Source organism: Cyanistes caeruleus, chromosome 28 (genome assembly GCF_971803275.1).
Source record: "Cyanistes caeruleus chromosome 28, bCyaCae1.hap1.1, whole genome shotgun sequence".
Classification (NCBI taxonomy): Eukaryota; Metazoa; Chordata; class Aves; order Passeriformes; family Paridae; genus Cyanistes; species Cyanistes caeruleus.
Window position 1 is genome coordinate 1 of NC_141728.1, and position 120,156 is coordinate 120,156.

General features: G+C 59.4%; 9 protein-coding genes across 17 annotated transcripts; 2 read left to right on the plus strand and 7 right to left on the minus strand.

Annotated features, from left to right (window-relative positions):
• Nucleotides 1–824: 824 nt before the first annotated feature.
• On the minus strand, nucleotides 825–9,238 carry PRR19 (proline rich 19). Of its 7 annotated transcripts, none has more exons than XM_086864896.1 (5): nucleotides 8,572–9,238; nucleotides 7,600–8,162; nucleotides 7,386–7,516; nucleotides 3,613–3,738; nucleotides 825–3,057 (listed from the first exon to the last, which is right to left on the minus strand). In XM_086864896.1, the coding sequence occupies exons 2-5, from the start codon at nucleotides 8,141–8,143 to the stop codon at nucleotides 2,920–2,922; spliced, it is 939 nt and encodes a 312-aa protein (XP_086721022.1). In that variant the 5' UTR covers nucleotides 8,144–8,162; nucleotides 8,572–9,238; the 3' UTR covers nucleotides 825–2,919. The 7 variants fall into 7 exon arrangements, with proteins under 7 accessions (XP_086721022.1, XP_086721021.1, XP_086721020.1 ...); XM_086864895.1 differs by having other exon boundaries at nucleotides 2,030–3,057; nucleotides 7,386–7,519; XM_086864894.1 differs by having other exon boundaries at nucleotides 2,030–3,057; nucleotides 7,386–7,531.
• Nucleotides 9,239–9,610: 372 nt separating this feature from the next.
• Nucleotides 9,611–12,977, minus strand: CD79A (CD79a molecule). The gene is made up of 5 exons (XM_086864886.1): nucleotides 12,464–12,977; nucleotides 10,973–11,407; nucleotides 10,783–10,901; nucleotides 10,025–10,093; nucleotides 9,611–9,922 (listed from the first exon to the last, which is right to left on the minus strand). Exons 1-5 carry the CDS (start codon nucleotides 12,561–12,563, stop codon nucleotides 9,809–9,811), a joined length of 837 nt encoding a protein of 278 aa, XP_086721012.1. The 5' UTR covers nucleotides 12,564–12,977; the 3' UTR covers nucleotides 9,611–9,808.
• A 122-nt stretch (nucleotides 12,978–13,099) lies between these two features.
• Nucleotides 13,100–26,052, plus strand: ARHGEF1 (Rho guanine nucleotide exchange factor 1). Of its 2 annotated transcripts, none has more exons than XR_015279603.1 (31): nucleotides 13,100–13,270; nucleotides 13,615–13,663; nucleotides 14,048–14,131; nucleotides 14,217–14,330; nucleotides 14,586–14,684; nucleotides 14,773–14,815; nucleotides 15,017–15,122; nucleotides 15,202–15,342; nucleotides 15,873–15,902; nucleotides 16,024–16,126; nucleotides 16,210–16,291; nucleotides 16,413–16,436; nucleotides 16,694–16,867; nucleotides 16,949–17,045; nucleotides 18,180–18,364; nucleotides 19,091–19,237; nucleotides 19,315–19,397; nucleotides 19,904–20,029; nucleotides 20,472–20,586; nucleotides 20,679–20,779; nucleotides 21,327–21,404; nucleotides 22,304–22,379; nucleotides 22,473–22,640; nucleotides 23,072–23,159; nucleotides 23,315–23,422; nucleotides 23,689–23,747; nucleotides 24,010–24,156; nucleotides 24,542–24,712; nucleotides 25,085–25,251; nucleotides 25,497–25,576; nucleotides 25,659–26,052. XR_015279603.1 is itself a non-coding variant. In XM_086864884.1 (31 exons), the coding sequence occupies exons 2-30, from the start codon at nucleotides 13,637–13,639 to the stop codon at nucleotides 25,568–25,570; spliced, it is 3,000 nt and encodes a 999-aa protein (XP_086721010.1). In that variant the 5' UTR covers nucleotides 13,100–13,270; nucleotides 13,615–13,636; the 3' UTR covers nucleotides 25,571–25,576; nucleotides 25,659–26,052. The 2 variants fall into 2 exon arrangements, 1 of the variants encoding a protein (XP_086721010.1); XM_086864884.1 differs by having other exon boundaries at nucleotides 25,514–25,576.
• A 232-nt stretch (nucleotides 26,053–26,284) lies between these two features.
• ERFL (ETS repressor factor like) lies at nucleotides 26,285–29,534 on the minus strand. The gene is made up of 6 exons (XM_086864847.1): nucleotides 29,471–29,534; nucleotides 28,358–28,592; nucleotides 27,748–27,931; nucleotides 27,275–27,401; nucleotides 26,861–26,942; nucleotides 26,285–26,345 (listed from the first exon to the last, which is right to left on the minus strand). The coding sequence occupies exons 1-6, from the start codon at nucleotides 29,532–29,534 to the stop codon at nucleotides 26,285–26,287; spliced, it is 753 nt and encodes a 250-aa protein (XP_086720973.1).
• An 18,748-nt stretch (nucleotides 29,535–48,282) lies between these two features.
• On the plus strand, nucleotides 48,283–52,672 carry RABAC1 (Rab acceptor 1). Its single transcript, XM_086864878.1, has 6 exons — nucleotides 48,283–48,336; nucleotides 48,810–48,899; nucleotides 49,471–49,668; nucleotides 50,404–50,501; nucleotides 50,956–51,057; nucleotides 51,564–52,672. Exons 2-6 carry the CDS (start codon nucleotides 48,826–48,828, stop codon nucleotides 51,650–51,652), a joined length of 561 nt encoding a protein of 186 aa, XP_086721004.1. The 5' UTR covers nucleotides 48,283–48,336; nucleotides 48,810–48,825; the 3' UTR covers nucleotides 51,653–52,672.
• On the minus strand, nucleotides 52,121–69,554 carry ATP1A3 (ATPase Na+/K+ transporting subunit alpha 3). Of its 2 annotated transcripts, none has more exons than XM_086864877.1 (23): nucleotides 69,353–69,554; nucleotides 64,865–64,948; nucleotides 64,518–64,577; nucleotides 63,718–63,921; nucleotides 62,857–62,970; nucleotides 62,260–62,394; nucleotides 61,778–61,895; nucleotides 60,883–61,151; nucleotides 59,972–60,170; nucleotides 59,595–59,704; nucleotides 59,143–59,277; nucleotides 58,586–58,778; nucleotides 57,621–57,796; nucleotides 57,216–57,352; nucleotides 56,746–56,896; nucleotides 56,248–56,416; nucleotides 55,723–55,877; nucleotides 55,194–55,317; nucleotides 54,784–54,929; nucleotides 54,383–54,513; nucleotides 53,561–53,662; nucleotides 53,027–53,118; nucleotides 52,121–52,715 (listed from the first exon to the last, which is right to left on the minus strand). In XM_086864877.1, exons 1-23 carry the CDS (start codon nucleotides 69,356–69,358, stop codon nucleotides 52,687–52,689), a joined length of 3,039 nt encoding a protein of 1,012 aa, XP_086721003.1. In that variant the 5' UTR covers nucleotides 69,359–69,554; the 3' UTR covers nucleotides 52,121–52,686. The 2 variants fall into 2 exon arrangements, with proteins under 2 accessions (XP_086721003.1, XP_086721002.1); XM_086864876.1 differs by having other exon boundaries at nucleotides 64,865–64,987; nucleotides 69,353–69,513.
• Nucleotides 69,555–72,034: 2,480 nt separating this feature from the next.
• GRIK5 (glutamate ionotropic receptor kainate type subunit 5) lies at nucleotides 72,035–87,725 on the minus strand. Its single transcript, XM_086864848.1, has 20 exons — nucleotides 87,416–87,725; nucleotides 84,084–84,195; nucleotides 83,213–83,376; nucleotides 82,620–82,717; nucleotides 81,994–82,159; nucleotides 80,853–81,031; nucleotides 80,318–80,371; nucleotides 79,887–80,048; nucleotides 78,996–79,148; nucleotides 78,316–78,420; nucleotides 78,012–78,119; nucleotides 77,451–77,645; nucleotides 76,867–76,980; nucleotides 76,192–76,301; nucleotides 75,397–75,570; nucleotides 74,760–74,925; nucleotides 73,973–74,198; nucleotides 73,721–73,849; nucleotides 72,845–72,966; nucleotides 72,035–72,434 (listed from the first exon to the last, which is right to left on the minus strand). Exons 1-20 carry the CDS (start codon nucleotides 87,723–87,725, stop codon nucleotides 72,048–72,050), a joined length of 3,234 nt encoding a protein of 1,077 aa, XP_086720974.1. The 3' UTR covers nucleotides 72,035–72,047.
• A 341-nt stretch (nucleotides 87,726–88,066) lies between these two features.
• Nucleotides 88,067–92,448, minus strand: ZNF574 (zinc finger protein 574). Its single transcript, XM_086864849.1, has 2 exons — nucleotides 92,407–92,448; nucleotides 88,067–91,735 (listed from the first exon to the last, which is right to left on the minus strand). The coding sequence occupies exon 2, from the start codon at nucleotides 91,733–91,735 to the stop codon at nucleotides 88,067–88,069; it is 3,669 nt and encodes a 1,222-aa protein (XP_086720975.1). The 5' UTR covers nucleotides 92,407–92,448.
• A 7,600-nt stretch (nucleotides 92,449–100,048) lies between these two features.
• On the minus strand, nucleotides 100,049–113,470 carry POU2F2 (POU class 2 homeobox 2). Its single transcript, XM_086864850.1, has 13 exons — nucleotides 113,443–113,470; nucleotides 112,125–112,181; nucleotides 111,995–112,029; nucleotides 111,821–111,874; nucleotides 110,046–110,129; nucleotides 106,251–106,497; nucleotides 105,669–105,760; nucleotides 104,788–104,955; nucleotides 104,008–104,149; nucleotides 102,893–103,044; nucleotides 101,816–102,055; nucleotides 100,921–100,978; nucleotides 100,049–100,062 (listed from the first exon to the last, which is right to left on the minus strand). The coding sequence occupies exons 1-13, from the start codon at nucleotides 113,468–113,470 to the stop codon at nucleotides 100,049–100,051; spliced, it is 1,371 nt and encodes a 456-aa protein (XP_086720976.1).
• Nucleotides 113,471–120,156: the final 6,686 nt, after the last annotated feature.

Genomic DNA, 120,156 nt, shown 5'->3' on the forward strand with positions numbered 1-120,156 from the left:
GGATCCATTGTAGCGGGCTAGGACTTGTCCGAATGCAAGGACAGACAGAGAATTGTGGCCGTAGGATTCTCGGGCATCCGTATTTGCGCTTCTCGGGATAAGTCATCGTGTCAGCATCTTCTTTCTTCAGGGTTGTCTCAGCCTTATCAGCTCGCCATCAATCTCACCTGGGCCATCTTGTTCCGCATTCTCTCGGTCCTTGCGGCCATTCTTCTGGCCCGGAGTTTTGTCTCCCTGTTGTGTTCCCTTGTCTGTTGTCTTGTGTGTCACGGGTGTCTGGGTGTATTTGGGTCGGAGCTGCTCTGCCCTGCTGCAGAGGCTGGCTGGCCTATGGTCAGCTGCCTTGGGAGAGGCTTCAGATTAAACCAACTGCTGAATGATTTAATTAGTCTGGTACCTACGGCTTCTGATCATTTGCTTTGTACAAATGCATTTCAACAGTTTGCTGTGCTGTAAGCATTTCATAGCTGCTACTCTTGAGAACCTTGTTTTAGATATTAGTTAAAAGGCATCTTTCCAGTTTAAAGCCTAGGCTCTGTCCAAGCCTTGACTTTACCTGGATAGAGAATTTACCAATAAACCCAGAAGTTTTCTGCATCGAAACAATATTCAGGTCAATCTGACTTGGCAATTAGTGAATTAATATAGCAGCTGGATTTTACAGTGGGCTTGGAAAATTGTTATCCGGACATGGTTTTCCAATCTTCCATTGATTTATCAGCTGTGGCAAACTCTGGGATGGGAGTATATATTTAGAATATTCAGTAATTCATATTACAGATAATTTAGATAAGTGTAGTATCGCATAATATCAATTATGCATCTTTTTAATAAGTTTTTTATTTCTGTAAAAATGTTATTTCCTATATGTATACATATGCATGTGTTTTACTTTGATGGTTTTTCATTGTCAGAACAAGACAGCAGATATTTTACCTTTGTTTACAAGAGAGGGGGAGGAAACAGAGGTTGCAGTTCAGAAGCATGGAAACATGATGTACGTATTTTAGATTTTGGAAAAAATGCAAAGATTGTATATCTATTACAAATAATTCTTGAAGAGTCCTTTTTAAACAAGTCTGTTACAAAGCAAATTATCAAGTACTGTTCTAACAGTAGTCAAGCAAAGTTGAGAGAGAATTCTTTGATTCTGGTCAAAAGTTCAGAAGCAAGATTAAAAATTCATTTCAGTTAATAATTTGGAGTAAAGTCTATGTTTGTGTATTCACAGGTTCAAAACAGAAGTAACTTCCTAGCGAAGAACATGGAAACTCATCAGCTGCAGAGACAAGCAGACAGCCCAAAGAGCAGAAGAGCGAGCACGCAGATGTGAACCGTATCGAGACCACAGTTGACAGCTGAACAACTTTGATCCCACATGCGAGAGCAATGAACTTTGGGTTTCATGTGAAAGAGTGGGAAAATTGATATTGTAAAACCTCACTTGTTAAATAAAGCATGGTGTGAACTGTGTCAAGATTCAGAATCCTGCATGAGAGATAAAGTCCTGGAATATGAAGGTGAATCAGGTATCACCCTTGAGCTGTATCATTTTGTTGATCACTTTGTGATGTGATGTCACCTGCATCACTTCTTTTAGTTAACTCAAAAGAAAGTATACCTTATTTCAGTGAAAATAGTTTTTTGTATAATATTCAATTTTTCTTTTTATTTATCATGCTCTATATAAAGAGGCAACATCTTAGTGTAACCTTATATCACTCTTAGTCACACCTGATTGTGAAGAGTTTGACTCATGAAATTTCAGATAGAGATTTATAACAACTCAGCTTTCAATTCAAGTAGCTTCAGCAGAAACTTTAAAGCAATTAGACAAATTAAGCTACTGGTTAAGTAAGCAACCTAGATCTATTTCTCTAGCTTTGAGTGGTTAGTTAACTGATGTTCAAAACTGGAGGCAGAGTGCTCTGTAGAGCAGAGCAGCAGTTCTGTTGTTGGTGCGTAGGGCATGAGTGAAGGAGAAATAACCCTTCGTGAAAATTAATCAAAGAAAAGGTTTGGGTTGATATTTTTCTTTTTTTTCAAATAGAGGGGCAAATGTTGGAGTCTGGAATACAGAGTGCGTGCCCTTGTTTCTGATACTTAGTTATAAGATCCAGAAAAACACTGAATTTCATATTATATGAAATTCATGAGCGCGTTTTCATGGTGATACATGAAAACAAATATTAAAGTTAGATAGAAAAAGCTAAAAGTGTGTGTAGATAGTTTTTTTAAATCACTGGGTGAAAAAGTTAGTTTAGAGAACAGGAGACAAGATGCAGGATTTACAGTGTTGTCTCTTGTCCCTTCTTTCTTCTTCATGTTCTTCTCCTGGAGGTTTTTGGGTAGTAGTGAGTGATTGGATAGAGAATGCCGTAGTGCATCACAGAGGAGATGGGTCATTGGGTCAGTAAGAAAAATAATATATGTGTCTATTGTTAATTGGGTAAAAATAGGTATAAAGATGAAAGAACTGCGTATTTCAGGGCCATTCTGTGCATCAGACACAAAGTGTGCCGCAAGGCCTTGTTTGTACTGTCAGAAGAAAGAAATGTACCAGATTGCAAAGATTAACCTTGTGCAGCCAGCCTGGAGAAGTTCTGTGATGACCTTTTAATAAACACGAGAAACAAGATTCTAACGAGCTTGGGAGTTTTCTTCAAATCATAAGAACTGAGATAAGCAGGGCTCCCCACGAGGGAGGATCCCAAAAGAATTCAATCCAAAGGAGGCTGAGAGATCCAAGAATAAAAACAAAAATACAGAAGAGATGCAGCAGAAACAGAAAAAGGATTTTTTAGAGAAAAGTTACCAGTGGCACTTGCTGTGCTCATTGTGAAAAGTTGCCAGTCCTCAGGTGACTGCAATTTGCCTACCTTCCTTGACAGCATCGGTGGCTACAAAAACTTTAAGGGTTTAAGCCTCCCCCAGAGGCTGTGGATTATCTTTCCTGCTTCTTGCAGGGAAGCCACGTCTTCTCTGTGACCAAATGAAGTCCCTCCTTCTGAGATGAACACCAGGCTCTGGGCCACCTAAAACTGTGCCCATCTTAACCTACGAGAGAAAGATTGACACTTTAAAACTTGGGAGCGTAACTGTTCACGCTGAAAAGCCAGAATGCACCATCTCCGGATAAGGCACAGAATCGCTCCAGTTGCAGACAGAAATTTTTAAGAACAGATTGGAAGTAGCTCAAGACACTTATTGCAACATTTAGATCTTGGGTGGCCTCTGCCATGCAACAGAAACTGGAGTGCCAAATCTTTCTAGGCAAAAATTCCTCTCCTTGACCAAATCAATCCTCAATTGGCACGTGGCAGCTGAACTTTACACCCACATGTGGTGCTAAATACAAGAAGAAATTGGAGTTTCCTTCACTGAAATGAGGGCAACAAAGATCTGGCCCTCACCACCGGTCAGGCACACCTCGGCAGACTCTGTTAGCTCGTGTCAGGCAGGGAGAAGGTGCACGAGGAACGCGTGCGTGCGCCTCGACGCGAGCGGAAGCGTCGCTCACCTGTACCTTCCAACGTGCCTTGCAGCGCACGGCCAGGAATACACTAATGAATTATTTGTTATGGGGAAGAAATAGACTGTTAAGGACTTTACCTTCATCTGTGTGCAGTATTCCTTGAGCTGAGTCCTTTCTGCCTCGTCGGTGGATTGAAGGTATTTCTTCCTAGACTTGTCTCCCACCACGCGGAGGCGTTTAGCGAACGTCAGGCTCGGACGGGTCTGTTGGAATAGGAGCAGAGTCAGAAAAAGGAGCTAAAAATGAGTAGGTGGAAACAGTTTCAGACACACAGCATTTCCAGGATGTAGTTACTTCTGGTACATCTATGCAGTACTCTAAGCAATGATTTCGAACCTTTTATCCCAGCTTTAATAGGTTATTCCTAATTATCACCATTTTTATAACCAGTGCTCGCCTCCCCCTGCAATACACAGGCACAGGGAGGACACTGCAGTTATTTACACAACAGAAGAAGTAACATACCAAATTAAACACCCAGCACTATACCTCACGTCTGGAAGCAAAAACTGGGCACACACTTCAGTGTGCAGAACACCTGTAAGAATAAAACCTGCTTTAAATATATTAGGCATCTAGTCACATGCCTATGAAATTCAGTGCAGCAGTGACAAAAAAAGGAATTATTTCCTTAAGGCCGTGTCCCCGCTCAAGCCCGGCCGTGTCACTTTACACACTTAACTCTCTTTCACCCCGCCCTGCTATTTACAGACAGCGCCCCGCTCACTCCCTCCCCAGGCATCTGCGGTGCTCAAAAGCAGAAACTCTGTATCCGTGTGCACTAACGTCCATCATTTTTTACATTTCCATTTTTCTTTACATTTGACTTCATCCCAAACAGTTGTCTAAGAAATACTGTTATTAAATCTTTGTTTCTCTTGGTACACCGTGAGAACTTGGTGTTGCTCTGTATGTGTGGCTTTGGCCACGCTTGTGGACGTGTAAAGTCAGTACTTAGAGTCTTCTGGACACATAATGGGCAAAGTGTGTCGGAGGGCCCCAGTGGATAAATTGCTGTTCTGTACATCTGTAGTGGCGCTGAGTTTTCCTTTGGTTAAGGAGACCTTAACCACGTTCACTGTGGGGAAAGCTGATGGACTCCTGACTGCAGGGCTGGGGTGATGGTGCTGCCTTCTGCATGCCTTTCCTTTGTGGACACAAACCACTGGAAAAGCAAGGCCCTGAAGCAACCGGGATCCTCCTGAGAGGGCCACTCCATTCCAGCAGCAGTGCTGAACACATTCCCCTCCTCTCCCAGCCCTGGCCAGCGCTACAGCAGGCAGAGGAGGGAGCTGCCTGGGGAAAATGGAATCTTGGCCCTGCTCCACCAGGTACCAACCTCTTCTTCTGCTAGACAATGTGCCTTCACACAAAAGACGGGTCCCCAAAGGATGGGCCTTGCAGGCTCTTGCCTTGGAGTGGGAGCAGCTCCACCCTGTTTTTATTCTGGTGGCAGCTTGCTTAATCCCAAGGTAGAGACTGGTGCTCCCAGGGTGAGCACTCCCGGTGGAATGGCCAGGCCTCCCAGCCCTGCAGTTTAAAAAGGAGCACAGACACACAGAGAGAACCATGGACAGGTGAGAAAGAAATGCTCCGTGAGGCAAGGCTGGCTTGAACAGCTGCATCCTGGGCATTGCCTTGTTGTCTCCCATCACCCAGCTCTGCAGCCAAGAGGCCCCTGTGGTCTGTAGCACTCATCATTCTCATTGCTCACACCTGGGGCTGCTCTGAGCCCTCATCATCCTCACTGCTCACACCTGGGGCTGCTCTGAGCCCTCATCATCCCGACAGCTCACAGCTTGTGCTGCTGTCACCCCGAGACCGAGGGCAGGGGCAGAAGAAACGCATTGCTCATTCCCTAGACAGATTTATATTACTTGTATCTATTTCTTATTAATGCCTATATATAAGTATCTCCCTATAGTTTTATCTTTATTATAGATTTCTTTATTTCCATTTTTATATTATTTATTTAAAATCCCTGCTTCTAACCAAAGAAAAACCAAAATTCCTCTGTGGTGGTGCATGTGTATTTCTGGTTTGATACGGTGCTCTGCATACACATTTTGGGTTGAATATGGTGATGTGCATTTATTTGTGGTTAAAAACGGATGTGCACCATCAACCCTCCTCCTCCTCCTTCTCTTCCCCTGGGGGCCGGAGAAACTTCCAGGGATGTGGGGTTTGAGGGTCTTTGGGAGGGATTTGGGGGTTACTGGAGGATTTGAGGACTCCAGGCCGAAAGGCCCCAGTTGTGGGGGGGACTTGGGGTGGATCCTCAGAGAAACTGGGGAGCTCTGGGGGTGGGGCGGAGGGAGGTTTCCAGGGGGCAGTCTTTAGGGAATTTGGGGTCACCAGGGGTTCTGGGGGTGTCAGGGAGAGCCGAAAGAGCAGCAGGACCCCACAGCTGGAACAAACAGCCTTTAATTGGGGGGGGTTGCCCCCCACCACAGCCCCCTCCTCATCTCCAAGCCCCCCCCCGGCAGAGCCCGCTGCAGGGGCACCCGCAGCCCGGTAGGAGGAAGGGCGAGGGGGGGCTGTCCCTGGGGCCCCCCCGGGCTGCCCCCCAGCCCCCTCCCCAGCCCGGCCGGGGCCGCTTTGGCTGAAGCAGGTAGGGACAGAGGGGGGCAGGGCGGCGCGGGGCGCCATGGGATGTGTCGCGACAGGGGGGGTCGCGCCGGGTCATGTCACGACACAGCCGGCGGCAGCAGCATCGTGACGGTTCCGCGTCCTGGGAGACTCCGGGGGGTTCCGGGCTCCAGGCTCCGGGGTCCCGTGAGGGTCTGAGGGCATCCCTGGGTGGTTTGGGGGGGGCCGGGGGGTCCCAGGGGAGCTCCGGGCTCCAGAGCCGGGGGGATCTGGGTGGGTCTGGGTGGGCCCGGGGAGGGTCTGGGGAATCCCAGAGAGGTCTCGGGGCATCTGCGGGGTCCCAGTGGGGTCTTGGGGGGTCCCACAGGGGTCTCGGGCCGTCCAGCAGGGCCCTGGAGGGCTCCGAGTTCCAGAGTTGGGGAGCCCAGGGGGGTCTGGGGTGGTCCTGGGCAGCCCTGGGCAGCTCTGGGCTCCATGGTCTGGGGTCCCACGGGAGTCTGGAGGGGTTCGGGGGGTCCCAGAGGGGTCTGAGGGCAGCCTGAGGGGCCTTGCGGGGCTCCGGGCTCCAGATTTGTGGGGCCCGAGAGGGTCTGGGGGGGGTCGGGGGAGGTGGGGAGGGGTCTGGGAGTTCCCAGGGGAGTCTTGGGGGCTTTCGGGGTGGGTCCTGGGAATCCCAGGGTGGTTTTGGGGCCTCCCTGGAGGGATCCGGGGGGTCCCAGGGCTTCTCAGTTCTCCAGATTTTGGGGGCCCGAGGGGGTCTGGGGGCGTGGGGGGGCCCACGGGTATCTCTGGATTGGGAGGGTCCCCAGGGTGGAGGGTCTGGGCTGAGGGCCCGGAGGGCAATGGGGGTCCAGCCTTCATCCCCCCCTGCTGCTTCCTCCGCCTGGGGGGGCTGTGGGGACCTCCAAAAGGGGGGGGCTGCCGGCAGGAGCCCCCCGGGACCACCCCAGGCCTGGGTAAGCCCCCCGGGGGTCTCATTCTCCTCATCCTCGGCTGAGCTCCATGAGAAAGGGTTCTGGGGGTGAGGAGGGGGGGTCAACAAACCCCCCCGGAACACTCCCAAAACCAGGGGAGGAACCACCCCCCAAAATTCCAGACTCACCTCCTGCTCTTTGAGGGCTCCAAAAATGGGGCTGGGAGCACGAGGGGGTGGCTGCGGGGGGGGTGGGGAGGGAGCAATTTAGGGTAAGTTTTGGGCCACTTTTGGGGTACTTTGGGGGCACTTTTGAAGTCCTCTTAGGGCACTTTTTGAGGCACTCACTGTATTGACAGCACGAAGTGGGCTGGGAGTTCTGGCAGGGGGGTCCCCCATCTTCCACCCCCCCAAACTGACTGCTCGTCCTGGAGGTCTCGGTCTTCCTTCTTGCCGGGGGGCCCTAGGGGTCCCCAGACCTGCTGAAGACAACGCTTGATTTGGGGTGGGGAGGTGCGCCCCTCTGGTGCCCCACTCCCTCCCCCTGGGGTGGGGGTAGTACCTGGGGGCTGGGCTGGGGTCCGGTGTGCCAGGAAGACCCCCAGGTCTGGGGGTCCCCGTCGGTGCCTCCTGAGCACAGCCAGCAGGCTCCGGCGCCGCTCGCTCACCAGCTCCCGCCCCCCAAACACCCTGAAACTGCCCAGGAGCGAGGCCAGACTGGCCACCAGATCCTTCACCCCTCCGACCTCTCCCTCCTCAATTTGGGGGGCCGGAGGGGGGCCATCCCCACCAGGGGCAGGGGTCAGCAGGCGCCGGACGTCGAGAGATTTGACCTCGTGGTTGAAGAGGCCGCGGTGGCATAGCCGCTTCTGGGTGATCACCACGGCTTTGGGGGGGCCCAGGGGGCTGCCCAAAGCGAGACCCCCCCACAGGGGAGGCTGCAGCCAGCGAGGGGGGCCGGTGGGACCCTGCCGGGAGCGCCCCAAGGGCAGCTTTGGGCCGAATTTGGCGGCATTGCGTTCCCGTTTGGTCCGGAGGCGTTTGGATTTGGAGCGGGTGGGAATGGGGAGGGGGCAGTGCAGGGGGGCCCCCGGGTGGTGGCTCATGGTGGCGCCTGGGAAAAAGCTGGAAAAAGGGAGGTTTCTGAGTTTTCCCCCTCAGGATCCCCATTCCCCCCATGGAACCTCTTGGTACTCAGATTAACCCTAATTCACACCCCCAGGACCTGGTAATTACCCCCCAGTCCCCCAGTTTCACCTTAGTTTCCCTCCCAGAGCCTCCCATTCCCCCCTGAGTACCCTCAGGACCCCCCAGTTCCCCGCAGGACCCCCATTTCCCCCTCAGCCAGCCCCCAATAACACCAGCACCCCCCGAAGAGCCCTCAAGCCCCACTTCAACCCCCATTTTCCCCTCAGATCTTCCCCCAGAGCTCTCCATTCCTTTCTACAACCCACACTTCCCCTTAGGACGCCCCAGGACTCCAAATCCTCACCAATTCCCCCCATTTTCCCCAGTTTCTCCCCAGTTCTCCCACCTGCTCCGAGGCCTCGCCCCCTCACGCGCCGGTGGGCGGGGCCAGCGCCGGCTCGTGCCGGCGGCCGTTGGGTGCCGGGGCTCGCTCGAGTTCTCCCGCGCTTCGCTCCGATTGGTCCGCACGGCCCCAGAGCTCGGGCGCTGATTGGTCGGGAAAAGGCGGCGCTCCGAGAGAGGGGCGGGGCCTCCGTGAGGGGGAGGCGGGGCGGGGCTGAGGCGAGTTGGGAATAATGAGGGAAAGTGGGGGAAAAACAGGGAAAGTTCGGCAGAAACATGGACGCAAAAGGGGAGAAAAGGAGCACATTGAGGGAAATTTGGGGTGATGGGGGAGAATTGGGGGGATATGGCGATAGTGGGGTGAGATGGGAGGAGAATAGAGAGAATGGGAAATAATGGGGAGAAATGGGGATAGAGGGAAAATAGGGATAGTGAGGGGAAATGGGGGGAAATTGGCAGATAGTGCGGGGAAATGGGACATAGTGGGCTAAAAATTGGAATAATGGGAAATTGGGAGAAAATTTTGCAGAAAATTGAGGGGAAATAGAGATGGTAGAGAAAGGAGCAAATGGGAGATAATGGGATGGAACGAGGGACTTGCAGATAATGAGAAAAATTGGGAAAAAAGGGGAAAAAACGGGATAAAAATAAAACATGGGAAGTTTTGGATAATGGGGGAAATTATTAATTATTTATTATTTATCACTACTATTTAATAATAGTATTTAGTATTTGTTATATTTAATAATATATTATTAAATACTAGAATATTTTAAAATTAATAAAATTAAAGCTATACTAAAGTGTTATGTTATTTAATAATTTAATATTTTAATATTGTATAATATATTATTGCATTATAAAATAATTATTATATCATCGTTGTTAATTATTACTTAATTATTAATCACTTAATAACATTGTTATTGTTAGTGTTATTGTTATTATGCTAAAATGGGGGGAAATTGTAAGGAAAATAGGGGGGGAATTTGGGATATTGGAGGAAAATGGAGGTCTCATCGTCATTATTTATTCACAACATATTGAAGACTCATCAGTTGTTTATTAGCCATCTATCCGCTCCAGGCGAGAGGGGGTCCCCCAGCACCCCCCAGACCCTCACCAGCTTTATTGGGGGGGGGGGCTCAGCACAGCCTTAAGTTCCTAAAGCAAAGCCTTTGTGGGGTGGGGGGCACGCAGGGGTTTGGGGAGGGGTCCCGTGAGGTGATTTTGGGGGTCTTTTAAGGCTTCTCCAGCAGGCCGTCGCCAGCGGGGGGGGTCCCCACGTCCTGGTAGGTGGCTTGGACCCCCCGAGAAATGTCCTCGTACATGGAGCACTCATCCAAGTTCAGCCCCTGCAGAGGGGGAAATGGGGGTGGGGGGTCGGTGTGGGGGTGATGGACCCCCCCCCTCCCCAGCCCCTTTTTGGGGGCCTCACGGCGTCCCCCCCAGCTCACCTCATAAAGATTTTCCTCCTCCAGGGCGATTTTCTTGGGCTGGAGGAGCCGCTCATTGGCCCAGCGCTTCTGGGAGGGGAGAAAAAATGGGGTGCGGGGGGGTTTGAGGGACACCCGGGGGGGGTTTGAGGGACACCCAGGGGGGGAAACCCGGGGGGGGGGGGGGGGTTGAGGGACACCCGGGGGGGGTTTGAGGGACACCCGGGGGGGGTTTGAGGGACACCCAGGGGGGGAAACCCGGGGGGGGGGGGGGGGTTGAGGGACACCCGGGGGGGGTTTGAGGGACACCCGGGGGGGGTTTGAGGGACATCCGGGGGGGGGTGAGGGACACCCGGGGGGGGTTGAGGGACACCCGGGGGGGGTTTGAGGGACACCCGGGGGGGTTTGAGGGACATCCGGGGGGGGGTGAGGGACACCCGGGGGGGGGGGGTTGAGGGACACCCGGGAGGGGGTTGAGGGACACCCGGGGGGGTTTGAGGGACACCTAGGGGGGGAAACCCGGGGGGGGGGTTGAGGGACACCCGGGGGGGGGTTGAGGGACACCCGGGGGGATTGAAGAGGAATTGAAGGGGATTTGGGGTGCTTGGGGGGGGACTGGGGGTCTCTGGGGGGGAATTAGAGGTGCCAGGGGTTTTTTTGGGGGCGCCTGGGGAAGGGTTTATGGGGTACCAGGAGGAATCGGGGTTGCCAGGACTGAAATGCCGGGGACAGCAGGGCCGGAATAAAGGGCGGGGTCCCGTTTGTCGCCCCCTCCTCACCCTGAAGAGCAGCAGCAGCCCCGGCCCCGCGGCGCAGAGCAGCAGCAGCACCCCCTGCGCCGTCAGGATCCTGTTCTTGGTGGCGTCCCTCAGCTGCAGGAACGGCACCGGCACGGGCTCTGCCGGGCCGGCCGGGTCAGCCGGACCCCCGAAACCCCCCCGAGCCCACCCCCCCGAGCCCCCCGCTCACCGTGCACCCGCACGAAGGTGCCGCAGGACTGCGCGGCCGCCTCGCCGAGCTGCAGGCGGCAGAAGTAGAGCCCGCTGTGGTTGTGCTGCAGGCTCTGGAAGCTCAGCGTGGACACGCAGCCCTCCCGATCCACCTGCCGACCCCCGCCCGCCGCCGGCACCTCCTGCGGCCAGCTGCAGCTCCGGCCGTGGTAGCGCCGGGGACACACCTGCAGCCAGGTGACCGTGGCGTCCGGCGGCGCCTGGAAGCGGCACTCGAGGCTCAGGGGCTCGCCGGGAGCCGCCGAGCGGGACGTAGGCCCGGGCCACACGCGGAGCTCGCCCGAGGAGCCGCAGGACGGGCCGGGAGAGGGGCTGATGGCCACGGCCAGCGGCTCCGGGGGCTCCGAGCGCGGGGGCACAGCCGGGGGGTACGCGGGGCTCTGGCTCCGGCAGCCTGGGCGGGACAAAGGGGGCTCAGCGAGCCTGCTGGGGGGGCACTGCGGACCCGCCGTGGGGCAGGGGCTCGCACAGAGATCCCCGATCCCCGCAGGGGGAGCCCCGCAGCCCCCCATGGGTCGGGGTCTCACAGAGAGCCCTGGGTGACATAGGGGGGCACAGAGACCCCCCGATCCCCGCAGGGGGATCCCCGCAGCCCCCCATGGGTCAGGGTCTCACAAAAGGAACCTGTGTTGAACAGTGGGGGTCCTTGAGGAGCAGTGACCCTGCTGAGGGGTCACTGCGGATCCCCGGGACCCCCGCGGGTGAGGGAAGCACTGCAGCCCCCCCGCGGGTGGGGGTCTCGCACAGGTGGCCCCGGGTGGCCCCGCAGCCCCCCCCCAGTTTCAGTTCCAGTTCAGCTGGGGACAGGAAGCGCGGCGGGGTCACGCTGGCACAGGTGGCTCGGGGGAAGCACGCGGTGCTTTTGGGTTCCCGCAGAGACCCCTGCCGGGTTCGGGGGTCCCCCTGGTCATGGGGGATGGGTACTGGGGACCCATGAGGGGTGGGCACAGGCGGGACCCCCAAGATCTCCAGACCCGGGGACCCGGCAGGTCCTGAAACACCCCAGACCCAAGCCCTGAGACTCCGGAAATGAGATCCTCAGCGCCCCTGAGAATCCCCCAGACCCAAATCCTGAAACCCCAGAAGTGACACCCAGGAACCCCTGAAACCCCCAGACCCAAGCCCTGACATCCCTGGGACTGCTGAAACCCCCAGACCCAAGCCCTGAGACCCCAGAAGTGACACCCAGGAACCCCTGAAACCCCCAGACCCAAGCCCTGACATCCCTGGGACTGCTGAAACCCCCAGACCCAAGCCCTGAGACCCCCAGTACCCCTGAGACCTTCTGACCCAAGCCCCGGGACCCCTGAAGCCCCCAGACCCAAGTCTGAGACCACTAGGACCCCTGAAACCCCCAGGAGCATCCCCAGAGACCCTCGGGACCCCCAGAACCCCCAGACCCAAGCCTCGGTACCCAGTTCCCCCATTCCCCCCCCCCCCCCCGCGATACCTGGGAGGAGGAGGAGGAGGAGACTGAGGAGGAGGGGGCTCGGGACCCCCTGTTTTGGGGGAGCCCCCTGGATTTGGGGAGCGGCCGCCATCAGCTGCATCCGCCCGGGCCCTGAGGAGATTCGCCCCAGTGCCCCGAGGGGAGGGAAATGGGGGGCCCGCCCCAAAATCCCCTGGGACCTGGGGGGGCCGCCCCTCAGAGGAGGGGGTTAGGGGGCAGGGGGGGCTTGGGGAATTGAGGGCCTCAGTGTTGGGGTGTTGGGATTTGAGTCTGGGGTCTCAGGGGTTTGGGGGTCTCAGTACTTCAATGTCACGGTTTAGGCCGGGGGGTCTCAGGGGTCTCAGAGGTTTGAGGTGTCACGGTTTGGGGCTGGGGGGTCTCAGGGGTGTCACGGTTTGGGGCTGGGGGGTCTCAGGGCTGTCACGGTTTGGGGCTGGAGGATTCCCGGTAGTCTCAGGGGTCCCGGAGTCGTTTCTGGCGTTAGACCGGGGGTCCGTTGGGGTGGGTCTGGGGGTCACAGCGCAGGGGGGGTTCGGTGTCCCGGGGGGGGGTTCGGTGTCCCGGGGGGGGTTCGGTGTCCCGGGGGGGCCGCGGCCCCACCTCACTTCCTGCAGGAAGCTCCGGCGGCGCCGGGGCCGCGCTTTGTGTCCGCCCGGGGAACGCCTTTTTCCGCCCTGCCCCGTCCGCCCGCACCCCGAAACTGCCCAGAACCCCCCAGAACCCCCCAAACCCCCCCGAGCCCGCCCCCGCTGGACCCCGCCCCCCGCCCCCCCCATTTCCTGGATCGTTTCTCCAGCGCGGAAACAGGTATTGGGGGGGGGGCTGGGCGGGGGTCCGCTGCCTCATCGCCAAAGTCCCCCGCGATCCCCCCAAAGCGCCCCCCAAGTTCCCCTCGGCCCCCCGAGGGCGCCCCCCGCATTCCCACGCGTGTCCCCCATCCCGAAACGGTTTTTGGGGGGGATCCGCCCTGGCCCCCCTCGCCCCGCCCCGGTGTGAACGGGGCCCTTTGTGCGGCCCCGGAGAGCGGCGCCGCCCCCTCCCCACCCGCGACCCCTCCCCAGAACCGCGGGGCGGGGGGGGCGAAGAAACCCCCCCGACCCCTGACACCCTCCCCCAAATCCTGAGAGCCCCCCCCCCCAAACTTCTGACAGGACGAGCCCCCCCGCGAGCAGGATGGAGCCGGAGGAGGGTCTCAGTGGGGTGAGCGGAGCCCCCCACCCCCGGGGGGGCCGGAGACCCCCCGAGATCCCGCGGCCCTGGGGGTCCCGAGAGGCGCGGGGCCTTGGGGACCCCGCGGTTTTGGGGGTTTTTTTAGAGTCCCGGGGGTCCCCAAGATCGCAGGGGTCTGGGGGGGTCTCGGGGGTCCCGAGATCTGAGGCATCTGGGCGTCCCGGGGGTTCGGAGAGGGTCCTGGGGGTCTCGGGGGGTGCTGGGGGTTTCTGGCATCCTGGAGTCTCAGTCTTGGGGTCACGGGTGTCGGGGGGGGGGGGATGGGTCGCAGGACTGGGGGGTCCTGGTGGCCTCAGGCTGGGGGAGCCTGGCGGACCCCGGCGAGGCCCCCCCGACCCCTGTGTCCCCCCCAAGCCGCCGTGCGCGGGTGCCCGCGGCCCCTCGGCCGCTGCCATCATCGGTGCCGAGGACGAGGACTTCGAGAACGACATCGAGCCCGTGAGCGTGGGGAGGGGCTCCCTGGGGGAACCCCCCGCGTTTCCCCCCCCCAAACCCTGACACCCCCCCCGCGCCCCCTCCCCAGACCCCCGAGGAGCAGAACAGCCAGTTCCAGAGCCTGGAGCTGCTGCGGCAGCAGCCGCTGTCCCTCATGGCCTTCCTGCAGCACGTCGTGCTCCAGTTCGACTCCTGCCCCGTGGTGAGATGGGGAGGGGGCTCCCACACCCCCACAGGCCCCCCCAGACCGGGGGGAGGGGGTGCTGAGGGTGACATTTCCCCAGGGGGACGCCCAAGGGTGGGAGGGGGCTACACCTCGGGAGTAACTTCTGTCTCTGTTCCCCCCTCCCCGCCGGCAGGGGCTGCAGCCGAGGTAAAACAGGAGGGGGAAAGTTCGGGGGGGCGGACTGGATTTATTTGGGGGGGGGGGTCACCCTATTCCCATCCCCTCCCCCAGCTCTGTTACCTGCACGTGGACATGATGCGGAGGATGAACCCCAAGGAGGGCAGGAAGCAATTCCTGGAATTCTGCCACTTGTTCCTGGACAAGGCGGGGGTGAGACCCCTCCTCAAACCTCCCCGGACCCCTCCTCACCCCAAGAATGGTCCCCTAAATCCTGACCCCCTCCCCCCCTCTGTGACAGCTCCTGCGGGTGCCCATCCCCCACCACGTCCAGTTTGAGCTGGGTGAGTGACAGCCCGGGGCGGGGGGGGGGTCCCGAGAACCCCACCCGCCCCCCCAGACCCCCCCTCTTTTTGAGGGGACCCCAACCCTTCGGGACGCTGCTGCAAAGGCGGCCCCCAGAGCTGGGGGGCAGGGGGCTTTGGGAGCCCCCAGAAGGGGGGGCTGATAATGGGGAGGGGTCTCCAGCGCCGCCTCCCCCCCAGAACGGAGCCGTCCGGAGCTGCTGCCGGAGGAGACCCAGCGGCGATTCCTGCAGGACATCCAGAACTTCCAGGAGCCGGAGATCTCCCGGCAGCTGGAAGACTTCAGGTCTGCGGCGGGGAGGGGGGCTCGGGGGGGGTAATTTGGGGGGTGGTCGGGGGTCCGAGCGCTCGGTGACCCCCCCCAGGTCGAAGCGGTTGATGGGGATGACGCCGGGGGAACAGGAGCTGTCGGAGCTGGAGTGGAGCCGCGCCCGGGACCCCGCGGGATGCGAGTCCAAGGAGAAGCAGCTGGCCGAGCAGCTGCTGGCCCGCCTCGAGGAGATGCAGTGAGTGGGGAGGGGGCTCCAAACCCCCCCTGCGCCTCCCCAAATGCTCGGGAATTCCCTCCCTTCTCCCCAAGTCCGGAAATCCACGGAACGCCCCCAAAATCCCCGGGACCGCCCAGGGCTCGTGGCGCCGCTCCTGAATTAGCATCACTCCGCCCCAAAGGCGTGTTTGCCTCCTCAAATCCGTGTGAACTCCCCAAAATCCTCGTGAACCCCCCCAAAATCCTCGTGAGCCCCCCAAAAATCCTTGTGAAAACCCAAAAATCCTCGAGAACCCCCCCAAAATCCTTGTGAACCACCCCAAAATCCTTGTGACCCCCCCCAGGTCCATGGAACCACCCCCTAAAATTGGGTAACTCTTCCCCAAATTCCTACAAACTCCTCAGATCTGTGGGTTTGGACTGGTCCTAGGTGAGATTTGGGGGGGGGTCCGATGAGGTTTAGGTCTCAGGTGGGATTTGGGGAGGTCTCAGGTGGGATTTGGGGGATTTTGGGGGCGATTTGGGGCTCATCCTCCTCTCCCTCCGCAGCCTCACGATCTCTTCAGATGAGGAAAAAAGGTGAGGGGGTCTTTGGGGGGAGTCGGGGGGTCTGGGAACACTCAAGGGCTCCCGGGTGGGTTTTGTGGACCCCCCCAGAGCCCCAAATTCCCCCGGACCTGCCCCGAACGCCCCTCCCCAGCTCCGTCATCTTCGGCGCCATCGTTGCCTACATGAAATTCCTGGGCGTCAGAACCAAGGGTGGCGACACCAAAAAATCCAAATCCAACTTTTTCCGCAAAAAGGTGAGACCCCCGCGCCCACTCCCCAATTCCTCCCGACCCCCCCTGACCCCCCAGACCCCTCCTGACTCCCCCTTTCCCCACAGATTTCCGGGAAGGAGCCCCAGGGAAAGGCCCGGAAGGGTTTCAGCCTCCCCGGGGCCGCTCTGTGGGGTCGTGACGCCCACAGTGAGTGGGGGGCTATGGGGGGGGGGGAGGTGGGAGACCCCTCCCCACCTTCTGCAGGACCCCCCCTTCTCTGCTCTTTCCCTCCCTCTCAGGTGCCTCCTCCCCACATTTTGTTTTGTAGGTGCTGAGTTCAGGCAAAGCGAAGGTACCCCCGGAGCCCCGCCCCATTTACCCCCTCCCACCTGGGGGGCTCGGCCTCCCCCGTGGGACCCCCACCCCATTGATCCCCCAATCCTGGGGGGGGCTGTAAGACCCCCACCCCATTAACCCCTGGCTGTTGACCCCTCCCACCCCATTGAGCCCCCCCCACCCCGCTGAGCCCCTCCAATTTCTGGGGGACTTCACCCACGACCCCCCAGAGCTTCTGGGGGCTTCCCCTGACTCCCCCTGTCTGCCCCCCAGCCGAAAAACCCCCCCACCCAGAGCGGAGGGGCCCGAGGGGGGCAGAGCGCATTGAGGGGGGGTCTTCCCGCCCCCCCCGTGGCGGGGGAGGCACAGGCGGGACCCCCGACCCCCCCCCAGGCCTGTCAGTCATCGTGACCCCCCCGGGCGGGGACAGCGCCGAGGCTGAAGCAGGTGAGGGGCGGGGGGGGCTTTTTCTTGGGGGGGGGGGTCCTATTCCTGCACACCCCCCCCCCAACGCCCCCTCCTGTCCAGGGACAGACCTCCTGGGACCCTCGGAATTGGGAGACCCCCCCCCGGAGCCCCCCTCCGGAGAGCAGCACGCCGTGGAGGAGGGAGCAGAGAGCGAGAGGTGGGTGAGATGTCCCCCCCCAAAATTTGGAGTGTGTGTCCCCCCCAAAGTGTCCCCCCCCCCCCACCAGGTAACCCCCTCCCAAAATTACCCCCCCACCCAAAGGAACTCCTCACCCAAATTAGACCCCCCCAAATTAACCCCCCCAAATTAACCCCTCCACCCAAACGGAGCCCCCCACTAATTAAACCCCCCCCAATTTAACCCTCCCCAAATTAACCCCTCCACCCAAATGAACCCCCCCTCAAATTACACCCCCTCCGAGGCTGTCGGGAGCTGCTGCCCCCCCCCCATAATTAACCGTAATTACCAAATTATCCCTCCCTGGATGATTTTGGAGAGCTGGGACCCCCCCCCCAAATTAAATTCTCTCCCCAGACGCAGTCTCAGGTTGGTGACCCCCCCCTTGCATGACCCCGTGGGGGGGCTCGGCCTTGACCCCCCCGCAAATTAACCAGCTAAGTACTCCCCCCACCCCTGCACGGCCGCCCCCTCCCCACAAAAATCACTCACCCTCTCCCCCCTCCTTTCTTTTGCATGCACCCCCCCCCCGTGTCTGTCCGTCCGTCCGTCCCACCTCCCCCCCGCCCCCCCCCCCCCCCCCCCGTTTTGGGGCCCCCTCCCAGGAGATTGGGGCGCTCTGAGAGCCTCCGGGTGCCCGAGCGACGCCGCTCCCAAAAACTGGGGGGGGGGCGTCAGCCCAACCCCCCCCGCTCCCGCAGCAACGCCGACCTGCAGGGACACCCCCCCCCCACGTAGGTCCGGGGGGTGGGGAGGGGTCTGGGGAGGAGGACAGCCCCCCCCCCCCCAATTTGAGGGATCTGGGGGGGAGCGACCCCCAGGATCAGGTGGCTGGGGATTTTGGGGTGGGGGTCCCTCCGGGATGTTCCCCTGGGATATTTTGGGGGGGTTGACTCCAGGACATCCCAATGGGGTTTTTTGAGGGGGGGGGGTCTCTCCGAGACAGCCCTACGGAATTTCGGAGGAGGGGTCACTCCGGGATGTTCCCCTGGGATATTTTGAGGGGGGGGTTACTCCAGGACGACCCCCCAGAGTTTTTCCTGGTGGGGGGGCAGTGGGCTCGCCTCTGAACCCCCAAATAATCCCTGCCCCATCCCCGTTTCCGTGGCGCAGCCCAGAGCCGGGGGGGCCCGGGGGGGGGGACCCCCCGCCCTTTCTGCCTCGGCAGCCTGAGGAGGCTGTGCCGCGCCTGGAGCCGGAGCTGGAGCAGGAGCCGCCGGCCTGGCGGCAGCTCGCGGCCCCCGAGGCGCTCCTCAGGCTGCCCCAGCGCGAGCTGCGGCGCCAGGAGGTCATCAACGGTGAGGGGAGCACCGAAACCGCCCCAAAATCCTGCCCTGGGACCCCAAAAACCTGCCCGGAGTGCCCTAAAAACCCGCCCCAAAAACCCGCCCCAAAACTGCCCCAAAACCACCCCAAAATCCTGCCCTGGAGCCCCAAAACCTGCCTGGAGTGCCCCAAAACCACCCCAAAAACCCGCCCCAAAAACCCGCCCCAAAACTGCCCCAAAACCACCCCAAAATCCTGCCCTGGAGCCCCAAAACCTGCCTGGAGTGCCCCAAAACCACCCCAAAAACCCGCCCCAAAATCCACTCCAAAACTGCCCCAAAACCTGCCCGGAGTGCCCCAAAACCACCCCAAAAACCCACCCCAGAAACCCGCCCCAAAACTGCCCCGAAACCGCCCGAAAACAGCCGTGATCCCCACCTCACTGTCCCAGACAAGGGGCATGGAGGGGAGCCCCAGAATGGACCCCAAAAATCAACTCAGCTCCCCCAGAACCCCCCTGAGGACCCCAAAACCCCTCCAGGACCTTTCTGAGCCCCCCCCCCAGAGCTGCCGGAGCACCCCGAGACCCCCTGGAGATCCCCAAAATCCCTGTGAGACCCCCCCAAAGGCCTCAGGGACCCCCCAAAGACCCCCGGCGCCCTCGGGGACCCCCAGAGACCCCCGAAGCCCCCTCGGGGACCCCCCAAAGACCCCCGGCCCCCTCGGGGACCCCCAGAGACCCCCGGCGCCGTTGGCAGAGCTGTTCCTGACGGAGCACGCCCACGTCCGCATGCTGCGGGTGCTGCTGGAGCTCTTCTACCAGCCCATGCTCCGTGAGGCCTTCTTCGACGAGCAGGAGCTCTCCAACATCTTCCCCAGCCTCGAGGACCTGGTGGAAGTTCACAGTGAGTCGGGGGGGGGTCCCGGGGGGGTGTTTTGGGGGGGTTTTTTGGGGGGTTGACCCCCCCCGTGTCTGTCCCAGCCGTGTTCCTCGACAGCCTCAAGAAGCTGCGGGAGGAGAGCGGCTTCATCATCGGCGAGATCGGGGACGTGCTGCTGGCCAGGGTGGGCTTTGGGGGGTCCCGGGGGGGTTTGGGGGGTCCCGGGGGGGCTGGGAGGGTTTTGGGGGGTCCTGGTGGGGCTGGGAGGGTCTCAGGGTGGGGTTTGGGGGGTCCCAGGGGGGCTGGGAGGGTCTCAGCGGTGATTTTGGTGTCTCCCCGGGGTTCGGGGGGTCTCAGGGGTGATTTTGGGGTCTCCCCGGGGTTCGGGGGGTCTCAGGGGTGATGTTGGGGTCTCCACGGGGTTCGGGGGGTCTCAGGGGTGATTTTGGGGTCTCCCCGGGGTTCGGGGGGTCTCAGGGGTGATGTTGGGGTCTCCCCGGGGTTTGGGGGGGTCTCAGCAGTGATTTTGGTGTCTCCCCGGGGTTTAGGGGGTCTCAGCAGTGATTTTGGTGTCTCCCCGGGGTTTGGGGGGTCTCAGCAGTGATTTCGGGGTCTCCCCGGGGTTCGGGGGGTCTCAGGGGTGATGTTGGGGTCTCCCCGGGGTTCGGGGGGCTCCCTTTGCCCCCCCAGTTCGAGGGCACCGAGGGCAGCTGGTTCCAGAAGATCTCGGCGCGCTTCTGCAGCCGCCAGAGCTTCGCCCTGGAGCAGCTCAAGGCCAAGCAGAGGAAGGACACCAGGTTCAACCAGTTCATCCAGGTACCCCCAAAACAGCCCCTGGGACACCCCAAAATCACCCCCCAAAAAATTTGGGGCGGGTTAAAAGGTTTGGTGGGGGGGTTAAAGGCGGGATTTTGGGGGCTGGCACGAGCACGTGAGGTGTAATCGGCTCACCCAGGTACCCCCAAAACCCCCCCTTGGTGCACGAAAAACGCCCCCCAGGACCCCAGAAATGCTCTCGGGGACCCCAAAAATGCGCTCTGAGCACTCCAAGAAGTTTTGGGACATTTTGGGGGTGTTTTGGGGGGGGGTTCAGAGGGGGCTTGGGATGGTCAAGGACATGGGGCATAAGGAGTTCATCCAGATCCCCCAAAACAGCCCCTGGAACCCCCCAAAAACACCCTCTGGGGGACCCAAAAAACACCTCCCGGGCACCCCAAACCCCCTCGGAACCCCCCAAAATGTGCCTGGGACCCCTCAGGAGGCTGAGAGCCGCCCACGGTGCCGGCGGCTGCAGCTCAAGGACATCATCCCCACGGAGATGCAGAGGCTCACCAAGTACCCGCTGCTGCTGCTCAGCATCACCAAATGCACCGGTGAGACCCCCGGAACAACCCCCGGGCCCCCCGAAATCCGGGCTCCGAGAGCCCCCCCAAAATCCCCCCCAAATCCCCCCTGCCCCTCGCAGAGGCCGCGGCCGAGAGGGCCAAGGTGGAGCAGGCGGCCGAGTGCTGCCGCCAGATCCTCAACCACGTCAACCAGGAGGTCCGGGACATGGAGAACCTGATGGTAACGCCCCCCGAAACCCTCCGGAACAGCCCGGAAACCCCCCAGAAACCCCCCGAAACCCCCCGGAAACCCCCCAGAAACCCCCCAAAACCCCCTGAAACCCCCCAAAACCCCCTGAAACGGCCTGGAAACCCCCCAAAACCCCCCAAGATCCCCCCAACCCCCTCAAAATCTCCCTCTGCTTCTCCGCAAACCTTATGGGACCCCCCAAATTCCCCCAACCTCCAGGACCCCCCAAATCCCCTTCAGGACCCCTTAGAGCCCCCTTGACACCTTCTGGGACCCCCCAAATCCCCTCGGGACCCCCCAAATCCCCCCAAATCCCCGCGGGACCCCCCCAAATCCCCTCGGGACCCCCAGGTGTGGCTGGGCCCTGTAATGCCCCCCCTTCACCAGCAGGGAAAGCCAAAAGCCCACCCCGAATTCCCACCGGGAACCCGAATTTTCTCTCTGTGGGACCCCGGACGAGCCCCCCCGAATTCCCCCCAAGCTCTGGGGACCCTCTGCCCCCCACTGAGCCCCCCTGAGCCCCCCCGTGCCCCCGCAGAAGCTCAAGGATTACCAGCGGCGCCTCGACCTCTCCAACCTGAAGCAGAGCACGGACCCCCTGCTCAGCGAGTTCAAGGTGGGGAGGGGGTCCCAGGACCGCCAAAATTCACCATCTGGGTCCTTCCCAAGTCCCCCCGACCCCCCCCAAACTGACCCCCCCCAAGATCCCCCCAAATCCTGTCCTGAACGGCCCCAAATTCCCCTCTCTGTCCTCCCAGATTCCCCCCATAAAATCCCTCCTGTTCCCTGCCCTGGTCCCTCTGATCTGCTCCCCCAAACCTCCTCAAGTCACCCCAAAACCTGCCCAGATCCCCTCCAAACATCCCCCTCTGCCCTCCCCAGACCCCCCAAAAACTCCCCTTCAGTTCCCGGCGAGCGCTGAAATCACCAAACTCACCCTGGAGCACGAGGGGTTAACCCTAACCCTCTTTCCCCAAAATTATCCTGAAAAACCTCCCCCACCTCACGCAAATCTCCCCCAGATCCCCTCTGAGCCCCTCCCTGCGTCCATCACACCCCAAATCCCACCCCAAACCCCTCAGAACACCGTTCTTTCCCCAAACCCCCCCAGAACACCGTTCTTTCCCCAAATACCCCCAAAAAATCACCAATACCAAACACCAATATCACAAAGCTCACCCCGGGCTCCTCTCCTCCAAACTCCCCCCCGCAAAAAACCTCCGCGAACCCACCCAAACTTCCCCCAGACCCCCTCCAATCCCCTCCTGGGACACATCACACCCAAAAAAACACCCCCAAACCCCCCCGAACACCATTCTTTCCCCCCAAACCCCCCCGAACCCCCCCCAGAACACCGTTTTTTCCCTGAACCCCCAGAACACCGTTCTTTCCCCCCAAACCCCCCCAGAACACCGTTCTCTCCCCCAAACCCCCCCGAGCCCCCCCAGAACACCGTTCTCTCCCCCAAACCCCCCCGAGCCCCCCCAGAACACCGTTTTTTCCCTGAACCCCCAGAACACCGACATCACCAAGCGCACCCTGGTGCACGAGGGTCCCCTGACCTGGCGCATCACCCGCGACAAAGCCGTCGGTGAGCCCCCCACCCCCCCCCACACCCCCCCTTTGTGTCCTGGGGGTGCCCGCGCCCCCCCCCACAGCGGGGCTGTTTTTGGGGTGCCCGCAGAGGTGCAGGTGCTGCTGCTGGACGATCTGCTGGTGCTGCTGCAGCGGCAGGAGGAGCGGCTGGTGCTGCGCTGGCAGAGCCGGGCGCTGGCGCCCTGCCCCGATGGCAAGCAGCTGCTGAGCCCGGTGGTCCGGCTGCGCTCGGCCATGACCCGAGAGGTGGCCACAGGTCCGGGAGGGCTCCCCGAGGCGGTTTGGGGGGGCACGGGGAAGCTCCCCGACAGGATTTTGGGGTGGGAGTGGGTTTGAGGGGGATTAGGCTCCGGGTTGAGTTTGGGTTACGCGGGCGGGGTGGGGCAGGGAGGGGGGGTTGGGGTGGGTTTGGGGTTTGGGGTGGGTTTGGGGTGGGTTTGGGGTTTGGGGTGGGTTTGGGGTGGGTTTGGGGTGTCGGGATGGGTTTGGGGTGGGTTTGGGGTGTTGGGATGGGTTTGGGGTGGGTTTAGTAGGGGTTAGGGGTGGGTTTGGGAGTTTGGGATGGGTTTGTGGGGCGGGGCTCACCCAAAGCCACTCCAGGCTAAATCTGGGGTGGTTCCGGTCGGTTTTTTTGGGGGGGCTGGAGGCACGGGGAGCCCCCTGACCACCCGAACCGCCCCCCCCCAGACCACAAAGCCTTTTACGTCATCATCAGCTGGGAGAACGGCGCCCAGATCTACGAGCTGGTGGCTCCCAGCGTGTCCGACCGCAAAAAGTGAGGGGGGGGCTCCCGGGGGGGGTCCCAGGGGGGCTGGGTGGGTTTGGAGGGTCCTGGGAGGGCTCTGGGAGGAGATGGGGGGGGGGTCGGGGTGTCCTGTGGTTTTTGGGGGGATCTGGGGGTGCTGAAGGCCCCCCCGGCCCCCCCCGCAGCTGGTGCAGCATCATCAGCGACACCGCGGGGTCCCTGAAGCTGCCGGGGGCTCAGAGGGCCAAGGGCCAGCGGCCGGGGGGGGGACACGGCCCCCCGGGCCAGCCGGAGTGAGTACCCCCCAAAACACCCCAAAACACCCCAAAAACACCCCAAAACACCCCAAAAACCCAGCCTGAGACCCCAAAACACCCCAAAAACCCAACCAGAGACCCCCAAAACACCCCAAAAACCCAACCTGAGACCCCCAAACCCACCTCCTACCCCCCCCAGAATCCCCCCAGAGCCCCCCCAGCCTCCCTAGATAACGGGGGGGCTCGGGGGGATTTAGGGGGGATTTTGGGGTCTCCTTGCTGACCCTCCCCCCCTCTCGCAGTTACCGGGACCCCTCTGAAAATGGGGGAGGGGCCCTGAAGGAGCCGCTGCCCCTGGACGGTGAGGGGGGGTCCGGGGGGGATTTGGGGGGATCCGGGGGGGATTTGGGGGGTTTTGGGGGTCCCGAGGCTGGGTTTGGGGTGTTTCAGGTGGGTTTGGGGGATCCCGGTGGGTTTGGGGGGGTCCTGGGGCTGGGTTTGGGGGGTTTCAGGTGGGTTTGGGAGGTCCCGGTGGGTTTGGGGGGGTCCGGGGGATCCCGGTGGGTTTGGGGGGGGGGTCTCGGTGGGTTTTGGGGTGCAGGGTCTCAGCCGCGCCCCCCCAGAGCGGGAGAAGGACGGGGCTGTGGAAGGCACCGAATTCGGGGGCCCCCCCGAGAAACGCGAGGCCGAGTCGGGGGTGCTGGGGGGGCTCCCCAGACCCCCCCGCGCCCCCGATGGGGGGGGCCTGGCAGCCGCCGCCCTGCAGAGAGGTGAGACCCCCCCCCAATCACCTGAGACCCCCCCGCACCCCAAAACCCCCCTAAAACAGCACAAACCCCCCTAAACTCTCCAAAACCCCTTAAAACACCCCAAAAACTCCACCCAGGCCCCTTCAGACACCCCCAAACTCCTCCCAAACTTCTGCAAAACTCCCTCAAACCCGCCCAGACCTTCCCAGTCACCCCCAAAACCCACCCAGACCCAAAACCTCCCCAAACCCACCCAGACCCCCCCAAAACCAACCCAGACCCCCCAAAACCTCCCCAAACCTTCCCAGAGCTCACCAAAACCCACCCAGACCCCCCCAAACGGCCCCAAACCCACCCAGACCCCCCAAATCCCCCCCAAGAGTCCCCCCAAATCTCTCCCCCGCAGTGGCGGAGCTGCGGCGGCTGCTGCGGGCGGGGGGCGGGCCCGGGGAGGGACCCCCGCCCCCCGAGCAGGATTTGGGGGGGGGTCCCGGCGCGGCCCCCCCCGAGCAGGAGCGGAGACACGCGGGGGATGGGGCCGAGAGCGACGGGGACCCCCCCGAGGGGGGGGGCACAGGTTGGGGGGGGGGAATTTCGGGGGGGGGGCAGATTTGGGAGAGGGGCCGGAATTTGGGGGGGGTCGGGGAAGGGACACCTGAATCTGGGGAGGGGGGCGCTGGATTGGAGTGGGACGGATTTGGGGGGGATCCCGAGTTGGAGGAGGGGCACCGGAATTCGGGGGGTGGTCGGGAAAGGGGGGGGGGGTGTCAGTGGGGGGAGCACCGGAATTTTGGAGGGGGGACAAAGAAAGGGGGGGTCGGGGGGCTGCGAGGGAGAGGGGTCAAGGAAAAGAGTTCGGGGGGGGGGCACAGGAATTTGGGGGGGGGTGTCCAGGTCACGCGGCTCGGCCAAGGTGCGACCCCTCCCCCCCCTTTTCACTCTCCCTTAGGGGGGGCCCCGAACGGCGCCTGGGGGGGGCGGCCCGAGGGGGGGGGTCCCCCGGAGGAGGGGGGTCCCGAGCTGAGCCCCCCCCCCGCGCTGGTGCTGCCCCCCGGCCCCGCGGCCTGGCTGGGGGCAGAGCTGGGGGCGCTCCACGAGAGCCTCAGGGGGCTCAAGGTGAGGGGGGGGGAATTGGGGGGGGGCTGCGACCCCCTCTCCCCTCCCAAAACCAGCGCGGGGGTGGGGGGGGGGGTCCCTGCCCCACATAAAAACGGGGAGGGAGGGGGCGGAACCCCCCTGGTGGGACCGGGGTGGAGAAATGGGGGTCTCCACCCCCCAAAAACGCGCGGGAGGATCCTCCCCAATAATGCCCCCTTCCCAAAGTAACGCCCCCTCCCCACAATAACGCCCCCTCCCCAAAGTAACGCCCCCTCCCCAGGAAATCGAGGATCATTACTGGCAGCTCTTCCTGGCCAAGCGCGGCCTCCTCACGTGAGCGCAGGTGAGGGGGGGCTCCAATTGGGGAGGGGGGGCTCCCCCTGACCCCCCCTGAACCCCCCTGACCCCCCCCCGACCCTCCCCAGGAGCATCCGCGACCCCCCCTCAATTCAGGGCTGCAGCGCCAGGAGCCGCCACCAGAAGGCGACAAACGCCGAGCGCCGTTTTTGGGGGGCTGGGAGGGGGGGTCCGCACGCCCCCTCCCCCTCCTCTTTTATTCCAGGGGGGTCCGAACGCCCCCTCCCCCCCCCGCTCTGTTTTTATACATTTTATATCAATTTATACCCAGGGGGAGGGGCGTGGAGACCCCTCCCCACTTTTAGCCCTTTTTTTTGGGGGGGGGGAGGGGGGATGTACATAAATTTATATTTGGGGAGGGGGCGTCACAAGAGACTCTCCCCGTGCCCCCCCCACCCCCAATTTGGGTGGAAAACCAAAGAATTTGGGAAAACGCCAAATAAAAATCGATGTCGCTTCTGAGGGGCGGGTTGGGGTTTTTTTTGGGGGGGGAGGGGGCGCGCGCGGCCCTCCCCAACCCACCAGAACCCCCCCCCCCAAATAAAACGAGGCCGAGCGAGGGGTCTTTTATTGCTTGAGCAGCCGCCGGGGGGGCGGCGGGGGGGGGCGCAGGAATTTGGGGAGGGGGCGTTATTGGGGGAGGGGGCGTTATAGGGGGAGGGGGCGTTATTGGGGGAGGGGGCTTCTTCCTCCATCACAACGACACAAGCGGGGGGGGGGGCACGACCATATTGCACTTCCAATGGGGGGGGGGACTTAAAAAGGGGGGGAGGGCGGGCACAAAGTCGCCCCCTCCCCAAAATCAGCGTGGGAAAAGGGGAAGGGGCGGGGCGGGGGGGGCTGGGCCCCCTGGGTCGGGGGGGTCCAAATTTAGGGGGAGTCAGGGTCGTACACGGAACCCCCCCCCAATTTACAGAGCCGGGCTGGCACTCCCCCCCCCCGCCCCCCCCCCCAATTCCCGGGGGTCTCTCAGGTGCGGGCGGGGCCCTTCCCGCGGGCGGGGGGCTGCGGTGGGGGGGGGCTCTGGGGCGGGGGGGGGGTCTCGGCCTCGTCCCCCGAGCTCGCCCCTCCCCCATCCGTCACCTCCAGCTCCGAGTCCGACCCCTCCCCCACCCCCCCTGCCCCCCCCCCGGCGCGGGGGGGCGCGGGGGGCGCGGGGGGCGCGGGGGGAGGGGGCGGCAGGTAGAAGGGGGGTGGGTAGAGCGCGGCGGGGGGGGGCAGCTTGGCGGGGGGGGGCAGCGGCAGCGCCCCCGGCAGGTACGACCCCCACCCCCAGGGGTACTCGGGGAGGGGGGGGCGCCCGTAGCCCCCCGCCCCCAAAAGCGCCGGGGCCTTGGAGTAGCCCGAGAGACCTGCGGGAAGTGGGGAGGGGGCGTCAGTGGGGGCGGCCCCGCTCTGGGGGTCCCGGTTTTGGGGGGGGAGACTCGGGGGGTCCCTGCCCCGCTTTGTGGGGGGTCTCGTTCCCACCCGGGGGTCCCCGCCCCTTTTGGGGGGTCTTTGCCCCGCTTTGCGGGTCCCGGTTTTGGGGGTTCCGTTCCCACCCGGGGGTCCCCGCCCCGTTTTGGGGGTCCCGTTTTGGGGGTCCCTCTTTGGGGTCCCTATTTTGGGCTCCCCATTTGGGGTCCCGTCTGGGGGTCCCGCCCCGGTGCCCCCCCCGCCCCCCCGGGGGTCGCGCCCCCCTCACCGGAGCCCAGGAAGGGCGCGGCCGCCTCCAGCCGCAGCTTCTGGGGGGGCTCGGGGGGTCTCTCGAACAGAGGGGGGCGCCCGGGGGGGTCTGCGGGGCGGGGGACGCAGAACAGCGACTGCAGCGTCTGGGGGGGGCGCGGGATTTGGGGAGGGGGCCATGGCAGACCCCTCCCCAATTCCCCCCCGGTACCTGGGGTCTCTCTGACTGAAGCCCCCTCCCCAACTCCCCCCGGAGTCTGACTGAAGCCCCCTCCCCAATTCCCCCCGGAGTCTCTCTGACTGAAGCCCCCTCCCCAATTCCCCCCGGAGTCTCTCTGACTGAAGCCCCCTCCCCAACTCCCCCCGGAGTCTCTCTGACTGAAGCCCCCTCCCCAACTCCCCCTCCTCTCTCCCTCCGGGCCCCTCCCCTCGCCCCCGCTCCCCGGGCTCTCTCTGACTGAAGCCCCCTCCCCTATTTCGGCCCGGCCTTACCTCGGGGGTGCCGGGGCCGCACTCGGGGCCGGGGGCGGGGCAGGGGCCGGGGGTCAGCAGCAGCGGAGCCCCCCCCCCCAATTCCAGGAGGGGATAATTCACCAGCACCACTTTGCTGAAGTTGAACTTGTAGGTGAAGCGTTTGCCCTTGGTCTTGTGCAGGATCCGCTTGTTGTAGTAATACCTGGGGAGGGGGCGCGGCCTCGCTGCGACCCCCGCCCACCCTCCCGAACCACCCAGGGACCGCGGCGGAGGAGTCAGCCCACCCAGTCCTGAGACCCCCGGAGCCCCCCGGAGCTCCCCAGGACCCCGAGAGCCTCCCAGAGCCCACCCAGAGCCTCCTGAAGTCCCCCCGCACCCCCTGGAGGTCCCGGGCTCACTCTGGGGGTCCCCGGGATGGGGATTTAGGGCCCCTTTGTGTCCCCCCCGTGTCCTCCCTGTGCGTCCCGGGGGTCCTCAGGGTGATTCCGGGGTGGCTCTGAGGGGCCCCAAGGTGATTTAGGGTGATTTAGGGTGATTTAGGGTGATTTTGGGGTGATTTTGGGGTGATTTTGGGGTGATTTTGGGTGATTTTGGGGCGATTCGGGGCGGTTCTGGGCGCTCCCCTGACCTGAGGGCGCGGCTGAGCTTGTCGTAGTTCATGTGGGGCTTGCACTTGCGCACCCCCCAGAGCCGCGCCACCTCGTCGGGGTCCTTGATGACGAACTCGCCGTAGTCGCCCTGCCAGGCGATGACCTCGCGGTACTGCTCCTGCCGCAGCAGCTCCAGGATGAAGTGCCACAGCTGGATCTGCCGCGAGCCGGGGCTCGACTCCGCCTTGTACGCCCACTCGGGGAACGCGAAACCTGCGGGGACAGCGGCGTGACGTCATCGGCGTGACGTCATCGGCGTGACGTCATCGGCGTCGCTGCCAGTGCCGTGATGTCACCGCCATCGTCATCATCATCATTATCGTTATCATCATTGTGATGCCATCGTCACTGTGACATCCGTGTGAGGTCATCATCACCGTCATCATCACCATCATCATCATCATCACTGTGACGTCGTCACTGTGACGTCATCAGTGCGACTTCATCATCATCATTATCATCATCATCATCATCATTATCATCGTCATTGTTGTCATTGTTATCAGCAGTGTGACATCGTGAATCGGTGTGATGTCATCATCATCAATATGACATCATCAATGTGACGTCATCAGTGTGACATCATCTGTGTGACATGTGTGTGACATCATCATCACTGTGACACCCTGCTGTGCCCACTCGGGGAACGTGAACCCTGAGGGGACACGTGTGACGTCATCGAGGTGACATCATCACCGCTGTGACACCCCCGGTGTCACTGCTGGGCCCGCCTGGAGCCGTGGGGGACACGAGGTCCTCACCTGGATCTGGGCGGGCAGCACTGGGGCTTCCAGCTGTGTCCAGGTGTGTCCCCAGGTGTCCCCAGGTGTGCCCAGGTGTGTCTCAGCCCCCCCCAGGTACCCCCAGGTGTGTCCCCAGGTGTGTCCAGGTGTGTCCCAGACCCCCCCAGGTACCCCCAGGTGTGTCCCCAGGTGTTCCCAGGTGTGTCCACGTGTGTCCAGGTGTCTCCAGGTGTGCCCAGGTGTGCCCAGGTGTGTCCCAGGCCCCCCCAGGTACCCCCAGGTGTGTCCCCAGGTACGTCCAGGTGTGTCCCAGACCCCCCCAGGTGTCCCCAGGTGTCCCCCCCGTACCTGGGGCCCAGAGCGCGGGCACGGGCGCCGTGAGGAGCAGGTCGGACAGGCAGGTGCAGTCCATGGCCAGGGTCACACCTGGGGGGGGAGGGGGCGTCACTGGGGGCGGGGGGGGGGGATCCCGGGGGGGTTTTGGGGAGGGGGATTGGGGGATTGGGGGGGAGGAGAGATTTTGGGGGCACGTGGGGAACATTTGGGGGGATTTGGGGGAGGTTTGGAGGGGTCCGGGGGGGGTTTTAGGGATATTGGGGCACCTTTAGGGGGGATTTGGGATTTTAGGGATACAGGGGTGGTTTTAGGGCCGCATCCGGGGGCGCGGGGAGGATTTGGGGTGCCGGCCGCTCTTCCCCTCCCCCACCCTGCCCTCCCCCCGCCCCTCCCCCCACTGCCCCCCGGCAGCGGCGCCGCTCCCCCGGAATTATTTGGGATTTCGGAATTTGGGATTTCGGAATTCGGGATTTGGGGATCTGCTCGTTCTTTGGGATTTGAGGATCCGCTCGTTCTTTGGGATTTCGGAATTTGGGATTTGGGGATCCGCTCGTTCTTTGGGATTTCGGAATTCGGGATTTGGGGATCCACTCGTTATTCGGGATTTTGGAATTCGGGATTTGGGGATCCGCTCGTTCTTTGGGGTTCTCTCGTTCTCTGGGATTTCAGGACTCTTCTCTCGCTGTTATTTGGGATTCTCTCGCTATTTGGGATTCTCTCGCTGCTATTTGGGATTCTCTCCTTCTCTGGGATTATTTGGAATTCGCAGCTTCCTGAGCCTTTGGGGTTTTTTCCTCGCTCGCGCCGTTAACGACCCGCGCTGGGAATTGGGGCCGCGGGCAGCGCCGGGCACGGGGGACCCTAAACACACACACAGACAGGAATCCTATAGACACAGAAACTCTATAGATACAGACCCTAAACACACACACAGACAGGAATCCTATAGACACAGAAACCCTATAGATACAGACCCTAAACACACACACAGACAGGAATCCTATAGACACAGAAACCCTATAGATACAGACCCTAAACACACAGAGATCCTATAGATACAGAAACCCTATAGATACACAGAGATCCTATAGATACACAGGCCCTAAACACACACACATCCCCTATAGATACACACAGAGACCCTATAGATACACAGATCCTATAGACACAGAGGCTCTATATACACACAGACAGACCCTATAGACACACAGAGACCCTATAGGGGCACAGAAACCCACTATAGACACGCAGACCCCACTATAGACACAGACATCCCCTACAGATGCAGCCCCTATAGGGACGGATCCCTTATAGACACAGATCCCCTATACGGACGGATCCCCTATATGGACAGATCCCCTATAGACACAGATCCCTATAGACACGGCCCTCACTCCCCCTTAAACACACAGACCTCAAACCCCCCCTACACACCCCCTATAGACCCCAAACCGCACCCGAGCCCCCCACAGACCCCAAATCCCCCCCAAATCCCCCCTAAATCTCACCCCAGACCCCAAATCCCCCCCAAATCCCACCCCAGACCCCAAATCCCTCCCCAGACCCCAAATCCCACTCCAGACCCCAAATCCCCCCCAAATCCCTCCCCAGACCCCAAATCCCCCCCAGCCCTTCCCCCCCCCGTTCCCACGGCCCCTCCCCCCGCCCTCATTAATTATTCATCAGCCCCAATTACCGCCCGCGCGCCCTCGTTGTTTCATGACCCGCGGCGATGGCAGCGAGCCCGGACCCCCCCCCAAAATCCCCCCCCCAGCCCCGGGACCCCCGCCCATCTCCCCCCGAGCCCCCCCCAGCCCCCGGCCCGGATCGATCGCGGGATCAATGGGGCCGCTTTGATCCGCCGCGATCGGCGCCGGCCGGGGGGGTCGGGGGGGGTTTGGGGGGGCTGGGGGGCTGCAGGTGGGGTTGGGGGGGTCGGTGGGGGGCTTTGGGGGGGCTGGGGGGCTGCAGGTGGGGTTTGGGGGGGATTGGGGGAGGGTTTGGGGGGATTTGGGGGGGCTGGGGGGTCTAGAGGTGGGGTTTGGGGAGGGTTTGGGGGTCTGCAGGTGGAATTTGGGGGGTTTGGGGAGGGTTTGGGGGTCTGCAGGTGGAATTTGGGGGGTTTGGGGAGGGTTTGGGGGTCTGCAGGTGGAATTTGGGGGGTTTGGGGGTCTGCAGGTGGATTTTGGGGAGGTTTGGGGAGGGTTTGGGGGATTTGGGGGTCTGCAGGAGGAGACTGGGGGTCTATGGGGTGGTTTTGGGGTCTATGGGATGTGCAGCCCCTGCAGAGCCCCATAGAACCCCCATAGCCCCCCCATAGAACCCCCGTAGCCCCCCCATAGCCCCCCCCATAGGTCCCTCTATAGGCACCGCCCCGCGCTCGCACTGAGCGGCGGTGGCGGGGGGTAATTAATAATAATTAATTGATAATTAATGGCTCGTCATTAACAGCGTAAACAGCGGGGGCCTATAGAGCCCCTATGGGGCGGGGGGGGGGGCGTGCAGGGACCATCTATAGGGCGCGTGTGATATGGGCAGGGTCCACCCCCACCCCCTATAGGGCCCGGGAGACCCCTATAGGGTCCGGGGGGTCTCTGCAGACCCCTCTGTAGGGTCTGGGGGTCTCTGCAGACCCCTCGGTAGCTTCGGGAACCCTCTATAGGGTCTGGGGTCTCTCCGATCCTCTATAGGGTCTGGGGGTCTCTCTGAACCCCTATAGGGTCCGGGGGGGTCTCTGCAGACCGTCTATTGCTTCGGGAACCCTCTATAGGGTCTGGGGGTCTCTGCAGACCCCTCTGTAGGTTCGGGAACCCTCTATAGGTTCGGGAGTCTCTCCGATCCCCTATAGCGTCCGGGAACCCCCTATAGGGTCGGGGGGGGGTCTCTTCAGACCCCCTATAGGGTCTGGGGGTCTCTGCAGTCGCTCTATAGGATCGAGGAGCCCACCTATAGGGTGGGGGTCTCCATAGGTGCCCGGGACCCCGCAGTTCCGCGCCAGCAGAGGATGGGGGGGAGGGGCGGGGGGCGGGGGGGGAGGGGGAGGGGCGGGGGGAGGTTTGAGGGGGGGCCGGGATGTGGGGAGGGGTCCCGGGGGGGTTTTGGGGAGGGGTCCCGGGGCCGCCACTTCAAAGCCGCCGCTCGAGGCTGATCCGGCCCCGGTTCGGGGGGGTCCGGGGGGTTCGGGGGGGGTCCGGGGGGGTTCGGGGGGGGTTCGGGGCTGTTTGCGATCCGAGGGTCCCGGGAGGGGCTGGGGGGGATTTGGGGAGGGGGCGGGGCCGCGCTAATGAGCCATTAGCGGCTGATTAATGCGGCGGGGACGGGTTTGGGGGGGGGGACGGGAGCGGGGGGGGCGCGAGGGTTGGGGGGGGTCGTGCGAAAAGGGAGCGGAGACCCCCGGCCCCGGCTGGGGCCTCAAAACCCCCCCAAACCTCACAAAACCTCAAAAAAAACCCCAAACCTTCCCCCAAAACCCACCCCGCGTCACCGGAAACCCCCAAATCCGCTCTGGGGGTCCCGGTGCCGCCCCCCAAGACCCCAAACCCCCCCAAATCCGCTCTGGGGGTCCCGGTGCCGCCCCCAAAGACCCCAAACCCCCCCAAATCCGCTCTGGGGGTCCCGGTGCCACCCCCTAAGACCCCAAACCCCCCCAAATCCGCTCTGGGGGTCCCGGTGCCGCCCCCCAAGACCCCAAACCCCCCGAAATCCGCTCTGGGGGTCCCGGTGCCGCCCTCCGAAACCTCTCCGGGGGTCTCGGTGCCGCCCGCAAAGACCCCAAAAATTCCCCCCAGAGCCCTGCCGGTGGTCCCGGAGCCGCCCGGGGGTTGCCGGGGGTCGCGGCGCAGCCCCCGCAGCCCCCCCAGCCCGGCCGGGGGTCCCGGGGGTCCCGGAGCCGCCGCGTTCCGGCCCCGGCTCCATTTTTCTTCATTTGGAGCCACTTTAGCCCTGACGGCGCCGCTGATTTGAGGCTCCGGCGGCTCCGGGGGGGCGGGGGGGACCCCCGGGATGGGGGGGGCGGAGGGGGGGTCCCCCGGGATGGGGGGAGGAGGGGGCAGAGCGGGGACCCCCCCCCTGAACCGCCCGAGAAGGGGGAAAAGGCGCCCCCCGAAATTGGGGAATAAACTGGGGGAGAAAAGGGAGCCCCTCCCCCCCCAAGGAAATCGGGGGGGACCCCGGGGTGGGGGGGGCAGAGGGGGGGGACCCCGGGGTGGGGGGGGCAGAGGGGGGGGACCCCCGGGGTGGGGGAGGTGGGAAAAGGGGGACCCCCCCCCGGAACCGGGGAGACCGAGGGGGGAGCGGGATGGGGTCGGGGGGTGCTGTCGGTACCAGGGGGATTCGGGGGTACCGGGGGGGTGTTGGCGGTACCGGGGGAGGTTCCGGCGGTACCGGGGGAGATTCGGGGGTCCCGGCAGTGCCGGGGGGTGCCCCGGAGGGTGTTGACGGTACCGGGGAGGTTCCGGCAGTGCCCGGGGGGGATCCGGCGGTACCGGGAGGGTTCCGGCAGTGCCAGGGGGGTCCCGGGGGGTGTTGACGGTACCGGGGGAGGTCCTGGTGGTACTGGAGGGGCCCCGGTGGTACCGGGGGGGGTCCCGGCAGTACCGGGGGAGGTTCTGGCGTTATCGGGTCTGGTCCCGGCAGTACCGGGGGAGGTTCTGGCGTTATCGGGTCTGGTCCCGGCGGTACCGGGGGAGGTTCGGGGTGGTCCCGGCGGTACCGGGGGAGGTTCGGGGTGGTCCCGGCGGTCGTTGCCGGTATCGATCGGGCCATGGGAACCATCCGTTATCGTGACAGGGAGCGACTCGCGGCCCCATCGATCCCGGGCTGGGCGGCCCCGGCCCCGGCCCGGGGGAACGGGAACGGGACAGGAACGGGATTGAGACGGGACGGGATTGGGATGGTAACGGGATGGGAACGGGACGGGAACGGGACGGGAACGGGAACGGGACGGGAACGGGATTGAGACGGGACGGGATTGGGATGGGAACGGGAACGGGACGGGAATTAAACAAATACCGCACAGGAACGGCACCGATCCCGCATTGATCCCGCACCGAACCCGCACCGATCCCGCACCGAACCCGCACTGATCCCGCACCGATCCCGCACCGAACCCGCACTGATCCCGCACCGATCCCACAGCGGCCCCACACCGATCCCACACCAATCCCACACCGATCCCACAGCGGCCCCACAGCGGCCCCACACCGGCCCCACAGCGGCCCCACAGCGGCCCCACACCGATCCCGAACCGATCCTACACCGGCCCCACACCGATCCCACACCAATCCCACACCGATCCCACACCGGCCCCACAGCGGCCCCACACCGATCCCACAGCGGCTCCACACCGATCCCACACCGATCCCACACCGGCCCCACAGCGGCCCCACAGCGGCCCCACAGCGGCCCCACACCGATCCCACAGCGGCTCCACACCGATCCCACACCGATCCCACACCGATCCCACACCGGCCCCACAGCGGCCCCACAGCGGCCCCACACCGATCCCACACCGATCCCACAGCGGCTCCACACCGATCCCACACCGATCCCACACCGATCCCACAGCGGCTCCACACCGATCCCACACCGATCCCACACCGATCCCACACCGGCTCCACACCGATCCCACACCGATCCCACAGCGGCTCCACACCGATCCCACACCGATCCCACACCGATCCCACACCGATCCCCCGCGGGTCCCTCCCGCATCCCGGGCGGCTCCGGCCCCGCTGCCGCACTCCCGGGGGATCCCCCCTTCCCCAAAAGCCGGGACAGCAGGGCCGGGTGTGGCCAGGTGTGCCCCAGGTGTGCCCCAGGTGTGCCCAGGTGTGCCCCAGACACGCACCCCAGGAGCGTCAGCCCTGCATTCCAGGCCGTGCCGGGCTCACACGCACAGGTGTGCAAGGACACGTGAGGGCACACAGGGCTCACACCTGCAGGTGTGCAATGACACGTGAACCCCGACACGGAACTCACGTGCACGGGTGTGCAAGGACACGTGAGGGCACACAGAGCTCACACCACACGTGCACAGGTGTGCAAGGACACGTGAGTGCACACACAGCACACGTGCACAGGTGCACAAGGACACGTGAGGGCACACCGAGCTCACATGTGCAGCTGTGCAGGGCACACGTGAGTGCACACAGGGCACACACGGCACACAGGTGTGCAACGACACGTGAGGGCACACAGAGCACACGTGCACAGGTGTGCAAGGATACGTGAGGGCACACACGACTCACACCTACGGGTGTGCCGGGCTCGCGGGAGGGCACACAGAGCTCACAGCACACGTGAGCAGGCACAGAGCATGGGTGTGCAAGGACACGTGAGGGCACACAGGGCTCACACCTGCAGGTGTGCAGGGCACACGTGAGGGCACACAGAGCTCACACCACACGTGCACAGGTGTGCAAGGACACGTGAGGGCACACAGGGCTCACACCTGCAGGTGTGCAACAGCACGTGAGTGCACACAGAGCTCACAGCACACGTGAGCAGGCACAGAGCATGGGTGTGCAAGGACACGTGAGGGCACACAGAACTCACACCTGCAGGTGTGTAAGGACACGTGAGGGCACACAGAGCTCACAGCACACGTGAGCAGGTGTGCAATGACACGTGAAGGCACACACAGCACAGGTGCACGGGTGTGCAAGGACACGTGAGGGCACACAGAGCACACGTGCACGGGTGTGCAAGGACACGTGAGGGCACACACAGAGCTCAGGTGAGCCCACACACCTGTCCTGAGCTCCCCCCCCACCAGGCGGGCACAAACCAGAGCACGGCCGGACACCCCCACCCAAAAATCCGCCCCGGGACCCCCCCGCGGCCGCGGCACATCCGGGGGGACACCGGGGACAGAGGGACAGGGGGACAGAGGGACAGAAGGACAGAGGGACAGGGGGGACAGAGGGACAGAGGGGGCAGAGGGACAGAGGGACAGAGGGACAGAGGGACAGGGGGACAGGGGGGACAGGGGACAGAGGGACAGGGGGGACAGAGGGACAGGGGGACAGAGGGACAGGGAGGACAGCAGTGCTGGCAGTGACACCAGGGACACCGGCGACACCAGTTCAACCAGTGCCACCAGTGCGGCCAGTGCCACCTGTCCCCAGTGTCCCCACTGTGACTGGTGCCACCCGTGTCCCTCTGTCCCTCTGTCCCTGGTGTCCCCCCGAGCGCAGGGGAGGGGGACGTCGGGGGGTCTGTGGGGGTCCATAGGGGTCTATAGGGGTCCACAGGTGTCTATAGGGGTCTATAGGGGTCCATAGGTGTCTATAGGGGTCCATAGGGGTCTATAAGGGTCCATAGGGGTCCATAGGGCTGGGAGGCTCTATGGGCCCTAGGGCGGGCCGGGGTCTCCACAGAGGCTGCAGCTCTTAGGGGCGGGGGGGGTTCCGTGGGGCCGGGGGTCCCCAAAGACTACAGAGGGGCCCCAGTGCTGCAGGGCCGGGGGGCTCGGGGGGGCTCAGGGGGGCTCGGGGGGCTCGGGGGGGCTCAGGGGGCTCAGGGGGCTCAGGGGGGGCTCAGAGGGGGCTCAGGGGGGCTCAGGGGGCTCCAGAGGCTCTATGGGCTCTATGGGGTCTCTGTGGGGCCAGGCCCTCCGTGGGGCTGGGGGCTCTGTGAGGTCTCTCCAGGACCTGGGGTATCCATAGGGTCTCTAAGGGTCTGTCCAGGGTCTCTATAGGGTCTCGGGGTATCCATAGGGTCTTCATAGGCTCTCTACATGTTCTCTATAGGATCTGGGGTCACTATAGGGTCTCTATAGGGTCTCTCTGGGGTCTTTATAGGTTTTCTGTAGGGTCTAGGGTCTCTATGGGGTCTCTATGGGGTCTCTGTAGGGTCTCTGTGGGGTCTCTATAGGGTCTGGGGTCTCTCAGGGTCTCTCGGGGTCTCTATGGGGTCTCTATAGGATCTCTCTATAGGTTCTCTATAGGGTCTGGGGTCTCTCGGGGTCTCTGGGGGTCTCTCAGGGTCTCTATAGGATCTCTCTATAGGTTCTCTATAGGGTCTGGGGTCTCTCGGGGTCTCTGGGGGTCTCTCGGGCGCTGATGGATTCCCGCACTTGTCTCTTAATCTCCGGCGCGATCGATTCGCTATTTCCCTTTGTTGCCAGAAACTTCGATCGGGGCCGGCAGCGGCGGGAGGGGGGAAAAAAGGGGGTCGGGGGGGTTGGGGGGGGACACACAGAGCCAGGGACGTGGGGAGGGGGCGCAGGAAGGGGAGGGGGCGCGCGGGGGCGGCCGGAGCCGGAGCCGTCGGGAAAGTTGGGAACTCACCGCGGGGCGGCCTCGCATCGGGCCCGGAGAGAGGCTCGGGGGTCCCGGAGAGCGCTCGGGGGTCTCCGAGAGAGGCTCGGGGGTCCCGAAGAGAGGCTCGGGGGTCCCGGAGAGCGGTCGGGGGTCTCCGAGAGAGGCTCGGGGGTCCCGAAGAGAGGCTCGGGGGTCTCGGAGAGCGGTCGGGGGTCCCGGAGAGAGGCTCGGGGGTCTCGGAGAGAGGCTCGGGGGTCTTGGAGAGCGGTCGGGGGTCCCGGAGAGAGGCTCGGGGGTCCCGGAGAGCGGTCGGGGGTCCCGGAGAGAGGGGGTCGGGGGTCTCCGAGAAAGGGGTCGGGGCTGGGGGTCGCAGACCCTCCCCCTACGCCCCTTTTAGAAGGTTCGTGGCATCTGCAGAGGAAAGGGGGGGTGGGGAGGGGGGAGAGGGGGGAATTTGGGGTCTGGGGGAGGACAGGGAAGATCCGGGGGTCGGGGGGAGAGGGAGGAATTTGGGGGTCGGGAGGGGAGGGATGGAGGGAGCAGGGTCGGGGGGAGAGGGAACGGAGAAGGGGGAGAAGGATGGAGGGAGAGGCAAGGGGGGGTCGGGATCGGGTTCGGGATCGGGATCGGGATCGGGGTCGGGATCGGGATCGGGATCGGGGTCGGGATCGGGGTCGGGGGGACGGGGAAGGAGCGGGGATCGAGGGACCGGGATCGGGGGGAGCGGGGATGGAAGGAGGGAGCGGGGTCGGTGGGAGAGGGAGGGAGGGATCGGGAGCGGGATCGGGATCGGGGTCGGGATCGGTGGGAGAGGGGAGGGAGGGAGCGGGAATGCGGGGTCGGGGGGAGCGGGAATGCGGGATCGGAGGGAGCGGGAATGCGGGATCGGTGGGAGAGGGAAGGAGCGGGAATGCGGGATCGGAGGGAGCGGGAATGCGGGATCGGAGGGAGCGGGAATGCGGGGTCGGTGGGAGAGGGAATGCGGGATCGGTGGGAGAGGGAAGGAGCGGGAATGCGGGGTCGGTGGGAGAGGGGATGTGGGGTCGGAGGGAGAGGGAAGGAGCGAGGGTCGGAGGGAGCGGGAATGGAAGGAGCGAGGGTCGAGGGATGGGGCGGCCGGGAAGAACCGGGATCGGAGGGAGCGGGAATGGAGGGAGCGGGAATGCGGGGATGGAGCCGGGACGGCGGGGAGGGAGCGGCGGGGTCGGGAAGGGAAGGAAGCGGGGCCGGCGGGGATGGAGCCGGGACGGCGGGGTCGGGAAGGGAAGGATCGGGAATGAGGGGACGGAGGGAACGGGGCCGGCGAGGATGGAACCGGGACGGCGGGGATGGAGGGAACGGGGACGGGAAGGGAAGGATCGGGAATGCGGGAATGAAGCCGGGACGGCGGGGATGGAGGGAACCGGGACGGGAAGGGAAAGAACCGGGGCCGGCGGGGATGGAGCGAGCGGGGATGGAGCCGGGACGGCGGGGAGGGAGCGCCCGGGGCCGGCGGGATCGGGAAGGGAAGGAGCGGGAATGCGGGGATCGGAGGGAACGGGGATGGAGCCGGGACGGCGGGGATGGAGAGAGCGAGGACGGGAAGGGAAGGGTCGGGAATGCGGGGATGGAGCCGGGACGGCGGGAACGGGATGGGAGGGAGCCGGGAATGAAGGGAGGGAGCCGGGAATGAAGGGAGGGAGCCGGGAATGAGGGGACGGAGCCGGGAATGAGGGGACGGAGCCGGGGATGGAGCCGGGAATGAGGGGACGGAGCCGGGAATGAGGGGAGGGAGCCGGGGATGGAGAGAGCGGGACCAGTGGGAGCAGCGGGGGCGGCGGGGACGGAAGGTCCGGGGATGGAAAACCGGGATGAGGAGATGGAAAACCGGGATAAGGGAGAAGGAGCTGGGATGGAAAACCGGGATGAAGGAGAAGGAAAACCGGGATAGGGAAAAGGAAAACCGGGATAGGGAAAAGGAAAACCGGGATGAGGGAAAGGAAAACCGGGATGAGGGAAAGGAAAACCGGGATAGGGAAAAGGAAAACCGGGATAGGGAAAGGAAAAGCGGGATGAGGAAAAGGAAAAGCGGGATGAGGGAGAAGGAAAAGCGGGATGAGGGAGAAGGAAAAGCGGGATGAGGAAAAGGAAAAGCGGGATGAGGGAGAAGGAGCGGGACAGCGGGGGAGGATCAGAGGGAAGCGGGGGGGGTTGGAGGGAGCCGGGAACGGAGGGTCCGGGGTGGGAGAGAGGGAAGGAGGAAGAGGAGGAGGAGGAGGAGGAGGAGGAGGAGGAGGAGGAAGAGCGGGGCAGGGGAGAGGGAGGAGAGAGGGATGGGGCAGAGGAGGAGGAGGAGGAGGGAGGGAGGAAGAGGAGGAGGAGGAGGAGAGGAGGGATGGAGGGATCGGAGGAAGAGGAGCAGGGAAGGAGGAAGAGGAGAACGGCAAGACGAGGAAGAAGAGCAGAAGGAAGAGGAAAACGGGAAAGAGGAGGAAGAGGAGGAGGAAGAGGAGCGGGACGAAGGCTCCGGGGCCGCGCCGCCGGGGCCGGGCTTTAAGTAGCGGCCGAGCGGGGCCGGCGGATCGATGGATATAATTTTCCTCAAACTCGGAAAATAAAGTTCATCGCTGATCAAATTTGAAACCAGCTGCGGCGGCGCGGCCCGAAATGGGCTTCGATCGGGGGGGGCGGCGGCGGGGGGCACGCGGGGACCCCCCCCCCCGCGGGAGGGGTGGGCGTGGAGGGGAGGGGGAGACCCCCAAAAGTGTCCTGGAGACTGGGCGGGATCCACGCCCCACCAAAAACGGCCTGGAGGTGGTGTGGGACCCCCCCCAGAAATGCGGGGGGGACCCCGAGAATGTCCCCAAAACACGCGTGGGACCCCCAAAAATGTCCCCCCAAAATAGGCACGTCCGGGCCCCCAAAGTCTCCCCAAAATTGTCCCCAAACCAGGCTTGGGACCCCCGAAATGTCCCCAAAACAGGCGTGCCCCAAACCAAAAACGTCCCCCAAAAATGTCCCCTCAAAATTGTCCCCAAAACAGGCGTGGGACCCCCAAAAATGTCCCCGCAAAATTGTCCCCCCCCAGCGCCCCCTCCCCCCATTTCTGAGGGGTGGGACACTCCGCCCCCCCCAAATCGCATTTTGGGGAGGGATCCCCCCACTTTTTGGGGTCTGGGGAGCAGCCGGGGGTGGGACCCTTCGATTTTGTATGGGGGGGTCTCGCTCCTCCCCATCTTAATTTTGGGGGCTCCCCAAACCCCCCCCATTGTGGGTTGGGGGCTCCCCCTTTTCCCCCCCCAAAACTCCTCGGAGGGGTCTCCCCCCGGGGGTGACCGGGGTGGATTTGGGGGGGTCCGGGGGAGACGGGGGGGGCTTTGGGAGGGATTTGGGGGGGTCTGGGGGGATTTGAGGGTGCCCAGGGGGGTTTTGGGGGGGTCCAGGGGTGAGCGGAGGGAGTCCGGGAGGGGTCAGGGGGGTCCATGGGGTTCCGGGTGGTCCATGGGGGTCTCTGGGGAGGATCCGTGATGGGGTCCATGAGGGGGGGGCTGGGGTCCATGGGGGGGTCCATGGGGGGCTGGGGTTCCATGGGGGGGTCCATGGGGGGCTGGGGTTCTGGGGGGTTCCATGGGGGTTCTGGGGGGGGTCCATGGGCGGGGGGTCCATGGGGGTTCTGGGGGGTCCATGGGGGTCCATGGGGGGGTTCCATGGGGGGGTCCATGGGGGGCTGGGGTTCATGGGAGGGTCCATGGGAGGGTCCATGGGGGTCCAATGGGGGGTTCCGGGTGGTCCATGGGGGGGGTCCATGGGGGTCCATGGGGGGCTGGGGTTCATGGGGGTCCATGGGGGGGTCCATGGGGGGGTCCATTGGGGGGTTCCGGGTGGTCCATGGGGGGGGTCCATGGGGGTTCTGGGGGGGTCCAGAGTCCATGGGGGTGTTCCGGGAGAGGGGGGGAGGTGTACCCACCAACCCACCCCCCAAATTTTTAGCGGAACGCTCTCTCCATCATCCCAGAGCCTGGTGCCGGGGGTGGGGGGCTCAGGGGCGGGGGGCTCGGGGGTGGGGGGCTCGGGGGGGTCGCAGCGCGCGCCGCGCGTGTTTTGGTCGCTGTCTGGAGCGGCGGAATTATGAAAAATTCGCCCATCGACAGCGCGGCTCAGGCTCGATTAGGGCAGATGGGACATGACAGCCCCCGATCAATACGGGCCCGGCCGCCCAAGTGTCAAGTAATGAATCAATTTCGAGTAAATTTTCCATTTTTCAGGGCCCGTTCGGCGAGAGAAGAATATCCTCTTTTGTAAAGATATTATTATCGATTGCGGCGGCAATTTGACATCAGGGGTAGTTAATTCCACTCAGAATAAAATTGAAAACACTTGAGAGAGGGAGAGAGGGAGACAAAGGGTGGGGGGGGTGGGGGAGGGGAGGGGAGGGGGAGGGGGCGATGGGGGGTGGGGGGTTGGGATGAGGGGGTTTGGGGTGTGGGGGGGTGAAGGGATAAAGGGGTTTAGGATCGGGGAGGGTTGGGATAAGGGAGTTTGGGGTGAGGGGCTTTGGGATCAGGGGGATTCGGGGGTTGGGGTGAGGGGGATGAAGGGATAAAGGGGTTTGGGATCAGGGCTTTGGGATAAGGGGGTTTGGGGTGAGGGATAAGGGGGATTCGGGGATTGGGGTGAGGGATAAAGGGATAAAGGGGGGTTGGGATAAGGGGATTTGGGATCAGGCGGTTTGGGATTGGGGTGACCGGGATAAAGGGGGGATTTGGGATCGGGGGATTGGGGGATTTGGGATAAGGGGATTTGGGATCAGGGGTTTGGGATTGGGGTGACCGGGATAAAGGGGGGATATGGGATCGGGGGATTGGGATAAAGTGGTTTGGGATTGGGGTGAGGGGGATGAAGGGGTAAAGGGCTTTGGATAAAGGGGTTTGGGATAAGGGAATTTGGGATTGGGGTGAGAGGGCTGGATTGGGATCCAGGAGGGATAAACGGGATATCGGGAGCATGGAGTGACCCAGGGATGGGGGGATGCATCATCCCGAATTCCTGATCCTGAATTCCCCAGTCCCCAAATCCCGCATTCCTGATCCCGAATCCTGCATTCCTTAATCCCGCATCCCCGATCCCGCATTCCCAAATCCCGCATTCCCGAATCCCTCAGTGCCAGCCCAAACCCCAAATCCTGCGGCATCTCCCATCCCAAATCCCAAACTCCCCCATCCCAAATCCCGAATCAATCCCAAATCCCATCCCCTATCAGAATGCTGGGATTCCGGGATGCCGGGATTTTGGGATGCCGGGATTTTGGGATGTCGGGGTTTGGGATGCCGGGATTTTGGGATGTCGGGGTTTGGGATGCTGGGATTTTGGGATGCCGGGATTTTGGGATGCCGGGATTTTGGGATGTCGGGATTTTGGGATGCCGGGGTTTGGGATGCCGGGATTTTGGGATGCCGGGATTTTGGGATGTCGGGATTTTGGGATGCCGGGGTTTGAGATGCTGGGATTTTGGGATGCTGGGATTTTGGGATGCCGGGATTTTGGGATGTCAGGGATTTGGGATGCCGGGGTTTGGGATGTCGGGGTTCGGGGATCCCCAGGGTTTGGGGGTTCCGGGTTTTGGGGTGCCAGAATCCCGGGAAGCCGGCACTTGGAATGTTGCAGCTCCAGAATCCCCGCCTGCCGGGCTTTGGGATGTCGAGGTTTTGAGATTTGGGATGTTGGGGATTTGGGATGTCGGGGATTTGGGATGTTGGGGATTTGGGATGTCGGGGATTTGGGATGTTGGGGATTTGGGATGTCGGGGATTTGGGATGTTGGGAATTTGGGATGTCGGGAATTTGGGATGTCGGGGATTTGGGATTTGGGATATGGGGGTTTTTGGGATTTGGGGCTGGCAGTTTTTGGGATGCCGGGACCCCCAGAATTCTGGCGCTGGCAACGCCGGCGTTCCAGAATCCCAAATTTGAACATTCGGGGGCTCTTGGGCTTGCTGGAGTTTGACCCCTCGGGGTAGGTTTGGTTTTTTGGGTGCCGCTTTTTGGGATGTTGGAATCCAAAACCGCCGGGATTTGGGGTTTGGGGTTTGGGGTTTAGGATTTGGGATTGATTTGGGATTTAGGATTTGGGATTGATTTGGGATTTGGGATTGATTTGGGATTTAGGATTTGGGATTGATTTGGGATTTGGGATTGATTTGGGGTTTAGGATTTGGGATTGATTTGGGATTCAGGAGCCGGCGGGAGCTGCCGCACTTCGGGGTGGGGTGGCTGCGCCACCTCCGGCCGTGTCCTTGTCCCCTCATCCCCTTTTCCTCCTTCCCCTTTCCCGATGATCCCGATGATCCCGGCGGTGCCGCCGTTCCCGGTGCCGCCGTTCCCGGTGCCGCCGATCCCGATCCCGCCGTTCCCGACGTTCCCGCCGCCGCTCCCGCCTTGTTTAATGTTTCAATTTGGAGGAAGCCAAACATTCAATCAGGCGGATTAAACGTTTAATGCCGCCCATCGCTCACTGTCGCTGTCGCTGTCGCCGTGCGGGGAGCGCGGCCCGGCCCCCGCGGGGTCCCCGCGCATCGGGGGGGTCCCCTCGGTGTCCCCTGGATGTCCCCTGGATGTCCCCTCGGTGTCCCCTCGGTGTCACACGGGTCCTCACAGGGTCCCCGCAGATCGGGGGGGTCCCCTCGGTGTCCCCTCGGTATCCCCTCGGTGTCACACGGGGTCCCCTTGGTGTGCCCTCCGTGTCCCCGCGGGGTCCCCGCGGCTCGGGGGGGTCCCCTCGGTGTCCCCCCGGTGTCACACGGGTCCCCGCGGTGTCCCCTGGGTGGCCCAAAAGGGTTCCCGCAGCTCGGGGGGTCCCCCGGATGTCACACGGTGTCCCCACTGTGGCCCTAAAGGGTCCCCACGGTGTCCCCGCGGCTGCCGGGGGTGCCCGCAGTGTCCCCACAGTGTCCCCTCGGTGTCCCCACAGTGTCCCACAGTGTCCCACAGTGTCCCCTCGGTGTCCCCACTGTGTCCCCTCGGTGTCCCCAGTGTCCTGCGGTGTCCCCGGACTGTCCCTTAGGTGTCCCCACGGCTCCCGGGGGTCCCCTCGGTGTCCCCTCGGTGTCCCTTTGGTGTCCCAAACCGCTCCTCGTGGGTCCCCTCGGGTCCGGTGTCCCTCGTGTGTCCCCCTGGGACACCGTGGGGACCCCGTGGGGACCCTGGGGACACCGTGGGGACACCGTGGGGACCCTGGGGACCCCGTGGGGACCCTGGGGACACCGTGGGGACACCGTGGGGACACCGTGGGGACCCTGGGGACACCGTGGGGACACCGTGGGGACACCGTGGGGACACTGCGGGACGGGGACAGGACAGGGACAGGGATGGGGGGGGCTCTGTCGGGGGGGCTCCGACTCCGCCCCTCCCTCTCTTTAATTACCCTGCGCTGATTAATTGGGGGGGAGATGGCCCCGCCCCCTCCGGCCACTCCGACCCCCGGGGGGGCTCAGGGGGGGGTCCCGGTGAGGGGGGGCGGGACCGGGAATGGTCCCGGTGTCGGTGCCGGGGGCTCTGAGGGGGGGACCCGGTCCCGGTCCCGGTCCCGGTCCTGAGGGGGTCCCGGTCCCGGTCCCGGTCCTGAGGGGGTCCCGGGGTGAGTCCTGGTCCCGGTTCCAGTCCCGGTGCCGGTTCCCGGGAGGGGTCCCGGTTCCCGGTGCCGGTTCCGGTCCCGGTGCCGGTTCCTGGGAGGGGTCCCGGTTCCCGGTCCCGGTTCCGATCCCGGTGCCGGTGCCGGGGGTGGGTCCCAGTTCGGATCTCGAACCCGGTTCCCGGTGCCGGTTCCCTGGGTGGGTCCCGGTGCCGGTTAGGATCCCGGTGCCGGTTCCAGGGAGGGGTCCCGGTTCCGATCCCGGTTCGGATCCCGGTGTCAGTGCCGGTTCCTGGGGCGGGTCCCGGTTCCGATCCCGGTGCCGGTGCCGGTTCGGATCCCGGTGCCGGTTCCCGGGGTGGGTCCCAGTGCCGGTGCCGGTTCGGATCCCGGTGTCGGTCCCGGTTGCCGGTGACGGTTCCCGGGGTGGGTCCCGGTTCGTATCCCGGTGCCGGTTCCCGGTTCGGATCCCGGTGCCGGTTCGGATCCCGGTGCCGGTTCCCGGGGTGGGTCCCGGTTCGGATCCCGGTTCCGGTGTCGGTCCCGGTTCGGGTGCCGGTGCCGGTTGCCGGGGTGGATCCCGGTTCGTATCCCGGTTCGGGTGCCGGTGTCGGTCCCGGTTCGGGTGCCGGTGCCGGGGGGGTCAGCGGAGCGCAGCGGCCGCCGCGCTGATCAATATTCGATTTAGGTGCTAATTCGCCGCCGCCGGAGCTGTCAGCGGGTGATGGATGGGGGGCGGCGGGGGGCGGGGGGCGCGGGGGGGCTCGGGGGGACCGGGGGGGCTCGGGGGGGAACCGGGGGGGGCCGGGGGGGGCCGGGGAGGGGGGCGGCGCGAACAATGAGACCCCCGGGATCGGGACCCCCGCGGATGGGGAGGGGAGGGGGAAACACCACCCAGAACACCCCCCAAAAACACCCCCAGGAGCCCCCAAAACACCCCCAAAAACACCCCCAAAACACCCCCCAAAACACCCCCAAAACACCCCCAGGAGCCCCCAAAACCCAACTCTGGGACCCCCAAACCGACCCTGGGACCCCCAAATGGGGATCAGGGACCCTCAAACCAACCCCGGAGACCCCCGGAACCCACCTGGGGACCCCCGAATTGGGTCAAGGACCCCCAAATCGGGACCAGAGCCCTCAAACCCAACCCTGGGACCCTCAAACCCAACTCGAGGACCCCCAAACCCAACCCTGGGACCCCCAAATGGGATCAGGGACCCCCGAACCGACCCTGGGACCCCCAAATGGGATCAGGGACCCCCAAACCCAACCCTGGGACCCCCAAACCCAACTCGAGGACCCCCAAACCCAACCCTGGGACCCCCAGATGGGATCAGGGACCCCCAAACCCAACCCTGGGACCCCCAAACCACCTCCCCCCACCCCAAAAACCCATTCCCTCCCCCCCCACGCCCCCGCCGAGGGGGGCGCCCCCCCCCAATCCCCCCCCCCCCTCCCCCCTCCCCCGAAGATGGATGGCGGCGGCGGCGCGGCGCGTTAATTAACACTTGAGTTAATTAGTTCGGGCCCATTTACGAGTAAAATGTTTTGATTCCAAGGGAATTTCCATTCGGCGGCGCCGGGTGATGGATGGGGAGGGGGCGGGGGGGGGATTTGGGGAGGGGGGGTGAGAGGAGACCCCCCCCCCACCAATGTTGGTTTTTGGGGAGGGGGCGCTGTGGGCGCGAGGCCCCGCTGACGTCACGGGCAGGTGCTGCCCCCTGGCGGATCCAACCCCCCCCAAAAACCCCCAAAATCTCCTTGAATCCGCCCCAAAAAAATCCCATTTCCCCCCCAAAAAAAACTTGCCAAAAAAACCCTTCTTTTTCCCCAAAACCCCCTTTTTCCCCCCGAAAAACATCAATTTTTTCCCCCTCAAAAAACCCCATTTTTCCCCCCAAAAACCCCTTTTTTCCCCAAAAAAACCCCATTTTTCCCCCAAAACCCCCTATTTCCCCCCCCAAAAAAAAAATTTTCCCCCCAAAACACCTCTTTTTTTTTCCCCAAAAAACCCTTTTTTTCCCCCCAAAAAACCCATTTTTCCCCCCCAAAAAACCCATTTTTTCCCCCCAAAACCCCCTTTTTCCCCTCCAAAAAAAAACCATTTTTCCCCCCAAAACACCTCTTTTTTTTTCCCCCAAAAAACCCCTTTTTTACCCCAAAAGACCTTTCCCCCCCCAAAATCCCATTCTTTCACACCAAAAAAAACCTTTCAAAAACCCCCTTTTTTCCCCAAGACTCCCTGTATTTTCCCTAATAAAAATCCTCGGTTTTTCCACCCCAAAATCCTGATTTTTTCAACCCCAAAACCCCTTTTTTTTTCCCCAAAAAACCCATTTTTTCCCCTAAATCTGACTTTTCTTCCCCCAAAATAACCTTTCCAAAAAAACCCCGTTTTTCCCCACAAAACCCCCCGTTTTTCCCAAAAAAACCTTTTTTTTCCCCCAATAAAAATCCTTCATTTTTTCCCCCAAAAAATCCACTTTTTCCACCAAAAATCCCTTTTTTCACCCCAAAACTCCCCCTCCTCTTGCCCTCAAATTCCCCTCTTCTGCTCGCCCCAAAAGTGCCCAAATTCCCCTTTTCTCCCCCCAAAATTCTCCTTTTCCACCCCCAAAAGACCCCAAATTTCCCCTTCGCGCCCACATAAGGTCATGAGCCCGCCCACAAAGCACCACATGACCATATTTGGGCGAGGCCACGCCTCCATGCCCGCCCAGCACCAAATTAGGGCATTCTAACCACGCCCACTGAGGAAAAACAGCATATATGCGCTTCTAGCCACGCCCATATCCACATAAGGATGTGACCACGCCCATAATTCTATTTATGTTTATGGCCACGCCTTTAAACCCATATAAGGGTTTGGCCCCGCCCACTAAGCGGTGATTATCATAAAAGCGCGAAGCCCCGCCCCTTAAAGCATATAAGGCTAGGTCTCCGCCTACCATTACGTCATCACGCAGCCCCGCCCCCTGCCACGCGTTCCCGCGGTTCCGGCCCCAGGTGAGGGGGGGGCGCGGTTTCCATGGAAACGGGGGCGGGGGGACCCCCCAAAATCACCGGAACGGCCCCAAAAATCCTCCCCGGGACCCCAAAATCCCCGGAATTCCCCCAAAAATCCTCCCCGGGACCCTAAAATCCCCTGAACGGCCCCAAAAATCCTCCCCGCGACCCCAAAATCCCCGGAACGGCCCCAAAAATCCTCCCCGGGACCCCAAAATCCCCGGAACGGCCCCAAAAATCCTTCCCGGGACCCCAAAATCCCCGGAATTTCCCCAAAAATCCTCCCCGGGACCCCCAAATCCCCGGAATTTCCCCAAAAATCCTCCCCGGGACCCCAAAATCACCGGAATTTCCCCAAAAATCCTCTCCAAAATCCCCTAGACCCCCCCGATTTCCCCAAATTCCCCAAATTCTCCCCGAATTCTGCCCCAGACCCCCCCAAATTCCCCCGTAACCCCCCGAACTCTCCCCAGACCCCCCGGATCCCCCATGGCCGAGCCCAAGCCCCTTCCCCAGGAGCTCCTGTTCAACCCCGAGAGCGACCCCCGGGGGGGGCTGGGCAGGTGAGGGGGGCGGGGGCTTTGGGGGGGCTCAGGGGGATTTGGGGGGGCCCGGGGGGAGATTTTGGGGTGATTTGGGATGGTCTCGGGGGGATTTGGGGGAATTTTGGGGGGATTTGGGGGGGTCTCAGGGGGATTTGGGAGGATTTCGGGTGGGATTTGGGTCATTTCGGGTGGGATTTGGGGCATTTCGGGTGGGATTTGGGTCATTTCGGGTGGAATTTGGGACATTTCGGGTGGGATTTGGGTCATTTCGGGTGGGATTTGGGTCATTTCGGGTGGAATTTGGGACATTTTGAGTGGGATTTGGGTCATTTCGGGTGGAATTTGGGTAATTTTGGGTGGGATTTGGGGCATTTCGGGTGGGATTTGGGGCATTTCGGGTGGGCTTTGGGTCATTTCGGGTGGAATTTGGGACATTTCGAGTGGGATTGGGGTCATTTCGGGTGGAATTTGGGTAATTTTGGGTGGGATTTGGGGCGTTTTCAGGGCCTGGGATTTCCGGGGAATTCCGGGCGGGATTTTTGGGTGGAATTTCGGGTTTCCCTGAACCTTCCCCCCCCTCCTTTTCCAGGCTGTCCCCCCCCGGCTGGGTCCGGCAGCGTCTGGAGGAAATTTGGGGAGGGGTCCGGCCCTGGGGGTCCTTCCTGGACCAGCGGCGCTTCGGGGTCCCCCGGGATTTCGGGGAGCTCTGCCGGAGGCTGGGGCACAACGCGGAGAGATTCCAGAGCAACTACCTGATCCTGTTCCTGGGGCTGGTCCTGTACTGCCTGTGAGGGAAATCCTGGAATTCCGGGAATTCCAGAAAAATCCCGGCATTCTGGGGGCCTTTTTGGGGCATTTTGGGGGATTTTTGGGGGTTTTTTAGGGGATTTTGGGGAGGGTTATTCCCGAGGAATTCCCTGATCCTGTTCCTGGGGCTGGTCCTGTACTGCCTGTGAGGGAAATCCTGGAATTCCGGGAATTCCGGAAAAATCCCGGCATTCTGGGGGCCTTTTTGGGGCATTTTGGGGGGATTTGGGGTTTTTTTGGGAGGGTTATTCCCAAGGAATTCCCTGATCCCGTTCCCGAACTGCCTGTGAGGGAAATCCTGGAATTCTGGGAAATCCCGGAATTCCGGGAATTCTGGGGGGGATTTTGGGGTTTTTTTTGGGGGCATTTCCAGGCGGTTCTGGGGTTTTCGCGGGATGCAGTTCCTGAGGTTTTCCCGCTCCTCTTCCTCCCAATTCATCCCAGTCCATCCCAGTCCCTCCCAGCCCATCCCAGTCCATCCCAGTCCCTCCCAGTCCATCCCAGTCCGTCCCAGTTAATCCCAGTCCATCCCAGTTAATCCCAGTTTCCCCAGTTAATCCGAGTTTCCCCAGGCTCACGTCCCAGTCCATCCCAGTCCCTCCCAGCCCATCCCAGTCCATCCCAGTTTCCCCAGGCTCACGTCCCAGTTAATCCCAGTCCGTCCCAGTCCCTCCCAGTTAATCCCAGTTTCCCCAGTTAATCCCAGTTTCCCCAGGCTCACGTCCCCGCTGCTCTTGGTCGCTCTTGGGGTTTTTGTCGGGGCCGCGGTCGCCGTTCGGCTCCGGGCCCGGGAGGCGCCACTGGTGATACTGGGTGAGACTGGGAGGGAACTGGGATGGGACTGGGATGGACGGGGATGGACTGGGAGGCGCCACTGGTGATACTGGGTGAGACTGGGAGGGAACTGGGATGGGACTGGGAGGGGGCACTGGTGATACTGGGAGGGACTGGGAGGGATTGGGATGGACTGGGATGGACTGGGATAGACTGAGAGGGAACTGGGAGGGGGCACTGGTGATACTGGGTGAGACTGGGATGGACTGGGAGGGACTGGGATGGACTGGGAGGGACTGGGACAAACTGGGACAAACTGGGAGCCACTGGAAGGGAGTGGGTTGGGGACTGGGTTGGGAACGGGTTCATACTGGTTTGTACTGGTTTATACTGGTTCACACCGGTTCATACTGGTTCATACTGGTTTGTACTGGTTTATACTGGTTCACACCGGTTCATACTGGTTCATACTGGTTTGTACTGGTCCCCCCAGGCCGGGAGCTGGGCCCGGCCCACCAGCTGGGCGTGGCCGGGGGGGTTTCGCTGCCGCTCTTCTGGCTGGCGGGGGCGGGGGCTGCCGTCTTCTGGGTGCTGGGTGAGACCCCCGGGACCCCCCGAAACACCCCCGGGACCCCCCCAAAATACCCCCGAGACCCCCCCCAAAATAACCCCGGGACCCCCCCAAAATAACCCCGGGACCCCCCCAAAATATCCCCGGGAACCTCCGAAACACCCCCGGGACCCCCCCAAAACCTCCCCGGGACCCCCCCAAAATAACCCCGGGACCCCCCAAAATATCCCCGGGACCCCCCCCAAAATACCCCCGGGACCTCCAAAATCCCCCCCAAAAAATCCCGACCCCAAACCCCCCCTGGGACCCCTCAAATCCCCCCCAGGACCCCCCCAAACCCCCCCTGGGATCCCCCAAACCCCCCCAGGACCCCCCAAACCCCCCCGGGACCCCTCAAATCCCCTCCGGGACCCCTCAAATCCCCCCCGGGACCCGCCAAACCCCCCCCGCCCCCCCCGCGGTGTCGGGGGAGGTTTTTTGGGGGGGGTCCCCAATTCGGGGGTCCCCCCCTGACGCCCCCCCCCCCCCAGGGGCTGCTCTGGTGTTTTTGGGGTCCCACGCGGCGTTTCGGCAACCGGAGCCCCCCGAGAGCCCCGAGCTGCAGATGGAGCCCGTCTGACCCCCAAATATCCCAAAATATCCCCAAAATACCCCCCAAAAATATCCCCAAAAATATCCCAAAATATCCCCCAAAATATCCCAAAATATCCCCAAAATACCCCCCGAAATATCCCCCTGAAATATCCCAAAATATCCCCAAGATATCTCAAAATATCCCCAAAATATACCCAAATATCCCAAAATATCCCCAAAAATATTCCCAAAATATCCCCAAAATACCCCCCAAAATATCCCAAAATTAACCCAAAATTACCCCAATTATACAAAAAATATCAGAAAAATATCCTTGAAATAGCCCCAAAATAATCCCAAAATATCCCAAAATATCCCCGAAATATTCCCAAAATATCCCCAAAATATCCCCAAAATCCCCCCAAATCCCCCCAAATCCCCCCAAAACCCCCCCGAACTCTCCCCTCCCCCCCCATGCAATAAATTCCCGTTTTCCCCAAAAAATCCACTCGGATTCCGATTTCTGCTTTATTTGGGAAATTCCCGGCTTTTTCCCAATTTTTTTTTTTCTTTTTCCCGGGTTTTTTTTTTGTTGTTTTTCCATTTTTTGGGAATTTTTTTTTTGGGGGGGGGGGGGGAAATTTTTTTTTATTTTTTATTTTATTTTTCCCGCGCTGGGGGTGGGGGAGGGGTGGAAAATTCCATTTTTTTTTCTTCTCCTTTTTCCCGTTTTTTCCCGGTTTTTTTCCCGTTTTTTCCCGGTTTTTTTTCCCGTTTTTCCCTTTTTTTTTTCCCGTTTTTTTTCACGCGGGGTGGGGGAGGGACGAGGAGGGGGGAGACCCCTCCCCCCAAAATATCCCCAGTGCGACCCCTCCCCCTCCCAAAATCCCGGGATTTTTTGGGGGGGAAAAGGGAATTTTTTATTGGGGGGGAAAAAAAAAGGGAATTTTTGGGAAAAAAAAAGGGATTTTTTGGGAAAAAAAAGGGATTTTTTTGGGAAAGGAAAAAATTGGAATTTTGGGGGGGTCTGGTGTTTTTTTGGGGGGAGGTCCCGTGGGATTTTGGGGGGTGGGGGAGGGGTCAGTAGTAGGTTTCTTTTTCCACCCAACCTGGAAAAAAAAAATGGGGGGGAAAAGGTGAGAGTGGAACCAAAATTCCCAGAGAATTCCCATCCCCAAATTCCCCACAAAATTCCCCCAAATTTCCTCCAAATTCCTCCCAAAATTCCCCCAAAATTCCTCCCAAAATTCCCCACAAAATCCCCCCAAATCCCCCCCAAACCAAATCTCCCCAAATCCCCCCAAATCTCCCCAAATCCCCCCCAAATCCCTCCCAAATCCCCCCGAATCTCCCCAAACCCTAACCCCAAATCCCCACGAATCCCCCCGAATCCCCCGAATCCCCCCGAATCCGGGCGCACCGCCGGGGTTGCGGCGCAGGATGAGTTTGCGGATCTCGTCGTAGACGAAGATGAGGAAGCTGTAGGGGAAGGCGCAGAACCACCAGCTGGGCCTGGAACCGGGAAATTTGGGGAGGGGGCGTCAGCGGGGGGGGGCCCGGGGGGCGGCGCCCCCCAAAAACGCCAAAAAACCCCAGAAAAACGGTCAAAAACCGCCTGAAAATCACCCAAAAATCCCTCAAAATCCCTTCGAAATCCCCCCCAAAATGCCGCCCCAAAATTCCCAAAAAATCCCCCCAAAATCCCCCCAAAATTCCCCCCAAAATTCAAAAAAAATTCAAAAAAAATCCCCCCAAAATCCCCCCAAAATTCTCTCAAAATTCCACCCAAAATCCCCCCAAAATCCCCCAAAATTCCCAAAAAATCCCCCCAAAATCCCCCAAAATTCCCCCAAAATTCCCAAAAAATTCCTCCAAAATTCCAAAAAAATCCCCCCAAAGTTCCCCCAGATTTTGGGGTCCCCCCGCGCGTTTTGGGGGTGTTTTTGGGTCTCACTTCAGGGGGTACATGCGCAGCGCCACGTCCATGCCGGGGCAGTAGGACAGGAACGCCGCCAGCGCCGTCTCCTCGAAAAGCCCGAAAATCAGGATTTTATTCCTGGAAAAAAACAGAAAAAAACCCAAAAATCCCTCAGAGACCCCAAAAAATGGGGAATTTTTAGGAATTCCTAAAAAACCAAAAAACCCTCCGGGAATTGGGGAATTCAGGGATTTTGTCGTGTCCTTAAAATCGGATTTTGGGGAGCTCTGTTGGGTCTCGGGGGAGATTCCCGGGATTTTTTTTTTGGGGGAGGTTTTTGGGGGATTTTGGGAAATTTATCCCTAAAATTCCCTCCCCGCCCCCCAAATCCGAAGGGGCTGATTTGGAGGGGGGGGGTGGGGGGGTGAGGGATCCCAGCGGGATTTTGGAGCCTCATTCCTCCCGGATTTTTGGGATTTTCCATGGGAATTTGGGGATTTTCCCTGGGAATTCTGGGATTTTTCCTGGGAATTCTGGGATTTTTCCTGGGGTTTTGGGGTGATTTAGGGGTGTTTTGGGGTGTTTTTGGGGTGTTTTTGGGGTGTTTTTGGGTGTTTTGGGGGTGTTTTGGGGTGTTTTTGGGGTGTTTTGGGGTGATTTTGGGTGATTTTGGGGTGTTTTGGGGTGTTTTTGGGGTGTTTCCCTCACTTCATGCCCTGCTGGAGGACGGAGTTGCGGTGGGTCTTGGGGTGATTTTGGGGTGTTTTTGGGGTGTTTTGGGTTGGTTTTGGGGTGTTTTTGGGGTGTTTTGGGGTGCTTTTGGGGTGTTTTGGGGTGTTTTTGGGGTGTTTCCCTCACTTCATGCCCTGCTGGAAGACGGAGTTGCGGCGGGTCTTGCAGATGATCAGATCCGCCCACTGCACCACCACGATGCTGACGAAGAACGCGGTGTGGCACGTGAACTCCACCACCTTGCGCTGCTCGTACGTCTGGGGAGGGGGCTGCCGCTCAGAGACCCCTCCCCAAATCATCATCCCCGGGATCAGAGACCCCTCCCCAAATCATCCCCGGTCTCAAATCATCCCCCGGGATCAGAGACCCCTCCCCAAATCATCCCCGGGATCAGAGACCCCTCCCCAAATCATCCACAATTTTTTGGGCACCCCGGTTTTTTTTGGAGACCCCCGGTTTTTTGGGACCCCCATTTTTTTTGGAGACCCCCGGTTTTCTGGGGCCCCCCGTTTTTTTTGGGGACGCACCCACTGCTGGCCGTAGGAGTCCTCCAGGTCGTTGATGGTGCGGTCGTCCCAGCGCAGCCGGATCCCCACCAGGCAGGAGGGCAGGAAGCCGTTCTCCGCCAGGATCACGAAGTAGGCGAAGAACCCGCCCAGAGCCTGGATCATCCCTGCGGGAAAAACGGGGGGGTCGGCGGCCAATGGGAGCCAACCGGAGCCGACGGGAGCCAATCAGAGTCAAGGGGAGTCGATGGGAGCCAATCAGAGTCAAGGGGAGCAAAGGGGAGCCAATGGGGTCCCCCAGGACCCCCCACACCAATCTGACCGTGTGATGACCCTGAGTGACCCCTGAGTGACCCTGAGTGACCCCTGAGTGACCCTGAGTGACCCGAGTGACCCGAGTGACCCCTGAGTGACCCCGAGTGACCACTGACCGATCTGGCCGTAGGCCATGCTGATGAGCCGCTCGTTGACCAGCTTGTCGGAGCGGGGGTTGCGTGGTTGCCGTTTCATGATGTCGCTCTCGGCCGCCTCGTAGGCCAGCGAGATGGCCGGGACCTGCCCCGCCCCAAAAACCGGGGTTGGGGGTCCCCAAAAAACATCGGGGGGTGGGGGAGGGGAGGTTTCGGGGGCTTTTATGGGGGGCTCAGGGGAGTTACGGGGTCGAGGCAAACGGGGTTTGGGGGGTCAGGGGGTGTCTGGGGTGGGGTTGGGGTTTTGGGGTGGGTTTGGGGGTTTTTGGGGTGGATTTGAGGTGGATTTGGGGTAGATTTTGGGGTTCTGGGGTGGGTTTTGGGGTTTTGGGGCGGGTTTGGGGGTTGTGGGATGGATTTGGGGTGGGTTTGGGGTTTCTGGGATGGATTTGGGGTGGGTTTGGGGTTTTTGGGATGGATTTGGGGTGGATTTGGGGGTTTCTGGGATGGATTTGGGGTGGATTTTGGGGTTTTTGGGGCGGTTTCTCACCATGTCGGTGCCCAGGTCGATGCAGAGGATGGTGATGGTGCCCAGGGGCAGCGGGATGTTGGCCATGATGAAGAGCAGGAATGGGGTGATCTCGGGGATGTTGCTGGTCAGGGTGTAGGCGATCGACTTCTTCAGGTTATCAAAAATCAACCTCCCTGCCGGGGGGGACACGCAGCGTCACCGACATCCCCAAAACCCCATATTTCATCCCAAACCCCCCCAATTTCACACCAAAACCCCCCGTTTCCACCTCAAAACCCCTGATTTCACCCCAAACCCCCCCAATTTCACCCCAAAACCCCTCGATTTCACCCAAAACCCCCCGTGCGGACCCTCCTCGATGCCGGTGATGATGGAGGCGAAGTTGTCCAGCAGGATCGTGTCGGCCGCGCTCCCCCAGGTGTGTCCCCATGTCCCCAGGTGTCCCCAGGTGTGTCCCCAGGTGTGTTCAGGTGTCCCCAGGTGTCCCCAGGTGTGTCCCCAGGTGTCCCCAGGTGTCCCCAGGTGTCCCCAGGTGTCCCTCACCCTCCTCCACGCCGGTGACGATGGAGGCGAAGTTGTCGTCCAGCAGGATCATGTCGGCCGCCTGCTTGGAGACGTCAGAGCCGGCGATGCCCATGGCCACGCCGATGTCGGCTTTCTTCAGCGCCGGCGAGTCGTTGACGCCGTCACCCGTCACCGCCACGATGGCGCCCTGGGGACACCGGGGGGGTTGGGTTTGGGGGGGATTTGGGGGGGTTTGGGGGATTTTGGGGGATTTCGGGGGGTTTTGGGAGGGTTTTGGGGGGTTTGGGGGGGATTTGGGACATTGGGTGGAGCTGGGGACGTTTGGGGTGTTGGGGACATGGGGGACATTGGGGTTGGTTTTGGGGTCCTGGGCAGGGCTTTGGGATTTTGGGGGTCCCGGAGCCAGTTTTGGGGTCCCATGGCCATTCTGGGGGTCCCGGGGCTGGTTTTGGGGCCATTCTGGGGGTCCCAGGGCCGGTTTTGGGGTCCCCGGTCCGGTTTTGGGGTGCCCCCCACCTGTCTCTGGCAGCCCTCGACGATGATGAGCTTCTGCTGGGGGGAGGTGCGTGCGAAGACGATCTCGGTGTGGTTCTGCAGGATCTCGTCGATCTGCTCCGAGCTCATGTCCTTCAGGTCCGTGCCGTGGATCACGCAGGCCTTGGCGTCCCTGGAACCCCAAAAACCCCGGGATCGGCAACGGGAGACCCCAAAAACAGCTCTGAAACCCCAAAAACGGCTCTGAAACCCCAAAAGTGGCTCTGAAACCCCAAAAGTGGCTCTGAAACACCAGTCCTGGCCCACCTGGACTCACCTGGGGTTCCCCTGACTGATCTGAGGCTCACCTGGGGTTCACCTGAGCTGACCTGAGCTCACCTGGACTCACCTGGGGTTCACCTGAGCTCACCTGAGCTCACCTGGACTCACCTGGGGTTCACCTGGGGTTCACCTGAGCTCACCTGGACTCACCTGAGCTGACCTGGGCTCACCTGGGGTTCACCTGGCTGACGGGGATGTTGAGCCGGGCCGCGATGTCCTCCACGGTCTCGTTGCCCTCGGAGATGATCCCGACGCCTTTGGCGATGGCCTTGGCCGTGATGGGGTGGTCCCCGGTCACCATGATCACCTGGGGAGGGGGCCCGCAGGGTTGAGGAGGGGTCGGGGGGATCTGGGGTCACCCCCTGGTCTGGGGGGAAACAGGGGGGTCCTGAGGAGGATTTTGGGGGGATTTGGGGCAGATTTGGGGGGATTTGGGGGGATTTGGGGGGATTTGTGGCAGATTTGTGGCAGATTTGAGCAGAGGAAACCACCAAGGAAAATCCCAGGAAATGCAGGAAGGGTTTTTGGGGCCCGGGGGGGTCTCGGGGGGGATCCGGGGGTCCCGGGGGCGGCACCTTGATGCCGGCACTGCGGCATTTGCCCACGGCGTCGGGCACGGCGGCGCGGGGCGGGTCGATCATGGACATCAGCCCCACGAAGCAAAGGTTGTCGGTGGCGAAGTTGACGTCGTCGCAGTCGAAGGCGAAACCTTTGGGGTACTGCTCCTCCGGCAGGTAAAAGTGGCAAAAACCTGCGGGGGTCAGGCGGGGGTGAGACCCCCAGAATCACCCCGAAATCAGTCTCAAAATCAGCCCAAAATATCCCCAAAATCAGCCCAAAATCACCCCAAAATCAGCCCAAAATCCGTCCTAAAATGAGTCCCAAAATCACCCCAAAATGAGTCCCAAAATCAGCCCAAAATCACCCCAAAATCAGTCTCAAAATCAGCCCAAAATCAGCCCAAAAATCAGTCCCAAAATCAGCTCAAAATCACCCCAAAATCAGTCCCAAAATCAGCCCAAAATAGCCCCAAAATCACCATAAATCAGTCCCAAAATCAGCCCAAAATCACCCCAAAAAAACCCCAAAATCAGTCCCAAAATCACCCCAAAATCAGTCCCAAAATCACCCCAAAAAAACCAAAAAAAATCCCCCCAAAAACTCCCAAAATGTTCCCTAAAAAATCCACAAAAAATAAGAAAAAATCCTCCCAAAATAAAAAAAAAAAACCAAATAAAAATTAAAAAATCCCCAAAAGAGCAAAAAAAAATCCCCCAATAAACTCCCAAAAATAAAAAAAACCAAATAAAAATCATAAAAAATCCCAAAAAAACCCCCAAAATTCCCCAAAAACTCAAAAAAAATTCCCCCAAAAAATCCAAAAAAATAAGAAAAAATCGCCCCAAAATAAAAAAAAAATTTAAAAAAACCCTCAAAAATTCCCAAAAAACTCCAAAAAAATTCCCAAAAAAATTCCCAAAAAAATCCCAAAAAATCCCAAAAAATCCCCCAAACCCCCAAATCTCTCGTCAAAGCTCACCCAGCACCCTCTCCCCGAGCCCGCCCAGCTCCAGGTAGGCGTTCTGGAACGCTTCCTTCATCTCCTCATCCAGCGGCTGCTCCTTGCCCTGCAGCAGGATGGTGGAGCAGCGGTCCAGGATGCGCTCGGGAGCGCCCTTCATCACCAGCAGGTAGCGGTTGTCGTTGGGATCCTCGGTCTCGTGGATGGAGAGCTGAGATTCCCAAAAAAAAACGGGATTTGGGGGATTTTTGGGGATTTTTGGGGGATTATTTCAGGGATTTTTTTGGCATTTTTGGGGGGATTTTTTGGGGATTTTTTGGGGATTTTTGGGTGATTTTTGGGGGGATTTTTGGGGGATTTTTTGGGCATTTTTGGGGGGATTTTTTTGCAATTTTTTGGCATTTTTTGGGCATTTTTTTGGGATTTTTGGGGGATTTTTGGGGCATTTTTTGGGGGGATTTTTGGGGGATTTTTTGGGGATTTTTGGGGGGATTTTTTTTGGGGATTTTTTTGGGGGAATTTTTGGGGGATCCCCTCGGGATTTCCCGGGTTCCCCGCGGATTTCGGGGCCGCACCTGGTACTTGTTGGTGGAGTTGAAGGGGATCTCGGCCACTTTCTTGTTCCTCTCCCGCATCACCTTGACGGAGCCCGAGGAGAGCTCGATGCATTTCAGCAGCGCCGACTCCGAGGCGTCGCCGGCCACGTCCCGCTGCGGGAACACCCCAAAATCCGCCCTTCTGACCCCAAAAATCCCGCTGGGAACAGCCCCAAAATCCGCCCTTCTGACCCCAAAAATCCCGCCGGGAACAGCCCCAAAATCTGCCCTTCTGACCCCAAAAATCCCGCCGGGAACAGCCCCAAAATCCCAAAAAATCCCCCAAAAATCCCCAAAACTCCCAAAAATTCCCAAAAAATTCCCCTAAAAATTCCAAAAAAATTCCAAAAAAATCCCCCAAAACTCCCAAAAATTCCCAAAAAATCCCCCAAAAATTCCCAAAAATTCCCCCCAAAACTCCCGACCCCCACCTTGAGGATGGGGACGTTTTCCTGGCCCCCCTTGAACACGGCGCGGTTGCAGAGCCCCGCGATGTGGCTCAGCGCCACCCAGGTGGGCGAGCTCTTGTCGAAGGCGGTGCCTGGGGAGAAGAAAAAAATGGGTCAGAACCCGCCAGTTCGGACCAGTTTGGACCGGTTTGGACCGGTCTGGACCAGTTTGGACTGGTCTGGACCGGTTTGCACCAGGCTGGACCAGTTTGGACCAGTTTGGTGAAGTTCCCAGACACAAAATGCCCCCAAATCCCCCCCAGAACTCCCCAAAATTCCCATCCGCCTTCCCCTCTTCTCCCAGCAGCTCCCAGCAGCTCCCAGTGGCTCCCAGTGGCTCCCAGTCCCCCCTCCCTCACCGGACTGGTCCTCGGTGGTGTCGGCCTCGTGGATCTGGTTGTCGAACCACATGTGTGCCACGGTCATGCGGTTCTGGGTGAGGGTGCCGGTCTTGTCGGAGCAGATGGTGGAGGTGGAGCCCAGCGTCTCCACGGCCTCCAGGTTCTTCACCAGGCAGTTCTTGCGCGCCATGCGCTTGGCCGTCAGCGTCAGGCACACCTGGGGAGGGGCCCAAATGGGTCTGGGGGCTTCGGGGAGCCCCGCAAAACCCACCAGGGTTTGGCTCAGAAATCACGGGAAAAATCCTTAAAGATGCTGGGAGGTTTGCTCCAAAAATCCCCGAAAAATTACACAAAATCCTGGGAAATTTACCCCAAAAATCCCCGAAAAATTACACAAAATCCTGGGAGATTTACCCCAAAAATCCCTGGAAATTTACCCCAAAAATCAGAAGAAAATTCCCTCAAAATCCCAGGAAAATTCCCCCAAAAATCGCCCTCCGATGTCACCAGTTTCTTTCCCAGTCCATCCCAGTCCATCCCAGTCCATCCCAGTCCCTCCTGGAACTCCTTTCAACCCCTAAAATCCCCATTTCTCACCCCCAAAACCCCCATTTCCCACCCCCAAAATCCCCATTTTTCACCCCTAAAATCCCCATTTTTCACCCCCAAAACCCCTATTTTTCACCCCCAAAACCCCCATTTTTCACCCCTAAAATCCCCATTTTTCACCCCCAAAATCCCCATTTCTCACCCCTAAAATCTCCATATTTTCACTCCTAAAATCCCCATTTTTCACTCCTAAAATCCCCATTTTTCACCCCTAAAATATCCATTTTTAACCCCTAAAACCCCCATTTCTCACCCCATTTTTCCCCAAAACCCCCATTTCCCACCCCAAACCCCCCATATCCCCGCCGTGCCCCTCTCACCGTGACGGTGGCCAGCAGCCCCTCGGGCACGTTGGCCACGATGATGCCGATGAGGAAGATGACGGCCTCCAGCCAGGTGTAGCCCAGGATGAGGGAGAGGATGAAGAAGGAGATGCCGAGGAAGACGGCCACGCCGGTGATGAGCTGGATGAAGTGCTCGATCTCCACGGCGATCGGCGTCTTGCCCACCTCCAGCCCCGAGGCCAGCGTGGCGATGCGCCCCATCACCGTCCGGTCGCCCGTGGCGATCACCACGCCGCGGGCCGTGCCTGGACGGGCCGGGGGGACGGGGGGAATGGGGGAAAAATGGGGGGAAAGGGTTAAAAATGGGGAGAAATGGGGAGAAATGGGGAGAGAATGGGGAAAAAACGGTTTAAAAAAGCGGGAAAATGGGAAAAAATGTTTAAAAATGGGGAGAAAATGGGGAGAAATGGGGAGAAAGGGTTAAAAATGGGGGGGGAAGGGGAGAAAGGATAAAAAATGGGGAGAAAATGGTTAAAAATGGGGAGAAAGGGTTAAAAATGGGGAGATAATGGGGAAAAACAGGGAGAAATGGGGAAAAATGGGGAGAGAATGGGGAGAAAGGGTTAAAAATGGGGGGAAAGGGTTAAAAATGGGGAGAAATGGGGAGAGAATGGGGAAAAATGGGGAAAAACTGAAAAAATGCTGAAAAAATAACAAAAAACGGGGGGAAACCTGGGGCTCCCCCATCCCTTGAGCGACCCCTAAAATTCCGGGGACCCCTCCCCAAATTCCCGAGCCGTCCTGAGCCGCCTTTCAGCTTCTTTGGGGCCAAAAAATCGGCATTTTTCCGCCCAAAAACCGCCTTTCGCGGGGGTTTTGGGGCTCCCCGGGCCCCGAGGTTTGGGGGTCCCTGCGGGGTTTGGGGGCTCACCCTCGACGCAGTTGGTGGAGAAGAAGGTGATGTTCCGCGTCTCCAGGGGGTTGTCGTGGGTGCAGTCGGGCGAGCGCGTCTGCGGCTCCGACTCGCCCGTCAGAGAGGAGTTGTCCACCTGGGCGGGGAAATTCGGGGGGTTTGGGGGGAATTCGGGGGGTTTGGGGGGAATTTGGGGGGTTTTGGGGGGAATTCGGGGGGTTTTGGGGAAATTCGGGGGGTTTGGGGGAAATTCTGGAGCTTTTGGGGGAAAATTTCCTGGGAATTTGGGGAAGACTTTCCTGGGATTTTTGGGGTGATTTCCCGGCATTTTTTGGGGTGATTTCCCGGGATTTCAGGGACAATTTTCCTGGGACTTTTGGGGTGATTTTCCCAGGATTTTTTGGGGCTGTTTCCCGGGATTTTTGGGGCTGATTTCCCAGGATTTTTTGGGCTGATTTCCCGGGATTTTTGGGGCTGTTTCCCAGGATTTCGGGGCTCACCTTGCAGCCGTGGGCCGAGATGATCCTGAGGTCGGCCGGGACTCGGTCGCCGCCCTTCACCTCCACCAGGTCCCCAACCACGACCTCCTCGGCGTTCACCTGCATCTTCTCCCCCTCCCGGATCACCAGGGCTTGCTGCAATTCCCAAAAAATCCCAAAATCCACCCAATCCCCAAAATTCCCCACCTCGGAAACCCCCAAAACCCCCCCAAAAACCCCCAAAATTCACATTTTCCACCCCAACCCCCCCCAAAAAAATTCAGCTTACGCAGCCCCAGATCTCAAAATCCGCCCCCCAAACCTTCCAAATTTCCCCTTTTCAGCCCAAAATTGGGAAAAGGACCCAGAAATCCCGGGAAAAATTCTCCCCGGAATCCTGGGAAATCACCCCAAAAATTCCGGGGGAAAATCTTTCCCCAAACCCTGGGAAATTTTCTTCCAAAAAACCTCAATTTTTCGCCAAAGTTTTCACCCAAAAATTCCCCAAAAATTCACCAAAATTCACCAAAAATCCCCGAAAATTCCCCAAAAATTCCCCCAAAAATTCCCAAAAATTCCCCAAAATTCCCCAAAATTCCCGAATTTCCCGAATCCCACCTGGGGCACCATATTTTTGAAGGATTCCATGATTTTGGAGCTCTTGGCCTCCTGGTAGTAGGAGAAGCAGCCGGTGATGATGACGACGGCGGCCAAAACGATGCCCAGGTACAGCTGGGGGACCCCAAAAAAATCGGGATTCGGGGTCATTTTTGGGGTCTTTTTACCCCCCCAAAAAAAACTCCGAACCTCCACCCGAAATTCACGTTTTGACGCTTTTTAAAGGTCAAAAAAATCGCCCCAAAATCTCAGAAAAATCCCCCAAAAAATCAGCACAAAAATCTCAAAAATAAAAAAAATCCAAATAGGCTCCAAAAAAAATCCCAAAACAACAAAAAAATTTAAAAAATCCAAAAAAATCCAAAAAAACCACACCAAAAGCGAAAAAAATCCCCAAAATTAAAAAAAACCGAAAGAACCCTGAAAAAACCCCCAAAAACCCGAAAAAATAAAAAACCCCGAAAAAACCAAAAAAAATCCCCCAAAAATAAAAAAACCCGAAAACCTCCCCCAAAAATCCCCCTAAAAAACCCCGAAAAAATAAAAATAAACCCCGAAAAAAACCCAAAAAATCCCCCAAAATAAAAAAACCCCGAAAAAAAAAAAAGCCCCCAAAAATAAAAAAAACCAAAAAAACCCTGAAAAAAATAAAAAAAAATCCCCCCCAAAATTAAAAAAAAACCAAAAAAACCCCCCAAAAAATCCTCTAAAAATAAGAAAACCCCTAAAAAACCAAAAAATTTTAAAAAAACCCCGAAAAACCCCCAAAAAATCCCCCCAAAAATTAAAAAAAAACAGCAAAAAATCCAAAAAAATCCCCCAAACCCCCCAAAATGCGTTTCGTTTTGGCGGGGCTCTCACGTTGTCGTTGGAAGGTTCGTCCTCGGTTCCCGCCTGGATGCCGTAGGCCAGGAAGCAGAGGATGGCGCCGATCCAGAGCAGGATGGAGAAGCCCCCGAAGAGCTGCCGGCAGAACTTGACCCACTCGGGGGTGGTGGGAGGGGGCGTCAGCGCGTTGGGACCGTCCCGGGCCAGGATCTCCTGGGCCTTGCTGTGGGTCAGACCCTGCAGAGGGGGAAAAGAATCCCGGGATTGGCGGGAATCCGGGATTTCCCCGAAATTACGAGGAGATTCCCCGGAAATTCCACGAAAATTCCGCAAAAATTCTGCGGAAATTCCGTGGAAATTCCGCAGAAATTCCGCAAAAATTCCGCAAAAATTCCGCGAAAATTACACAGAAATTCCGTGGAAATTCCGCAAAAATTCCACGGAAATTCTGCTAAAATTCCGCAAAAATTCCACGAAAATTCCGCTGAAATTCCACGAAAATTCCGCAGAAATTTTGCAAAAATTCCGCAAAAATTCCTCAAAAATTCCACAAAAATTCTGCGGAAATTCCGTGAAAATTCCACAAAAATTCCGCGGAAATTCCGCGGAAATTCCGAGGAAATTCCGCAAAAATTCTGCAAAAATTCCGCGGAAATTCCGCGAAGAAACGGTGAAAAACGAAGGGAAAGCGACCTAAAAACGCCCCAAAACCAGCAAGAAAAGCTCCCAAAAGGATGGAAAAAGAGGGTGGGGGGCGGCCAGGAATTCCTGGAATTCCCGAAATTCCCGGGATTCCCAAAATCTCCTGGATTTTTCCCTAAAAAAACTCTTACCTGGACGCAGTCGGTGTTGTATTTCCTGCAGACCTCCTCGATCGACATCTTGTGCTCGGTCTGGGGTGGGGGGAGAGGAGCCCAAAATTCCGGGACCCCTCCCCAAATATTCCAGGACCCCTCCCCAAAAATCCCGGACCCGACCGGGCTCCCGAAAATCCCAAAATCCTTGAAAATTCCCCCCCAAATCCCCTGATTTCACCCCAAATCCCCCCAAATCCCCCAAATCCCCTCATTTCACCCCCAAAACCCCCCCAAACCCCCCCCAAATCCCCTCATTTCACCCCAAACCCCCCAAACCCCCTGATTTCACCCCAAAACCCCCCCAGACCCCCTCCCCCACTCACCATGGCCACCTCCTTCTTGAGGTCATCGAGGTCCCGGGTCTTGCTCTTGCCCTTTTTGGGGGACTCCTTGTCGCCCCCCTTGTCCTGCGTGGTGGCCACGCGGTAGCTGTCGGAGCCGCCGAACTGGGGGGGGTCGTTACTGGGGGTCCCCCAGACCCCCCACGACCCCCCCCGGGCGACCCCGCAGCCCCCGAAAGGAGAAACCCCCCCCCAAAAAAAAACCAACAATAAACCCGGAGAGAGCGGAGCGGAAACGGCACCAAAAACGCAGAGAAATGACCCAAAATTGGCAGAAATCACCCCAAAACGCACAGAAATGACCCCAAAATGACAGAAATCACCCCAAAAACGCACAGAAATGGCGCCAAAATGACAGAAATGGCCCCAAAACGCAGAGAAATGACCCAAAAGGCACCAAAAACGCACAGAAATGACCCCAAAATGTCAGAAAACAGCCCAAAAATGCAGAGAAATGACCCCAAAATTACAGAAATTACCCCAAAGCCACCAAAAATGGCACAGAAATGACCCAAAAGGCACCAAAACCAGAAATGAACCCAAAATGGCAGAAATGACCCCAAAAGCACAGAAATTACCCCAAAAACGCACAGAAATGACCCCAAAGCCACCAAAAAAGCACAGAAATGACCCCAAAATGACAGAAATGACCCCAAAGCCACCAAAAATGGCACAGAAATGACCCCAAAAGCAGAGAAATGGCCCCAAAATTGCAGAAATGACCCCAAAATGACAGAAATCACCCCAAAATGGCACAGAAATGACCCCAAAATGACAGAAATGACCCCAAAATACAAAAGCCGGCACGGAAATGACCCCAAAACCCCCAGAATCCCCCCCAAATCCCCCCCGGAATTCCCAGAAATTCCCACAAAAATTCCCAGAAATTCCCCTCCCCCCGCCCCTCCCCCACCCGGCCCGGGGGGGATTTGGGGGTTTCCACCCCCCCGCCCCTCCCCCACCGCCATCTGCTCCCCGTTAATCCGCGGGGGGGGGAGGGGCCCCGTGGGAAAACCGGGGGGGGGGAGGGGGAGGGGGAGGGGCCTTTGAGGGGAATTCACCTGGGGGGGGAGGGGACCCCGAAATTGGGGGGGGGGGGCGGGGGTCGAGTCCCGATTTTGGGGGGGAAATTCCCGATTTTGGGGAGGAAATTCCCGATTTTGGGGGAAATTCCCGATTTTCATGACAATTCCCGATTTTGGGGGGAAATTCCCGATTTTTGGGGATTCTCCCGGTTTTTTTGGGGGGTGGATTTCCCTGTTTTTAGGGGTTTCCTGGTTTTCCGTGAGGTTTTTCCCAATTTTTTGGGTGGATTTCCCTGTTTTTTACGGGGTGTTCCTGAATTTCCAGGGGTGGGGACAGACACGGGGACAGGGGGACAGCGGGATTTGGGAATATCAGGATTTGGGGACAGCGGGATCTGGGAACGTCGGGATTTGGGGACATCGGGATTTGGGGACATTGGGATTTGGGGACATCGGGATTTGGGGACATCGGGATCTGGGGACAGCGGGATTTGGGGACACAGGGACATCGGGATCTGGGAATATCGGGATCTGGGAATATCGGGATCTGGGGACACCAGGCCTCCAGGCCCTGCCAGGCCGCAGGGACAAGGACACGTTTAGGGACATCGGGATTTGGGAACACCAGGATTTGGGGACACAGGGACATCGGGATTTCCACCGCAATCTGGGGACACCAGGCCTCCAGGCCCTGCCAGGCCGCAGGCGCGGGGACAAGGACACGTTTGGGGACACCGGGATTTGGGGACATCGGGATTTGGGGACATCGGGATTTGGGGACATTGGGATTTGGGGATATCAGGATCTGGGGACCCCAGGATTTGGGGACACGGGGACATCGGGATTTGGGGATATCAGGATCTGGGGACACCAGGCCTCCAGGCCCTGCCAGGCCGCAGGCGCGGGGACAAGGACACGTTTGGGGACATCGGGATTTGCACGTCCCGAGGCTCCAGGACATCGGGATTTACACCGGGATGGGGACGCTGGGATGGGGACAGGGGGCTGGGGACACCGGGATTCGGAAATATCGGGATTTGGGGACATCGGGGACACGGAGCTCCAGGCCTGGCAGCGGCGATGGCGCAGGGACAAGGACACGGGGACAGCGGGATCTGGGGACACTGGGATGGGGACACGGGGACATCGGGAACTGGGGACATTGGGATGGGGACACGGGGACAGCGGGATCTGGGGACACTGGGTTGGGGACACGGGGACATCGGGAACTGGGGACATTGGGATTTGGGGACACTGGGATTTGGGGACATTGGGAACTGGGGACATTGGGATTTGGGGACACTGGGATTTGGGGACATTGGGAACTGGGGACATCAGGATTTGGGGACATCAGGATTTGGGGACACGGGGCCATCGGGATTTGGGACCTCAAGGACATCGGGATTTGCAGGGCCCGGCGGCGCTGCTGGCACGGGGCCGAGGTGGCAGTGACACGCGGGGGACACTCGTGACACACTCAGGGGACACTCGGGGACACTGGTGACACGCGGGGGACACTCGTGACACACTCAGGGGACACACAGAGGACAGTCGTGACCAGCGTGACACGCTCAGGAGACAATTGTAACACGCTCGTGACACGCTCGGGGACACTCGTGACACACCCAGGGACACTTGTGACACACCCAGGGACACTCAGGACACGCAGGGGACACTCGTGACACGCTCGGGGACACTCGTGACACACCCAGGGACACTCAGGACACACTTGGGGACACTCATGACACACTTGGGGACACTCGGGACACACTTGGGGACACTCGGGACACACCCAGGGACAGTCGGGACAGGCAGGGGACACTCGGGACACACTTGGGGACACTCGTGACACACTTGGGGACACTCGTGACACGCTCGTGTGCGGCCTGGGTGACGCAGGAGCCTCAGCACGGCCGGGGGTGGGGGTGGGGAGGGGCCCGGGATGTCCCTGAGAGTGTCCCTGGCACACCTGGGGACACCTGGGCACACCTGGGCACACCTGGGGACACCTGGGGACACCTGGGGATACCTGGGGACACCTGGGGATACCTGGGGCACACCTGAGGGACACCTGGGGGACACCTGGGGACACCTGGGGATACCTGGGGATACCTGGGGGACACCTGAGCACACCTGAGCACACCTGAGCACACTTGGGGGACACCTGGGGACACCTGGGGATACCTGGGGATACCTGGGGACACCTGGGGGACACCTCAGGACACCTGGGGACACCTGGGGGACACCTCAGGACACCTGGGGACACCTGGGGACACCTGGGCACACCCGGCCCTTGCACGCCCGCCCCACCCTTGGCGCGCTCTTTTCCAGCACCTTCCACGCCCGTCCCTTGCACGCCCCTGCAGCAGCGCGCCGGCGCCTCGCACACCCACCCCATCCTCGCACACCCACCCCATCCTCGCACACCCACCCCGATCCTTGCACACCCACCCCGATCCTTGCACACCCACCCTGATCCTCGTACACCCATCCCGATCCTTGCACACCCACCCCGATCCTTGCACACCCACCCCGATCCTTGCACACCCATCCCGACCGCCCCAAACCCTCGCACGCTCATCCCGAGCCCTTCCAGATCCTTCCACTCTCATCCTGGACCTTGCACACTCATCCTCATCCCTTCCAGACCCTTCCACGCTCATCCCGACCCTCTCACTCCCATCCCGACCCTCTCACACTCATCTTCATCCTTTCCAGACCCTCTCACGCTCATCCCGACCCTCTCACCCCCTCCCGACCCTCTCACACTCATCTTCATCCTTTCCAGACCCTTCCACACTCATCCCGAGCCCTTCCAGATCCTTCCACTCTCATCCTGGACCTTGCACACTCATCCTCATCCCTTCCAGACCCTTCCACGCTCATCCCGAACCTCTCGCGCTCATCCTGATCCTGTCGCGACCCCTCCCGACCCTCTCACGCTCATCCCGACCCCCTCAAACCCTCTCACGCTCATCCTCATCCTGTCCCGACCCTCTCACGCTCATCCCGACCCTCTCACTCCCCTCGCGACCCTCTCACGCTCATCCTCATCCTTTCCAGACCCTTCCACGCTCATCCTCATCCTGTCCCGACCCTCTCACGCTCATCCCGACCCTCTCACTCCCCTCGCGACCCTCTCACGCTCATCCTCATCCTTTCCAGACCCTTCCACGCTCATCCTCATCCTGTCCCGACCCTCTCACCCCATCCCGACCCTCTCACGCTCATCCCGACCCTCTCACACTCATCCTGATCCTGTCCCGACCCTCTCACACTCATCCTCATCCCCTCCCGACCCTCTCACACTCATCCTCATCCCCTCCCGACCCTCTCACACTCATCCTGATCCCTTCCAGACCCTCTCCCGCTCATCCCGACCCCTCCCGCCCCTCTCCCCCGTCCCTCCCCCGCCCTCTCCCCCTCCCCATTTCCCCCCACCTACCCCCATGGCTGCAGCTCTGGGGGGGCCGCTCCGCCGGGACGGGTTTGGAGGGGAGGGGGATTTGGGGGGGTTGGGGGGGTGTCCCCGGGTTTTTGGGGAGGGGAGGGGGGGGGTCCCCGGTTCCTGGGAGAGGAAGAGGAGCGGGAGCGGAGCCGGCGGCGGCTGCGGCGCTTCTGGGGCGGGGGGCGCGGGAGCCTCCGCCTGGGCTGGGGTGGGGGGGGCAGGGCTCAGCCAATCGGAGCGCGCCGTTCCTGCCCCCCCCACCCCCCCCCGCCAGGCCACGCCCCTTTTACTGCGGATCCGAAATGATGGGGGGGGGGGATGGGGGTTGGAAAATTCGGGGGGGTTCCAGATTGGGATAAAAAAATAAAAAATTAAAAAAAAAAAAAAAAAAAGGGGGGGGGCGGCGGTTTGTGTCCCCCGCCCCTCCCCCCACGTCTCACTGAGGGGCGACCCCCCCCAATTAATGATTTTAATTAACCTGGATTAATGATTTAAGTTCACCCAAATGAATGATTTAAATAAAACCCGTTTAATTATTTAAAATAAACCCCCCCAATAATGATTTAAATTAAACCCAAATTAATGATTTAACCCCCCCAAATTAATGATTTAAATTAAACCCCCCCCAAATTAATGATTTAAATTAAACCCAAATTAACGATTTTAATTAAAACACCCCCCCAATTAATGGTTTAAATTAACCCCCCCTCCCCCGCTCTTGGCGCAGCCCCCACTGCAATGCGGCCCCTCCCCCTCCGCAACGCGCCCCCCCCTCCCCAAAATCAGGCGAGACCCCCCCCCATCAGACCCCCCCTCCCCCCCTCTCCCGCAATGCGGTGTCCCCCCCCCAATTAATTAACCTCTCCCGTAATTAAGACCCCTCCCCCCCTCACCGCAATGCGGCCGCGACCCCTCCCCTCAAAAACTGGGTAGCAAACCCCCCCCCACCGCAATTAACCCCCGCTAATTAATCCTTAATGAGCGCCCCCCCCGTTTCCCTGCAGCATCCTCGCGCCGTCTCCGGGGCAACGGCGTTGCCATGGCAACGGGGGGGGCCTTGGCAACGGGGCCTTGGGGACCGCGACCCCCCCGCCCCCCCCCCCGGGGCTTGGGGTGACCTTGGGATGCGGCACCGGGGGGGGGGCGGGGATTGGGGACCCCCCCCGGGGAGTGGGAGGGCGGGAAATTGGGGGGGGGGGGGATGGCGGGAAAAGTGGGGAAAAATCCCGGGAAAATTTGGGATAATTCCTGGGAAAATTGGGAAAAAAATCCCGGGAAAATCGGGGGAAAAATCCCGGGAAAATTTGGGGATAATTCCTGGGAAATCGGGGAGAAATCCCGGGAAAATTCCCGGGAAATGGCGGGAAAACTGGGGAGGGTCTGGAATCGGGACAAACCCCCCCCCCCCAAATCAGGGGTTACCCCCCCAAATTAAGCCCCACCCCCCCCAACCCGGGGCACCCCCAAATTGAGGCGCGCCCCCCCCCCAGTGAGCGATCCCCCTCCCCAAATTAATTAATAGCGACCCCAAATTAATTAATAGCGACCCCAAATTAACACCGAACCCCCCCCACCCCGAATTGCGGCCCCCCTCCCCAATTAGGGGTTCATGACATCACCCCGCCCCCGCTGTTTTTGGGGGGGGGTCCCCGGGTTTATTTTGGGGGGGGGTTCCCCCTCCGGAGCCTCCCGCGGCCGGCGGTGTCCCCCATGACGTCACGTCTGGTTGCCATGGCAACCCCCGGGGCCGGGGGGGGGAGGGGTGACCTTGAAACGGGAGGGGCGGGGTCGCTTTGAACTCTCCGCCGATTTTGCATCTCATTTGCATATCCCGCCCCATCTCTCTTTTTTTTTCCCCGCGCGACGCGAGCGCCCCCCAGCGGCGGGAAGCGGGAATTTCCAATTTTTGGGGTTTTTTCTTTTTTGGGAATTCCTGAGGAATTTTTTTGGGACTCGGTCGTAAAATTCCGGGTGGGTTTTTATTGGGGGGGTTTTGGGAGGGGGGGAGGGGAAGGGGGAGGGGGGAGGGGCGCGATGACGTCACACCCCCGCCAAAAAAGAAAAAAAAACCTCGAATAAACGGGGGGGAAAAAAACTTAAAAATTAAAAAAAACCCAAAAAACAAAACATTCCAAACTCCTCCCGCACCCCCCGACCGCCCCCTCCCCAAAATTCCCCCTCCGCCCCTCCCCCACACATCCCCAAATTAAAGAGAAATTATTAATTATAATTAATTAATTAATTCCTAAGAGAACGCCCCTCCCCCCCGCCGCTTCCCCCCCCCCCCCCCCCACTCTCCCCCACCCGGTCTGGGACCCCCCCCTCCCCCTCCCCCCTACCTGGTGCCCCCTCCCCAAATTTAGAGGGGTCTCCCCCCCCCTTTAAATTTTGGGGGGGGGGAGGGGGAGGGGCAGAGGAGGGGAGGGGTCTCCTCACCCCTCCCCCACCCTCTCCCCTCCCCTCCCCCGGGAAGGCACAGCGCAATTTTGGGGGAGGGGGCGTCAAATTTGAAAGGGGGGGGGGGGGGGAGGGACCGTAAATCCGGGTGGGGGAGGGGAGAGGGGGGGATGATGATGATGATGATGATGATGGTGGGGGAGGGGCGGGGAGGGGTCTTCACCCCATCTCCCCCCCCCCAAATTCCTGCCGTACGCACGGCGTACAAAGCGTGGGGGTGGGGGGGGGGGAGGGGTCACTCCGGCGGCCTCGACCCCCCCTCCCCCGGCGGGGGGAGGGGCTGGGGGGTGGCGGGTGGGGCCGCCCCTCCCCCTCCTGAGGAGGGGGCGGGTGGGGGAGGGGCGGCTCGCAGCGCTTGGATGCGGCGGCACTCGGGGCAGACCCGCACGTGCGTGCAGGGGGGGGGAGGGGCGGCGACCCCCGCCCCCTCCTGGTGGGCCCCTCCCCCACCCCCCGAGTAGAGTTTCCCGTTGCTGAAGCGCATCAGGGCGGGGGGGGGAGGGGCGGCGGGGACCCCCGGGCGGGATTTGGGGAGGGGGCGGCGGCGGCGGCGGGGGCGGGGGCGGCGGCTGCAGGACACGGCCCGGCGCAGCTCCCGCAGCATCTCCGAGCACAGGGAAATCTGGGAAGGGAATTCGGGGGAAATTCCCGAGGTTTTGGGGTCTCTCGGGACCTCCTCCCACACACCTCAAAAGGGGGAGGGGTTTGGGGGAGGAATGTTCTGGAGTGGGTGGGATGGAGGGAGGAACAAACTCAGCTGGGAGCCCCAAACATCTCCGGGACCCCCCCTCAAATCCCTCCAGGACCCCCTGGTTCCCTTTGAGTCCCCTCCTCTTCTGGGACCTCCCCCATTCCACAGAGACCCCTCCCCAAAACCTCCAAATCCCTCAGCCTCCCCCACCCCAAATTCCCCCCCAAAACCCCAAAACCCCCCCAAAACTCTTCCCCCCACCCCAAAAACCCCAAAACCCCCCCAAAACTCTTCCCCCCACCCCAAATTTCCCCCCCAAGCCCCCCCAGCCCCCTCCCCACCTCCTCGGTCTCGGCCGAGCGCCGCGTGGACCACACGAACTCCATGACGGCCACCAGGATGGCCACGACCAGGCCACAAACCAGCACCACGAAGATGCCACCAATGTTCTCCATGCCCAGCCCTGGGGGACACGGGGGGGACATGGGGGGGGGACATCGGCATGACCCAACTCGGCTTGGTCAACTCAACCCAACTCAACCCAACTCAACCCAACTCAACCCAACTCAACTTGACTTGGTCAGCTCAACCCAACCCAACCCAACCCAGCCCAACTGAACCCAACTGAACTCAACCAACCCAACTCAACCCAACTCAACTTGATCAACCCAACTGAACTCAACTCAACTTGGCTTGGTCAACCCAACCCAACTCAACCCAACTCAACTTGACTTGGTCAGCTCAACCCAACCCAACTCAACCCAACTCAACTCGGTCAACCCAACCCAACTCAACCCAACTCAACTTGGTCAGCTCAACCCAACCCAACTCAACCAGCCCCAACCCAACCCAACCCAACCCAACCCAACCAACCCAAACCAACTCAACCCAACTCAACTCAACCCAACCCAACTCAACCAAACTCAACTCAGTCAACCAAACCCAACCCAACCCAACTTGGCCCAACCCAACCCAACTCAACCCAACCCAACTCAACCCAACCAACTCAACCCAACCCAACCCAACTCAACTCAACCCAACCCAACCCAACCCAACCCAACTCAACTCAACCCAACTTGACTTGGTCAACTCAACCCAACCCAACTCAACTCAACCCAACCAACTCAACCCAACCCAACCAACCCAACCCAACTCGACCCAAGCCAGCCCAACCCAACCCACCCCACCTCACCCCACTCTCCTCTTCGTCCCCCCACCTTTGGCGCGGTGATCCTCCTCCTTGGGGCAGTGCCCCCCTTCCCACCACTTCCTCTTGAGGATCTCCAGCCGGTTGTTCTCCTGCAGCTGCAGGATGGCCAACGTGATCTCATCGCGGAACGGCGACCCTGCCGGAGGGGGGGCACGAGGGACACGACACCGGGGAGGTCCCACCTGCTTTCCCGGGAGGGGCGGGAACCCCACCCCGGCCCCGCCCCCCCACCCCCGGCCCGGCCGGCGCCCCGCGGTACCCAGCGGCATGCCGATGCCGTAGCCCTTGGTGTCCAGCAGCCCCCCGATCTGCGTCAGGTTGCAGTTGTGGCGCCGGTGGTACTCGTTCATGGTGGACTCCAGCAGGAAGGCGTACTTGGAGTTGAGGACGCGCGCGATGCCCTCCTCGGTGCTCTTGACGAAGACGCTGGGCTGCTTGGAGTGCATGTAGTTCCACATCCGCTGGTACGTCTGGTAGCGCGAGTTCTGCCGGGGGCGGCGGGGGGAGACGGGCTTGGGGAGGTCGGTGGGGGCTGGGGGGGCGGGGGCGAGGTGGGTTGGGTTGATTGATTGGGTTGATTGATTGGGTTGGGTTGATTGATTGGGTTGGGTTGATTGATTGGGTTGGGTTGATTGGGTTGGGTTGGGTTGGCCCAGTTGGGTGATTGATTGCGTTGATAGATTGTTTGATTGGTTGGGTTGATAGATTGGGTTGGGTTGATTGGATTGATTGATTGGTTGGGTTGATTGATTGGGTTGGGTTGGATTGATTGATTGGGTTGGGTTGGGTTGATTGGTTGGGTTGAGTTGATTGATTGAGTTGGGTTGGGTTGGATTGGTTGATTGATTGATTAATTGGGTTGATTGATCGGGTTGGGTTGGGTTGGCCCAGTTGGGTTGATTGATTGGTTGGGTTGATTGACTGGTTTGATTGGACTGATGGGGTTGAATAATTGATCGGGTTGAATGACTGATGGATTGATCATGCCGATTGATCGATCGATTGCCTCAATCCCATCGATCGATAGACGCGGCGCCGGCCCTGACCTGGAAGAAGGTCATGGTGGAGCCGGCGTGGATGGTGCCGTACTCGATGTTGGTTTGGTCGGCGAGGTCGTCGGCCGATTCCACCGGCACCTCCATGCGCTGCACGGTCAGGAACGCCGCCAGGTTGGCCGTGTACGACGAGATGATGATGAGGGTGAAGGCCCACCTGGGGAGGGGGAGGGGTCATGGATGAGGAGGGGGAGAGACCCCAGACCCACCCCCAAAAAAAATCCGGGAGCGGAACGGCCCCGAAATCGCCGTGAAAAATCAAAATATCCGTAAAAAATGGCCCAAAATTGGCTTTAAAAATGAAAAATCCCACAAAGTTCAACCCAAATTCCACAGAAATCACCCCAAACCTGTCACCCAACACCCCCCAAACCCCCCCAGGTGCTGATCAGACCCCGCTGACGCAGCGTGTGCAGCCCCAAACCCCCCCTCAAACCCCCTCAAACCCCCTCAAATCCCCCCCAAATCCCCCCAGATCCCCCCCAGGCACCGACCAGACCCCGCTGACGCAGGGCGTGGAGCCCCAAATCCCCCCCAAACCCCTCAAACCCCCCTCAAATCCCCTCAAACCCCCCCAAATCCCCCCCAAACCCCTCCCAGACCCCCCAAAATCCCCCCAGGCACCGACCAGACCCCGCTGACGCAGCGCGTGGACAGGGCGCGGGGCAGAACCTCGGCCCCCTGCTGCAGGAAGCCGCCCACCGGGAACCAGAGGCTGTTGCCCAGCGTGTACTGGTTCTCCAGCAGCCCCGGCCGCTCCCGCAGGCACGGGTGGGGGTTGTACCACTCGTACGGGCTCAGCCTGGGGGCGTGGGGAGGGTCAGAGGGGGGGATACTGCCCCAGACCGCTCTGGGGTCACCTCAAACCCATCTGGGGTCACCTGAAACCATCTGGGGTCACCTGAAACCATCTGGGGTCACCAAAACCTCATTGGGGTCACTCAAACCTCTTTGGGGTCACCTCAAACCCATCTGGGGTCACCTAAACCCATCTGAGGTCACCTCAAACTCATCTGGGGTCACCTAAACCTCTTTGGGGTCACCTCAAACCCATCTGGGGTCACCAAAACACATCTGGGGTCACTCAAACCTCTTTGGGGTCACCTCAAACTCATCTGGGGTCACCTGAAACCATCTGGGGCCACCTGAAACCATCTGGGGTCACCTCAAACCCATCTGGGGTCACCAAAACCTCATTGGGGTCACTCAAACCTCTTTGGGGTCACCTCAAACTCATCTGGGGTCACCAAAACACATCTGGGGTCACCTGAAACTCATCTGGGGTCATCCTAAACCTGTCTGGGACCACCCCAAACCCTCTGGGACCACCCCAAACCCACCCAGGACCACCCCAAACCCTCTGGGACCACTCCAAACCCTCAGGGACCACCCCAAACCCCTCTGGGGCCACCCCGGGCCTCACCTGGCGGCCAGGAAGAGCACGCAGCTGACGGCCAGGTAGGCGAGGAGCATGAAGAGCCACACGGCCGGAGAGAAGGGGTCTAGGAAGGAGAAATACCCCGGCTTGCGGCCCTGGGGGGACGCGGTGTGAGACCCCCGAAACCGCCCCCGGAACCACCTCAAAACTGACCCCAAAGCGCCCCCCGAAAACGGCCCCGGATCCAGCCCGAAAGCGCCCAGAGAGCGCCGCGAAAACGCCCCGAAACAACCCCAAATAACCCAAAACCACCACAAAATGACCCCAAAACTACCCCAAACAACCCAAAACAACACAAAACCACCCCAAATAACCCCAAATAGCCCAAAAACACCCCAAACCACCCCAAAACTGCCCCAAACACCCCCAAACCCACCCCAAAGCCCCCCAGACCCCAAACCCAGACCCCAGAGCCCAAACCCAGACCCCAAACCCAGACCCCAAACCCAGACCCCAAACCCAGACCCCAGAGCCCAGAGCTGCCCCGTACCATGTGCACGCGGTACAGGATGCTGATGCCCAGGGTCATGAAGGGTTTGGACCCCAAACCCTGACCCCAAACCCAGACCCCAGAGCCCAAACCCAGACCCCAGACCCCAAACCCCAGACCCCAGACCCCAAACCCAGACCCCAAACCCAGAGCCCAGAGCTGCCCCGTACCATGTGCACGCGGTACAGGATGCTGATGCCCAGGGTCATGAAGGGTTTGGAGAAGTCGATCACCTTCTCCCGCTCGGCCGTGATGGTGAAGGCGGCCACGGCCAGATCGGCTTTCTAGGGTGGGGGGACACCCCAAAACCCCGGGGTCAGACCGGGTCCCAACCCCAGAAAAATCCCCCTTTGCGCCCCCCAAAAACCCCCCGGGGTCGAGGGTTTGATTGGGGGGTGGGGCTCAGGAAGGGTTTGGGGTTCCTGAAGGGTCTGGGGTCTCTTTTGGGGTTTGGGGTCTCTTTTGGGGTTTGGGGTCATTTCCCCAATGGTTTTCCTGACGACCTGGGGCGTTCCCGAATGGGATTTTCCCAATGGGATTTTCCCCTCGGGATTTCCCTGCAGGAATTTCCCCTCAGGATTTCCCTGTAGGATTTCCCTGTAGGAATTTCCCTGTAGGATTTTCCTCTCGGGGTTTCCCCTCAGGATTTTCCCCTCAGGATTTCCCTGTAGGATTTCCCTGCAGGATTTTCCCCTCGGGATTTTCCCCTCGGGATTTTCCCCTCGGGCTCTCCCGGGGTCCCCCCGGGCCGTACCCTGTTGATGAGCTCCCCCACCATCCCGGTCCAGGAGCCGTTGGGCTCGGGGGCCCCGTAGAGCCCGTCCTCCACCAGCTTGATGTGGAAGCGGAACTTGAGCAGCGCCGCCAGCTCCCGCAGCATGTCCACGCAAAACCCCTCGTAGCGCTCGGGGCCGCCCGCGCCGCCCACCCGCATCACGTACGGGTTCTCCTGGGGTGGACACCGCAGCGGTCAGTGGGGTCAGTGGGGTCAGGGGTCAGTGGGGACAAACCCGTGGGGAATCGACGGGAGATCAACGGAGACCCCGATGGGAACCGGCCCCTCCCAGTTCATCCCAGTTCATCCCAAACACCTCCCAGTCCCTCCCAGTCCCTCCCAGTCCCTCCCAGTCCATCCCAGTCCGTCCCAGTCCATCCCAGTCCATCCCAGTCCATCCCAGTCCGTCCCAGTCCCTCCCAGTCCGTCCCAGTCCCTCCCAGTCCGTCCCAGTCCATCCCAGTCCCTCCCAGTCCGTCCCAGTCCATCCCAGTCCCTCCCAGTCCCTCCCAGTCCGTCCCAGTCCGTCCCAGTGCTGACCAGTATGGTGGTGATGATGAGGGTTTTGTTGGCCAGGCTGTCCGAGGCGTTCAGGGCCAGCGTGGCCTCGTCCATGGCCAGCGTCCGGTTGGAGAACCACACCCCCACCTGGGGGCGGGGCCAAGGGGGGCGGGGTCACTGGGGGTCACTGGGGGTCACTCGGGGTCACACAGGGGTCACTCAGGGTCACTCAATGTCACTCAGGGTCATTCAGGGTCACTCAGGGTCACTGGGGGTCACTCAGGGGTCACTCAGGGGTCACTCAGGTCACACAGGGGTCACTCAGGGGTCACTCAGGCCCCACCTCCCGGTGTCCATCCCGGCCCTTCTCCAGGACCCTCAGGCTGTAATTGGTTCGCTGCCCTTTGCTGTTGAACTCCACGCGCCCGGTCAGCCCGTCGTACTCCACCTGGAACGTCCCAAAATCCGCCCAAAATCCGCCCAAAATCTGCCCAAAATCAGCCCAAAATCCGCCCAAAATCCACCCAAAATCTGCCCAAAATCCGCCCAAAATCTGCCCAAAATCCACCCAAAAATCTGCTCCAAAATCCACCCAAAAATCTGCTCCAAAATCCACCCAAAAATCTGCTCCAAAATCTGCCCCAAATCCGCCCAAAATCCACCCAAAAATCTGCCCAAAATCAGCCCAAAATCTGCCCAAAATCCACCCAAAATCCGCCCAAAAATCTGCTCCAAAATCCACCCAAAATCCACCCAAAATCCACCCCAAAATTCACCAAAAAACTTCATTTTCCCCCCAAATTTTTCGTGATTCCCCCAGGTTTTTGCCCCCTGATTCTTCCACAATTCCAGACGGGATTTTTGGGGCAATTTCGGGGGGATTTGGGGAAGATTTGGGGGGATTTTTGGGGCGATTTTGGGTGGGATTTCAGGGGGATTTTGGGGGGGATTTTTGGGGCGATTTCAGGTGATTTTTGGGGCGATTTTGGGGCGGATTCGGGCGGGGTTTGGGGCCCCCCTCACCATCCGGAGGTAATTCATCAGGCTGGTGCCGTGGGGCCAGATCCCGGGGGCGGCGCAGGCCAGGGGGCGCCCCCCGATCTCCTGGCTCCGGTTCAGCTCCCGCACGGCGCCCACCACCACGTGCACGGCGTCGAAGAGCAGCGCCGCCGACAGCTGCGGGACGCGGGGGGGGGGCTCTTTTGGGGTCCCCCATGAAGTTTCGGGGTCCCCTCGGAGCCCAAATCCCCACCCCAGAAACCCCCAAGAAATTTGGGTTCTCCAGGACGGCGGATTTCCCATTTTTTTTGTCTTTTTTTTTCCCCCCACAAAAAAGGTCCCCCCCAGGGACCCCAAATCCACCCCAAATTCCTCCCCCAAATCAGCCCCAGGACCCCAAATCCACCCGAAATCCTCCCTGGAACCCCAAATCCACCCCAAAATCCACCCCAGGACCCCAAATCCACCCCAAAATCCACCCTGGAACCCCAAATCACCCCAAAATCCACCCCAGGACCCCAAATCCACCCCAAAATCCACCCTGGAACCCCAAATTACCCCAAAATCCACCCCAGGACCCCAAATCCACCTGAAACCCTCCCTGGAACCCCAAATCCCCCCCAAAATCCCTCCCCAGACCAGATTTTCGTGTTTCTCCCCCATTTCTGGGCCGTTTTCCTCGGGGTTTTTTGGGTTTTCCCCCAAATTCCCGGACCCCCCCGGATTTTTGGGGTGGTTTTTTTGTTTTTTGGGGTTTTTTGGGGTTTTTTGGGGGGTTTTTTTGGGTTTTTTGGGGGTTTTGGGGGGTTTTTTTGGGTTTTTTGGGGTGTTTTTTTTGGTTTTTGGGGGGGTTTTGGGGTTTTTTTGGGGTGCTTTTTTGTTTTTTGGGGTTTTTTGGGGTTTTTTGGGTCTCACCGCAGGGCCAGGGTAGGGCCCGAGCTCGCAGCTCTCGCGCCAGGACATGTTGAGGCTCCGCACGAACTCGGGGTAGAAGCGGTGGCTCGTGTTGAACATGGAGAAGCCCAGGACGGTGGCCGGAGCGGCCGGCAGAGCGTCCAGCCGGAGCAGCGGGAAGTCCTGGGGTCAGTTGGGGTCATTTGGGGTCAGTTTGGGGTCATTTAGGGTCATTTGGGGTCAGTTTGGGGTCGTTCAGGGTGGTCTGGGGTCATTACAAGCAGTGGGTGGTCAAGGGGTCAGTGTGGTCACTGTGGCCGGAGCGGCCGGCAGAGCGTCCAGCCAGAGCAGCAGGGAGTCCTGGGGTCATTCGGGGTCAGTTTGGGGTCACCCAGGGGTCACTCAGGGGTCACTCAGGGGTCACTCAGGGGTCACTCAGGGGTCACTCTCACCATGGTGGTCAGGATGTATTTGTAGAACGTCGATGTCATCCCCAGCTCCGAGGCCTGGGGGGCAGCAGGGAGGGTCTGAACCCCCCCGAATCCTCCCCAAAATCATCCCAAAATCCCCAAAATCATCCCAAAATCATCCCAAAAATCCTCCCCAAAATCCCATAAATCCCCCAAATCCCCAAAACCTCCCCAAAAATCCCCTCAAATTCCCCAAAACCCACAAAATCCTCAGAAACCGCCACAAAACCCCCCAAAAAAGTACCTGAAACCTCCTGAAATCGGAAATCCCCCGAAACCACCCCAAAACCTCCTGAAATCCCCCAAAATCCCCCAAAATCCCCCAAATTCTCCCCAAAACCCCCCGGACCTTGGCGAGCACCAGCCCGGCGGTGGCGGCGCTGCCGTCGATGATGATGGTGGGAACTTTGGAAACCGCCCCAAAACCGCCTGAAATCGCCCGAAACCGCCCCAAAACCACCCCAAAACCTCCTGAAATCCCCCAAATCCCCCAAATTTCCCCCAAAATCTCCCGGACCTTGGCGAGCACCAGCCCGGCGGTGGCGGCGCTGCCGTCGATGATGATGGTGGGAACTTTGTCGTCGCGGATCTCCTTGAGCAGCGGCGTCGGGTCCTGCTCGGCGTCCAGGACGCGCACGGAGAGCGACTCGCGGGAGATGAGGAACTGCCGCACCAGCTCCTCCAGCCGCAGCAGGCCTGGGGGCGGCAGCGCAGCCCGGATCGCAAAATTGGACCCGAAATTGGACCCAAAATCCGGCCCAAAACAGGACTCAAGGTCCCAAAATTGGACCCAAAATCATCCCCAAAAATGGACTCAAGGTCCCAAAATTGGACCCAAAATTGGACCCAAAACTGGACCCAAAATCATCCCCAAAAATGGACTCAAGGTCCCAGAATTGGACCCAAAATTGGACCCAAAATCATCCCCAAAAATGGACTCAAGGTCCCAGAATTGGACCCAAAATTGGACCCAAAATCATCCCCAAAAATGGACTCAAGGTCCCAGAATTAAACCCAAAATCCAGCCCAAAATTGGACCCAAAATCATCCCCAAAAATGGACTCAAGGTCCCAAAATTGGACCCAAAATCCAGCCCAAAATCGGCCCCGGGGTACCGGAATCGGACCCAAAATTGGACCTGAAATCCGGCCCCAAACTGGACTCAAGGTCCCAAAATTGGACCCAAAATTGGACCCAAAGCTGGACTCAAGGTCCCAAAATTGGACCCAAAGTTGGACCCGAAATCGGCCCTGGAGTCCCTAAATTGGACCCAAAGTCCCAAAATTGGACCCAAAATTGGACCCAAAAATCCCCAAAAAACCCCCAATAAAATCCCCAAAAATCCCCAATAAAATAAAAAAAAATCCCAATAAAACCCCAATAAAATCCCCAAAAAAACCCAATAAAATCCCCAAAAAACCCCAATAAAACCCCAATAAAATCCCAAAAACCCCAATAAAATCCCCAGAAGTCCCCAATAAAACCCCCCAAAAACCCCAATAAAATCCCCAAAAAACCCAATAAAATCCCCCCAAAAATAAAAAAAAAATTTAAAAAAATCCCCAATAAAATCCCAAAAAACCCCAATAAAATCCCAAAAATCCCAATAAACCCCCCCGCCCCCCCCGCGCCCCCCAGGACCCCTCCCCGGGTCTCACACTCGGGCCGAGCGCAGATGAGGGAGGCGGGGGGGGCGCGGAGGCTGCGCAGGAGCCCCCCCAGGGCCAGGCTGACGTCCTCGTTGCTGGGGTACAGGCTGAGCGCCGCCAGGCGCAGCAGGGGGGGCCGGGGGGCGTCCTCGGGGCCCACGCGGATGTGGGGGATCTGGGGGGGCAGGGAAGGGGGTTTGGGGGGGTCTGGGGGGGTCTGGGGGGGATCTGGGGGGTCTGGGGGGGCAGGGTGGGGTCAGGGGGCTCCTGGGGCGGGGGTTTGGGGTGGTCTGGGGGGGCAGGGAAGGGAGTTTGGGGGGTCTGGGGGGTTTGGGGGCAGTTTAAGGGGTTTGGGGGGGTCTCGGGGGGTCTGGGGGGGCACAGGGGGCGGTTTGGGGGGTCTGGGGGGCACGGGGGGGGGGTTTGGGGGGGCATGGGGGCGTCATTTGGGTCTGGGGCTCTGGGCTCACTCAGGGCTGGGGAGGAGATTTTGGTCTGGGGGGGTCCCGGGGGGGATTTTGGGGTGATTTTTGGGGTTTTGGGGGTCCCGGGGGGATTTTGGGTGTGATTTTTGGGGTTTTGGGGGTCCCGAGGGTGATTTTGGGGTGATTTTTGAGGTTTTTGGGGTCCCTCACCTCCTTCTCACCGCAGATGTGGCTGACGGTGGCCGCGGCTGCCGGGCTGGCGGCCGGACCCAGCACCGAGACCACCCCCTTGGGCAGGATCTGACACACTGGGGAATTGGGGAGGGGGCGTCACGGCCACCCCCGGACCCCCCCGAACCCCAAATCCCCGAAATTCCCCCAAAATTCCCCTGAAATTCCACCCAAATCCACCCAAACTCCACCCAAATCCCCCCCAGACCCCTCTAGAACCCCCAAAAGTGCCCCAGACCCCCCCAAACCCCCCCAGACCCCCCCAAAACCCCCTCAAATCCCCCAAATCCCCCTGGAATCCCCCCAAACCTCCCCAAATCCCCCCAAACCCCCCAAATCCCCCCCAGCCCCCCCCAGTCCCGTACTGGTGTCGGTGGTCTCGTACTGGATCCCCAAATCCCCCAGACCCCCCCCAAAACCCCCCTCAAATCCCTCCAAATCCCCCTGGAATCCCCCCAAACCTCCCCAAATCCCCCCTCAAAGCCCCCCCAGACCCCCCAAACTCCCCCAAATCCCCCCCAAACCTCCCCAAACCCCCCCAGCGCCCCCCCAAATCCCCCCCCAGTCCGTACTGGTGTCGGTGGTCTCGTACTGGTTGTCCCGGGCCAGCTCGAACACGTCCACCTCCAGGCGGGCGGGGGTCGCGGCCCCCCCCGGGCCATTGACGCGCTCCCGGGCCAGCGCCAGCGCCAGGCGCTCCCCCCGCCCGCAGCCCCCCGCTCGTCCAGGATGGCGGCTGCGGGTGGGGAGGGGTCCCGGGGGGTCAGGACCCCCCCCAAAAAAAACGCGGGGGTGAAACTTCCTCCCCCCCCCCCCCGGAAAAAAATCGCTCGGGAATCCCCCCCCGAAAATCGGGCAAAAATCAGGCAAAAATCACCCAAAAATCAGCCAAATCCCCCCCAAAAATCACCCAAAAATCACCCAAAAATAACCCAAAAATCACCCAAAACCCCCCCCAAAAATCAGCCAAAAAATCGGCCCAAAATCACCCAAAAATCACCCAAAAATCACCCAAACCCCCCCCAAAATCATCCAAAAAATCACCCAAACCTCCCAAAAATCACCCAAAAATCATCCAAAAATCACCCAAAACCTCCCCAAAAATCACCCAAAAATCATTCAAAAATCACCCCAAAATCATCCAGAAATCACCCAAAACCTCCCCAAAAATCACCCAAAAATCACCCAAAAATCATTCAAAAATCACCCAAAATCACCCAAAATCACCCAAATCCCCCCAGAGGTGAAAAAATCCACTCAAAAAACGCCCCCAGACCCAAAAAATCCCATCCCTGACCCCCCGTGACCCCCCCGTGACCCCTCCGTGACCCGTGACCCCCCCCAGCCCCTCCCCCACTCCCCCATTTGGGGTCCCCCTGACCCCCCCCAGCCCCTCCCCCCGCCCCCCGCCCCTCCCCCGCCCCCCGCCCCTCCCCCACTCACCCATGCGCAGCGCGGGGGGCCCGGGGGGGCGGGGGGGGGTCCCCGGGGGGCGGCGGCCGCCAGGAGCAGCAGCAGCAGCGCGGGGGGGGCGGGGGGGCGGCATCGCCCCCTCCTCATCTGGGGGGGTGGGGGAGGGGCTCCGGCCGCGGCCACGCCGCCTGAGGCCCCTCCCCCCCACCCCCCCCAAAAAAATAATGGGGGGGGGGAGGGGGAGGGGAAGGGTTAATTGAGTGATTAATGGGAAATTACGGCGGGAATAATCCCAAATTAATCCAGAAATTAATCCCGAAATTAATCCCGAATTGACCCCGAATTGACCCCCAAATTAATCCCAAAATGAACCAAAATTGACCCCAAACAACCCCAACTGATCCCAAAATAACCCCAAATTAAACCCGAATTTACCCCAATTAAACCCGAATTAATCCCAAATTAAACCCCAAATTGACCCCAAAATGACCCCAAATTAATCCTGAAATGAACCAAAATCAACCCCGAATTAATCCCAAAATAAACAAAATTAACCCTATATTGACCCCAAATTGACTCAAAATGAACCCCAAATTAACCCTAAAATAACCCAAAATTGACCCAAAAAAACCCCGGGACCCTCCCCAAAATAACCCCAAAATTCCCCAAAATTAACCCAAAATTAACCCAAAATTAACCCAAAATTAATCCCGAAATAAACCAAAATTAATCCAAAATTGACCCAAAATTAACCCAAAATTAACCCAAAATTAACCCAAAATTAATCCAAAATAACCCAAAATTAATCCAAAATAACCCCAAAATTCCCCCAAATTAACCCAAAATTAACACAAAATTCCCCAAAATTGACCCAAAATTAACCCAAAAAACCCTCGGGACCCCTCCCCAAATTCCCCCAAATTCCCCCCAAAATAACCCAAAAATAAACCCGGATTTTGGCGGGGGGGTCCCGGGGATATTTTGGGTTTATTTTGGGTTTATTTTGGGGTTATTTTGGGGTTATTTTGGGTTTATTTTGGGGTTATTTTGGGTTTATTTTGGGTTTATTTTGGGGAGGGTCCCGGGGATATTTTGGGTTTATTTTGGGTTTATTTTGGGTTTATTTTGGGGTTATTTTGGGTTTATTTTGGGTTTATTTTGGGTTTATTTTGCGTTTATTTTGGGGTTTATTTGGGGGGGGTCCCGGGGTTATTTTGGGGGGGGGGTCCCGGGGTTATTTTAGGCTCTCCCCCCCCCCCCCCCCCTCCCCTTCATCCCGGTTTTGGGGCCGTTTCCCGGGATTTTGGGGGTGCCGGGATTGGGGGGAGGGGTCGCGGGTGTTGGGGGAGGGGTCCCGGTGCCGGGGGGGGGTCCCGGGGGGGTCCCCCCGCCCCATTTCCGAGGCTCGGGAAGCGTTGCCAGGCAACGGCCGCGGCTCCAAGGATGCTGCGGTTGCCTGGCAACGGCGGGGGGGGAGGGGGGAAGGGGCGCCCCTCCCCCACCCGCCCGCCCTTCCCCCCCCCCCCCGGAGCCGCCCCCGCGACCCCCCCCCAAAAATCCCCCCCCCCAAGGCCTCGCCCCTCCCCCACCCCCCGGACCCTTCTGGGGGTCCCAAAAATCCCCGGGGGGGCCCAAAATGGGGGGGGGAGGGGATCGGAACCGGGATCGGAACCGGGAATTGATCCGGGATCGGGATCGGGACCGGGAATTGGATCGGGACCGGGATCGGGACCGGGAATTGATCCGGGATCAGGATCGGAACCGGGATCGGGAATTGGATCGGAACCGGGACCGGGAATTGATCCGGGATCGGGATCGGGATCGGAACCGGGAATTGATCCGGGATCGGGATCGGAACCGGGAATTGGATCGGGACCGGGATCGGGATCGGAACCGGGACCGGGAATTGGACCGGGACCGGGAATTGATCCGGGATCGGGACCGGGACCGGGACCGGGAATTGGATCGGAACCGGAACCGGGATCGGGAATTGGATCGGGACCGGGACCGGGAATTGATCCGGGATCGGGACCGGGACCGGGACCGGGAATTGGATCGGAACCGGAACCGGGAATTGAGCCGGGATCGGGATCGGAACCGGGAATTGGATCGGGACCGGGAATTGGACCGGGATCGGGAATTGGATCGGGACCGGGAATTGATCCGGGATCGGGACCGGGAATTGGATCGGGACCGGGATCGGGAATTGATCCGGGATCGGGATCGGAACCGGGAATGGGATCGGGAATCAGAACCGGAACCGGGAACGGGATCGGGATCAGAATCAGAACGGGGATGGGAACCGGGAATGGATCCGGGAATGGGATCGGAACCGGGAATCAGAACCGGGAATGGAGCCGGGATCGGAACCGGGACCGGGATAGGGATCGGGACTGGGGATGGAGGAACCGGGACCGGGATTGGATCGGGGATCGATACCGGGAGCGAGGATGGAACCGGGACCGGGAACCGGGGATGGAGCGCGGGGGCGGCACCGAGAGCGGGCCCGGGGGCGGCTCCGGTACCGGGATCGGGGCTGGATCCCGGTACCGGATCGGGGCTGGATCCCGGTACCGGGGCTGGATCCCGGTTCCGGAGGGGCCGATCCCGATCCCAAATCCCGGTACCGGAGGGGGGGTGGGGGCGTTCGAACGAAGCCGCATCCCGGTCCCCCCACCCCCTCCCAAAATCCCGGCCCCAAAATTCCCGTTTTTCCCCCCCAAATTCCCGTTTTTCCCCCCAAAATCCCGGTTTTTCCCCCCAAAATTCCCGTTTTTCCCCCCAAAATCCCGGGTTTTCCCCCCAAAATAATTCCCGGTTTTGCCCCCCAAAATCCCGGCGCCCCCCCCGAATTCCCGGTGCCCCCCGAATTCCCGGCGCCCCCCCGGTACTCACGAGGCCGCGCGGCCGCCGCAGCCCCCCGGCCCGGGGGGGGGGGGGGGGGATGGATGGAATAGGGGGTGGGGGGGGGGATGGGGGGGGAATTGGGGGGGGAGGGGCGGGCGGGGGGAGGGGGGGGGAGGGGGGGGCCCGTTCGGCGTCTCGTGCGCCCGGAGCGGCGGCGGGGGGGGGAGGGGGGGACCGAGGGGGGGGCGGGGGGGGCAGGGCCCGGGGCCCCCCCGGTCTCGCTGCTCGCGGCTCCGACGGCGGCGAGGGGAGGAGGGGGGGGGGATGGGGGGGGGATGGGGGGGGGATGGGGGGGGCCGATCCCGGGGCCCCCCCCCCCCGGGAAAAGGGGGGAGGGGGGGGTTGGAAGATGGGGACCCCCCCAGAGCCCCCCCCCGCCCCCCCCCCGGGGTGGTTCGGGCCGGGGGGATTTTGGGGGGGGGGGATCCCCTCCCCCGCCCCCCCCCTCCCCCCACCACGCTCAGCGTGGGAGCGCCCGGGGGGGCGGGGCTTGGAGGGGGCAGCCAATGAGAGGCGTTGGGCGTGGCCGGAGCGGAGAAGCCAATGGGTAAAGAGGGGGCGGGGCCACACGCGACTCCCGTGATTGACAGCGGAGGGTGTGGCCAAACCGCGGTGATTGACAGCTGAGGGCGTGGCCAAATCGCGGCGATTGACAGCTGAGGGCGTGGCCAAACAGCGGTGATTGACAGCTGAAGGCGTGGCCAAACGGCGGTGATTGACAGCTGAGGGCGTGGCCAAACCGCGGTGATTGACAGCTGAGGGCATGGGCAAACCGCGATGATTGACGGCTGTGGGCGTGGCCAGCCCCACCCCCCGCCGCGGCCCCTCCCCCTCTCAAACACAATTTTGGGTTCGTTTCTTTCATTTTTTTTTTTAATAATTTTGGAACGAGACAAAGCCACGCCCCCCACGGCCCCTCCCCCACCCCTCCCCCTCCCAAATCGGGGCGTTGAGCCCCCCCCCAAAAAAATGGGGGGAGGGGGGGACACGACAGGAAGAGCCCGGGAACGTCCTGGGAGGGAATTTGGGGTGGGGGGGTCCCGAAATTGGGGTGGGGGGAGGTCACGTGGGCGGGGCCGGGTCCCAGCCCCCAAATCTGGGGGAGCTCAGGGGGGTCCCGCGGGCTGAGCCCCCCCTGGAGAGGCCGGGGGGTCCCCGGGGGGATCCGGGCCCAACTCGGGGGGCTCCGGCTCCGTGGGGAGGGGGGTCCCGGGGGGCTGGGGGTCCCCGGGGGGGGCTGGGACCATCCCGGGGGCCTGGGGGTCCCCTGGGATGATCCCGGGGGTCTCTCCGGGGGTCTGGGGGTCCAAAATCCCGGCCGGGGTCTCCTCGGGGCCCGGGGGTCTCGAGTCCCCTGCCGGCGTCTCCTTGGAAGGTTCTGGAATCGCCGCCGGGCTCTCCCCGTGGGCCGGAGACCCCGAGCCCACCCCGAGGGGCTCCTTGGGGGGCTCCAGGACCTCGGCCAGGCTCTGCCCGGGGCTCTGGGACCCCGAGCCCACCAGCAGAACCTCCCCCGAGCCCACCCCGAGGGGCTCCTGGGGGACCCCGACCCCCGAGCCCACCCCGAGGGGCTCCTGGGGGACCCCGACCCCCGAGCCCACCCCGAGGGGCTCCCCATGGACTGAAGCCCCCTGCCCCACCACCAGAACCTCGCTGGAAGCTCCTGAGCCCACCCCGAGGGTCTCCGGGGGGATCTCGGACCCCGAGCCCACCACCAGAACCTGACTGGGGGACCCCGAGCCCACCCCGAGGGGCTCCTGGGGGACCCCAACCCCTGATCCCACCACCAGAACCTCCCCTGAGCCCACCCCGAGGGGCTCCCCATGGACCGAAGCCCCCTGCCCCACCACCAGAACCTCCCCCGGGGACCCCGAGCCCACCCCGAGGGTCTCCTGGGGGGTCTCGGACCCCAATCCCACCACCAGAACCTCACTGGAAGCTCCTGAGCCCCTTCCAAGGCTCTCCTGGGGGGTCTCGGATCCCGAGCCCACCACCAGAACCTCCCCCGAGCCCACCCCGAGGGGCTCCTGGGGGACCCCAACCCCTGATCCCACCACCAGAACCTCCCCTGAAGACCCCGATCCCACCCCACTGATCTCGGACCCCGAGCCCACCACCAGAACCTCCCCAGGGGACCCCGAGCCCACCCCGAGGGTCTCCTGGGGGGTCTCGGACCCCGATCCCACCACCAGAACCTCGCTGGAAGCTCCTGAGCCCACCCCGAGGGGCTCCTGGGGGACCCCAACCCCTGATCCCACCCCATGGATCTCAGACCCCGATCCCACCCCATGGACTGAGGACCCCGAGCCCACCCCGAGGGTCTCCTGGGGGACCCCAACCCCTGATCCCACCACCACAACCTCCCCTGAGCCCACCCCGAGGGTCTCCCCATGGACCGAAGCCCCCTGCCCCACCACCAGAACCTCGCTGGAAGCTCCAGCTCCCACCCCATGGACCCCATGGACCCCATGGACCCCTGCCCCATGGACTGAGGACCCCGAGCCCACCCCGAGGGTCTCCTGGGGGGTCTCAGACCCCAATCCCACCACCAGAACCTCATTGGAAGCTCCTGAGCCCAGCCCATGGACCCCATGGACCCCCGCCCCATGGGCCCCACGGACCCCTCCCCCTCCGCCCTCCCCCTCCCCCTGCGCCCCGCCCTTCCCCCGGTGCACCTTGCGGTGCTTCCAGAGGTTGGAGAAGGAGCGGTAGGCCTTGCCGCACTCCTGGCAGCCGTAGGGCCGCTCCCCAGTGTGGATGCGCCGGTGCTCGGCCAGCCGCACGGCGATGGCGAAGCTCTTGCCGCACTCCTGGCAGCGGAAGGGCCGCTCGCCCGTGTGCAGCCGCCGGTGGTCCTTGAGGTGCGTGGACTGCCGGAAGGCCTTGCCGCACTCGGGGCAGGGGTAGGGCCGCTCGCCGGTGTGGATGCGCCGGTGCACCTGCAGCGACGTCTCGGTGCTGAACAGCTTCTTGCACTCGCCGCACTCCAGCTTCTTGGCGCCGCGCCGCGCCGCCCGCGGGGGCTCCTCCGCTTTTCCTCCTTCCTCCCCCTCCTCCTCCTCGCCGCCGCCGCCGCCGTGCGTCCGCTCGTGCTGCCGCAGCCTGGCCGCCGTCCCCGCCTTCTTCCCGCAGACGCCGCACTCGAACCTCCAGCCGGCCTTGCCGCAGCGGTGCTCCCGCAGCGCGGCCGCCCCGGCGAAGGCGGCGCCGCAGCCCTGGCAGCGCTGGGGCTGCCGGCCGGCGTGGCCCAGCAGGTGCACGTCCAGCAGGCGCCGCAGCAGGAAGCTCTTGCCGCACTGCGGGCACTTGTAGGGGTACTCGCCGGTGTGGTGGGCGCGGTGCAGCAGCAGCCGGTGCGGGCGGTGGAAGCGCAGCCCGCACTCGGCGCAGCGGTGGGGGAAGCGCCGCAGGTGCACCTGCAGGTGCTGGCGCAGCGTGGAGTTCTGGGCGAAGCGCTTGTGGCACTCGGGGCACTCGTGGGGCCGCTCGCCCGTGTGCGTCAGGTGGTGCCGCAGCAGGTTGGCCTGCGAGTTGAAGCTCTTGCCGCACTCGCGGCAGGGGAAGGGCCGCTCGCCCGTGTGCGTCCGGGCGTGGTTGCGCAGGTGCGACGACTTCTTGAACATCTTGCCGCAGGCGCCGCAGCGGTGCCGCCGCTCCAGCCGGTGCACGAAGCGCCGGTGCCGCGCCAGCGCCGCCGCGCTGGGGAAGGCTTTGGGGCACATCCCGCACTCCAGCGGCGGCTCCGGCCGCGGCGGCTCGGGCTCCGGCGGCTCCGGCAGCGGCAGCGCGCCGGGCGCGGCGTGGGAGCGGCGGTGGTAGAGGAACTTGGTCATGCTGGCGAAGGCCTTGCCGCAGTCGCAGCGGTGCAGCGGCTCGGCGCCGTGCGAGCGCCGGTGCGCCAGCAGCGCCGCCTCGGTGTCCAGCGCCGAGCCGCAGTCCAGGCACAGGAAGAGCGAGTCGCCGGCGTGGCCGGCGCGGTGCCGGCGCAGCTCGGCGGGGTCCGGCAGCACCCGCGAGCACAGCGGGCACTGGAAGGCGCCCAGGCTGTGGCAGCGCAGGTGGGCGCGCAGCGAGCGCGCCGAGGGCAGCAGCTCCCGGCACTGCTGGCAGCGCAGCTCCGGCGGCGCCGGCGGCGGCGGCGCGGCGGGCGCCGGCTGGGCGGGGCAGGGCGCCAGGTGCGTGGATTGGTGCTCCAGGAAGTCCTTGGGGCTCTGGAAGAGCTGCAGGCACTCGCCGCACTCGTAGAGGAGGAGCTGCACGGCGTCGCCGGCCGGCTCGGCGCCGTCGCCGCCGTCCTCGGGTTTGCGGTAGGAGTGGTCCAGGTCGACGCGCGGCGGGCGCGGCGCGGCGCGGTGGCCCTGCCGGTGCGCCAGCCACAGCTCCTGGCTCTGGAAGAGCGCGCGGCACTCGGGGCACTCGAAGTGGATGCCGGCGGTGCCGGCGGCGGCGCCGGGCGCGGCGCGGGGCGGCTCCAGCAGCTTGAGGTGCAGCTCCTGGTGCTCCAGCAGCTGTCCCGGCGTCACCAGCAGCGCGCCGCACTCCAGGCACTGGAACTGGCTGGGGGGCTCCAGCTCCGGGGGGACGCCCAGCAGCTCCAGGGGAGGGGGCGGGGGGCTGCACCGCGCCGCCGGCGCTGCCGGTGCCGGCGCCGCCGGGGGCTGCAGGTGCTGCTGGTGGTGCAGCAGAGCCTCCTCCAGCGAGGGGGAGAGGTGGGAGCACTCGGAGCAGACGTAGCGGTGCTCCACCAGCAGCAGGGTCTCCTCGGGGAGGGACATCTGGGGGGGAAATGGGGGGAAAATGGGGGAAAATGGGAAAAAATGGGGGGAAATGGGGAAAAATTGGGGGGAAATGGGGAAAAAAATGGGAAAAATGGGGGTAGAGAGGGGAAAATGGGGGTAGAGAGGGGAAAATGGGAAAAACGGGGAGAAAATGAGGTGAAACAGGGAAAAAATGGGTTTAGAGAGAAGGGAAATGGGAAATGGGGAAAAAAGGGGAGAAAATGGGGTTAGGGAGGGGGAAATGGGGGAAAAAAGGGGAGAAATGGAGAAAAACGGGGAAAAAGGGGAGAAAATTGGGGGAAATTGGGGGGAAATGGGGGAAAAACGGGGGGAGGAAAAATGAGGAGGAAAAGGGGAAAAAAAAATGGGGAGGGAAACGAGAATTGAGGGAAGGGGGAGGGGAAATGGGGGGGCAGCAACGACCCCACCCCCAAAACCCCCTCAGGATCCGCCCAACCCCCACCCGGGACCCCCAAAAATCCTCCGGGACCCCTCAAACCACCCCGGACCCCCCCGGAAACCCCAAAATCCCCCAAAATCCTCCCAAAACCCCCCCGGGACCCCTCAAACCACCCCGGACCCCTCCCGGAAACCCCAAATTCCCCCATATTTCCCCCAAAAGCCCCCCGGGACCCCCAAAACGCCCCCGGCCCCTCCCCCCCTTTCACCTCCGGCCTCTCTGGCGCTCGCGCTCGCGAGGCCCCGCCCCGTCCGCCGGCACACCCCAACAAGCCGCGTTCTGATTGGACCTCCCGTTCGGCGCGCGGACCAATCAGAGCGCCGCGCCCGCCGCGCTTCTGTGATGACGTCAGAGAGTGCGCGAGCGTTCCGCCATGTTGGGAACGGGAGGAACCAACGCGGCGCTGGAAGCGGGGGGGGAGCGGGAGGTACCAAAAGGGGGAATTTTTTGGGGGGGAAATGGGATTTTGGGGGGAGGGGAGAGCGGACTGAACCAACCGAGGGCTGGCGGGGGTGGAAACCACGAGATTTGGGGAGGAGGGGCGGGGTTTGAGGCGGTTCGGAACGTACCAAGGGCTCCACATGGGGGGGTTGGACCGTACCAAAAGGACTCGAGGGGGGAAATGGGCGGTACCAAAAGGAGGAGATTTTGAGGGGGGGTCTGGGATGTACCAAGAAGGTTTGGGGGGGATCCGGATCATCCCAAAAGGGGATTTGGGGGTGGGGGGAGTGGGATGTACCAATTTTTGGAGGGGGTTGGGCTGTTCCAAAGAGGTCTGGGGGGCGTTTGGGCTGTTTCAAAGGGGTTTTGGGGGGGATTGGGTCGTTCCAAAGTTGTTTTGGGGGGTTTGGGCTGTTCCAAAGGAGTTTACGGGGGGGTTGGGCTGTTCCAAAGAGGTTTGCGAGGGGGTTGGGCTGTTCCAAATGGGTTTTTGGGGGGGTTGGACTGTTCCAAAGGGGTTTACGGGGGGGTTGGGCTGTTCCAAATGGGTTTTTGGGGGGGTTGGGCTGTTCCAAAGGGGTTTACGGGGGGGTTGGGCTGTTCCAAAGAGGTTTTTGGGGGGGTTGGGGCTGTTCCAAATGGGTTTGGGGGGGGGTTGGACCGTACCAAAGGGGTTTGGAGGGGTCTGGGCTGTACCAAGGGAGCAGCGGGGGTGCCCGGACGGTCCCATTGAGCGGCCGGACGCGGGGGGAGGAGGGGGAGCTGCGTACAGACATTTTTTCGTTTTTATTGTTCCCGCGTCCGACGGAGGAGCGGCCGGAAAAGGCGGAAAAACGGGAAAACGAAACGAAACGACCCCAAAACGACGAAAAAAAGACCAAAAAAAAAAGAAATATCGAAAAAAAAACAAAACCTGAACGAAATCGGGACCGAAATCCCCCCAAAAAACTGAAACCCCACAACAACGAACGAGGGGGCGGGGCCAAGGGAAGGGGCGTGGCCGTTTGAGGTTAAAGGGGTGTGGCCACGAGGGCGGGGAAGGGGCGGGGCCATAAACGACCATTTAAGGGCAAAGGGGCGGGGCCACATCAAAGGGTTGAAGAGGGTGTGGCCAATAAAGGGGCGTGGATTGGGGCAGGTGGGCGGGGCCAAGGCGTCAAAAATAGACCCGGTGGGGGAGGGGCTGAAATAGAAATTCCCTTTTTTTTTTTCATTTTCTTCCTTTTTGTTTTGGTTTTTTTTTTGTGATTTTTTTCGCCCTTTTCCGTTTTTTTTCTCGGTTTTTTATTTTTTGGTTTCGGTTTTAATTTTATTTTTTTTGGTCAGTTTTGGGGCTGGTTTTTTTTTTGGTTTTTGGTTGGTTTTTTGGGTTTTCTTTCCTTTTTTGAGGTTTTATTTTTTTCTTCGTTTTTCTTCGTTTTTCCCTTTTTTTTTTTTTTTAGATTTTCGCTCTTTTTTTTGTTTTTTATTTTTTTGTCGGTTTTGGAAATTTTTTTTTTTGTTTTATTTTTTATTTTGGTTTTATTTCTTTCAGTTTTTTTTTTTTTTTATTTTATTTTTTTTTGTGTTTTTTGGTTTTTTTTTTTTTTGTTTTCTGAACCGATTTTGGGTCGGTCCCGGTACAAAACGGGGGAGGGGGGGAGGGGGCGGGGCTTGGGGGTGGGGGAGGGGCGGCGGGGGTGGGGGAGGGGACGTCTTTGGCTTCTCGCCGCCCCCCAGGGACACGTGACGGGGGGTGGGGGAGGGGGAGGGGGAGGGGAGCACAAACCCGGGGGGGGAGGGGATTCAAGCCACCCCTCCCCCACCCAGACCCCCCCCCCCCAAAAATGGGGAAAAATCCCCCAAAAAAGGGGAGGGGGCTCCAAATGAGGAGAAAATCCCCCCAAAAACAAAGGGGGGGGCTGGGGAATCCCCTCCCCCCCCAAAAAATATATTTGGGACCCCCAAAAAAAGGGAGACCCAAATTAAGGGGGGGGAACCCCCCCCAAAAAAATGGGGACCCCCCCCTTTTATTGGAGACCCCCAAAAAACGGAGAGGACCCAAAACTGGGGAAACTCCCCCCAAAAATCCGGGTGGGGGAGGGGTGGGGGGCACAGACGGGGACCGGGGGGGGCACCCCGGGATTTGGGGGTGCCCCGAGAACGGGGGGAGGGGGGGGAACCCCCCCAAAAGCCCCCCCGAGGTGCGGGGGGGGCTCTTTGGTTGTCTCTGAGGTATTTCTGTCCGGGGGGGCGTGGTCAGGGGGGGCCCCGCCCCCTCCCCAGGCCCTCTTTGGCTGCAGGATGGGGGTGGGGGGAGGGGATGCGCTGTGGGGGAGGTGACGTCATAGGGGCTTGGCGTGACGTCACAGGGGACGGCAAGGGCGTGGGGTCACCAAGGCCACCGTGACCACCATGGCCACCAAGGCCACTGTGACCACCATGGCCACCAAGGCCACCGTCATGGCCACCGACGCCACGATGATGAGCAGGGCCACCGTGGCCACCGTGGCCACCGGGAGAATGGCCAAGACTAATGGTGGTGGCCACCAAGGCCATGGACACCACGGTGATGACCATGGCCACCACGAGCACCGTGACTACTGTGGCCACCAAGGCCACCATGACCATGGCCACCATGACCATGATCATCATGGCCACCATCACCACGACCACCATGGCCGTGGCCAACCAAAGCCACCATGACCATGACCACGGTCACCATGACCATCATGGCCACCATGACCGTGGCCATGGTCAACTAAGGCCACCAAGGCCACCATGACCACAACCACCATGGCCATGGCCAACCAAGGCCATCATGGCCACCATGACCATGACCACAGCCACCATGACCACCAATGCTACCGTGACCATGGCCATGACCACCATGACCATGACCACCATGATCATCATGGCTACCATGACCATGGCCATGACTACTGTGGCCAACCAAGGCCACCAAGACCATGACCATCATGGCCACCATGACCATGGCCATGGCCACCATGACCACCATGACCATGGCCATGGTCAACCAAGGTCATCAAGGCCACCATGACCATCATGGCCACCATGACCATGACCATGGCCACCATGACCACCAATGCCTCCGTGACCATGGCCATGGCCAACAAAAGCCACCATGACCATCATGGCCACCATGACCATGACCACTGTGGCTACCAAGGCCACCACGGCCATGACCACCATGACCATGACCATCATGGCCATGGCCAACAAAGGCCGTCAAGGCCACCATGACCACCACGACCATCATGGCCACTATGGCCATCATGGCCACCATGACCATGGCCACTGTGGCCACCAAGGCCACCCTGACGACGACCGTGACCCAGGTCACAGCCACGATCACGGCCACAATGGCCACAACCAACCCTACCAGCGATGGCCACCGTGGCCACCATGACCATGGTCACCATCGCCACCGCTGTCACCGAGGAGATGACACCAAGGCCACCATGATCATGACCGAGGCCACCATCACCGTGACCATGGCCACCGTGACCTGCCCTGATGGTGATGACCACTCTGGTGGTGGCCACCATGGCCAGGGTCATTCTGCTGATGACCACTGGTCACTCTGTTGATGGTCACCATGGAAATGGTCACTCCATTGATGACCATTGGTCACTCTGATGGTCACCATGGCCATGGTCACTCTGCTGATGACCATTGGTCACTCTGCTGATGACCATGGTCACCATTGGTCACTCGGTTGATGTTTACCAAGGCCATGATCACTCCATTGATGACCACTGGTCACTCTGTTGATGGTCACCATGGCCATGGTCACTCTGCTGATGACCATTGGTCACTCCATTGATGACCTTTGGTCACTCTGTTGATGACCACCATGCCAATGGTCACTCCATTGATGACCATTGGTCACTCTGTTGATGGTCACCATGGCCATGGTCACTCCATCGATGACCATTGGTCACTCTGTTGATGACCACCATGCCAATGGTCACTCCATCGATGACCATTGGTCACTCTGTTGATGACCACCGCTCACTCCATGACCACCACGCCCATAACCCCGCCCACCCCCACCCCCGCCCCTCCCCCACGGTGGGGGAGGGGCCGCTCCCCCCAACTCTTTTTGGTTTCAGTTCTGAGGTATTTTGGGACCCCCCCTCCCCCCCCGGGGCCCTTTTTGGTTCATTAAAGCTTCGGGGGGGGGAGGGGGAGGGGTGGGGGGAGGGGCGGCCCCTCCCCCCCAGCTCCGGCGCCGCCCAGGGGGCGGGGCCGATTTTTTTGGTCTAAAAACTCCTTTTTTTTGTGGGTTTTTCACACTTTTTGGTGGTTTTTGGCTGAGGTTTGGGTGCGCTTTTTTTTGGTATTTTTTGGCTTTTTCTGTCCTTTTTTTTTTTTTGGCATTTTCAGTCATTTTTTGGCATTTTCAGTCACTTTTAGTCCTTTTTTTTTTTGGCATTTTCCATCCTTTTGGGTTTTTTTGCCAGTTTTTTGTCCTTTTCCGGCCGTTTTGGGCCATTTTTTGTCCATTTTTCGCCTTTTTTAACCGTTTCCATCCTTTTTTTTCCGATTTTTTCCCAACTTTTCCTCCTTTTTCATCCATTCCCATTTTTTTCCCTCTTTTCCACTTCTTCCATCTCCATTTTTTGGCTTCCTTCGATTTTTTTTTTTTGTCCTTTTTTCACCTTTTCGGCTCCGTCTTTTTTATCCTTTTTTTTTTTTTTTTAATGTTTTTCCATCATTTTTTCCATTTTTTTTTTTTTTCCCGCTTTTTCCACGTGGTTTTTTTTTTCCCCCCGATTTTTCCCCATTTTTCCGAATTTTTCCCTTCGGGAATCGACGGCGACGTTTCTTCCGTAAAAAATCCAAAAAAAACGCAACGAAAAAAACCCCAAAAATTCCATTTTTTCCCTCATTTTTCCACCCTTTTCCTTCCTTTTTTTTCGGTTTTTTTTTTCCTCTCCATCCCCAACCCCCCAAAAAACCCCAAAACGCCCCAAACCCGGGGTGGGGGCGGGGCTACATTCCAGGTTTTTTTTATTTTCCCGGGAAAAGTCGTTTTTTTGGGGGGATTTTTCACAGTTTTCAGGCGGCCAATTCCGGGGCCGATTCCGAGGATTTTGGGGCTCCGTGAGGTATTTGTGGCGTGGGGGGAGGGGCAGGCACTGCGGGGGGGAGGGGCCGGGGGGGTTTTTGGTCTTTTCCGCCTCTTTCGGCTCCAGGGGGAATTTTCCCTTTTTTTGGGTTTTTTTTCCAGTTTTTTCCCATTTTTCTTCCATTTTTCTTCCATTTTTTCCCATTTTTCTTCCATTTTTTCCCCATTTTTTTCCCATTTTTCTTCCATTTTTTTCCGTTTTTTTCCAGTTTTTTTTCCTTTTTTTTTCCATTTTTTTCCATTTTTCTCCACTTTTCCCCCAGTTTTTCCCCTTTTTCTCTTTTCTTCCTTTTCCCGATTTTTCTTCTTTTCTTCCCTCTTTTTTCTCCTTTTTTTTTTCCCCTCTTTTATTCCACTTTCGGCCGGTTTTTTTCTCTTCTTTTTCCCTTTTTCTTTCGCTTTTAATTGCCGCTCCTTTTTCCTCGTTTTTTACTCATTTTTTTCCTCTGGTTCTTCCTCATTTTTTCAGCTTTTTTTCCTCATTTCTTTTCCCAATTTTTCCTCAATTTTGCTCGTTTTTTCCTCGTTTTTTTCCTCGTTTCTTCCTCATTTTTTCCTCAATTTTGCTGATTTTTTCCTCGTTTTTTCCTCATTTTTTCCTCAATTTTTCCTCATTTCTTCCTCGTTTTTTTTCCTCATTTTCTCCATCCGGCTCCGTTTCTTTTTTTCCCAATTTCCTTCTTTTTCTTCCCATTTTTTTTTTTCCTTTAATTCCATTTTTTTTCCCCAAAAAATTTTTTCTCGTTTACTTGCTCATTTTCCCCCCTTTTTTTTTTTTTTCTTCTTTTTTTTGCTTTTTCCTCCCTTTTTTTTTTTTTTCCCTTTTTCCTCCTTTTTGCCCTCATTTTCCCCTCCCCCCCCCAAAACCGCGCCCCCCCCCCCCCCCGGGGGGGGGAGGGGACAATAAATAAAGGGGGGGGGGAGGGGCGCGGCCGAGGGGGGGGGAGGGGCTTTTGCCGCCCCTCCCCCATCCAAAACCCCCCTTAAAAAATCCCAAAAAAATTCCCAAAAAATTCCCAAAAATTCCCAAAAAATCCCCAAAAAATCCCAAAAATTCCCCAAAAATTCCCCAAAAAAATTCCCGAAGGAATTCCGGCCCTCCCCCCCCCCCGCCCCTCCCCCACCCCCGCGCGAGGTCAGACGGTTGCGAACTTTGGGCTGAGCGTGGGGGGAGGGGCCGCGCGGCCCCTCCCCCTCCTCCGGGAGGATTTTTTTGTTTTGTTTTTTGGTTTTTTTTTTTTGGTGCGAAAAAGTCACTTTTCGGGAGGGGGGGGGTGGGGGAGGGGCTTCTCCCCCCCCTTGCCCCTCCCCCACCCCGCTTCAAAACGGGGCGAAATCCGCCCATTTCGGGTCCTCCCCTCCCCCCATAAATTGGGGAGGGGGGGCGAGGTGGGGGGGGGGGAGGGGTTTGCCCCGCCCCTCCCCCCACCCCTCAGAGCGTCATTAAATTAAATTAAATTAAATTAAAAAGTATTCTGGGGGGGGGGAGGGGCGGGTTTTTGGTCTGTAGCTCGTGCTGAGGTTGGGGGGGGTGGGGGAGGGGCGGGACCCCCCCCCCAAAATTTCCTCAGTCGCCCCCCCCCCCGCGGTGGGGGAGGGGCGGGGGGGAGGGGGCGGCGTCGCTGTCGCTGCAGGAGGAGCAGGAGGGGGAGGGGGAGGGGCGGCGGGGCGGGGGGGGAGGGGCGCCCCCCAGCAGGGGGAAGAGGGCGGGGGTCGCCGCCGCCCCTCCCCCACCCCCGCCGGCCCCCCCCGCCGCCCCTCCCCCCCCCAGCAGCAGCGGCGCCGCCCCCGCCTCAATTCCCGGGAGGGGCCGGGGGGTCCCAGCGCCGGCCAGGGCTGCGGAGAGAGGGGAGGGGGCGTCAGGGGGACCCCGAAATCAACTGGGACACCCCAAAATCAACTGGGACACCCCAAAACCCGGCTGGGACACCCCAAAATCCGGCTGAGAACCCCCAAAATCATCTGGGACACCCCAAAATCCGGCTGGGACCCCCAAAACCCGGCTGGGAACCCCCAAAATCCAGCTGAGAACCCCCAAAATACAGCTGGGAACACCCAAAATCATCTGGGACACCCCAAAATCCGGCTGGGACCCCCAAAACCCGGCTGGGAACCCCCAAAATCCAGCTGGGACCCCCAGAACAGCCCCTCCCCCCCCCCAAGGGACCCCAGACCCGTTTTGGGGGAGGGGCAGCAAAAGCGCGGGGGGGGGAGGGGCACCGAGCTGTCAATCATGTCAATCACACCTGTCAATCACAGGTATCAATCACACCTGTCAACCAATCACACCTGTCAATCAATAATAAATGTTAATCACACCTGTCAATCACCCCTGTCAATCACACCTGTCAATCAATCACCCCTCACCTTGGATGGTGGCCAGGGGGGCGGGGCCCAGCAGCCCCCCCAGCACCGCCCCCCTGCAAAGCAAAGCGGGGGGAGGGGTCACGGCGGGGGTGGGGGGGAGGGGGGGGCGGGGTCACCCGCGGCCCCTCCCCCCGAGCCCCTCCCCCCACCCTGGCCCCTCCCCCACCCCCCCCCAAGACTCACCCGGAGCCGAGGCCGAGGGGGGAGGGGGCGGCGCCGGGGGGGGGCGGCGGGGGGGAGGGGCGGGCGGCCGAGGGCAGTGACGTCACTGGAGGGGGGGGGAGGGGACACGGGTCAGGGGCTTGGAAATTCCCGAAATTCCTTAAATCCCCTAAAATTCCCGAAATTCCCTCGAAATTTCTGAAATCCCCTCGAAATTCCAGAAATCCCCTCGAAATTCCCGCAAAATTCCCAAAATTCCCTTGAAATTCCCGAAATTCCCTTAAAATTCCCCAAATCCCCCTTAAAACAGCCCCAATTCCCTTAAAACCACCCCAAATTCCCTCGAAATTCCCAAAACCCTTTGAAATTCCAAAAATTCCCTTTGAAATTCCCGAAATCCCCTCAAAATTCCCGAAATTCCCTCAAAAATTCCCGAAATCCCCCTTAAAACAACCAAAATTCCATTGAAATTCCCAAAAATCCTCTTTAAACACCCCAAATTCCCATAAAATTCCCCAAAATCCCCCCCCAAAATCCCCTCGGAACCTTCCGGAATTTCCCCTCCCCCCCAGGGAATTTTGGGGTTATTTTTGGGGGATTTGGGGGTCCTGGGCTCACCTGAGGTGCCGAGGCTGCCGGGGGCGGGGAGGCCGAGGGTGGGGCCGGGCGGGGTCACCTGGGGGGACACAGGGGGAGTTTGGGGGGGATTTTGGGGGATTTGGGGGATTTTGGGGATTTTGGGGAATTTTGGGGATTTTTGGGGAATTTTGGGGACGTTTTGGGGACAGCGGCAGAGCCCTGTAGGGACAGGGGGGGATGGGATCATGTGGGGACGGTGACCCCTGAGTGACCCCAAAGTGACCCCAGAGTGACCCCGGAGTGACCCCAGAGTGACCCCGGAGTGACCCCAAAGTGACCCCAGAGTGACCCCGGAGTGACCCCAAAGTGACCCCAGAGTGACCCCGGAGTGACCCCGGAGTGACCCTGAGTGACCCCAAAGTGACCCCAAAGTGACCCCAAAGTGACCCCAAAGTGACCCCGGAGTGACCCCAAGCAGTGACCGACCCCAAAACCCCCCAAACCCCATCAAAAAAACCCCAAAAAACTCAAAAAAAAGCCCCCCAAAACCCCCAAAAATACCCCCCAGAAAACACCCAAATAACCCAAAAAACCCCAAAAAACCCCTAAAAAAACCCCAAAAAATCCCAACAAAACTCAAAAAAACCCCCGAAAAAACCCAAAAAAACCCCCAAAAAACCCCCCAAAAAAACCCAAAAAAACCTCAAAAAAAACCCCAAAAAATCCCAACAAAACTCAAAAAAACACCCAAAAAAACCCCAAAAAACCCAAAAAACCTCAAAAAAACCCCAAAAAACCCCAAAAAAAACCCCAAAAACCCCCCCAAAAACCCCCAAAAAAACCCCCAAAAAACCCAAAAAAAACCCCCCAAAAAACCCCCCAAAAAACCCAAAAAACCCCCAAAATCCCAATAAAAACCCCCAACCGCGCCCACCCCGTGAGCGCCGAATGCCGGGACCTTCCCGGCGGCGTTGGGGACGTTCCCGGTGCCGCTCCCGGCGCCGCTCCCGGCGTTCCTGAGCCCCCCGGAGTTGCCGGAATTGCCGGAGTTGCCGCAGGGGTTGATCCGTTTCTCCTTCTGGCGCCGGTTGCAGAACCAGACCCGGATCACCTCCTTCTCCATGTGCAGCTGCTCCGCGATCAGCAGGATCTCCTCCGACGTCGGCTTCTGGTTCTGGAGAGGCGGGAAAGGTCCGGAATGGCGGGAAAAATGAACGGGAATGGCGGGAAAATGAACGGGAATGGCGGGAAAATGAATGGGAATGGGGGGAAAATGAACGGGAATGGGGAAGGGAAAATAACAGGAATGGGGAGGGAAAAAGAACGGGAATGGCGGGAAAAATGAACGGGAATGGCGGGAAAAATGAATGGGAATGGCGGGAAAAAGAACGGGAATGGCGGGAAAAATGAACGGGAATGGCAGGAAAATGAACGGGAATGGGGAAGGGAAAAATGAACGGGAATGGCGGGAAAAAGAACGGGAATGGGGAGGGGAAAATAACGGGAATGGCGGGAAAAATAATGGGAATGGTGGGGGGGGGATGGTGGGGAAAATATCGGGAAAATTGGAGGAAAAATCGGGGAAATCAGGGGAAATATTGGGGAAAAAAATTGGGGGAAAAAATCAGGAAAATTGGGGAAAATACTGGGGAAAAAATTGGGAAAAATATTGGGGAAACTTTGGGATATTTTTGGGATGTTTGGGGTGTCGCTGGGACGGGATTGAGGCCCTTTTGGGGCTGTTTGGGGCCATTTTTTGCAGGGTTTTTTGGGCTATTTTGGGATTTCCGGGGATTTTCCGGAACATTCCGGAACATTCCGGGACTTTCTCTCACCGCCAGGAAGGATTTCTCCAGGGCGAAGCGCACGTTGGGTTTGGGATGGGTTTGGGATGGGTTTGGGATGGGTTTGGGATGGGTTTGGGGCCGTTTGGGGCCGTTTCTCGCGGGGTTTTTTGGGGATTTTCGGGATTTCCGGGGATTTTCCGGAACATTCCGGGATTTTCTCTCACCGCCAGGAAGGATTTCTCCAGGGCGAAGCGCACGTTGGTCTCGATGCTGGTTCGCTTCTTGCGCCGCCGCCCCGGGAGCCCCTCGAAGCCCCCCAGGGAGGGGGGGCCCAGCGAGGGGGGGCTGGGCAGGGTCGAGTCCACCGACATCGTCTCTGGGGGGGGAGGGGCAGCGCCCTATAGAGCCTGGGGAGCCTATAGAGCCCTATGGACCCTATGGACCCTATAGAGCCTGGGGAGCCTATAGAGCCCTATGGACCCTATAGACCCTATAGACCCTATGGAGCCTGGGGAGCCTATAGAGCCCTATGGACCCTATGGACCCTATAGAGCCTGGGGAGCCTATAGGGCCCTATGGACCCTATAGACCCTATAGAGCCTGGGGAGCCTATAGAGCCTATAGACCCTATGGACCCTATAGAGCCTGGGGAGCCTATAGAGCCTATAGACCCTATGGACCCTATAGAGCCTGGGGAGCCTATAGAGCCTATAGACCCTATGGACCCTATAGAGCCTGGGGAGCCTATAGGGCCCTATGGACCCTATAGAGCCTATAGACCCTATGGAGCCTGGGGAGCCTATAGAGCCCTATGGACCCTATAGACCCTATGGACCCTATAGAGCCTGGGGAGCCTATAGGGCCCTATAGACCCTATAGAGCCTGGGGAGCCTATAGACCCTATAGAGCCTGGGGAGCCTATAGGGCCCTATGGACCCTATGGACCCCATAAACCCTATAGAGTCCATGGAGCACATAGAGCCCTATAGAGCCTATGGAGCCTATAGAGCCTGTGGGGTTCCTATGGGGTTCCTATGGGATCTATGGGGTTCCTATGGGGTTCCTATGGGATCTATGGGGTTCCTATGGGATCTATGAGGTTTCTATGGGGTTTATGGATCCATAGGGGATCTATAGGGGATTAATAGGGTCTATGGGTCCCACCTGCGTCCCTCAGCCAGGTCTCCAGCAGCGGTTTCAGCTTGCACATGGGTTCCTATGGGGTTCCTATGGGATCTATATGGGATCTATGGGGTTCCTATGGGATCTATGGGGTTCCTATGGGATCTATGGATCCATAGGGGATCTATAGGGGATCTATGGGATCTATAGGTCCCACCTGCGTCCCTCAGCCAGGTCTCCAGCAGCGGTTTCAGCTTGCACATGTTCTTGAAGCTGAGGTTCAGCGCCTCGAAGCGCGAGATCGTCGTCTGGCTGAAGTCGTTCCCGTAGAGCTTCCCCATGGCCAGGCCCACGTCCCCCTGCGACCCCAAAATCCACTTGGGGGGACCCCAAAATCCCACGGGGGGACCCCAAAAAATCCACCCCAAAAATCCTGACCCAAGAAATCCGAAAAATCCCCAATAAAATCCCCTATAGGAAACCCAAAATCCCCTATAGGAACCTCAGAGGAATCCCAGGCCCACGTCCCCCTGTGACCCCAAAATCCACTTGGGGGGACCCCAAAATCCCACGGGGGGACCCCAAAAAATCCACCCAAAAAATCCTCAGAAAATCTCCCAAAATCCCCCCAAAAATAAAAAAAAAATCCCAAAAATTCCCAAAAAAATGCCAAAAAAATACCAAAAAACCCCCAAAAATCCCAAAAATATCCCCCAAAAAACCCCCAAAAATCCCAAAAATATCCCCCAAAAAAATCCCAAAAAATCCGCACAAAAATCGCAAAAAATCCCCAAAATCCCCCAAAAATTCCCTAAAAAAATCCCCAAAAAATCCCCAAAAAAATCCCCCCAAAAAATCCCCCAAAATTCCCCCAAAAATCCCAAAAAATCCCAAAAAAATCCCAAAAAAATCCCCAAAAATCCCCTAAAAAATCCTCAAAAAATCCCCCAAAAATCCCAAAAAAATCCCCAAAATCCCCCAAATTCCCAGAGCTCACCTGGGTGAAGCCCAGCTTGATCCTCCTCTGTTTGAAGGTGCGGGCGAACTGCTCCAGCTCCTCCAGGTCGCTCGGCTCCTCCGGGGGAGGCCCCGGGGGGATTTCGGGACATTTTGGGGACACCCCCGGGGGTCCCGGGGATTCGGGGACCCCCGGGCGGGGCCCGGGCTGGGGAGAAATCCCAAAAAAAAAAAAAAACCCATAAAAAATTTGGGGTTAAAAGAGGGGGAAAGAGGAGAAATCCGAATTGGGGTGGCGGTAAAATAAAGCTGGAGGGGATGAAGCCAAAATTGCAGGAAACGGACCCAAAATCCACCCAAATAAATCCCAAAATCCCTTAAAAATAAATCCCAAAATCCCTTAAAAATGAACCCAAAAACCCCCAAAATAAATCCCAAAATCCCTTAAAAATAAACCCAAAATCCCTTAAAAATAAACTCAAAAACCCCCAAAATAAATCCCAAAATCTCTTAAAAATGAACCCAAAAACCCCCAAAATAAATCCCCAAATCCCTTAAAAATAAACTCAAAAACCCCCAAAATAAACCCAAAATCCCTTAAAAATGAACCCAAAAACCCCCAAAATAAATCCCAAAATCCCTAAAAATAAATCCCCAAAATTCCCAAAATAATTTGGGTTTTTGGGGGTGAATTTTGGGGTTTTTGGGGTCAGATTTCGGGGTTTTTGGGGTCAGATTTTGGGGTTTTTGGGGTTTTTGGGGGTGAATTTTGGGGTTTTTGGGGTCAGATTTTGGGGTTTTGGGGGTTTTTGGGGTCAGATTTTGGGGTTTTTGGGGGTGAATTTTGGGGTTTTTGGGATTTTTGGGGTTTTTGGGGGTTAATTTTGGGGTTTTGGGGGTTTTTGGGGACCCCTCCCGTACCTGGGCGTGCAGCCCCCCGCGGGGGGGGTTGGGCAGGAGCCCCCCCGGGCTGTGCTGAGGTAGCTGAAAGAGGTTGGGGGGGGGCAACAGCCCTGGGGGGGGGAAAGGGGGGTCAGGAGGGGTCCCCAAAACCCTCGGGGACCCCCCCAAACCCCCCAGAGACCCCCAAACCCCCCAGGGACCCCCCAAATCCCACAGGGACCCCCCCAGACCCCACAGGAACCCCCCCAGAACGTCCCTGATCCCCCCCAGACCCCTCTGGGACCCCCCAAATCCCCCCCAGGACCCCCCAAAATTCCCTCAGACCCCCCAAAACCCCCCGAGCCCCCCAAAAACCCCTCAGGGACCCCCAAGGACCCCCCCGAGCCCCCCCCAGCCCCACCCGTCTGTCCCTGCTGGGCCGGGGGCAGCAGGAATTGGGGCGGGGGCTGCAGGGGAGCCCCCCAAAAACCCCCCCAAAAAACCCCAAAAAATCCCCCAAAAAATCCCAAAAAATCCCCCAAAAATCCCAAAGAACCCCAAAACCCCCCCAGACCCCCCCAAGACCCCCCCAGGACCCCCCCCCCGAGCCCCCAGCCCCACCTGTCTGTCCCTGCTGGGCCGGGGGCAGCAGGAATTGGGGCGGGGGCTGCAGGGGGTGGCCGGGCACCAGCACCAACTGCTGCAGCTGCAACAGCTGCTGCACGTCCTGGACAGACAGACGGACACCGGACGGACGGACACCGGACAGACACACGGACACCGGACGGACGGACACGGGACAGACACGGGACAGACGGACACCGGACAGACACACGGACACCGGACACACGGACACCGGACAGACACACGGACACCGGACGGACGGACACGGGACAGACGGACACCGGACGGACGGACATGGGACGGACACCGGACGGACGGACACCAGACAGACACACGGACACCGGACGGACGGACACCGGACAGACAGACGGACACGGGACAGACGGACACGGGACAGACGGACATGGGACAGACGGACACGGGACAGACGGACACGGGACAGACACGGGACAGACGGACACACAGGACAGATGGACACCGGACAGACGGACAGCGGACAGACGGACACGGGACAGACGGACACATGGACAGATGGACACCGGACACCAGACAGACGGGCAGACGGACACCGGACGGACACCGGACAGATGAACACCGGGACGGACAGATGGACGGACGGACACCGGGACGGACACGGGACAGACGGACAGGACACACGGACGGGCAGACGAACAGACGGGACAGATGGACAGACGGACACGTGACCGGACGGACACGGGACAGGACAGACGGACAGGGGGACACAACCCGGGGGGTCCCGCGTGAGCTCCGGGACCCCCCGAGAGGAGAAACTCGGGGGGGGGAGGGGAGGGGAGGAGAACTGGGGGAAATTCGGGGAAATTCGGGAAAATTCGGGGGGAGATTTTGGGGCGATTTGGGGCTGATCTGGGGGAGATTTGGGGTGATTTGGGGTGATTTCGGGCTGTTTTTGGGGATGTTTTTGGGGTGATTTTGGGGCTGTTTTGGGGTGATTTTGGGGTGATTTGAGGTGATTTTGGGGTGATTTTGGGGTGATTTGAGGTAATTTTGGGGTGATTTTGGGGTGATTTCGGGCTGTTTTTGGGGTGTTTTCGGGGCTGTTTTGGGGTGATTTTGGGGTAACTTTCGGGCTGTTTTGGGGCTGTTTTGGGGCTGTTTTGGGGCTGTTTTGGGGTGATTTCGGGGTGATTTTGGGGTAATTTTGGGGTAACTTTCGGGCTGTTTTTGGGCTGTTTTTGGGGTGATTTTGGGGTGATTTTGGGGTGATTTGGGCTGATTTTGGGGTGATTTTGGAGTGATTTTGGGCTGTTTTGGGGCTGTTTCGGGGTGATTTTGGGGTGATTTTGGGGTAACTTTTGGGCTGTTTTTGGGGCTGTTTTGGGGCTGTTTTTGGGGTGATTTTGGGGTGATTTTGGGGTGACTTTCGGGCTGTTTTTGGGCTGTTTTTGGGGTGATTTTGGGGTGACTTTCGGGCTGTTTTGGGGTGATTTTGGGGCTGTTTTTGGGGTGATTTGGGGGCTGTTTTCGGGGCTGTTTTTGGGGTGATTTTGGGGCTGTTTTGGGGCTGTTTTTGGGGTGATTTTGGGGTGATTTTGGGGTGATTTCGGGCTGTTTTGGGGTGATTTTGGTGCTGTTTTTGGGGTGATTTGGGGTGATTTTGGGGTGATTTGGGGCTGTTTTCGGGGCTGTTTTTGGGGTGATTTGGGGTGATTTTGGGGTGAGTTTCGGGCTGTTTTTGGGGTGATTTGGGGTGATTTTGGGCTGTTTTTGGGGCTGTTTTGGGGCTGTTTTTGGGGTGATTTGGGCTGATTTTGGGCTGTTTTTGGGGTGATTTGGGGGCGATTTCGGGGTCCCCCCCCCCCCTTACCTGCGCCGAGAGCTGGATGGGGCCGGGCAGCGGCAGCGGGGGGGGAGGGGGAGGGGGGGGAGGGGCCCCCTCGGGGGTCCCGGCGGGGGGAGGGGGAGGGGCGGCGGGGGGGGGAGGGGGAGGGGCGGCGGGGGGGGGAGGGGCGGGGCCCTGCGGGAGCTGCGCGGCCGCGGCCGCCAAGAGCTGAGCCTGGGCCAGGAGCTGCTGCGGGGCCGGGAGCAGCGCGGCCAGCTGCGGACAGACGGACGGACGGACGGACACGGGGACGGACGGACACGGGGATGGACGGACACACGGACACACGGACAGACGGACAGGGGATGGACGGACAGATGGACATGGGACACACGGACAGACGGACGGACGGACAGACGGACACGGGGATGGACGGACACACGGACACGGGGATGGACGGACAGATGGACATGGGACACACGGACAGGCGGACACACGGACACGGACAGACGGACACACGGACACACGGACACGGGGATGGACGGACAGACGGACACGGGACATGGGACAGACGGACACGGGATGGACGGACAGACGGACACGGGGATGGACGGACACATGGACACACGGACACATGGACAGACAGACACACGGACGGACGGACAGACGGACAGACAGACACATGGACGGACAGGGGATGGACGGACAGACAGACACGGGACACGGGACACACGGACAGACGGACACGGGACAGACGGACACACGGACACACGGACAGACGGACACGGGGATGGATGGACAGACGGACAGGGGACAGACGGACACGGGATGGACACGGGATGGACAGACGGACACACGGACAGACGGACAGATGGACAGGGGATGGACGGACAGATGGACAGACGGACAGGGGATGGACGGACAGACACACGGACAGACGGACAGACAGACAGACAGACACGGGATGGACACGGGATGGACGGACACAGGACACGGGACAGACGGACACACGGACAGACGGACAGATGGACAGGGGACAGACGGACAGATGGACAGATGGACAGATGGACAGATGGACAGACGGACACGGGGGATGGACAGGGACAGACGGACACAGGGGGGACAGACAGACAGGGGATGGACGGACGGACAGGGAGGACAGACGGACACGGGGATGGACAGACAGACGGACACGGGGACAGAAGCGGGGCCGGGTTGGGGGGGGTGGGGGGAGGAGCGTGGGGGGGGGAGGGGGGGGGGGTGACACAGGAGGGGGGGAGGGGCAGCAGGTTAGTACCGCCCCCAAGCCCCGCCCCCCGCAGCAGCGAAGCCCCGCCCCCAAACCCCCCCAATATCCCAAAAAATCCCCAAAATATCCCCCAAAAAAATTCAAAAAAAAATCCAGAAAAATAAAAAAAATTTAAAAGATATTTTAAAAATCCCAAAATATCCAAAATATCCCCCCAAAAATAAAAAAAATCCCCCAAAAAATAAAAAAAATCCCCCAAAATCCCCCAAAAGTAAAAAAAAATGGAAAAAAACTCCCCAAAATATCCCCAAAAAAATCCAAAAAAATCCAGAAAAATAATAAAAAAAATCCAAAAAACCTCCCCAAAAAATCCAAAATACCCCCAAAAAATTAAATAAAAAATCCCCCAAAAATCCCCAAAAAAATAAAAAAAAATGAAAAGAAATCCCCAAAATATCCCCCCCCAAAAAATTCCCAAAAAATCCAGAAAAATAATAAAAATAATAAAAATTAAAAAAAAAATCCCCAAAAAATCCAAAATACCCCCCAAAAATTTAAAAAAAAATCCCAAAAAATAATAAAAAAAATAATTAAAAAAAAAAATCAAAAAAATTCGAAAAAAATAAAAAAAAATTCGAAAAAAATAAAAAAAAAATACCCCCCAAAATTAAAAAAAAAATCAAAAAAAATCCCCAAATGTCCCCAAATGTCCCCAAATGTCCCCAAGCCCCCCCTCACTCACCCCCGCCAGTTGGGACCCCGCGAGCAGCAGCTGAGCCTGGGGAGGGGGCGCGGGCTGGGGCGGGGGCGGCTCCGGACCCGTCACCTGCGGGATTTGGGGCAAATCCGGGCAAATTCGGGCAAATCCGGGGAAATTCGGGGAAATTCGGGCAAAATTTGGGGCAAATCCAGGCAAATTCGAGCAAATACGGGGAAAATCGGGCAAATCCAGGCAAATTCGGGCAAATTCGGGAAAATTCGGGCAAAATCGGGGAAATTCAGGCAAAATCGGGGAAATTCAGGCAAAATCGGGGAAATTCAGGCAAAATCGGGGAAATTCGGGGAAATTCAGGGAAATTCGGGCAAATTCGGGAAAATTCGGTGAAATTCGGGAAAATTCGGGCAAAATTTGGGGAAAATCCGGGGAAATTCGGGGAAAATTCGGGCAAATTCGGGAGGTTTGGGAAGGTTTTGGGTGGGATTTGAGCGGATTTGGGGGAAATTCAGGAAAATTCGGGAGGTTTTGGGGGGATTTGGGGGAAATTGGGGAGGATTTGGGGGAGTCTGAAGGGATTTGGGGGGTTTGGGGTTGGTTTGGAGCCGATTTTGGGGCGTTTCCGGGTGATTTTGGGGGTGATTTGGGCGATTTCGGGAGGATTTTGGTGGTTTTTGGATGATTTGGGTGATTTTTCGGGGTGATTTTGGGGATGATTTGGGCGATTTTGGGGTGTTTTGGGGGTGATTTTGGTAATTTCGGGGTGATTTTGGTGATTTTCGGGGTGATTTTGGTGATTTTTGGGGTGATTTTGGGTGATTTTGGTGATTTTCGGGGTGATTTTGGCGATTTTTGGGGTGATTCTGGGTGATTTTGGTGATTTTCGGGGTGATTTTGGTGATTTTCGGGGTGATTCTGGGTGATTTTGGTGATTTTCGGGGTGATTTTGGTGATTTTCGGGGTGAATTTGGCGATTTTTGGGGTGATTCTGGGTGATTTCGGCGCGTTTGGGGCAGATTTTGGGGCGTTTTTGGCCGATTTGGGGCGGATTTTGGGGGACCCCCCCCCATTTCCTGTTTTGGCGCCGCCGCCCCCGCCCGGGATTTCCCCCCCCCCCGCCCCTCCCCCACCCCCGGGCACCACAACAGGAACGGGAGGGGGGAGGGGCGGGATCTGGGGAAGGAATTTTGGGTGGAATTCGGGGAGGATTTTGGGTAGAATTTGGGTGAATTTTGGGTGGATTTTGGGGTGAATTTTGGACTGATTTTGGGTGGATTTTTTGCTGATTTTGGGGTGGATTTTGGGGATTATTTTGGGTGGATTTTGGGTGAATTTTGGTGAATTTTGGGATGATTTTGGGTGAATTTTGGGGTGAATTTTGGGTGGATTTGGGGAGGATTTTGGGGGGGATTTTGGAGAGGATTTTGGGTGAATTTTGGGTGGAATTTTGGTGAATTTTGGGGTGAATTTTTGGAAGATTTTGGGTGGATTTTGGGGTGAATTTTGGGGAGGAATTCTGGTGAATTCTGGGATTATTTTGGGATTATTTTGGGTGGATTTTGGTGAATTTTGGGGATGATTTTGGGGAGGATTTTGGTGAATTTTGGGCTGATTTTGGGGTGGATTTGGGGTGGATTTTGGGATGATTTTGGGTGAATTTTGGGGAGGAATTTTGGTGAATTTTGGGGATGATTTGGGGTGAATTTTGGGATTATTTTGGGGGGATTTTTGGGGATGATTTTAGGTGGATTTTGGGTGAATTTTGGGTGGATTTGGGAGGATTTTGGGGGTCTCTCTCTTACCTTGGCGCCAGGGGGGGCGGGGCCGAAGGGGGGGAGGGGTTTGTTCTGCTGGGCCTGGCGGGGGGGGAGGGGAGAGAAACCGATTTTGGGGAGACCCCCAGATTTTGGGGGGAGGGTCCAACCCCAGGACCCCCCAAAAACCCCCAAAAAACCCCAAAAAACCCCAAATCTCACCTGGTGGTTCGTCTCGGGTCCATTGGTTTCTGTGTCTGGGGGGGGAGGGGACACTCAGGGGGGTCCCCAAATCCCCCCGGGACCCCCCCAAATCCCCAAATTTCCCCAAATTTCCCCAAATTTCTCCTACCTGGGCGCTCCCCCGGCAGCTCCTTCTCCAGCTCCAGGGGTTTAGACATCCTCAGTTCTGGGGGGAAAAATCAAATCACCCCAAAATCACCCAAAATTACCCCAAAATCACCTCAAAATCAGCCCAAAATTACCAAAAATTACCCCAAAATCACCTCAAAATTACCAAAAATTACCCAAAATTACCCAAAATCAGCCAAAATTACCGAAACTCAGCCCAAAATTACCCGAAATTACCCAAAATCACCTCAAAATTACCCAAAATTACCCAAAATCAGCCAAAATTACCCCAAAATTACCAAAAATCACCCCAAAATCAACCTGGAATCGTTTCAACCCCAAAATCCCTCAGGGTCACCCCCAAATCAGTGAAAATTACCCCGAAATGACCCAAAAAAATCATTCAAAATCACCCCGGAATGACCCAAAAATCACCCCCAAAATCAACCTGGAATTATTTGAAGCCCAAAATCTCTCGGGGTTACCCCAAAATGACCCAAAATCGCCCCAAAAATCGCCCAAAATCGCCAAAAATCGCCCAAAATTGAAAGAAATCTCCCAGGAAAGCCCCAAATTCGCCCCAAAATGACCCAAATCGCCCCAAAATCAGCCAAAATCAGCCAAAATCGCCCAAAATTGAAACAAAACCTCCCAGAAAAGCCCCAAATTCCCCCCAAAATCGCCCTCAAGGGACCCGAAATCGCCCCAAAATCCCAAAATCCCCCCCAAAATCCCCAAATCCCCCCAAATCCCCCCGGTTACCTGGTGGGGGAGGGGGTTTAACCCCTTCCGGGGGCGTTTTTTGGGGGGATTTTGGGGTTTTTTGGGGTTTTTTTGGGGGGTCCGGCGGCTCCAGAAGCTCCGGGGAGCGAGTGGGGGATGGGGGAGGGGTCCCGGGGGTGTCACCCCCTCCCCTCCCCCCCCTCATTTGCATGAGGCTGAGTCACCCCCGGGGTGGGGGAGGGGAAAGGGGGGGACCCCCCCCCCCTTGCCCCTCCCCCCACTTTCACTTCTCCTTTCGCCGTTTTTGGTTTTTTTTTTTAAATTAAAAATAAATTAATTAATTTAAAAAAAAAATGAAGAATTTACCCAAAACTCCCCAAAATTCGGCGCGGAGGAGCCCCCCCCTCCCCCCACCTGGAGACCCCCGAATTTCACCCAAAATCCCCCAAAACCTCGCCGGGACCCCCGACCCAAAAACCCCCAAAATCTCCCAAAAAAATCTCATTTTTTTCCCCCTTTCCGGACACCCCAAAAACCCCAAAAAATCCCAAAAAATCCCCAAATTTCCCCAAATTTCCCCAAATTCCCCCCGGTACCTGCGGCCCACGTGTTGGGGTTCACCATGGCGGTTCTGGGGGGGTTTTGGGGGATTTTTGGGGGGATTTTGGGGGGTTTGGGGGCTGGGATGGAGAGGAGATTTTGGGGGAAGGATTTTGGGGGGATTTTGGGGGATTTTGGGGCTCCAGGAAGCTCCGGAGGAAGCGCCGGTGGTGACGGAACCCGTGGGGCGTGGGACGGGCGGTCACATGGAGAGACACCCCGAAAACAGAGAAAACACCCCAAAAACAGCGAAAACAGCCGAAAACACCCCAAAAACTGCTGAAAACTGCTGAAAACACCCAAAAACTGCTGAAAACGCCCAAAAAACTGCTGAAAACACCCAAAAACTGCTGAAAACAGCCCCAAAAACTGCTGAAAACACCCCAAAAACTGCTGAAAACACCCAAAAACTGCTGAAAACACCCAAAAACTGCTGAAAACAGCCCCAAAAACTGCTGAAAACACCCCAAAAACTGCTGAAAACTGCTGAAAACACCCAAAAACTGCTGAAAACGCCCAAAAAACTGCTGAAAACACCCAAAAACTGCTGAAAACAGCCCCAAAAACTGCTGAAAACACCCCAAAAACTGCTGAAAACACCCAAAAACTGCTGAAAACGCCCAAAAAACACCCCCAAAACTGCTGAAAACAGCCCGAAAACAGCCGAAAATAACCCAAAAAACAGCCAAAAACACCCCAAAACCAGCCCGAAAACAGCCCCAAAACAACCCAAAAACAGCCGAAAATAACCCAAAACACCCCGAAACTGCTCAAAACAGCCCAAAACACCCCAAAAAGAGCCGAAATCACCCCGAAACTGCTGAAAACAGCCCAAAACACCCCAAAATCCAGCGGGACCCCAGGGGAGTGCCCCGCCCCCCACCCGGGTGTCCCCAAATGTCCCCAAAATATACCCAAAATGTCCCCAAATCCCCCCAAATGTCCCCAAACCCCCCCCAAATGTCCCCAAATCCCGCCCAAATGTCCCCAAATGTCCCCAAATCCCCTCCAGACCCCCCCAAACCCCCCCAGGTGTCCCCAAACCCCCCCAAATGTCCCCAAATGTCCCCTCCCCCCCCCCAGGTGTCCCCAGCCACCCCCAGGTGTCCCCAAATCCCCTCCAGACCCCCCCCAAATATCCCCAAACCCCCCCCAGGTGTTCCCAAATGTCCCCAAATCCCCCCCAGACCCCCCCAGGCGTCCCCAGGTGTCCCCAAACCCCCCCCAGCCCCCCCCAGGTGTCCCCAAATGTCCCCAAATCCCCCCCAAACCCCCCCCAGGTGTCCCCAAATGTCCCCAAATCCCCCCCAGACCCCCCCCAAACCCCCCCCAGGTGTCCCCAGGTGTCCCCAGACCCCCCCAGGTGTCCCCAAATCCCCTCCAGCCCCCCCCAAGTGTCCCCAAACCCCCCCCAGGTGTCCCCAAATGTCCCCAAATCCCCTCCAGACCCCCCCAAACCCTCCCCAAATGTCCCCAACCCCCCCTCAGCCCCCCCAGGTGTCCCCAAACCCCTCCCAAATGTCCCCAACCCCCCCTCAGCCCCCCCCAGGTGTCCCCAAAGCCCCCCGGGTGTCCCCAAATGTCCCCAAATCCCCCCCAGGTGTCCCCAAGTGTCCCCAAACCCCCCCCAAATGTCCCCAACCCCCCCCAGCCCCCCCCAGGTGTCCCCAGGTGTCCCCTCCCCCCCCCGGCGGGGTTTTCCCACGGGATCGATCGATCGGGCGGGGCCGGGCTGGGATCGATCCGGGCATCGATCGGGGGGGGGAGGGGCGGGGGCACGCGGGGACAGCGGGGGGAGGGGCGGGAGGGGAAAGAGCGCGGGAAAAAAAAAACCGGGAAAAAAAACCCGGGAAAAACGGGGAAAAAAGCGGGAAAAAAATGGGAAAAATGGGAAAAAAATGGGGGGAAAAATGGGGAAAATGGGAAAAAAATGGGAAAAATGGGGAAAAAATGGGGGGAAAAATGGGGAAAATGGGAAAAAATGGGAAAAATGGGGGGAAAATGGGAAAAAAATGGGAAAAAATGGGGAAAAAAATGGGAAAAATGGGAAAAAATGGGGAAAAACCGGGGAAAATGGGAAAAATGGGAAAAAATGGGGGGAAAATGGGAGAAATGGGAAAAGAAATGGGAAAAATGGGGAAAAACCGGGAAAAAATGGGAAAAAACGGGGAGAAATGAGGCAAAATGGGAAAAAATGGGGAAAAATGGGGAAAAAGGGGGAAAAAATGGGGAAAAACTGGGAAAAAATGGGAAAAAATGGGAAAAAATGGGAAAAATGGGAAAAAAATGGGGAAAAAGCGGGAAAAACGGGGAGAAATGGGGCAAAGTGGGAAAAAATGGGGAAAAAATGGGAAGAAACGGGGGAAAATGGGGGAGAAATGGGGAAAAATGGGGAAAAAATGGGAAAAACCGGGAAAAACGGGGGAAAAAAATGAGAAAAATGGGGGGGAAATGGGGAAAGAATGGGAAAAAATGGGGAAAAATGGGGGACAAATGGGAAAAAATGGGAAAAGAATGGGAAAAATCGGGGAAAACGGGGGGGAAAATGGGGGAGAAATGGGGAAAAAGGGGAAAAAACTGGAAAAAAAGGGAAAAACGGGGGAAAGATGGGGAAAAACCGGGGGAGAAATGGGGGAAAAATGGGGAAAAAATGGGAAAAATGGGGGAAAACCGGGAAAAAATCAGGAGGTTCCCCCACCCCTCCCCCATTCAGAGACGGGGATGGACACGGGGATGGACACGGGGATGGACACTCGGACACTCGGACCCGGCCCCGCCCCTCCCCCCCTATCGCGACATCCCCTCCCCTCCCCCCGCTCCCGCCGCTTTATTTTGATTTTTTTCCCACCGGGAATTTTCCCTTTTTTCCCGGTTTTTTCCCCGATTTTTTCCCCTTTTTTTTTCCCGGTTTTTTTCCCGGTTTTTTTCCCGTTTTCCCGGGAATTTTTCCCGATTTTGGGGTGGGGGGAGGGGCCGCCGATATTTTTTTTTATTTTATTATTATTATTTTTTTTTTTTGACCCCTCCGGAAGCGGCTCCGGGGGGGAAAAAAAAAAAAAACCCGGAGGTGGGGGGAGGGGAAAAGCGGGAAAGGAGGGGAGGGGGGGGAGGGGCGACCCCCGGACCCCTCCCCCCATCCCCCCCCCCCGTGCCCCTCCCCCCGCTCACCGGGACCCCGCGGCCGCCGCCGCCTCCGCGCTCCGGGGCCGCCACCGGGGGCGGGGGGGGGGTCTGGGATGGGGGGGGAGGGGTCGGGACCTGGCGGAGGAGCCCCTCCCCCACCCGCTATGGGAGACCCCCACACACACCCCGGAAACCGGGGGGATTCACCCCAAAAAACACCGGATTTATCCCGAATTTATCCTGAATTTATCACAAATAAATCCCGAATTAATCCCGAATTTATCCTGAATTTATCCTGAATTTATCCTGAATTTATCCTGAATTTATCTCGAATAAATCCCGAATTTATCCCGAATTAATCCTGAATTTATCCTGAATTTATCACAAATAAATCCCGAATTTATTCCGAATTTATCACAAATTTATCCTGAATTTATCACAAATTAATTCCGAATTTATCCTGAATTTATCCTGAATTTATCCCGAATTAATCCTGAATTTATCCCGAATTTATCCTGAATTTATCCTGAATTTATCCCAAATTAATCCCGAATTTATCCTGAATTTATCCTGAATTTATCCTGAATTTATCTCGAATTAATCTCTAATTTATCCCGAATTTATCCCAAATTAATCCCGAATTAATCCCAAATTAATTCCGAATTTATCCCAAATTAATTCCGAGTTTATCCCGAATTTATCCCGAATTAATCCTGAATTAATCCTGAATTAATCCCGAATTAATCCTGAATTAATCCCGAATTAATCTCTAATTAATCCCAAATTAATCCCGAATTTATCCCAAATTAATCCCGAATTTATCCCGAATTAATCTCTAATTAATCCCGAATTAATCTCTAATTAATCCCGAATTTATCCCGTTTTTTCCCCGATTTCCCCCCAATTCCAGCCCCGAATTCCCCCGAATTCCCCCCAAATTCCCCGCCCCTCCCCCACCCAGACAAAAGCGATCCCGGGGGGGAGGGGAGGGGGGGGAGGGGCGGCCGCGACCCCAGACCCAAAACAGGACCCGGGACCCCCGCGGGGTGGGGGAGGGGCGGGGGGAGGGGTCAGGGGGTGGGGGAGGGGTGGGGGAGGGGTGGGGGAGGGGTGGGGGAGGGGTGGGGGAGGGGTCTCTGTCCCCCTGTCCGGGGGGGGAGGGGTCACTGCGGCAGTGGGGGAGGGGCGGCGGGGGGACATCGAGGGGGGGACCCAAGGCCGGACACGGGGACGGACACAGGGAATGGACACTGGGGACACCGGGAATGGACACTGGGGACATTGGGGACACCGGGAATGGACACCGGGAATGGACACTGGGGACAGGGAATGGACACTGGGAATGGGGACAGGGAATGGACACGGGGACATCGGGGACACCGGGAATGGACACTGGGGACACCGGGAATGGACACTGGGAATGGACACCGGGAATGGACACTGGGGACAGGGAATGGACACTGGGAATGGACACCGGGAATGGGGACAGGGACACTGGGGACAGGGAATGGACATTGGGGACATTGGGGACACCGGGAATGGACACTGGGGACATTGGGAATGGACACTGGGGACATTGGGGACACCGGGAATGGGGACAGGGAATGGACACTGGGAATGGGGACAGGGAATGGGGACAGGGAATGGACACGGGGACATCGGGGACACTGGGAATGGACATTGGGGACATTGGGAATGGACATTGGGGACACTGGGGACACCGGGAATGGACACTGGGGACACCGGGAATGGACACTGGGGACACTGGGGACACCGGGAATGGACACTGGGGACATTGGGGACACCGGGAATGGACACTGGGGACATTGGGGACATTGGGGACAGGGAATGGACACCGGGAATGGACACTGGGGACACCGGGAATGGACACTGGGAATGGGGACAGGGACACTGGGGACAGGGAATGGACACGGGGACATCGGGGACATTGGGAATGGACATTGGGGACATTGGGAATGGACACTGGGGACATTGGGGACACCGGGAATGGACACTGGGGACATTGGGGACATCGGGAATGGGGACAGGGAATGGGGACACTGGGAATGGACATTGGGGACATTGGGGACAGGGAACGGACACTGGGAATGGGGACAGGGAATGGGGACATTGGGGACATCAGGAATGGACACTGGGGACATTGGGGACATTGGGGACATTGGGGACACCAGGATTGTCCCCAAAAGGGACACGGGGACAGGGAACGGAGCCGGGATGGGGACACTGGGGACACCGGGAATGTCCCCAAAGGGACACGGGGACACCGGGAATGTCCCCAAACCTTGGACACCACAAACGTCCCCAACCTGGGGATGGCACCGAGAGATCGCCACCGTCCCCGATGTCCCCAAAAGTCCCCGATGTCCCCAAACGTCCCCAAATTTCCCCCAAATTTCCCCCAAATGTCCCCAAATGTCCCCGAATGTCCCCGAATGTCCCAAATTTTCCCCAATTTTCCCAAATTTCCGCCCAATTTCCGCCCGATTTTTCCCCCATTTTCCTCGTTTTTTCCCCAATTTCCCCCCAAATTTTCCCACAGTTTTTTTCTCACCCCCCCAAAGTCCCCAAATGTCCCCAAACGTCCCCAAATGTCCCAAATTTTCCCAAATTTTCCCAAATTTTCCCAAATTTTCCCTAATTTCCGCCCGATTTTCCTCGTTTTTTCCCCAATTTCCCCCCAGTTTTTTTTCTCACCCCCCCGAATGTCCCCGAATGTCCCCAAATGTCCCCAAATGTCCCCGAATGTCCCCAAATGTCCCCAAATGTCCCCAAACCTCCCCTCCCCCCCCGTACCTCTCCGGCCGCGCTCGGACGTTCCCTCGGGGCCAGCCCAGGACCTGGGGGGGGGGGGGAGGGGGGGTCAAAACCTGCCCATCCCCCCCCGTCCCCTCCCCCACCCCCATCCCCTCCCCCACCCCCCCAAAAAAACCCCAAAAACCCCAAAAAAACCCAAAAAAAACCCCTAAAAATGGGGGGAGGGGCGCGGTTTCCCCCCCTCCCCCCTAAAATCCGGGGGGGGGGGGGAGGGGCAGGGAGGTCGTGGTGGGGGAGGGGAATTTCGGGGGGGGGTCCTGGGGTCCCCCCAGGCCCGGGGAGGCCTCGCCGGGAGATTTCGGGCGGGGATCGATGGGAAATTCCCCGAAATCGATGAGATTCGGCCCAGAAAAATCGATGCCGTTAATGGGGGCTGGCGGCGGCAATTAGGGGGGGGGGAGGGGCGGGGGGGTGGGGGAGGGGCGGGGGGGGCAGGGGGAAGCCCCTGGGAGGGGGGAGGGGAGGGGGGGATTTGAGAGAATTTGGGGGGGATTTGGGGGGATTTTGGGGTTTTTTGGGGGGGTTTAAGGTGATTTTGGGGGGGATTTTGGGGGATTTGGGGGGATTTTGGGGACATTGGGGGGGATTTGGGGTTTTTTGGGGGGATTGGAGGTGATTTTGGGGGGTTCTGGGGGGGTTTTGGGGGGATTTGGGTTTTTTTGGGGGGGTTTAAGGTGATTTTGGGGGGATTTTGGGGGATTTTGGGGGTTCTGGGGGGGTTTTGAGGGGATTTTGGGGGGATTTAGGAGATT

Coding starts and splice junctions, on each gene's coding strand:
- PRR19 (XM_086864889.1), bottom strand. CDS start 8,143: ATGAGCCACCACCCGGGGGCCCCCCTGCACTGCCCCCTCCCCATTCCC. Junction 7,532..7,599: donor GACCCCAGCCCAGCCCCCAG/GTACTACCCCCA, acceptor CCCCAAATCAAG/CGTTGTCTTCAGCAGGTCTG. Junction 7,278..7,385: donor CACTTCGTGCTGTCAATACA/GTGAGTGCCTCA, acceptor CCCCCCCCGCAG/CCACCCCCTCGTGCTCCCAG.
- CD79A (XM_086864886.1), bottom strand. CDS start 12,563: ATGCAGCTGATGGCGGCCGCTCCCCAAATCCAGGGGGCTCCCCCAAAA. Junction 11,408..12,463: donor CCTCCTCCTCCTCCTCCCAG/GTATCGCGGGGG, acceptor TGTCCCGCCCAG/GCTGCCGGAGCCAGAGCCCC. Junction 9,923..10,024: donor AGGAGGAAAATCTTTATGAG/GTGAGCTGGGGG, acceptor CCCCCTCTGCAG/GGGCTGAACTTGGATGAGTG.
- ARHGEF1 (XM_086864884.1), top strand. CDS start 13,637: ATGGAGCCGGAGGAGGGTCTCAGTGGG. Junction 22,380..22,472: donor CACCCGCGACAAAGCCGTCG/GTGAGCCCCCCA, acceptor GGGTGCCCGCAG/AGGTGCAGGTGCTGCTGCTG. Junction 23,160..23,314: donor AGCGTGTCCGACCGCAAAAA/GTGAGGGGGGGG, acceptor CCCCCCCCGCAG/CTGGTGCAGCATCATCAGCG.
- ERFL (XM_086864847.1), bottom strand. CDS start 29,534: ATGGACTGCACCTGCCTGTCCGACCTGCTCCTCACGGCGCCCGTGCCC. Junction 27,932..28,357: donor AAGCTCAGCCGCGCCCTCAG/GTCAGGGGAGCG, acceptor CCCCCTCCCCAG/GTATTACTACAACAAGCGGA. Junction 27,402..27,747: donor GCGGCCCCGGCACCCCCGAG/GTAAGGCCGGGC, acceptor CGCCCCCCCCAG/ACGCTGCAGTCGCTGTTCTG.
- RABAC1 (XM_086864878.1), top strand. CDS start 48,826: ATGGCCGAGCCCAAGCCCCTTCCCCAGGAGCTCCTGTTCAACCCCGAG. Junction 50,502..50,955: donor GGCGCCACTGGTGATACTGG/GTGAGACTGGGA, acceptor TGGTCCCCCCAG/GCCGGGAGCTGGGCCCGGCC. Junction 51,058..51,563: donor TGCCGTCTTCTGGGTGCTGG/GTGAGACCCCCG, acceptor CCCCCCCCCCAG/GGGCTGCTCTGGTGTTTTTG.
- ATP1A3 (XM_086864876.1), bottom strand. Junction 58,779..59,142: donor ACTCCACCAACAAGTACCAG/GTGCGGCCCCGA, acceptor TGGGAATCTCAG/CTCTCCATCCACGAGACCGA. Junction 56,417..56,745: donor TCGAGGGCTGCCAGAGACAG/GTGGGGGGCACC, acceptor CGGTGTCCCCAG/GGCGCCATCGTGGCGGTGAC.
- GRIK5 (XM_086864848.1), bottom strand. CDS start 87,725: ATGCCCTCAGCTGTCAATCACCGCGGTTTGGCCACGCCCTCAGCTGTC. Junction 82,718..83,212: donor GTACGAGACCACCGACACCA/GTACGGACTGGG, acceptor CCAATTCCCCAG/TGTGTCAGATCCTGCCCAAG. Junction 74,199..74,759: donor CCACCATGACCTTCTTCCAG/GTCAGGGCCGGC, acceptor CGCCCCCGGCAG/AACTCGCGCTACCAGACGTA.
- ZNF574 (XM_086864849.1), bottom strand. CDS start 91,735: ATGTCCCTCCCCGAGGAGACCCTGCTGCTGGTGGAGCACCGCTACGTC.
- POU2F2 (XM_086864850.1), bottom strand. CDS start 113,470: ATGGTGAACCCCAACACGTGGGCCGCAG. Junction 110,130..111,820: donor CCGCCCCCCCTGGCGCCAAG/GTAAGAGAGAGA, acceptor CAAATCCCGCAG/GTGACGGGTCCGGAGCCGCC. Junction 106,498..110,045: donor CGGGGTCCCAACTGGCGGGG/GTGAGTGAGGGG, acceptor GTCCGGTGTCCG/TGTGTCTGTCCGGTGTCCGT.